Source organism: Giraffa tippelskirchi, chromosome X (genome assembly GCF_054371585.1).
Source record: "Giraffa tippelskirchi isolate mGirTip1 chromosome X, T2T-mGirTip1v1.2.pri, whole genome shotgun sequence".
Classification (NCBI taxonomy): Eukaryota; Metazoa; Chordata; class Mammalia; order Artiodactyla; family Giraffidae; genus Giraffa; species Giraffa tippelskirchi.
The window spans coordinates 153,231,731-153,373,634 of record NC_137289.1 but is presented as its reverse complement, the minus strand read 5'-3'; the positions used below and the strand labels follow the sequence as shown (position 1 = coordinate 153,373,634).

The following is a 141,904-nucleotide window of genomic DNA, read 5'->3' as shown; positions in this document are numbered from 1 at the left end:
TGCCAGGCTGACCTGCCCCAGGAGGGGGCGGGGGTGCTGACAAAGGCAGACCCCCCCCCTCCAGCCGGGGGAAGGGGTGGTGGGAGTTGAGACCCTTCTGGGAGTCCAGGAAAAGAGACTTGCATGCGTGCATGTGTGTGTGTGTGTGCGCGCGCGTGCGTGAGCTATTTTCTCGTCCATAATAGAGAAAATCGTGGCGAGGTTAGATTAGAAAACTTCAATTAAGCCTTTCCAAAAAAAAAAAAAAAGACCATCTGCCGACCGATGACGGGGGTTGCGTGTAAACAAAAATGCCTGCGCCGATGACAAACAAATGATCTTATCCATTGTATTGTGTTACAAATTAAAATTAGATTAAGCCACCTACACGGTACCTCCTCCGCATGTACAATTGCCGGCGCACCCGAGCGGCGCTCCGCACATATTGAAACCGGGCGGAGGAGCCCTCATTATCTGCGCAGCGGCCTCGCTAACCACGCGCAGCATAATCAAACCCTGGGGGTACGTATTAATTATCCTTTTGAATAGTGATGAAATTTTAAAAACATCTCCTTTAGGCTCAGATCATCAGCAGATGAAACAAAGGCACCCACAGCTTGCGCGTGCAGCCCCGCATGTGTTTTTACATCTGTTCAGGATATTTCAATTTGAAGCTCAACAAGCAGAGACGGCGATTAAAGAGGAACATGGAGACAGACGGGGCGGGCGGGGGAGAAAGAGGGAATAAAGTAGAAAACCCTGCAATAACAAATAGACTCCCCCCGCCCCGCCCGCCCCGCCAGCTCATCAGCCAGAGAGGAAAATGAGGTTCCTTCCCAGAAAAAGCGCCCTTGTTCTATGAAGCGTCGGTAACGATTGGGATTCAGACAGCTAGAGTCACCGGCGGGGGGTCCACCTGTTACCTCCAGACTCGAGCGTCCGCTCTCGAACCTGCAAATCAGGGTGGCTTCCTGATGATTTTCGAGGTTGAGGCGCCAAATTCGCAGGATCTGTCAGCGAATTGTGCAATCTAACCCGAGCTAGAAAGCAACTGTGTGGTTGTTCAGTCACTTGGTCGTGTGCGATTGCTTGCAAACCCATGGACTGCAGCATGCCAGGCCTCCCTGTCCATCAACAACTCCCAGAGCTTGCTCAGACTCACATCCATCGAGTCGGCGATGCCATCCAACCATCTCATCCTCTGTCGTCCCCTTCTCCTCCCGCCTTCAATCTTTCCCAGCATCAGGGTCTTTTCCAATGAGTCGGCTCTTCATTTCAGGTGGTCAAAGTATTGGAGTTTCAGCTTCAACATCAGTCCCTGCAATGAACACCCAGGACTGATCTCCTTTAGGATGGACTGGTTGGATCTCCTTGCAGTCGAAGAGACTCTCAAGAGTCCTCCAGAACCTCAGTTCAAAAGCACTGATTCTTCAGCGCTCAGCTATCTTCATGGTCCAACTCTCACATCCATACATGACCACTGGAAAAGCCATAGCTTTGACTAGATGGACTTTGTTGGCAAAGTAATGTCTCTACTTTTTCATATGCTGTCTAGGTTGGTCATAGCTTTTCTTCCAAGGAATAAGAGTCTTAATTTCATGGCTGCAGTCACCATCTGCAGTGATTTTGGAGCCAAAAAAATAAAATTTGCCACTATTTCCACTGTTTCCCCATCTATTTGCCATGAAGTGATGGGGATGCCATGATCTTAGTTTTCTGAAGGCTGAGTTTTAAGCCAACGTTTTCACTCTCCTCTTTCACTTCCATCAAGAGGCTCTTTAGTTCTTCTTCACTTTCTGCCATAAGGGTGGTGTCATCTGCATATCTGAGCTTATTGATATTTCTCCCAGAAATCTTGATTCCAGCTTGTGCTTCATCCAGCCCAGCATTTCTCATGATGTACTCTGCATAGAAGTTAAATAAGCAGGGTGACAATATACGGCCTTGACACACTCCTTTCCCGATTTTGAACCTGTCCTTTGTTCTGGGTCCGGTTCTAACTGTTGCTACTTGTCCTGCCTCCAGGTCTCTCAGGAAGCAACTCTGGGAGCCCAGGAAGAGAAGAGTTCCTGCTGTGAGATGGTTAGGGTGATGAGAGCGGAGGTCTTTGGAAGATGAGGGGATATTTCATCGACTTCTCTGCCCTGGAGTGAAGGTTGGCAGACATGCAACCAGATGCCCTGCAGACTGAACTTGCCTGCGTGGGATTGAAATGTAGGGTCTCACATTAAACCCTGGATGCTCACAAATACTGATTTGCTTTTTTTTTTTGAAAGTTTTTTTTGATGTGGACTGTTTTAAAAGCCTTTCTTGAATTTATTACAGTATTATTTCTGTTTTATGTTTTGGGGGGTTTTTTTTGGCCACGAGGCATATGGGAATCTTACCTCCCTGACCAGGGATCAAACCCATATTCCTTGCATTGGAAGGTGAAGCCTTAACTGCTGGACCACCAGGGATGCCTCCAATTTGCTTTTAATTCCCTGTTTAAAGCGGTACAGAGGGTATCATGAAGTGGCAGCACCAAGAGTGGGTTTTGGAAAGATAATCCGGAAATCGGGGCTTCTCTGGTGACTCAGAGGGTAAAGAATCTGCCTACAATGTGGGGGACCTGGGTTCAATCGCTTGGTCAAGAAGGTTCCCTGGGGAAGGACACAGCGACCCACTTCAGCATTCTTGCCTGGAGAATCCCATGGACAGAGGAGCCTGGCGGGCTACAGTCCAGGGGGTCACAAAGAGTTGAACACGACTGAGCAATGAATACTTTCTCCTTTCTTTATCCAGAAATCAAAAGGTAATCAAAAACTGTTTGACGTGTACAACAGCTGTGTGACCGAAGGCATCTTTGAAATGGCATTTGACAAAACGCCCCTTATAACGCTACGCGTGATGAGAGCTTAACCCGAAAATACAGTAAAAATAAAATTCAGGGTCATTTTTTAAAATCTCTGAACCTGCTTTTCTGGACAATTGGAGATGAAAGAGTTCTTCCATTATGCACGCTGTGTGTTGTGATAAGTCACTCAGTCGTGTCTGACTCTTTGTGATCCCTAGCTCACCAGGCTCCTCTGTCCATAGGATTCTCCAGGCGAGAATACTGGAGTGGGTTGCCATGCCCTCCTCCAGGGAATCTTCCAGACCCAGGGATCAAACCCAGGTCTCTTGCATTACAGGTGGATTCTCTCATCATCTGAGCCACCAGGGAAGCTCATGTCGTATGAATGTACTAAGACCGTCCTGTGGCTTTAGTTGGTTAGTATCAGGTGGGGTGGATGGCCAGGAGATCTTAGAAAAACAAAAATTTGTTTTTTGTCATTTTTGGAGACCAGAACTTGGAAATCAAGTTGTTGGCAAGGCTGAGCTCCCTCCAGAGGCTCCAGGGGGGGTCCTTCCCGCCTCTTCCAGCTTCTGGGGGCTCCAGCTGTGTCCCTGGGCTTGTGGCTGCCTCCCTCCCGTCTCTGACTCCCTGGTTGCTTGGCCATGGAGAGTCAGGATTGATGGTGGTAATGCAGCCAGGAGGATGGAGCTGGGAGGAGACAAGCAGACCTCGGTGAAGGACAAAATCAGTCTGCTGGTGACGGTCAATCCTTCTACCCTGGGTTCAAAATAGCCCTGGGCTAAAACAGTCCTGAAGTCGATGTGAATTCGTCTAGGCTGAGAGTGTCCAATGCACAGGCCATCCAGATAACTCTATCCTACTCCAGCTCACCAGGTGGACAGAGGGCACAGAAAGGACCAGGGTGACTCCAGAATTGACCCCAATCAGGAGCACAGGCAAGACACAACCTCACAGGGAGGGCCCCTAGCTGACCCTAACCGTGTGGACCCAATGGGTTTATCTCCTTGAGGGAGTCCCACACTTGACCGCAACCCCATGGTCCCAAAGGGCACATCCTCCCAGGGGTGGTCTCCCAGCTAATCAGAGCTACACGGACCCAATGGGTATATCTCCTCGAGGGAGTCCCACATTTGACTGCAACCATGTAGATCCAAAGGACACATCTCCTTGGGGTGGTGCCACAGCTGATAGTGACCAATCATGTAGACCCAATGGGCACATCTCCCTGGGGTGGTCCCACAGCTGATAGTGACCAATCATGTAGACCCAATGGACACATCTCCTTGGGGTGGCCCCACAGCTGATAGTGACCAATCATGTAGACCCAATGGGCACATCTTCCTTGGGGTGGCCCCACGGCTGATAGTGACCAATCATGTAGACCCAATGGGCACATCTTCCCTGGGGTAGCCCCACAGCTGATAGTGACCAATCATGTAGGCCCAATGGACACATCTCCTTGGGGTGGCCCCACAGCTGATAGTGACCAGCCATGTAGACCCAATGGGCACATCTTCCTTGGGGTGGTCCCATGACTGACCCCAACACATGGGCCCAAAGGGCACATCTGCTTATGGCGGTCCCCTAGCTGACCCTATCCCCAGAGTGTCATTAGTTGGAAAGCTTCACGGGTAGAGAATCTTGTCAAAGGCATGCCCTAAACCTGGGGTCTTCACCTGAGTCCAGCAATGCCCAGAAACATCAGGGGCATCCTGATGTTATGGGGGGATTTTTTAATGTGTGTCTTCCTAAGAGGAGGTTCGACTTTTCACACATCCCACAGGGTTTTGTCTAAAGAAGCTTGAGATTTGCTGCCCTTGGAAGCTGAGAGACTTTATAAAAGGAGGAGCTGCCAAATGGAGGATGGAGAGGACACAGCTTCTAAGCCCAGCCTTTGGGTGACCCAGGAAGACAGTGGTCTGGTCAGATTAGTGCCTCAATGGCCACATCCATGGGCCTCCGGTCACACGACGTTCTTATCCTGTGACCCAGGACACGCGATTCCAGACAACGGAACCTTGTTCAGTTGTCCAGAATGACGGCCCCAAGTGGAAACGCATCCAGCCCCCAGACGATGAAAATCCAACCCCTCCTGGTTGAAACGCCCTTGAAATTCACCGTGACGGTCTCTTGAAATGACTAGATATATTTTTCTTTACACCGCCTTGATTTTTGTTTAATTGTGTCTTTTGCTCCGGGGCTGAGATTCTACGCCTCATTTCAGCCTACAGCGGTTTGAACGGCTGAGAGATAAAGTTCCTAAAAATAGGGTTCTTCCAGCCAAAGTGCTGATGTCACTTTATCTCCTGAGGAATGAAGGTGGCAGAACTATAATTAAAAGGACCCGGAGTACTCTGTCTTTGACTAACCTAAATAGCCATCAGGTTAACTTAAAGTTTCTCCGGATTACGGAAGGCTGTAGGACATGGAAACCGCGCTCTTCCGTGCCACCAAAACAGATTGCCCAATTCCGATGACAGGTGAAGAAAAGCGAGCCTGCCTGTGGGTTTCAAAATGACACTAATAAAATATTCTTTGAAAATGCACAGAGACCAGACCACAGATGGGGGCCCGGGCTGTGCAAGAAGCCGCTCAGCAATGGCTGCAATGATTCTCCCCGCGTTCACCCCAGTCTCAAAAGAGGCTTCAGCCCTGCTGTTTGATGGCGAGCGTAGCCGTTAATGCTTAAAATTGGATATTAGGTAATAAAAATAAACATTTCCCCTCCTGTATCTCTCTCTCTCTCTTTCTTTAAGTACTGTGGCTATTTTTTTTTTCTCTCTCTCTCTCTCCGTCCTCTGGATCTGATATTCTGTTGATTTCTTCAGTGTGTGAGGATGAGAGAGTCTGGGATGAGTTTTCATGTTCGTTCTGGCTTAATAATATTTTCTTCTGCGATTTCGTTGGACGCCTTGATAAAAGCTCTGCTGTTTTATAACTTGGCATTTTATGACTTCCCTTCAGCGTGGTTCCTGCAGTCACCCTGAGTTTTTCTTGCTTGCTTTCTCTCTCTTTCTCCTTCTCTTTTTTTCTTTCTCTTCCTTTCTTCTTTTTTCTTTCTTTCTCTCTTCCTTCCTTCCTTTCTCTCTCTCCCCCCTCTCTCTTCTTTCTCCTACTTCGGGCTTGCTTCACTCTTGCTCCTAATTCCCGACACAGTGTTGGGAAGTGAGGTTTTCCTAACCTGGTACAAGAAGGCATGTCTTGTTTTTTATTTTATGTGGATAAGTCGATCCACTGGAGATTCGCTGTGGATACTTTTCTTCTGACTAGGAAGGATGCGTGAGCCCTAAGATGGAGTATGGAAAGAAGTGAGGGATAAAGATGAAAATTATGTCCTTCAGCCCAGAGGAGGCAGAAGTAGGAGAAACAGTAAAATAATGGGACCGTTCGTGGAGATACAAGTCTTCCAGTGCCATGCAGCCATCATCATCACCAATATCATCACCAACTTCATTATCACCATCACCATCATCTTCACCACCATCACCCTTATCACCATCGCTAACATCATCACCATCATTAACATCATCATCACCACCATCATCACTGTCACCACCGTTATCATCACCACTATCAACATCCTCACCACCATCACCCTCATCACTATCATTAACATCATCATCACCACCATCCTTATCATCAAACATCATCATCACCACCATCATCACTGTCACCACCATCACCCTCACTACTGTCACCATCATCACCACCACCCTCATCACCATCCTTAACATCACCATCATCACCACCATCACCCTCATCAAAACCGTCATCACCACCACCACCAACACCATCACAACCATCATTACCATTGCCGTCGTCACCATCATCATCACTGTCACCATCATCATCACCATCACCAGTATCACCATCATTATCATCAACATCATCTCCGCCATCATCATCACTGTCAGCATAATTATAACCATCATCATCATCACCGTCATCATCACCATCATCATGATCACCATCGTCATTACCATTGTCATCATCCTCATCATGTTGACCATCACCACCATCACCACCATCACCATTATTATCATCAACATCATCACCATCGTCACCATCAACATCATTCTGACCATCATCAATATCACCGTAACCACCATCACCATCACCACCATGATCACCATCACCACCATCATTACCATTGTCATCATCACCATCACCATTACCACCATCACCATCACCAGCATCATCACCGCCACCACCATCACTGTCAGCTTCATCATCACCATCAACATCATTATGACCATCATCATGATCACCATCATCATTACCATCATCACCATCGCTGTCTCCATCACCATCATCATCGCCATCACCACCGTCATCACCATCACCACCATCATCACCACCACAACCACAATATAATGACCATCTCATGCATTTGGAGCACGTTCTTGAGTTCCCATGTGGCTTTCCAAGTTTCAAAACTGAGTTATCTTGGGACTTCCCAGGTGGCTCAGTCAGTAAAGGATTCACCTGATATGTAGGAGACCACCTGCGATGCAGGAGCCCAGGGTTCGATCCCTGGGTCGGGAAGATCCCCTGGAGATGACAATAACAACCCCCTTCAGTATTCTTGCCTGGAGCAGCCCATGGACAGAGGAGCCTGGAGGGCTACAGTCCACGGGGTCACAATAGTTGGACATGACTTAATGACTAAACCACCCACCACTACCCTTCCAAGAAGCCCTGTGGTTCTAGAAACCTCATGCCCAGACACTCTGATGCCCGCATCCAATTTCTGGCACTAGTCATCATTCAGAACTGCCCCTGGGTGTTAATGTCTGAGCCTGGGAATCCTGGCTCACTGTCTCAGGTCTCCATGATGGTAGAAATTTAACAGGCTTTGCTTATTTTTTTTTTTTTATCATTTTTGCAGACAGCATCTCAGAACTTTGGGAAGTTGATGACCTGGTGGCCTGTGAAGCTTGGGGGGTGCAGCAATGCCTTCATTCTTTTTATTTCAATAGAGAGAGTGTGGTTTTTGTCCTTGAGCTCAGAGCCAGGTTCCCAGGCCCTGGAAACGGTTGCCTATGCAGGCGGGGTCAGCGTCTGCAGGACGGTCTGGAAGCCGGGATGCGCGTTCGTCGCATGCCCTCTGCTGGGGAAATCCGAAGCTTCCCTCTCTTGCTTTCAGCTTCCCTACTTCCTGAAGCTGTTGGAGGGGGGATGGTTGCAAAGATAAGGCTGTGTTCGTAAGACAGGCTGCAGGAGGAAAAACCCAGGTGTGCATTGACCCTGCAATGCCACCAACGGTTGGGACCCGATGAGAACGCAAAGAAAAAGTATGTGGGCTGCTAGGGGTGATACTGTGACATTACTTATCCTAAAGACCACCGAGAGAGAAGCAGTCCATGCAGGGAGAGATGGTGGAGCTCACAGCTAACTCTGACAGACCCAGTATCCCCCAGCCCCTGGAAAGAAGTGGATGGTCATTGCATTGCTTCCAAGGGCTGCTGCAGGAACAGCTATGGGCTTCCCAGGTGTCTCAGTGGTAAAGAAGGCACCTTCCAACGTGGGAGACATGGGAGACACAGGTTCGATCCCTGGTCGGGGAAGATCCCCTGGAGAAGGAAAAGGTAACCCACTCCAGTATTCTTGCCTGGAAAATCCCACGGACAGAGGAGCCTGGTGGGCTATAGTCCATGGGGTCACAGAGTCGGACACAGCTGAGCGACTAACACAACACTACCTTTGGGAAAGAACCCGCCTGCCAATGCAGGAGACCTGGGTTTGACCCTTGGGTCGAGAAGATCCCCTGGAGGAGGAAATGGCTACTCACTCTGGTATTCTTGCCTGGAGAATCCCACGGACAGAGGAGCCGGGGGGCTACAGTCCATTGACTGACAAAGAGTTGGACATGACATAGCAACTGAACAACAGCAACAAAGAACAGCTACAGAAACAGGAGCTTAAACGGCGCACACATTTCTATTGCCTAACGGTTCTAGGGGCGAGAGGTCACAAAGGGCTAAAGATACGGTGTGGGCAGGGCTGGTCCCTTCGGGAGTTGACCCTGTGTCCTTCCCCTCTCAGCTCCTAGAGGTTTCCAGCATCCCCTGGCTTGTGGCCCATTCCTGCATCTTCCAAGGGCGTCACTGCAGCTTTGGTCCAGTCTCCACATCTCCTGACTCTGACCCTCTGACATCCCTCTTACGAGGGGTCACACTCATGCACCAGGGTTATCTTTTCATCTCAAGAGGCTTAATTCAATGACCTCTACAAAGCTGCTCTTCTCGGATAAGGCGACACTCAGAAATTCTAGAGGTCAGGACGCGAACACCCTTGGGGACATGACTCTGTCCACCACTCAAGGATCAGGACTTGGACATCCTGGAGGACATTACTCTGTACACCACATGGCGGCCAGGACGTGAACATCCTTAAGGGTGTCATTCTGTCCACCACAAAAATCTCTGAACTGAACACACCCGCCTGGCTGCCAGGATGACCCGAGGAGCCCTTTCCAACACCCAGGGCTCATCCTCAGGGGCCTTCAAGGTACCAAGCAGCGAAGGCCAAGCCACTCAAGGAGGGGCTGAACCCGAGGGTCAGTGTGTGAAGGGCAGGGTTGGGAAGGGGGCGGGCACAGTCCCGGTGGACCGAGCTGGCGTGCCAACCGATCAGCTCCTAGGTCTCAGGTCCCACCGTAACCACAGCCAGCATCCAGAAGGTTCCAGGCTCCAACACCCTTCCCTCATCCGCTTCCCTCCCCAGCTCCTCCAAGACCTATACATATATAGCTATGCTGCTGCTGCTAAGTCACTTCAGTCGTGTCCGACTCTGTGCGACCCCATAGACGGCAGCCCACCAGGCTCCTCCATCCGTGGGATTCTCCAGGCAAGAATGCTGAAGCGAGTTGCCATTCCCTCCTCCAGGGGATCGTCCCCACCCAGGGATCGAACCCTCATCTCCTGCATGGGCAGATGGAATCTTCACCACCGAGCCACGCGGGGAGGCCACTGAAACGGCGGGACAGCTAAATGCCTGGGAAATGCACCGCAATTCCGTTCCAAAGTACCAGCAGAGGTTACTTCCACTCTGAGCAGAAAGCCCTACTCTTGGCGGGGAGGGTGAACCCTGGAAGACTCGAGACCCCGGGGAAAGAAACATCCTTGTTTCTGATTTGTATCCTGTTGATGAGTTTCACTCGAGTTCTTGTTCTGGGCTGCGGAGGTGGGGCAAGGGTTACGGTTTAATTTCCTTCTCTCTCGTGTATTTGTAATTAAAAATCTGGAGGACAGAGGAAAGAAACCTAATATGGCCCCTGCTCGCGAAGGCTCCAAGGAAGGGCGTTTTTCCTCTTCTGCGATGGGTCAGGGTTAAGTGATGCCCACACGGAACCCACGGCCCAGTGGGAGCCCGTCAGCCCTGCAAGTGGAGCGGGATTGCCCGGCCTTGGACACACACGGCATGCACACACAGGAGGCCAGCTGACACGGAGCGCCTGCCTTCTGGGACCCTGTTCCCCTCTGTGGAACCACGACCATCTCCTGCGAGAGTTTGACCACTGAAAACAAAGAGGAAAAAAAAAGCACCGTTCTGACTTGTATTATATATCACATGGTCTTGTTCAGTAGCTCAGTCGTGTTCGACTCTCTGCAACCCCGTGGACTGCAGCACACCAGGCCTCCCTGTCCATTACCAGCTCCCAGAGTTTACCCAAACTCACGTCCATTGAGTCAGTGATGCCATCCAACCATCTCATCCTCTGTCGTCCCCTTCCCCTCCCACCCTCAATCTTTCCCAGCATCAGCGTCTTTTCCAGTGAGTCGGTTCTTCGAATCAGGTGGCCAAAGTATTGGAGCTTCAGCTTCAGTCCTTCCAATGAATCTTCAGGGTTGACTTTCTTTAGTCCACTGTTTAGTTTATTGCAATTTATTTTACGCAGTTCCATGAATTTGGTCTGTGGAAGCACACACACACACACACACACACACACACACACACACACACACACACATGCGCACACACACACACACGTTGCCCTGAGCCTTGAAAATAGACAGCCCGCTGCAGGAGAGTGGTGTTTTTACCTGGAAGTACTCAACACTTCCACCAACCCTTGGAATCTCACATTGCCTTTGAAGGTAATGGCAACAATTATCTGGGCTTCATAAATACGGAATTACCCTGTAATACTCGTGGTTATTAACCGGGGTATGGCTTTTAAAGAGACGGGTCCGCCGTGGAGAGCCTTCACCAGAGGAATTAAATCAGTTCCTAGGAGGCGGGAACACAGCTTTGATGTCTGGGCTGTAGAGAACCCCACGGAGGTGGGAGCTGGCTCCGTTTGTTTGCGGCTGGAAAAGGTCCGGGAGAGGCTGAGGCCCCGGGGTCCCCTGCCTGTCCCCTGCAACCCCCTCTCCGATGGTCGGCGGGGAGTAAAATCTTTCCTGGTGAGCTGGGAGCGGAACATGGGAATATGGACGTGCACAGACTTTCTTTTCCTTCAGAGGGTGGGAAAAACCTGGGGATCTCATGATCCAGAGACAGAACTATGTCCCCAAGGACGTCCACGTCCTGACCCCAGTGTGGCGGACAGAACCGCGTCCCCAAGGTTGTCTGCCCACCCACCCCCAATTTCTGGAGGCTAGAATCTGAGCTCAAGGAGTCAGCAAGGCTGGTTCCTCCTGAAGCCTCGGTCTTCGGCGTGTGGACGGCCGTCTCCTCCCCGAGTCCCCAGGTGGTCATCCCTCTGTGTGTGTCTGTGTCCTGACTTCCTCCTCTTATGAGGACCCCAGTGCTGCGGGACCAGGACCCACCCTAGTGATCTCATTCCACCATCAACCCCTCTTTAGAGACACTCATCTCCAAACAGAGTCTGGGGTCCTGGGGGTTAGAAGTTCAATACAGCAGTTCGAGAGGGACTCATTTCACCCGCTAACCATCAGCATCCGTTGCATCGCTGTAGTTTTAACCCCGTGAATTCCTTGTTTCATCAGTACCTCTGAGCTTCCCAGGGCGCCAGCGAGCAGTCACGGCCATCAAGCCCTCGGGCACCGCAGCCGTCCCAGCGGCCCAGGCTGAGGGGGCTCAGGATGGAGAGGAACAGGACATGGGCCTCAGATAGCTGGGCCACACATCAAAGGAATGACTTCCATGAGCCCAGGCTCTTGCGGGCTTCCCTGGAGGCTCAGCTGGTAAAGAATCCACCTGCAAGGCAGGAGATCCCGGTTTGATCCCTGGGTTGGGAAGACCCTCTAGAGAAGGAAACCGCAACCCACTCCAGTATTCTGGGGCTTCCCTTGTGGCTCAGCTGATAATCTGCCTGCACTGAGGAGACCTGGCTTTGATCCCTGAGTCAGGAAGATCCCCTGGAGCCCACTCCAGCATTCTTGCCTGGAGAATCCCATGGACAGAGGAGCCCGGTGGGCTACAGTCCGTGGGGTCACAAAGAGTTGGGTACGACTGAGCGACTAACGCTAGCAGCTGCTTTACAAGGCTGTGTCCGTTTCTGCTGTACAGGAAAGTGAATCAGCTGTGAAGTGAAACTGTTAGTCGCTCCAACATGTGTGACCCCATGGACTGCAGCCTGCCAGGCTCCTCTGTCCGTGGGATTCTCCAGGCAAGAATACTGGAGTGGGGTGCCATGCCCTCCTCCAGGGGATCTTCTCAACTCAGGGATCAAACCCGTGTCTCCTGCATTGGCAGGCAGGTTCTTCACCACTGAGCCACTTGGGGAGCCTTTAACACATCGGATAGGAAGTGACCTCTTTACTATCACTGTTGTTGTTCAGTCACTACGTTGTGTCCCACCCTTTGTGACCCCGTGGACTGCAGCACGCCAGGCCTCCCTGTCCTTCACCACCTCCCAGAGCTGGCTCAAACTCATGTCCATCGAGTCGGGGATGCCATCCAACCATCTCATCCTCTGTCGTCACCATCTTCTCCCGCCCTCAATCTTTCCCAGCATCAGGGTCTTTTCCAGTGAGTCAGCTCTTTGCATCAGATGGACACAGTATTGGAGCTTCAGCTTCAGCATCAGTCCTTCCAATGAATATTCAGGAGTGATGTCCTTTAGGGTGGACTGGCTGGATCTCCTTGCAGTCCAAGAGACTCAAGAGTCTTCTCCAGAACCACAGTTCAAAAGCATCAGATGTGGAGGCTGCTAACCGCCCCCTGGGACGGAATCACTTTCATGGACAGAGGGTCCTGAGGGACTGCAGTCCACAGGGTCACAAAGAGTCAGACTCGACTGAGCAAGTAACACTTTCACGAAGTGTGTCTTCGTCCTGTGGACTGTAGGCTGCCTGGTTTGTGATGAGGACCCAACACGGAGTGAGTGCGGCCTTCAACGCCCCAGGGGCGCCCCATTTGGAGGGCTCGGGAGGCGCCCACCTCGTCAGCATCCGCTGGGGAGGAGTCCAGCCTCCCAAGCAAACGCACTCTCCCCGCCTGCCTTTGTTTGCAGCGGACGTGATCTATTAGCCGAGTCCCACGCTTCCCTCTTTCAACCTCTCAAATTGGCATTTGCTCCTAATGGGAGACAGAGGGGTCCGGCGGGTCCCCGGCACGCTCGTTAGCATCTGCGGGCAGGACCGGGCCTGATGAGGTGCTAATCGGATACAGCACAGGCAGAAGAGGCCCCCACGTCTCTGCCTCACGTCTGGGTAAAATACGGCCCTGATCTGTGCAGCTTTCATGTGGCCGTCTGCAGGAATGCGTGTGCCCCCCCAGACCCCCTCACCCACCCTACCAGCCTCTCCCCACACCCCACCCCCGGCCTCACCCAACCCCTGCTGGAGCCTTTGAAAGCCTGAGCCGGGTTTCCTGAACGCGGAGGTCCTCCGGGTCGGCCCGCTCCCACGCAGGGGAAGGGATAGGCCGCCGTGCCGTGTGTGTCCTCGGCTGGGTTTCCGTCCAAATGGGAACCTGCAGAGCTTTCTTCCCCTAGTGGCTCAGGGGTCAGGCATCCGCCTGCCAATGCAGGAGACATGGGTTTGATATGTAGATGACTGCTAGACAGATACATACGTATGTGGATCACAGATAGATCATAGATGAGAGAGATGATAGATACGGATGGATGGACAGACAGATAAATGATAGGGAAGAGAGATGGATGGATGGATGGATAGATAGTAGAGATAGATGGATGGGTGGATTGACAGACAAACGGATGGGTGGGTGGGTGGTTAAATGGATAGATAGATGATTGCTAGATGGATACATATATATATATATATATCATATATACATAATAGATGAGAGAGATGATATAGATAGACGGACAGACAGATAGCTGATAGAGAATAGAGGTAGATGGATGGATACAGAGACAAACGGATGGGTGGGTGGTTAAATGGATAGATGATTGCTAGATGGATACATACATATGTAGATCACAGATAGATCATAGATGAGAGAGATGATAGATACAGGTAGACAGGCAGAGAATAGACACGGATGTATGATGGATAGATGCTAGATAGAGAACAGAAGTGGATGGAAGGATAGACAGACAAGTGAATGGAAATGGACAGACAGATGATTGCTAGATAGATATATCCCTATATAGATCACAGATAGATCAAAGATGAGAGAGATGATGTAGATAGACAGACAGATAGATAGACAGGCAGATAGGTAAAGTAGATTCAGAATACCAGACAGACAGACAGTCTCCTGCAGTTTGACCAGAGGTTCTTCATGCCAGCATCTCAATACCCGGGTCAGGACGACCCTCTGGCCTCAGGAGCATCAGCCCTGGTCTCCCCCTACCACGGGCCTGGAGCCCCCCTCCCCCACCGACCATGACGACGGGAAACGTCCCCAAGGGCCCCAGGGAGGGGAGTGTCGCCCTGTTTGAAAATCCCTGTCGTGGTGGCTTCTCTGCTGGGGGTCTGGAAGGCCCTCCTGCACCCCCGGTGCCTCTCCAGGGCTGCAAAAATGCTTCTGAAGGAGGAAACAGAACAGGCTCCGTCTTGAAAGCAGGACTCCATCTCGGGGGGACGGTGGGCTTTGGGCTCTATGCCCAGTGTCTATGGAAACGACATACAGGCTGGAAAACCAGACCCCCAGAAGGAAGAGCCCCAGGGCTCTCCGCCGCCTAAAAGGATACCCTAATTATCTGTGTAAGCGAATAGAATCATACACTGTATTCTGCTTATTGGGGTATGACCACAGGCCTCTGGAAAATTGTCCACTGTTAACTACCTAGCCTTGAGGCATATGAATCTCGGGCTGACTTTGATTGTATCTTTCTTTTTCCTTTGTTCCGACTAGTTTCAGGGAATCTGGGGAGGTGGGTTTGAGCACGTCCGCTGATGGTATATAAGGTTTTCACAAAACCTGGTCGGGGCCCTTGGCTAAGAGGAGACTCTGCCTGGGGCCCGCGGTGTCATTAACCACTGCACTCTCTGCATTGTCCCCCTGAATGGGTTCGTCTCCCTGAGCGGGTGGCTATAACACTTTCCCCGGCAGGGTCACGCTTTGCCACCCCGAATACTCTGCGGAATTTACCACCCAGGAAAGGGAAAGGCTCAAGTCTCTCCCCTGCTTCTGGGTCCAGAATTGCGTTTCTGCACCAAGAAAGCCCGACACGGCGGTTTGGCGTCTCAACCCCAGGGAGGCTCAGGGCACGTCTGTCTCCCGAGGTCCATCCGGGAAATAACTCTCCTCGCCCCAGGGTGACCCAACATGCCCAAGGCCCATTTCCCGCTTAACAGATCACCTTCTACCGGGCTTTGCACAAAACTCTAGTCTGACGGAAACCTCGTGAAAGAAAGCTTCCCTTTCAGTAATAGCCTCCAACTTTGTCTTTTTTTTTTTTTAAGGAGAAAAAAAAATACTAACCATAGAACACTTCCTTTATTTATTTGCTCCACCACCCCAGCCCCCAAACAATAAACTATTTAGGCAATGCCGTCCTTGGCTTCTCACCTCGGTGGTCAAGTCATTAATTACGAAGCCTGGCCGGCTGCTAAAGGGCTCTGCTGGCCGGCTCCCGCGTGGGGTGCAGAGAGCAGTACAGTGGGGAGCTTGTCCGGCCCTGGGGGAGGGTGGGGGCCCCCCTAAAAGGGCTACTGTGGCCGCCAGGGGGATGGAGGGAGGTGGGACCTGCCGCCCGCCCGGCAGGACTGAGTTCTCTTTCTGCGTCTCTGGAGGAGGCAGCCCGCGGGGCTGGCGGACAATCGGGATTTTATGCAGACTCACGTTGAACCTGATGCTGGGAAAGCTTGAAGGTGGGAGGAGAAGGGGGCGACGGAGGATAAGAGGGTTGGATGGCATCACCGACTCGATGGACATGAGTTTGGGTGGACTCCGGGAGTTGGTGATGGACAGAGAGGCCTGGCGTGCAGCAGTCCATGGGGTCGCAGAGAGTCGGACACGACTGAGTGACTAAACTGAACTGAACGCGGATCTGGGGCTTCCCAGGTGGTGCTACTGGTGAAGAACCTGCCTCCTGACACAGAATATATAAGAGACTTGGGTTCGCTCCCTGGGTCAGGAAGATCCCCTGGAGGAGGGCTTGGCGACCCACTCCAGTGTTCCTGCCTGGAGAATCCCATGGACAGAGGAGCCTGGCAGGCTACAGTCCACGGGGTTCAAAGGGTCAGACACGACTGAGCGACTGGGCGGGCAGGCGTAAGTGATTCCCACGTGCATGCTGGATGCCGACGCTGGGCGAGCTCAGGTGTCAAGGTCTCGTCTTTCTCCCTCTCTTCCATCCCTGCTTCCCACCCAGGAACTCTACATCCTGCAAAACAGGACCGATGGCTGCAGACACATCACCCCTGGGAGAGGACCGCGGCGAGCACACCACACACCTCTCCCGGTCCACAGCATCAGCTGCCACAAAGCCCCCTGGACAAAGAGGGGGTCACTGTGTTTCTGAGAGGGGTGGTCAGTTTACACTCAGTGGGTCAGCGATGCCTTCGATCCTGAGGAAGGAAGTGAAAGTGTTAGTCGCTCTGTTGTGTCCGACTCTTTGTGACCCCGTGGACTGCAGCCCGCCAGGCCTCCCTGTCCATCACCAACTCCCAGAGCTTGCTCAAACAGTCCATCGAGTCGGGGATGCCATCCAACCATCTCATCCTCTGTCATCCCCTTCTCCTCCCGCCTTCAATCTTTCCCAGCATCAGGGTCTTTGCAAATGTATACGTTGCACATATTTTCAACTCCACCACAGACTGAGATGTCATGGAAATTTTTCCTTCCTAGTTCTAGTTCTTCAGTATCTAAAAAAAAAAAAAAGAATTTAAAAAAAATTTAATGGGGACAGACTCTTGGTTTTGGATGACGAAAGTGTGCTGGAGATAAATGTTGGGGATGGATACGCAGTGAAGTAAAAGTCTTTCGTGGGCCACAGAACTCTGCACTTCAGGGTGCAAATTTAATTCCGCCCGTGCTGCACCGCAATAAGCGCTACATGCAGAAATTCATTCGCTTCTTTTATTTCTCATTGACTTTCCTCGTACACCCCCGGCTGTAACGTGAACGCACGCTTCAATACCTGTTACCCTCAGGATGTCATAAAAATCCTACTGAAGGATAATATAAACCATCCTTTTTCCCGTGAGAGTTCGGCCTCGTGAGGAATTGGGGCCGCCGTCTTCAACTCCAGCGTCGTTTAGATGGAACACCTTGACGTCTGTAAGCGAACCGTCAGGAATTCGGCGTGTTCTGGTTTGAGTTTTCGCAAAGCGCTATTATGGAGAGGGGCGAGGGGCGGAGGGAAAAGGCGGTCCCCACTTCCGCCGTGGGTCACCCCAACCCAGGCACCCACGGCAGGTCACATACCTGGTCCACACAACCCTTTCTTCCTCTGCTAAGAAAAGAGGAGATTTTCAGAAACAAAAATGCGCTGAAAGGGAAATGGGCAGAGATTAAAAATTCACTCACATCATTTTCGCCAGACCCATCCACCCCAAAAATACCAGGGGGAAATCTGTAGCATTTTAACTGGAAATAGTTTGGGCGTTAAGAAATCATATAATCATAAATCCCACCTATAGAGCTCGGCCATTAATGAGTTTCACCTGTTTGAGGGGGGCGGTTGTAAGTCACGCCAGACCCCGAATTTCAGAACTTAACGCAATGAAACCTAACACTTCAGCCTGGACTGTTGGGTTAAGTGACACAGTCACCCCACCTCGTGTTTTTTTCAAATGGAAAAAAAGAAAATCGCGGAGACTTTGAGTTAGTTAAGCAGGCAGAGAAGGTGACATTTCATTTTACGTGCTTCTTAATAATATTTTTTATGAGGCTTAATCCAATTGCAAATTCTTCGCAAGGACCATTCGCTTGGATTTTTCAAAAACACAAAGCCTCAAAGTGCAGAGGCAGTGGAGAGGAACAGACCCTGCTTGTGTGGCTCACATGTGACCTCCTACAGGCGCGGGGGTCCGTGTCTCTTGCTCAGTCGTGTCCGACTCTCTGCGACCCCACGGACTGCAGCACGCCAGGCCTCCCTGTCCATCACCAACTCCCAGAGCTTGGTCAAACTCATGTCCATCGAGTCGGTGATGCCATCCACCCGTCTCATCTTCTGTCGCCCCCTTCTCCTCCCACCTTCAATCCTTGCCAGCATCAGAGCGTTTTCCAATGAGTCAGCTCTTCGCATCAGGTGGCCAAAGTATTAGAGATTCAACTTCAACATCAGTCCTTCCAATTAATCTTCACGGCTGATTTCCTTTAGGATGGACTGGTTGGATGTCTTTGCAGTCCAAGGGACTCTCAAGAGTCTTCTCCAATACCACATTTAGAAAGCATCAGTTCTTCGGCGCTCCACCTTCTTTGTGGTCCAGCTCTCACATCCTTACACGACCACTGGAAAAACCATAGCTTCGACTAGATGAACCTTTGTTGGCAAAGGGATGTCTCTGCTTTAAAATAAAAAAATTAAATGTAAGGGAAAAAGCGAAAGCACCTTCATCGTCCTGAAAGCAAGCTGACTCCAAGGCTGTACCATTGGTACCCATCACCCAACCAGACCCAGGTGAGTAAACTGGGAAGTGTCTGGAGCTCCCAGTAGCTGTGAAGTATCCCCCAGCCTCATCGCTCTTCCTTCTCCGGGGGCGGCCCCTCCTGGTCCCCACCGTGATTTCTCAGCTACTCTTTTATTCAGAAACGGGAAGCTCTCTGGCTCTCTGCTTCTCTTCACATTCACCCTCAACATGACCCTGCCCCGTTTACCATAGTCCAAGACTTCTGAGCAAATCGCCAAACTCCAGCCGCCTGGGATCCACGGAGCAACCACCGTCTTCCCCTAGGATGACGTTGAGCTGAAGCAGGAACGCCCGATTTGGACATCTTGGCTTCCCTGGTGGCTCGGATGGGAAAGAATCCGCCTGCCAATACAGGAAACTCAGGTTCGATCCCTGGGTCAGGAAAATCCCCTGAAGAAGGAAATGACAACCCACGCCAATATTCTTGCCTGGAGAATCCCATGGACAGAGGAGCATGGCGGGCTACGGTCCACGGGGTCGCAGAGTCGGGACACGACTGCAGCGACTGAGCGTGCAGGCCTGCACACCCTGGTTCCGTGTCCCTGGGTGACCGATCAGCAGGTGCGTGAGTGTCCAGGTAACAAGACCGACCTTGGGGGAAAGAGTGGGCTTCCTGGGTATGACTTGATTACCCCTGGGGTAGGGAGGTCTGTCTGTCACACCCGCTGTGGAGTTTGGGGGAATGCAGGGCGCACAGTGGGCTCTTAACAGCCCTTCCATTTAGCTTTTTATTTTTGCTTTTTTGTTTTTTAAACCAAATAAGGTCTACTAGAGAAGCTGCAGGTGTCTGCTGTCCCCTGGTGGCAGCTGCAGTGTATGGCCCGTGCTCCCAGCCTGTCTCCTAGGAGGGCTTCCCAGGTGGCTCAGAGGGTGAAGAATCCACCTTCATTGCAGGTTCGATCCCTAGGCTGGAAGATCCCCTGGAGGAGGGCATGGCAACCCACTTCAGCATTCTTGCCTGGAGAATGCCGTGGACAGAGGGGCCTGGCCGGCTACAGTTCATGCGGAATCAAAGAGCCACACACGACTGAGGGATTCAACAGCAGCAAAATATCAGAATAAAAATATCTAATTTTATGGATTGAGGCAGAAGTAGATGGCAAAATAAAGTGTATCTAATCTTATGCGTTTGTCTAGAAATAAGTAGAATAAACTATATGTAACCTTATGCATTTAGGCAGAAATAAGTAGCAGAATAAAAATATGTCATTTTCATTTCTCCAAAGAAGACATACAGATGGCTAACAAACACATGAAAAGATGCTCAACATCACTCATTATTAGAGAAATGCAAATCAAAACCACAATGAGGTATCATTTCACACCAGTCAGAATGGCTGCTATCCAAAAGTCTACAAGCAATAAATGCTGGAGAGGGTGTGGAGAAAAGGGAACCCTCTTGCACTGTTGGTGGGAATGCAAACTAGTACAGCCACTATGGAGAACAGTGTGGAGATTCCTTAAAAAACTGGGAATAGAACTGCCATATGACCCAGCAATCCCACTGCTGGGCATATACACCGAGGAAACCAGAATTGAAAGAGACGCGTGTACCCCAATGTTCATCGCAGCACTGTTTACAATAGCCAGGACATGGAAGCAACCTAGATGTCCATCAGCAGACGAATGGATAAGGAAGCTGTGGTACATATACACAATGGAATATTACTCAGCCATTAAAAAAAATACATTTGAATCGGTTCTACTGAGATGGATGAAACTGGAGCCCATTATACAGAGTGAAGTAAGCCAGAAAGAAAAACAACAATACAGTATACTAATGCATATATATGGAATTTGAAAGATGGTAACGATAACCCTATATGCGAGACAGAATAAGAGACACAGATGCATGGAACAATTATATGGACTCTGAGGGAGAAGGTGAGGGTGGGACGTTCTGGGAGAATGGCATTGAGACATGTGTATTGTCATATGTGAAACAGAGCACCATTCCATGTTCGATGCATGTGACAAGGGCTCAGGGCCAGGGCAATGGGATGACCCAGAGGGATGGGATGGGGAGGGAGGTGGGTGGGGGGTCCGGGAAGGGGAACACATGTAAACCCATGGCTGATTCATGTCAATGTATGGCAAAAACTATTACAATATTGTAAAGTAATTAGCCCCCAACTAAAATAAATAAATTTATTAAAAAAAAAAAATGTCATTTTATACATGTAGGCAGAAATAAATAGAATAAAAGCATCCAATCCTATGCATTTATGCAGAAATTTTAGAATAAGCTATATCCAATCATATGCATTTAGGCAGAAATAAATAGTAGAATAACCTATATCAAAACTTATGCTTTTAGCCAGAAGTAAATAGTGGAATAAGCTATGTATAACCTCCTGCATTCATGCAGAAATAGATCGCAGAATAAACTATATCTAATGTTATGCATTTAGGCAAGAATAAATAGAATAAACTACATTGAAACTTACCCACTTAGGCAGAAATAAATCGTAAAATAAACTGCATGTAAACTTATGCATTTAGGTAGAAATAAATAGTAAAATAAATTATATGTAACCTGGGCTCCCCTGGTGGCTCAGCTGGTAAAGAATCCACCTGCAATGTGGGAGACCTGGGTTCAATCCCTGGGTTGGGAAGATCCCCTGGAGAAGGGAACGGCTACCCACTCCAGTATTCTGGCCTGGAGAATTCCATGGACTGTCTAGTCCATTGGGTCGCAAAGAGTCAGACATGACTGAGCGACTTTAACTTTCACTTTTATGCATTTAAGCAGAAGTAAAGCATAGAATAAACCATATGCATTTAGGCAGAAATAGCTAGAATAAACTACATCCAATCCTATGCATTTAGGTAGAAATGTAGAGTGGACGAAATATATCTAATCTTATGCACTTTTTTGCCTAAAGAGGAAGGTTTTTGTATACAGGAATGATAAGCAATCAGAAAAAAAAGCAAAGCTTTTACGTCACATCCGACAGCTTCATTCTGATTCCAGCATCAGGCTTCCTAAGAAATGTTATACATAAATGGGCATCTCAAACCTGTGCTGCCAGCGGTGGCTGTTCTGTCCACGATTCCCTCCGAGGGAATGCTGGGAAATTCAGCATTTGAGATGCTGCGCTGGGTGCCAGGATCTAAGAGGAAGTCTTGCGTGTGTTCGGATCACAGGACATCACTCTTGCAAATTCCTTTGGGTCATTTTTTTCTTCACTTTTTTTTTTTCTATTGGGGAAGAATTGCTTTGCAATATTCTGTTGGCCTCTGTCCTTGTATCATTTTTAAAAATGGACAGAAAGATGAAAGGTGGGGGCTGACGCCTGCTGCCGTCAACAGCCTATTTTCCATCATGGACTCATGTGATTCTCTTCCAACAGCTCAGAGGAGGCGACTGATCAGTGAGGGGACTTGAGGATGCTCTTTCTGGGAAATGGGGACGGGGTGAAGGCAGGTGCGTGCCAGGGCGTGAAAATGAAGATGCATTCGACTGGAATCTTCCTTCCTTTCAGGAAAGGAAGTAACTTTTCTCCACCTTCGGGAAAGGAATTTATGCACACTCTTGATGGCACCCAGAGAACAGGAAGCAGGAGACTGAATTCAGGGAAATTCACCTTCTCTCCCGGAAGGAAAACTGAAAGCCGATCAGCAAGGAGGGACTGAATCAGCAGCAACATCCAAACGCCAGCTTGGCCGTGAAGAAAGTGGTGGAAAGGCAATGACTGGGGGCAGGAGAGAAGTGCTTTGGGGTCAGATTCCGGGCGGGTGGGTGGGGAGGAGACGCAGGAGAGAGAGGATACACGTGTACGTACAGCTGATCCACGCTGTTGTACAGAGGAAACCGATAGAACGCTGTAAACCAACTAGGCGAGCTCGGCCGCCTCCGTCGTGTCCGGCTGTGAGACGCCGTGGACCGTAGTCAGGTCCCCCTCTGAAAGCAATTAGGCTCCAAACAAAAATAAATTTAAGAAAACAGTAACTCAAGTGCATCGATTGCTAAGGCGGATAAATTTGATAGTACATTTGATAAAATTGATTGGAAGCTGATTAATTGCTAAGGCTGAGCACACGGTGGAAAAAAAAGTGAAAGCGTTTGTCTCGCAGTCATTTCTGACTCTTTTCAACCACATGGACCGCAGCCCCGCCAGACTCCTCTGTCCATGGGATTCTCCAGGCAAGAGGACCCGAGTGGATGGACATGCCCTCCTCCAGGGGATCTTCCCAAACCAGGGATGCAACCCCAGTCTCCTGTATTGCAGGCCGATTCTTTACCGTCTGAGCCACCAAGGAAGACCCAAAGGGAGGAGAGTAGATTAGCAAAATATCTACTGCATGTCTAGCCCCTGCTAGTGAAAACTTAGAAAGTAAAATTTTAAACTAATGTATAAAGAAGTATAAAAAAATTACATGTACACCAGAAACTCCAAATATCGATACTTAAATCTAGCAAAATAAATTCAGCACTTCTTTCAGAAAGCATTCATAAAACTTGAACACATATGATGATCATCAATTTCGTTTGGTGGTAAAAACTCAGTAAACATTTCCATTTCCCTATATTGCTCATGGATTTAAGGGAATTCTAATTAAAAAAATCTTTGCTGATTTTTTTTTTTAAAGTAGCATTAACACATATGCATCGCCATATGTAAATTAGAGAGCCAGCAGGAATTTGTTGAAAGAGCTCAAACCGGGGCCTCTGTGACAACCTCGAGGGGTGGGAAGGGCAGGGACGTTTAACAAGGAAGGGACATGTGTCTACCTGCGGCTGCTTCACGCTGATGTTCAGCAAAAACCAACACCATATTGTAAAGCAATTACCCTCCAATTAAAGACAATGCAATTTTTTAAAAACAAGAAAGAATTGCTTTGCACATATGGTGACCCGCCCGGGGGTCAGAGGGCTAAGGAAACAAGGCCTGCGGCCCCAGGCGCCCACAGGGTCAGGGGTCACTGAGGAGACCTGGTACCCAGAGCCGCATGTGGAAGGCGGATGGGGCCCGGAGAGGTGAGGGCTGCAGGTGGGCGGGGGGCAGGCACCCCGTCTGGAAGCAGGGAAAGCGTGCCCCCCGGGGGGAATAAATCCGAAGAGGTGAGGGGCCACTGGGCATGTTTCAGGAACAGGCAGTCAGGATTGCACCTGCTGGGCCATCGGGCGTCCAGCTGGGTCCCCAGACCTTGGAATCTCAACACAGGGGTGACCCCGTGGGCAAACTGTGCGTGGCATCGGTGAGCGTTTGCTAGAAGACCACACGCTACCTTTTCCCTTCATCCCAGGAAGAGACAGCGTCCCAGATGTGACCATACACACTAGTTCAGTTTTGTGCGGAGCCATCACTTCTTGGGAAGGTGTTTCTGTGTTGAGGGGGAAGGGGTGTGGGATCTGCCACTATGGCAGAAAACTTTTTGAGCCGAAGGCCGTTGAGCTCCTGAAATTCTTCATCTGCCTGAAAGTAGAGTCTCCCCCTCAACACGACTGTCCTACACCCACTTCCTGGATGCAACGCTAATCTTGTTTTCTGGGCAGTGAGGATGGGACCACACCCCACACAGACGTCACTACACAAATATCATATCTCCCATCTGTTCTACGAAGGGCACATTTACCTTCTGTTCTGAGAAGGGCACCTTTATCTTCCCAGTCATTTGTTTTTCCTTAAGTGCCCTTTGTCTCCACATTTCCAGGAAGCCATTTCTTCTCCCAAAAATGTCCTCTTCCTCTCTTCCTTCCCGATGAACAAGATATAGAAAGCCCCTAATGATTCCGATTTCGCTGTGAATTCCTGTCCATATACATATGCATCGTTCAATGGTTTATTCCCTTGGTAAGCCAGCTTTTATCAGCTTAATTTGCACACCCCAATGAACGCACCTAACAGGGTGGAGGGAAAGTTATTACTCCTTGACAATATTGATAGAGGGAAAGATGATACAGACTGGCTGGACCCGCGTATCCCCACCTCCTCTGCTCCCCTATAGTAACCTTGCCTCTTTTTTTCTTCCTTTTCCCCTCTTCAAATTTCTTCCTCCCCAGATACCAACGCAGGAGACCCAGGTTCGATCCCAGGGTTGGGAAGATCCCCTGGGGGAGGAAATGGCAGCCCACTCCAGTATTCTTGCCTGAAGAATCCCATGGACAGAGGAGCCTGGTGGACTACGGTTCAAGGGGTTACAAAGAGTCGGACACGACTGAGTGACTAACACTTTCACTTTTCAGATACCAACGAAATGCAAGCTTTGAGCTTCCTTGAAATCATTTCTCTTGTGACCCTGAGGTTGGACCAGAGAGAAAGGTGTCCCCCTGCAAGTATCTAGGAAACGGTCCCTGGGACGTTGGTGATGGGCGGGACTGCAGGAAAGGATTCTCAGGGGGCCCTAACAGGAAACCTGGGAAGGCAAGTCCAGGCCCTTGACCAAGGTTCTCTCAGATCTGGTGCCAAACTTCTCAGGTGACTTGGGTTATTGTATGGGCTTCTCTGCTGCCCACTGTCTGCAGGAAGAAAACTTTTCCATGCTAGGAGGCTGAGCTACTGTCTCTGTACACCAGTGGATGACCACAAGGGTATATACATCAAGCCTGTGTGAGTTGAGTTACAGTGAGTCGGGCCTTAAGAAAAAATGCTGACTCTTGGAATTCTGGTGAAGTTAGATTTCTGAGTCTGTCAGTTTTGAGGGGGCAGTTTCGATACTGGTGGAAGTCAAGCTAAGGAAACCCATTTTATACGTCGTGGGCTACCATCCAAAGGACTTTAGTTGTAAGCGCTATTCACTCAGTCATGTCCGAGTCTTTGCAACCCCATGGACTGTAGTCCCCCAGGTCCCTCTGTCCATGGAATTCTCCAGGCAAGAATACTGGAGTGGGTTGCCATTCCCTTCTCCACGGGGTTTTCCCATCCAGGGACTGAACCTGGGTCTCCTGCATTGCAGGTAGATTCTCTAAAGCCCATTTAGTTATAAAGAGCTGAGAAAAAAAGCTGTAAAATATTGCTGATAGGAAAAAAAAAGTTCCAAAATGTTACTGAAAATGGAATCAAGTGATAATACACCATATTTCCACATATTTCAGTCGTTCAGTCGTTCATTCGTGTCCGACTCTTTGCGGCCCCATGGACTGCAGCACGCCAGGCCTCCCGGTCCATCACCAACTCCCGGAGTATACTCAGACTCATGTCCATTGAGTCGGTGATGCCATCCACACAAGAAATGAGGCCATTTCCACGTAAGACTCTCTGTATTTCAAGCAGACGGCTGGTCTGCAAATTCACCTGGTGACCCCGCCCAACTGCAACCACAATTTCTACAGTTTTTTTCCCCATTGTTATTGACCAGTTATTTATAAAGGATGTATGGAAATTCAAAAGGGCTTAGATTCGCCCAACAGAAGGGGTGGAGGAGGGAGGGAGGCAGAGAGAGAGAAGAAACAGGAACCACATCCTAGCAGACAGTCAGATGTCACGTTTATTTGTTGCTGTTGTTCAGTTGCTCGGTCGTGTTCAGCTCTTTGTGACCCTGTAGACTGCAGCACACCAGGCTTCCCTGTCTTCACTGTCTCCTGGAATTTGCTCAAACACCTGTCCATTAAGTCAGTGATGCCACCCAAACATCTCATCCTCTGTCGTCTCCTTCTCCTCCCGCCTTCAGTCTTTCCCAGCATCAGGGTCTTTTCCAGTGAGTCGGTTCTTTCCATCAGGTGGCCAAAGTATTGGAATTTCAGCTTCAGCATCAGTCCTTCCAGTGAATATTCAGGACTGATTTCCTTTAGGATGGACTGGTTGGATCTCCTTGCAGTCCGAGGGACTCTCAAGAGGCTTCTCCAGCACCACAGTTCAAAAGCATCCATTCTTTTTATGGCTGAGTAATATTCCATTGTGTATATGCACGACAACTTCTTTATCCGTTCATCTGTCGATGGATATCTACGTTGCTTCCATGTTCTAGCCATTGTAAGTAGTGCTGCAATGAACAATGGGATACATGTGTCTCTTTCAATTTTGGTTTCCTCAGGGCATATGCCTAGGAGTGGGATTGATGGATCATATGGTGGTTTTATTCCTAGTTTTTTAAGGAATCTCCATACTGTCTTCCATAGTGACTGTATCAATTTACATTCCCACCAACAGTGCAAGAGCGTTCCCTTTTCTCCACACCCTCTCCAGCATTTATTGTTTGTAGACTTTTTGATGATGGCCATTCTGACCGGTGTGGGTGAACCTACAGCGTATTACACAGAGTGAAGTAAGTCAGAAAGAGAAAGATAAATATCGAATTCTAATGCATATATACGGAATGTAGAAAAATGGTACTGAAAGATTTACTTACAGGGCAGCAACTAAGAAAGAGACATAGAGAACAGAATTAGAGGGGAGAGGGGAGGAGAGGGTGAGATGTATGGAGAGAGTAACATAGAAACTTCCATTGCCATATGTAAAATAGCTAGCCAACGGAAATTTGCTGTATGGCTCAGGGAACTCAAACAGGGGCTCCGTGTCAACCTAGAGGGGTGGGATGGGGACGGAGATGGGAGGGAGGTTCAAAAGGGAGGGGACATCTGTATACCTATGGCTGATTCATGTTGCGTTTTGACAGAAAACAGCAAAATTCTATAAGGCAATTATCCTTCAATAAAAAATAAATTTAAAAAATAGCAATAAAAAAAGAGAAATAAAATAAAAACCTGAAAAAAAAAAAGCATCATTTCTTCGGTTCTCAGCTTTCTTGATGGTCCAACTCTCACACGCATACATGACTGCTGGAAAAAATGTAGCTTTGTTTATATGGACTTTGTCGGCAAAGTAACATCTCTGCTTTTCCATATTAAACCGTTAGAGCACTCAGAAACTCAGACAGGAGGCGTGATGTACCACCGGGGGAAGGGGGACTTGTTTATATGAAAATGCACAGAACAAGATAGTCGGGGAAAGACTGATGGATCCAAGCGTCTCTGGACAGTAGGGTGAAACCTCATTTCCTGCTAGAGACGGTTTCCCCAAGTCCCTTCCAAACACTTTCCCTGTCTTTCTAACATATTTCTTGCTTACCCAGAGAACTGCACCTCCTTAGAACTCTCTGATCCCCTGGAGGAGGGCATGGAGACCCACTCCAGGGTTCTCGCCAGGAGAATCCCATGGACAGAGGAGCCTGGGGGGCTACAGTCCCTGGGGTCGCCAAGAGTCGGACAAGACTGAGCGACTAACACCAGACTAGACTAGAAATCTCTAGAATTGTGTGCCTGTGTGTTTCTTCCTTTTTCTTAGGAGCATTGTTTTATCTATTTAAATACTGCCCTGGCACCGTGTCATTGGCAGGCTTATGTTTATCTGGGGAGGGCATGGCTTTAGCACACGCACCCCCATGAGCTCGTTGTCACAGAACAGTGCTGCTTTAGACCAGAATCCTGGCTTCTGTTGGCTTCCGTCGGCTTCCGTCGGCTTCCGTCGGCTTCCGTCGGCTTCCGTCGGCTTCCCTCGGCTTCCGTTGGCTTCCCTCGGCTTCCGTCGGCTTCCCTCGGCTTCCATCCGGCTCCACGCTGATCCCCAGAGGCAGGAAGTCGCCACCCCTAACCCCTCCCCAGGCGCCAACCGGCAGTCTTGCTGCTGAGAATAAAACAGAGTTGCACAGAAAGCCTGATTTCTCGCCCAAAGAAACCCCAAATCCGGGGGGATGCTGGTTTAGCCGCTCAGTGGTGTCCAACTCTTTTTGACCCCATAGACTATAGCCCGCCAGGCTCCTCTGTCCACGGGATGCTCCAGGCAAGGATACTGGAGTGGGTTGCCATGCCCTCCTCCAGACCCAGGAATCGAACCCACGAAGCCACCAGGAAAGCTTGGAGAATAAGGCTACACAAATGCCTCCTCAAGGGGGAGTTACTTCCCAAACTCAGAAAATCGCCTCCCTTAAAAAAAAAAAAAAAAGATTAAAAAAATAAGAAGAACCTCCTCCCACCCCAATCCCTTCTCCAGCAGAGCTGATATCATTGAAGGAGTCGGAAAAATTGTCATACTCCTAGAGACTCACGTCATTACAAACTTTCTTATCTCAGTTTGTGCTCCGAAAACCCACTTGCTCCTCCAGAAAGTCACTTGTTTTCCTCGTGGTGCCTTTTGACCCAGCCAGCCTCCCACGCTCTCACTTCCTAAGATGTTAGCCCCCGAAATCCTAGCCAATGTCACGTGTGACTCACAACACGTCACCCCCGGCAATGCCACTTCAGCCTGTGGATGGTTTGCACCTAAAAGTCACAGAGAACCAGTAGATTCCGAGGAAGCTGTCCGTGTTCTCTTTCCAACTGTGATGGAAATGCTCCTTTGTAAAGTTGAATGTCTGCTTTTTAATACGCTGCCTAGGTTTTTCATAGCTTTTCTTCCAAGGAGCAAGCATCTTTTAAAAGCACAGACATCACTTTGCCGACAAAGGTCTGTCCAGTCAAAGCAATGGTTTTTCCAGCAGTCGTGTATGGATGTGACTTTGGACCATAAAGAAGGCTGAGTGTTGAAGAATTGATGCTTTTGAGCTGTGGTGTGGGAGAAGACTCTTGAGAGTCCCTTGGACTGCCAGGAGATCCAACCAGTCCATCCTAAAGGAGATCAGTCCTGAATATTCATTGGAAGGACCGATGCTGAAGCTGAAACTGCAATACTTTGGCCACCTGATGTGAAGAGCTGACTCATTTGAAAAGACCCTGATGCTGGGGAAAATTGAAGACAAGAGGAGAAGGGGACGACAGAGGATGAGATGGTTGGATGGCATCACCGACTCGGTGGACATGAGTTTGAATAAGCTCTGGGAGTTGGTGAAGGACAGGGAAGCCTGGTGTGCTGCGGTCCATGGGGTCGCAAAGAGTTGGACACGACTGAGTGACTGAACGGCAAATGATGAATCTGTCTCCCATACTGGGAAAAAAGGAGGACTCGGAAGAACTTCTATCAATAGACAAAGAGGCCACTTAGGGTAAACCTAGAGTCTGTCATACACGGTGAAGTAAGTCAGAAAGAGAAAAACAAATACTATATCTTAGTGCATATATACGGAATCCTGAAAAATGGTGCAGATGAACATGTGTACAGAGAAGACGTGAGCGTGCAGAGGTCGAGACTGGACGTGTGGACACAGCAGGGGAAGGAGAGGCTGGAACGGATGGAGAGAGCAGCACTGACATGTGTACATATATTTTTAAAATAATTTTTAGGTTAAAAAATAATATTTTTTAAAGGTAAAAAATAGAGAAGGCAGCCACTTAACTCTGCATAACAAATGCTAATAAATACCCTATGTCACCAGACTTTCCTAGGCAGCTCCCCATAATTTCTCTTCTCCCCCAATCTGTTTCCCTCTGATTAGCTTTAAAAGGTATATAAGGACCCCTTGGAGTTATTGGCCTCTGGGGGCTGCCAAGTGTGAATGAGATGCTAGGTTAATAAATTCGAGTTTGTCTTTCTCTTGTAGATCTGTCTGTGGCCGACCTCGGTCCTAGGGTTCCACACAGAGAACTTAAGATGAACAGAGGAAAAGTTTGTCTTTTCTTCCATATTCTCATCACTGAATTTTGCTGGAATTATGCACGTTGCAGGCATAAATCAGCTCTGGCATGGTTCCCCCCCTACCTTTCTTATTAATCTTTTGTTAGTTTAATTCACAGGCCCTAGGCACAGAGCCTAAGAGGTTAGAGGAAAATTGTTTTTCCCCTACAGTTCAAACCTCACTATGGCACTATCCTCACAGACCAATTCCTCTTGAGAACCACTTGCAAGGAGAGAATTCTGTAGCCATCTAGGTCTTGGGCCAGATTCTTGGGTCTTGTTCCAAACGCTTCATCTCCGCCATGCACCTAGTTGGCTTGGGGTGTGATGGACATGATAAGAATGTCCCCGACTCAGCAGGAGGGTCCATAATGGGGATCTTATGGGGGAAAAAATGCAGGTTATCAGAGTCTATAAATATTCAGAAAAGGAAGCCTGGATTCCGGGAAGTCCTGACATGGCCATACCTTTGTGACTTGATCCTTCACCAGGAACCAGTGGCTGACATGGTTGGGTGGGCCTTGTCCAATCAGTTGAAGGTCTGCATAGAACAAAAGCTTGAACTCTTTTGAATAGAACAAAAGCCTGACACCTTGCCGATTGCTTGATTTCAGTCACGGAAACAGATCCTAAGTAGAAAACCCAGCTCAGAAGTGTGTATGACACACACATTATATGTTGTCAATATGGCCAAATGTGTTTGTCATAATGTGCTATCATGCAGCATAGCTAAATAAAACAATCTCTAACTCACAATTTATATGCAAACCTACCTAGATGGAATACACACAGACATACAATTAGGAAGCTATTTTAACTTCTAGGAGGGAATAGGAAGCTTTATTTATGGCATCAGGATAGGAAATGATGTGTTTAAGCAAAAGAGCAGACACTGACCCTAGACACCAAAAGTATTCTACGCATCCAAGAGTGTGAGTCCATAAAAATATTGTGTTCCATGTGAACAAGCAAAGGGTCCTCAATGTGGGTCATCAGTCATCACCCTTTGGATTTTATGTTTGAGGGAATCCAGGGGAGTCTGTCACTGGCCAGAATTCCTAAATGTGGGTGAGCCCAAGATATGTAATGACTGTCATCATATGAGAAACACCGTCTTCCAAGGAGACATTTACGACTCTTTTCCTCCAAGGGGATTCGGATGCAGGAGGCAAATGATGCAGACCTTAAACATGTCGTTGCTTCTGCTGAAATGAGCTTCCGGAATCCCATATTTCCAGCAGAATAGGTGGGGACCACCCAGATGTGAGATGTGGGAGGTGGGAGAATGGAGGAAAATTGAAATATTCACTGTTTACCAAGTTCTGGGTCTCACAGCCCAGGGAAGGTAAACAGAGAACCTGAGAAAGTAGGGTCAGCAGGTAACACACATGGAAATCACTCACTCCCTTGTTATAAAATTCAACTGTTTGCAAAATTCCTTCCACAAAAATCTGGGGGTATTAGAGTGTGAATATGTGAGTGCGTCTGTCCCAGCTTGATTTTGCATCCATGAACTTGGTTTTAAAAAATGTGATTTTTGACTTAAGACTGGGAGCCTCTGAATTTATACAGCTCAGCAGCTCTTAAATTCATGAGGTTTTTTGGCAGGCACACAGAGGCACGATGTGGAGACTTCAAATATGCCTCTTAGGGGATTTTTTTTAATTGAAGAAAATGTGAAAATAGAGTCAGCAGTGATGTTAACAAAATATGGACATTTTTACTACTTTTTTTTTTTTTTTTTCAAGAAAGAAAACACAGGCCCCTCACAAGGCCTGGGAAAAGTCTGGAATTTTTTTCTATTAAAATCCCCTTTGCCCTGTGTGACAGAAACAAGCCCAGAGGGCATTCAGCACTTCTCACCTGGTGGGTGACAAGGTAAAAAGATTCTTCTGACAAACACAGGCAGAACATATTATTTAAAGGAGGACCCGTTTATTTTGTGGCATTTTTTGAGCATATATTTTCCCCAGAATCCATTGTTATGTCATATTTCCAACAGAAAGCTCCTTCTTTCTATCAGGATTCCCTCAGAAATTTTATCATTTCTCTCAGAAATCACGTTATTTCACTAAGACTTCCAAGAGATTTATCCATTTATCTGCTAGGATTCTCTCAGAAATCTGCTTGCTGTCAGGTGTACAGAAGTCTCCTACTCTCAGGATTCCCTCAGAAATCTTTCTTCCTCTCAGGTTTTCAGAGAAAACTTCTTTCTCTCAGGTTTTAGATTCAAACCTCCCTCTTTTAGCAGAATTTCACCAAAAAACCATATTCTTCTTCAAGACTCTACCTCAAACCTCTTTCTTTTCATCAGACTATACTTCAAATTAACTTATACCATCAGATTTTATTTCAAAAGTACCTTACTTACGTTAGATATTACCTCAGAATTACTTAGTTTCAGTCAGATTTGCCTCAGAACACTGAGTTCAGGTCAGATTTTAGCTCAGAAGCTTCTAGATTCTATCAGATTTGAACTAAGATCCCCGTAGTTTCCATCAGATTTTATGTAAAAATCCCCTAGTTTCTCTCAGATTTTACACCAGAACTCCCTAGTTCCTATCAGATTTTGCCTCAGAAGACCCTACTTTCTCAGAAACACCCGACTTTCTCAGAAGACCCTAGATTCTGTGATATATTAAATGAAAAACACCAAGTTTCTGTAAGATTTGATCTCAGAGTTCCCTAGTTTCTGTCAGATTTTATCTCAGAACCCCCCAGTTTCTGTCAGATTTTGCCTCAGAAGACCCTACTTTCTCTCAGATTTTGCTGCAGAAAATGCCTTCTTTTATTGTATTTATAAAAGAAGCCCCCAAGTTCTGTCACATTTTGGCTCAGAACACCCTAAATTCTCCCAGACATGCCTTACAAGGTGCTCCTTTTGGACAAATTTTGCCTCAGAGGTACTTCTTTCTGCCAGATTTTACCCCAGAAGGTCCTTCTTTCTGTCGGATTTTGCTTCAGAAAGACTGTCTTCTTGTCAGATTCTACCTCAGAAGGTCCTTTCTCTCAGATTTTACCTCAGAAGGGCCTTCTCTCTGTCAGATTTTACCGCAGAAGGTCCTTCTGTCTAATTTTACCTCAGAAGGCCCTTCTGTCAGATTTTACCTAATAGATTCTTTCTGTCAGATTTTACCTCAGAAGGTCCTTCTTTTTATCAGTTTTTACCTCAGAACCTCCTAGTTTCTGTCAGATTTTACCTCAGAACCCCTTAGTTTCTGTCAGTTTTCCTCAGAACCCCCTAACTCACGTCAGATTACACCACAGAACTCCCTTCAGTCAGTTCAGTGGCTCAGTCCTGTCCAACTCTTTGTGACCCCATGGACTGCAGCACGCCAGGCCTCCCTGCCCATCACCAACTCCTGGAGTTTACTCAAACTCATGTCCATCGAATCGATGATGCCATCCAGCCATCTCATCCTCTGTCGTCCTCTTCTCCTCCCGCCTTCGATCTTTCCCAGCATCAAGGATGGTCTCTGAAGAGAACAGTTGACATCTAAATGTTGTAAAAAATAAACCTTTAAATGATTTACAATTTGTTTTCCTATCCAAACATCAAAAGATTTGATTAAAATGTTTATCTACTTGGCTATCTGTTATTTTATGCCATTTCTAGCCACTTAGATACTGTTCTGTTTTTATGATTCTTTAAAGAAAACCTACAAAAATAATGGGTGGATAAAGTTGAAGGGTTTTTACAACCAGGAAATTTTCTAGAGTTGAACAGCTTCTTGTTGTTGTTCAGTTTCTCCGTCATGTCTGACTCTTTGCGACCCCGTGGACTGCAGCACGCCAGGCCTCTCTGTCCATCACCAACTCTCGGAGTTCACCCAAACCCATGTCCATGGAGTCGGTGATGCCATCCAACCATCTCATCCTCTGTCGTCCCCTTCTCCTCCTGCCCTCAATCCTTCCCAGCATCAGGGTCTTTTCAAATGAGTCAGCTCTTTCCATCTGGTGCCCAAAGGATTGGAGTTTCAGCTTCAGCGTCAGTCGTTTCAGTGAATATTCAGGACTGATTTCCTTTAGGATGGACTGGTTGGATCTCCTTGCTGTCCCAGGGACTCTCAAGAGTCTTCTCCCCAACCAGGGATCAAACCGAGGCCCCCTGCATCGGGAGTGTGGAGTCCTAGCCACTGGACCACCAGGGAAGTCCCTCAGCGGCTCGGGACCAGCAGAAAACCTTTTGTAGAAGAATTGCTTGATTGCCTGAACTCCCCGTTGACCAAAATCACATATACACTGACCCTCCCCCTGACCTCTCTGGAGCAGTTCCTCAGGGCTCTCTGCGGCGCTGTCTTCCAGGCTGCAGTCCTCATTTCGCTAACCCTAACCCTCTCTGCTGGACAAGGGAGCCCCGAAATCCCGGACAGGGGCTTTCCTCACCTGACCTGTGCAAAAGAGCAGGAAAGGAGGCCCCATGGGATCCTCCCACATAAAGCCCCGAATTCCCACCCACTCAGAAATGAAGGCTACACACTACGTTTTCTCTCTTGAAGCAGAGTTGATTTGCAAGGCTGTGTTAGTTTTCAGCGTGCAGCATAGCGATTCAGTAACATTTCTCAGATTCTTCTCCGTTATAGTTTATGATAATATATCGAGTAGAATCCTCTGTGCAATGCAGCAGGTCCTTGTGCTGAAGCTGAAACTCCAATCCTTTGGCCACCTGATGCGAAGAACTGACTCATTGGAAAAGACCCTGATGCTGGGAAAGATTGAAGGCGGGAGGAGAAGGGGACGACAGAGGATGAGATGGTTGGATGGCATCACCGACTCGATGGACATGAGTTTGAGCAGCTCCAGGAGACGGTGAAGGACAGGGAGGCCTGGCGTGCTGCAGTCCACGGGGTCACAAAGAGTCGGACACGACTGAGCGAGTGAACTGAACTCAACTGTGGAATATCTGTTTTATACATTGCAGTGTGTGTCTGTCAACCCCAAACTCCGGATATATCCCTCCACCACTTTTCCCCTTGGGTAACCTTAAATTTGTTTTCTATGTCTGTGTGATGTGAAGGGAAACGGATGGTTGCTCAGTTGTGTCCGCCAACTCTCTTCGACCCCCTGGACTGTAGCTCACCGGCTCCTCTGTCCGTGGAATTCTCCAGAGAAGAATACTGGAGTGGCTGGCCATTTCCGGGTGATATTCCCGACCCAGGAATTGAACCCAGGTCTCCCTCACGGCAGAGATTCTTTACCGTCTGAGCCACCAGTGAAGCCCAAGAATACTGCAGTTGGTAGCCTATCCCTTCTCCAGGGGATCTTCCCCGCCCAGGAATGGAACCCAGGTCTGCTACGTTGCAGGCAGACTCTTTACCATCTGAGCCGCCAGCGAAGTCCTGAGGGTCTGAGCCTCCGCCAGAGAAAACGCTCACGATGCTTTTGACCCAAGCAGGGTGTACGCCTGTGTGGTCTCCGCGTGGAGAGAGTCTCCATTCTCCCTGAACAGCAGGAAAATGTGTCACGTCCGTGGTGACCTTGAGTTCCTGAGGTTACCTACGACCCCGCAGGGTAAAGAGTCAGCCGGTAGAGACACAGCGGGTGAGGGGTGGGGAGAGGGGGACCCCTGCTGGTCACCCTGCCGCACCTGCAAGAGGTCACCGGCCGCAAGCTCTCCAAAGCCCCGAGGTTTAGGGGTTCATGGAGGAGCTGCGGGCGGTTAAGTCTCTCGGCAGGGCTGAGCAGCTAAGTCTCCAGGCCCTCCTCTCCCCTCCCTGGAGGGCAGGGCGGGGTGGGGCTGAAAATTCCAACCCTCTAAACACTGGGTTGGTTTCCCTGGCAACCAGCCTCGGTCCAGAAGGCTTCCAGGGACCCCTGTAGGGCTGAAAGGGGCTTACTATGAATAACAAAAGATGTCCATCTCCCCACAATCCTCAGGACATCCTGGGGATTTTTAGGACTTCTGATTCTGGAACCTAGACAGAGAATCTCCGTTAATAATGGTTAAGTCAATATGAAAAGATCTGTCCAGTCAAAGCTACACTTTTCCCAGTAGTCACTTATAGATGTGAGAGCTGGACTTAAAGAAAGCTGAGCACAGAAGAATTGATGCTTTTGAACTGTGGTGTTGGAGAAGACTCTTGAGAGTCCCTTGGACTGCAAGGAGATCCAACCAGTCCATCCTAAAGGAGATCAGTCCTGGGTGTTCATTGGAAGGACTGATGTTGAAGCTGAAACTCCAATACTTTGGCCACATGATGTGAAGAGGTGACTCATTGGAAAAGACCCTGATTCTGGGAAAGATTGAAGGCAGGAGGAGAAGGGGATGACAGAGGATGAGATGGTTGGATGGCATCACTGACTCAATGGACATGAGTATGAGCAAACTTTGGGAGTTGGTGATGGACAGGGAGACCTGGCGTGCTGCAGTCCATGAGATTGCAGACAGTCGGTCACGACTGAACAACTGAACTGAACTGAACTGAACATATATACAACGGAATATTACACAGCTGTAAAAAGGAATGAAACTGAGTCATTTTTGGGTTTTTATTTGCATTAGTAACAAATTCCCGAAGACCCAGAATATCATGCATAAGATAAATAATAGCTAGTATGGGTAACAATATGGACAATTGTATAATATATGTTCTGTTGAGTAAATCCCATGCAATGGATTCATCTTTCATAATGTCCGCGAACCAAGTTTATTATTAACTCTGCAAACTTCTGGACTTCCCAAGTGGCTCAGCAGTAATGAATCCACCTGCCATTGCAAGAGATGAGAGTTCGATCCCCGGGTCAGGAAGATTCCCTGGAGAAGGAAATGGCAACCCACTCCAGCATTGTTGCCTGGAGAATCCCATGGACATAGGAGCCTGGCGGGCTACAGTCCACAGGGTCTTAAAGAGTCAGAGGCAACTGAATACACACACACACACACACACACACACACACACACACACACACACCCTACAAACTTCTTGGGAGGTAGAGAAATACTCTCTTTTATAAATGAGCCTGAAATGGGTTCATCTGAAAATAGATTTCTCTCTGGTAAATTGTACAGATTAATGTTCCCCAGGGAGAGTCTCTCACCCACAGGAATGGAAGTGGAAGATGTGGAAATCCAAGTGGAAGAGGAGTCTAACTCCACCTCCCTAGTTTAAAGGGCTTTGCAAACCCCTGCTTCCATCCTGTCCCTGTTCATTCCTCCAGCTGCCCTGGGCGGGACTGCAGGCTTTCAGAACAGACAGGCTCAGAGAGGTCCCTACCCTGCCTGAGGCCACACAGCACACCGCCATCTGACTCCAAGCCGCTGAGTCACTCTCTCCGAAGCTCCGGCCCCACGCCGGGCTGCGTTCCCGGGCCACTGGGAGAGTGGACGTATGCCCTTTGTGCAAAAACATTCCATCTGCCTTTTCCCACCGTCTGGGACCGCCGGGCACATGGGCGCTCAGCTGGGGTTTTCAGGGGTGTGCGGCTAAAGCCCGTGAGAGTCATTTCCAAGGTTGATTAGGGTGATAAACATGCCCCCCAGGGACGCAGGGAAAACAAGGCGAGGTGAGGAGAAGGAGTAGCCGGAAAGAGAGGGTAGATAGCATCTCTGAGTCATGACCTTCCTGTACAACAGCCCCTGTCTTGGGGTGTGTTAGGAGCTTGGCGTCAAGGACATCCCCTCCCAAAAAAGAAGTCAAAATGTGAGAAGAATCGCTCCGGTGCTGTGTCGGAGTGCGGGGGAGTTGGCGGTAGAGTCCCTTGTCCTGACTTCCATCCTTGGAACTGGTCATCACGGAGCTCCGGCGTGGGGCGCAGGGCAGGTTTAGCAGCGTTGTGTTTTCACGGCTGGCGTGTGCGTCCTGAATGAGGGAGGGAGACCACCCCTCCAGGGAGACCAGTCTTTGTTCCAGCAGAGCCTTTGGCCTGCAACTCGGTGACAAACGGGCAGGGCCATCTGCTGGGCCCCTTCCTGAGACCCCCCAAGCCTCAGAGCACAACCCCACCCCCTACCCGGCCGGAGAGGGTGCTGGTGGCTCTAAGGAGCAGGAATTCTAAACCTCACTGAGGTCCCCAACACCCCACGGCTGATCCTCTGCATGAAGACGGACACTGGAGCTCCCTGGAAAGGGGTCTGGGTCCCCTCATTCCACAGTCCACCAAGGGGCAGGACCCCTGGTCCCCTTCTCCAGGGTTTCAGCCATACGCTTGGTCAGTCAGTCATGTCTGACTGTTTGTGACCCCGTGGACTGTAGCCCGCCAGGCTCCTCTGTCCATGGGATTCTCCAGGCAAGAACACTGGAGTGGGTTGCCACGTCCTCCTCCAGGGCATCTTCCCCACCCAGGGACCAAACCTGGGTCTCCCACATTGCAGGCAGATTCTTAACTCACTGAGCCATGAGGACCTAAACCTTAGTCCTGTAAGGGTAAGTGTAGCTTTATCTCATACCTGAAATGACAAGGTTTCTGACATAGCGGAGCTCAGCCCAGAGTGTAAATCAGATCTGGTACCAAAAGGTCACTTATGGTTCCCAGGGGGAAGGGTGGGGGAACGGATAGTTAGGGAGTCTGGGATGGACATGGACACACTGCTGTGTTTAACGTGGAGAACCAGCAAGGACCTGCTGGACAGCACAGGGAACTCTGCTCAATACTCTGTAATAACCTTATGGTTCCCAGGGGGAAGGATGGGGGAAGGGATAGTCAGGGAGTTTGGGATGGACATGGACACACTGCTGTATTTAACATGGGGAACCACCAAGGACCTGCTGGACAGGACAGGGAGCTCTGCTCAATGTCACGTGGCAGCCTGGATGGGAGGGGAGTCTGGGGGAGAATGGGTACACATATATGTACGGCTGAGTCCCTTCGCTGTCCACTTGCAACCATCACAGTACCATTAACTGGCTATAACTCAATAAAGGAGGAAAAGTTCATAATCTGCTCTTTGACTCAGGGGACTCAAACCATAGCTCCGTGACACCCTAGAGGGGTGGGGTGGGGTGAGTGTGAGGGAGACTCAAGAGGAAGGGGACATACATATACCTATAGCTGATCCCCTTAAAGAATCTGCCTGCCGATGCATGAGATGCGAGTTCGATCCCTGGTTGGGGAAGATCCCTGGAGGAGGGCAGGGCAACCCACTCCAGCATTCTTGCCTGGAGAATCCCATGGACAGAGGAGCCTGGTGGGCTACAGTCCACGAGGTCGCAAAGAGTCGGACACGACTGAAGCCTCTTAGCACAGCACAGCACGAGGCCGATGCATGTGGATGTAGGCCAGAGACCGACACAATGTTATAATCATCCTTCAGTCAAACATGAATCAGTTAAGAAAAGAAAAGAAGTGGTCGAGTGTTGAAACCCATCCCACATAGGGATGGGGAGAGGGGTCCTGCCTCCCTCGATTCATCGATGCCTGTCTGGAGACCAGCACTGGAAACAGGGTCAAACCCAGGGCGCCCGTGAGAGCTCTGAGCAGGGCTGCTAAAATGCATTCATACCTTCCTTTCTCTGAACTGTTCGGGGCCGTGGCATGCAGTGGTTTCAGAACAAACCGGTTTTTCTAAAACAGGATGTTCTAAACTTTCTCTTGCCTCGCAAAGTCCCCGGCCCCTACGCTACCGCCCACCTTGGGATCTGCCTCGCCGATCAGTGACTTTTGGGGTCCCTGCTCCCCAGCTGGCCACCCTGCACACCACCTCTGACCCAGGAATGACCCTTCCATACCAGGAGCGATCAGGTGGATGCCCAGCCTTCGGGGACAGGCTCGGGGACTGATTGCAGCTGGAAAACTGGCCCCAGATTGCAAAACCCACATCCCACAGATACAAGACACGTAGCCGTGTTTTCTGGAAACTGCCCAGGAATGGGCGGCTGAGCTGAAAAAAATGGGATGAGAGTCTTTCTCTGTTTGCAATACCCTGTCAAGCGGGCCTCCTGCGATGGGTGTTGCATTCTGGTGTCAACTAAAAATCAGTGAGCACCTGAAACCAGAGGGTTATTTTATTTGGTGGGAATGTGTGTAGGACCCCAAGCCCCGGGGACAGCATCTCTGCAGCTCTGAGGAAACAGCTCCGAGGAGCTGGGAGGGGGAGTCAGGCTGTATGCATGTTTGCAACAAAGGGAGCAGGCGGTCTGAAGGTCAAAGATCAGGTATCAAGGGCAGGAACTGAGTCTTCTATCTGTGGGAGGATGCAAGCGTGTGGGCTCACTGAATTCACTCCTTTCAAATGCAACTCTGCTGTCTGGGGCCAAGCCTGTTTCCTTGTTTACCTTAAGGAGTGAAAGAGGTCAGGGATGGCTGATTCGTGCATTTCCCCCCAGCTCCTCAGCCCCTTACTGATCACCGTGGGGTGTGGGGTGTGGGGTGGCATCTTCTGGATCCTAGTTTTGGGAGCTCACATTCGTATTTGTCCCTTGGACTTCAAGGAGATCCAATCAGTCCATCCTAAAGGAAATCAGTCCCGAATATTCACTGGAAGGACTGATGCTGAAGCTGAAGCTCCAGTCCTCTGCCCACCTGATATGAAGAGCTGACTCATTGGAAAAGACCCTGATGCTGGGAAAGATTGAAGGCGGGAGGAGAAGGGGACGACAGAGGATGAGATGGTTGGATGGCATCACTGAGTCCATGGACGTGAGTTTGAGTAAACTCCGGGAGTTGGTGATGGACAGGGAGGCCTGGCGTGCTGTAGTCCATGGGGTCGCAAACGGTCAGACACGCTTTGGCGACTGACCAACATTCGCATTTGGAGGGGAGAAATCGCTGATGGCGTGACATGTCTCCTTTATTTGACATGGCAGGAGATATTCTCACTTCACACTGGCTTGCTGTTTGTCCACTGATAAAGGTGTTTTCTCTCCATTTCTACCTTTGTGGAGGGGTGTTCTAGGGTGGGGAGACATTCTGCTAAATTAGACATCCTCGACACCACACAGACACACACACACACACACACACACCCCTCCAGGTTATCTGATCAAGCTTGTTGACTGCATCCTGCAGACACAGACAAGATAAACTCAGTGCCAGCCTGAACAAAAAAACAAAAACAAAAAACGGAGAAGTCAGTCCTCTAGACGACTAGAAAGCTCCTGTATCTGAAGTCTAAGGGGATCAAACTGCTATTCTCCCGTCTCCACGAACAGCAGCAGCCCGCTTACATTCTGCCATAGTTCTCATGCACACACTTGTTAAAAATTTTCAACATATTAAAAAAAAACCAGTAATGTACATTCACCCTGGGAGGCTTTGAGTGTTACTGCAGAGCTCCTTTACATTCAAATATCTCCCAGGAGCAAGGTCCTGAGTCCCTAGTTAAATAAAACCCTGGTTCCTAAAATGCCTCAGTGATTGCAGAAAGGGGCTTTTGTGCCTCCTCCGGGGCAGGAGGCGGGTGGCTGGTGTCCGTAAAGCGGGTGTTCTGCGGCCTCGCTTGTTGGGTACGTGTGATGAGTGACAGATGGTCCAGGAACCACTTGTGAGTGGAAATATGGACAGGACAGGAGCGGGAGGGTGGGCCTGTGCAAAGCAGGGTGGCCTTGGTCATCTTCCCTTACGGTTTACGTGAGCCAGGTGTCAGCAAGAACCAGCCCAACCAAGCGTCTGCCACCTACAGGCAGTCCACCTGCAAGCCGTTGGATGTCGGCATGAATGGGATGCGTTGGTTGGGGGTGTAGGGGCCCTGGGTGAGCTCACATACGGGTTGGGGCGTTGGGGCACTGCGTGACTTTAGACATCAGCATCCTTGGTTCCGGGGAGTCCCGTTCATGGCGGGGTTTTTTTGGGCCCCCGAGATGTTCTCCCAGGTCCTCAAACATCAGTGTAGATTGGGATGTTGGCTTGTGAGTTTGCACCCCCTCATAACATCATGTAAGAGTTGTCGCCCATCACAAACGCGAAATCCCCAAGAGAGACCACTCCACGGCCCTGGGGCGGCTGGCCAGGGAGCTGGCCGGAGTCCCCGGCAGCCTCTTCCTCCGCGGTCTGTGGGTACAACGGGCTCGTCATCACCACGGTCTTGGGCTTCTCGGTCTCGGTCGGCTGGACGACCACGGCGTCTTCTGGGGCACACTCCAGCTCCCCGTCTTCCATTTTGTTCAAGGACGCCACGTTCTGTGTGTCTTTGATCCACTCCTGCAAGGATGAAATGCTGTGGCTCACATTAGAAAGCATGAAATACCATTTGCATCAACATGGATGGACCTAAAGGGTGTCATACTGAATAAAGTAAGTCAGACAGAGAGGGAAAAATATACGATATCCCTTTCCTGTGAAATCTAAAGAGAAATGATACACATAAACTTACTGGCAAAACAGAAAGAGACTCAAAGGTGTAGAAAATGAACGTACGGTTGCTAGGGAAAAGGGACGGTTATGGAATTCAGGAAGGCCATGGACACACTGTTATATTTTAAATGGATAGCCATCGAGGACCTGCTGGACAGCACAGGGAACTCTGCTCAATACTCTGTAATAACCTCATGGTTCCCAGGGAGAAGGATGGGGGAAGGGATAGTCAGGGAGTCTGGGATGGACATGGACACACTGCTGTATTTCACATGGAGAACCAACAAGGACCTGCTGGACGGCACAGAGAACTCTGCTCAATGTCACATGGCAGCCTGGATGGGAGGGGAGTTTGGGGGAGAATGGATACATGTATATGGATGGCTGAGTCCACTTGCTGTTCACATTGTTCATCATCTATACCCCAATACAAAACGTTTTTGGTGTTAAAAATTTTTTTAATTAAAAAAATTATTGTGGCTCAGACTCTGCGCCGAAAAGCCCCGCCTTCGGAGCTGGTGCATCTTCACACACATCCCTGGCAGGGACGCTTTCCCCGGTTGGGGCAAAAAAGCTCTCGTGTCTAGCGTCTCTGTACGGAATCCTGTGGTTTGCACACCTGCCTTTTGTCATCAGCCTCAACGCGCCGGCCTGTGGTCACTCCGGACACACGAGGGCGCCTGATCGTCTTTTCAGAAACCCAGATCCGTTCTCCATCCCCAGGTATATTGTCTGAGATCAGAGTGACGACCTTTCAGAAGGATGACCTTCTGTCAGCAGGTCCGAGGGGGCGGACGCTGAATTTCTAACAGGTGACCCAAGACTTCCTGAGGCTGGGAGCTCCATGGGACTGTCCTCCTCAAGGGGACTCCTCACTCCCTTCTCACATCCCTCCCCGGCTCCTTCTTCTAGCCCCAATTTTTGAAAAAATTGAGATTCCCTGTCCTCAATTCTGTTATAATCCCCTTTGCTCTCCCTTGAAGGGGACCGGGACACCACTCCCAAATCTGCCCCTTTGACGTGCGGAGGATGCTGACCTGAAGGCAGTTAAGTACGAAGCGCTGTAGAGGGTGTTCTCTGCTCTCCACTAATCCTCGCTAAAATTGATATTAATATTAACTGATGCCCCTTTGGGAAAGTAAATGTACATTTGGAAGAGTCACCCGGTCCCTTCCAACTCCAGAGACAATGCTTATCACCTGAAAGAGCCTGAGTCTGCATAAAATCTTACTAAACACCCCTCACTTCTCATGCATTTCCGAGACACGTCCTCACATCTCACCTGCCACTCACAGGTCCCCAACCCCTTTTCCTTTGCCTGGTCTCTTCCAAACACTCTATCATCCTTTGCTAAAATAGCAAATCAGCCCCAAGGTCTAACTACATCTTGGGGGTGTTCAGGTCTCTCTCTTTAATCTTTCTGGTCGGTTTAATTTGCAGGGCCCCAGGGGCAACACTTAAGAGAGTAGAAGAATTCTTTTTTTTTTTTTTTCTCATCTCCTACACCTAATTAGTTTTACAATTCACTTTGCTCCTCTAGGAAGCTGAATGGACTTCCCAGGTGGCAATAGTGGTGGGAAAAAACAAAAAACGCCTGCCAATGCAGAGGACCTAAGAGATAGAGTTCAATCCCTGAGTCGGGACGATCCCCTGAAGAAGGAAATGGCAACCCACTTCAGCATTCTTGCCTGGAGAATCCCATGGACAGAGGGGCCTCGGGGGCTGCAATCGATGGGGTTGCAAAGAGCTGGATACAACTGAAGCAACTGAGCCAAAAAACAAGCAAACAAACAAACAAAAGGAAGCGAAACAGTGCGCTGTTTCCAAAATAATGATCTACCCAAGGGCTACCCCTCAGAACCTGGGAACAGGACTTAATTTGGAAGCAAGGTCTCTGCAGAGGTGATGGAGCGAAGGGTCTGAGATGAGGTTCCTCCTGGATGGGGGTGCCCTAAACCCCATGACGGGGTCCTCATAAGACACAGAAGAGGGGAGACACCGACACAGAGGAGAAGCCACGTGGAGACGGAGGCGGAGACGGGAGGGAGGCGGCCACCAGCCCAGGGACGATGCCCGGAGCCCCCAGAAGCTGGAAGAGGCGGGGAGGAGCCTCCCCTGGAGCCTCTGCAGGGAGCTCAGCCCTGGGACCCCTTGATCTCAGACATGTGGCCCCCAGGACCGGGGGGAGGATGAGTGTATGATGCTTTGCACCCCCAGGTTTATGGCAGCCCCGGGGAATGCACAGCGCTCTGATCCCGGCGTCCTATAAAATCCACGCCTGGTGATGGGGGGAGCCGGACCCCCCTTCGCTCCGTGGTCCCCAGCTCCTCCTCGGCCCCCCACCCCCCGTAAGCGTTTATCACAGGAAGGACATTAACGACCATAAACGTTGAAAAGCGGAAATGCAGGTTTCGCTGACGGCCCCCTGCAGTGGGAGCGGAGTAAGAACGGAACCTCCTGATAAGATCGGAAGGCGAGGAGGCTGGAAAATCCCATGGTCCTGGGGCGGAGGGGACACCGATCTGAAGCTGATTTCAAGAGAAGCCGCCCTCGGAGACCCTTGGATCCACTTTCTCTGACCGAAAGAGAAAAACAGTAAACTGCTGCTTTCGGATTCGAAGAGGCTCCCAGGCGTTCAAAGAGGAATAAAAGCCGTTTGTTGGTTTGCTTTTTTTTTTTTTTTCTTTTTCATTAATGGTGAATCAGCTCCAATGTTCATTGCAACTCTGCTTTCAGTGGCCCCGATACAGATGCGGCCTAAGTGTCCGTCGACACAGTAATGAGCACACATCTCCTTCTCCAGAGGATCTTCCCGATCCAGGCATCGAACCCAGGCCTCCTGTTTTGCAGGCGGATTCTTTACCATCTCAGCCACCGGGAAAGCCCCCGGTAAAGGACATGTGGTAAATATATACACACTGGAATGTTGCTTACTCATCAAAAGGATGAAATAAATGCCCTTTGAAGCAACAGAGATGGACCTAGAGATTATCATACTAAATGAAGTTAAGTCACAGAGAAGGAGAAATATCATATGACATCCCTTATATGCAGACTCTAAAAAGAAATGATACAAATGAGCTTATGTACAAAACAGGCTCACAGGCTCAGAGAATGAATTTATGGTTGCTAGAAGAGAAGGAATATCTTTCCTTTTCTCCTTTGCTTTTCGCTTCTCTTCTTTTCCCAGCTATTCGTAAGGCCTCCTCAGACAGCCATTTTGCTTTTTTGCATTTCTTTTTCTTGGGGATGGTCTTGATCCCTTTCTCCTGTACAGTGTCACGAACCTCTGTCCATAGTTCATCAGGCACTCTGTCTATCAGATCTAGTCCCTTAAATCTATTTCTCACTTCTACTGTATAATCATAAGGGATTTGATTTAGGTCATACCTGAATGGTCTAGTGGTTTTCCCTACTTTCTTCAATTTAAGCAAAGGAGAAAAGGAAAGATATTCCCATCTGAATGCAGAGTTCCAAAGAATAGCAAGGAGAGATAAGAAAGCCTTCCTCAGTGATCAATGCAAAGAAATAGAGGAAAACAACAGAATGGGAAAGACTAGAGATCTCGTCAAGAAAATTAGAGATACCAAGGGAACATTTCAGGCAAAGATGGGCTCGATCAAGGACAGAAATGGTATGGACCTAACAGAGGTAGAAGATATTAAGAAGAGGTGGCAAGAATACACAGAAGAACTGTACAAAAAAGATCTTCACGACCCAGATAATCATGATGGTGTGATCACTCACCTAGAGCCAGACATCCTGGAATGTGAAGTCAAGTGGGCCTTAGAAAGCATCACTACGAACAAAGCTAGTGGAGGTGATGGAATTCCAGTTGAGTTATTTCAAATCCTGAAAGATGATGCTGTGAAAGTGCTGCGCTCAATATGCCAGCAAATCTGGAAAACTCAGCTATGGCCACAGGACTAGAAAAAGTCAGTTTTCATTCCAATCCCAAAGAAAGGCAATGCCAAAGAATGCTCGAACTACTGCACAATTGCACTCATCTCACACGCTAGTAAAGTAATGCTCAAAATTCTCCAAGCCTGGCTTCAGCAATATGTGAACTGTGAACTTCCAGATGTTCAAGCTGGTTTTAGAAAAGGCAGAGGAACCAGAGATCAAACTGCCAACATCCGCTGGATCATCGAAAAAGCAAGAGAGTTTCAGAAAAACATCTACTTCTGCCTTATTGACTATGCCAAAGCCTTTGACTGTGTGGATCACATTAAACTGTGGAAAATTCTTCAAGAGATGGGAATACCAGACCATCTGACCTGTCTCTTGAGAAACCTGTATGCAGGTCAGGAAGCAACAGTTCGAACTGGACATGGAACAACAGACTGGTTCCAAATAGGAAAAGGAGTACGTCAAGGCTGTATATTGTCACCCTGCTTATTTAACTTATATGCAGAGTACATCATGAGAAATGCTGGGCTGGAAGAAACACAAGCTAGAATCAAGATTGCCGGGAGAAATATCAATAACCTCAGATATGCAGATGACACCACCCTTACGGCGGAAAGCGAAGAAGAGCTAAAGAGCCTCTCAATGAAAGTGAAAGAGGAGAGTGAAAAAGTTGGCTTAAAACTCAACATTCAGAAAACTAAGATCATGGCATCTAGTCCTATCACTTCATGGCAGATAGATGGGGAAACAGTGGAAACAGTGGCAGACTTTATTTTTCTGGGCTCCAAAATCACTGCTGCTGGTGATTGCAGCCATGAAATTAAAAGACGCTTACTCCTTGGAAGGAAGGTTATGACCAATCTAGATAGCATATTTAAAAGCAGAGACATTACTTTGCCAACAAAGGTCCGTCTAGTCAAGGCTATGGTTTTTCCAGTGGTCATGTATGGATGTGCGAGTTGGACGGTGAAGAAAGCTGAGCGCCGAAGAATTGATGCTTTTGAACTGTGGTGTTGGAGAAGACTCTTGAGAGTGACTGCAAGGAGATCCAACCAGTCCATCCTACAGGAGATCAGTCCTGGGTGTTCATTGGAAGGACTGATGTTGAAGCTGAAACTCCAATACTTTGGCCACCTCATGCGAAGAGTTGACTCATTGGAAAAGACCCTGATGCTGGGTAGGATTGGGGGCAGGAGGAGAAGGGGACGACAGAGGATGAGATGGTTGGATGGCATCACCGACTCGATGGACATGGGTTTGGGTAAACTCCGGGAGTTGGTGATGGGCAGGGAGGTCTGGCGTGCTGCGATTCATGGGGTCGCAAAGAGTCGGACACGACTGAGCGACTGAACTAAGAAGGGAAGGGTGTGGGGAAAGGATAGTCAGGGAGTTTGGGATGGGCATGGACACGCTGCTGTATTTAACATGGAGAACTAGCAAGGACCTGCTGGACAGCACAGGGAACTCTGCTCAATGTCACGTGGCAGCCTGGATGGGAGGGGAGTTTGGGGGAGAATGGATACATGTACGTGTATGGCTGAGTCTCTTTGGTGTCCAGCTGAAACTGTCATTAATAGGCTATACCCCAAAGCAAAATAAAAAGTTGATTAAAAAAATACCTCTAAGCAGAAAAAATAAAATATTGCAGAGGGGTGATACTAGGGCCGCCCAGAGCAAGCTTGCACAAGGAGACGCTGCTTACCTGGAAGTTACCTTGGTGGGATTCAAAGAGCCCCAAGAAGGAGAACTTGGGATCAGGAACGCTGGGCATGAGAACCTTCTTAATCCTGAAATGGACATGGACAGTCTGTTCAGACGGGCTGGCACCCCCAAACAGGGCATCCAAGTGGAAAGACCCCCACCAGGGACCCACGACAGCTGCATATGGATCTCGGGGTCTCAGCACCTTGGCGGAAAAAGCAGAGCCAGGAGACGCTCTCTGCCCTCCCCCATCTGCCTGAAAGGAGAGCATCAGTTTCCCTCCTGATTAAAGCAATGATTCCATTCATAAAAGTGGGCCCTCTCCTGTAGCAGGAAATGGACAGTGAATCATATCACCAAGATGGTGTCAAGACGATTCCATTCAGACAAGCTTCATCTGCGTGCAGTTGGTCTCACACATCTCTTAATCACTTCCTCACAATTTATGCCCATTCAGACTCCCTGTTCCCTTGTCTAGTGACTTTTCCACAGATTATTGCCCTTTGTTAAAATGCTATAAAAGTCTCCAGATGAAATGCCTGGTTAGGTGTTCACTTGCTTCCTGTGAATGACTTGTGCACTTAAAAATATTGCATCAGAAAAGAAATATAGACATATTCTTCTATTACTGTCTTTGGCCAGTTTAATTTGCAGGCCCCTAGGAACAGAGCCTAAGAGAAGCTCTCATCTGATAGGATGCTAATCCAACGGGAGTGGGATCCTTATAATAAGAGGAGGTCAAGACACAGACACACACACACACAGACGGAGGAGCACGTGAGGACTCGGAGGAGATGGCCGTCTACACGCCCAGGAGAGAGGCCTCGGGAGGAACCAGTCCTGCCCACGCCGGGACCTCAGGCTCCAGCCTCCAGGACTGGGAGAAATACAGGTCTGTTGTTTGAGCCCTCAGTCTTTGGTCCCTTGTTATGGCAGCTCCGGGAATATAATACGATCCATTAGACCACTCACTGTAACAGAAGCTTTCTTAAAGACAGGAGGAGTCTGTTTCCCCCCAAGAAGTGTATTCCTCGGATTCCTTGTGGGGTGATTTCAGTTTTGAATTAAAAGCACCCAAAGCAAAATAACAAGAAGAGCAAAAAACAGCAGACCCGTCGCTTGTCGACACCCCTATCTGACTGCTTCATCTCCTCCTGACTCCCTACCGCCTCTATTCCCCAACAGAGAATGATGAAGATGACATCTGTCTGAGCTGGTGAAAGCGGGAAATCTAGACTGAAGAATTAATGGGCCGTGGGCAAGAATTAAGAGAATTACCCCCATGCTCTATCCAGCCATGAGGGAAGGTCCTTGAAACTGTCTAACTCAGCCTGGCTCAGACCCAGTGAGAGTGGTCCAGAATGGCACCCCATCTTTTGCTATGCAGCACTCCCCTTGTTGCTATGGAAACGGCAATCGAAGAAATAAAGATGGCGCCCACAGTCCTGGGCATCAGTCCCTTCAAACATCCTCCACAATCAAATGCCTGGCACAACTAAGCTTGAATAAAGCTGGAAATGGCAGCAGTTAAATTTATTGCCTGGAAGGATAAGAGAGAGAACTATTTTAATATCATATTTTTGAAAGGCTTTCTACAGTTTCAAAGAATCTTGTTTTGGTGTATCTGTAACTGGATTTACAAACCAGACAAACTTTGCTTATCTCATCACATCACTCACCAGGTTGTCCAGTTTAATAAATGTCAATAAAAATTAAAATATGTTCTACATGCTTGTCATTCTAATATGATAGGCGGACAGAGCTCAGTGGAGTGTGCGTCTGAAGCAAGGTAACTACAATAAACTTAGACCAACTATTAAAAAGCAGAGACATCACTGACAAAGGTCTGGATAGTCATAGGTGTGTTTTTTCCAGTAGTCATGTACAGATGTGAGAACTGGACAGTAAAGAAGGCTGAGGGCTGAAGAATTGATGCTTTCAAACTGTGGTGTTGGAGAAGACTCTTGAGAATCCTTGAACAGAAAGGAGATCAAACCAATCCTAAAGGAAATCTGTCCTGAATATTCATTGGAAGGACTGATGCTGAAGCTGAAACTCCAATACTTTGGCTACCTGGTGCGAAGAACCGACTCATTGGAAAAGACCCTGATGCTGGGGAAGATTGAAGGTGGGAGGAGAAGGGGATGACAGAGGATGAGATGGTTGGATGGCATCATCGACTCAACGGACATGAGTTTGAGTAAACTCCGGGAGTTGGTGATGGACAGAGAGGCCTGACGTGCTGCAGTCCCTGGGGTCGCAATGAGTCGGACACGACTGAGTGATTGAACAGCAGTAACACTCATAGGAATGAACATTCCTGCATCCTATGGTCTCCAAGAGAATATTCCTCAATAAATTCTGCAGGTATCTCCGCACCTTTGGCACTATTCACCTCTCCGTTTTCTTGTCATATGCCATGTACATTAGAGAGAAAGTGATATTCAGCTAAATAACCACACCACACAATTTTTTTTTCCCCCAACTCACTATATATGGAAACCAGAGCCCATGCATCTGAGGATTCCGGTGGGGACATCCTTACCTGTGTAGCTTCCATAGAGACAGAAGCAGAAGGAAGACTGTCAGGGAGGAGACCATGCCAGCAATTAAAATAAATCTGGGGAAAAGGCTGTTTTCCCAGCACGAATCTGAAGGGAAACAGAATGAGGGCTGTGAAGTTTTCAACACGAGACCGGGTGGCGCTCTAATCGCCCGCCGCTTTCCCTCGAGAAACGTCAGGGTCGGCAGATCTTGATTTTGGTGTGAAACATCCTGGAAGGAAAGGCGGGTCCACTGGAGACGCAAACGTCGGGCAGAAGGGAGCACAGACTCACCTCCGTCCGTCTATCATCTATCTGTCTCCCTGGGACCTCCCCCCTGGGCAGCAGTAAAGAATCCGCCTGCCAATGCAGGAGACGTAAGAGACCTGGGTTCGAACCCTGGGTCGGGAAGGTGCCCCGGAGAAGGAAATGGCAACCCACTCCAGTATTCTGGCCTGGAGAATCCCATGGACAGAGGAGCCTGGCGGGCTACAGTCCACGGAGTCTCAGAGTCGGACACGACTGAAGAGAATGAGCAGGCATCCACGCACCTGTCTATCATCTATCTGTCTATTATCTATTATCCATCGGCTTGTCCACCGCCTGTCATGCATCTGTGTTGATCTATATATCTCATCTATCTGTCTCTGCCATCTGTCTAGCATCAACTTATCTACACCTGCGTCCTAAGTCACTTCAGTCGTGTCTGACTCTGCCACCCCATGGACTGTAGCCCACCAGGCTCCTCAGTCCATGGGATTCTCCAGGCAAGAACACTGGAGTGGGTTGCCATGCCCTCCTTCAGGGGATCTTCCCCACTGAGGGATTGAACCCCCGTTTCCTCCATTGTAGGCAGATTCTTTACCACTAAGCCATTGGGGAAACCCCTGCTTTCCTATATCTGTAACCTATCATCATCTATCATCTATCCATTAAGCATCTATGGTCTAACAACCATTTATCATCTATTTATCTATAGATCTATCTACGTCTCTATACCTATATCCACGGAACAACATTCAGTCATGTCTGACTCTTTGTGACACCACGGACTATACCATCCATGGGATTCTCCAGGCCAGAATACTGGAGTGGGTAGCCTCTCCCTTCTCCAGGGGAATCTTCCCGACCCAGGGATCAAACCCAGGTCTCCCGCATTGCAGGCGGATTCTTTACCAGCTGAGCCACCAGGGAAGCCCAACAACATTCATAAATAACACTTATTATTCTTGCTGGGTCAATAGAAATAAAAGTGAAGCTTGGTCTGATGATAACGGCCACAGGAAGAGGCATTGCTTCCACAGTGACCTCTGCAGAAGGCCTTAGGACCATCCATGTTTTCAGGAGCCCCACTCCACCCTCCCCGCACGTAGCCCACTGGCCCCTGTCGGGCAGCGACGCTGCGTGAGAAGCATTACCTCTCAGCTCACCCCTCTGCTGGTGCGTCACCTCTGACCAGTCACTGGGGTATGTGTCCGAGCCGTAGCTGAACTCCAGGGCTTTCACCCTGGCCCGGAAGAAATAACACTTCTCAGTATCCAAACCGCCGATGGTAACATTACAAGTTTCTGCCTCTGCGGACTGGAGCGGACAAAACACACACGATGAGCCATGACTGAGGCTTTACCCTGACGGCTCATCTTGTACCAGAGATGCTCACGAGATTCCTGCTTCCAGGACTTCCTCCTCCTGTTTCACTTCTCTCTGGGCAGACGTTTATCCTCAAAACAACAGCCAAAAAAAAAAAAAAAAAATGCGGAGACAGCTCTGCCTTTCCCTCCAAAAAGGAAATAAATCCACCATAACAAATATGATGAAAGAAGCTTTTGAAGATTTTCTAAGTTCTTCCTTTTTACAAAAGTAAATTTAAAAAAAATGTATTTATTTATTTTGCTGCGTCAGGTCTCAGTTGCAGCACGTGGGAGCTTCATTGCAGAACACGGGCTCAGTCATTGCCTCATGGGCTGAGTTTCCCAGACGCCTGGGAATCCTGGGTTCGTGGACCAGGGATGGAACCCACCCACGTGGCCTGCTTTGCAAGGCGGATTCCTAACCACTGGACCACCAGGGAAAGTGAAAAAGAAAGTGTTAGCCGCTCAGTCGTGCCCGACTCTCTGCGACCCTGGGGACTGTCGCCCACCAGGCTCCTCTCTGTCCGTGGAATTCTCCAAGCAAGAATCCTGGAGTGGGTTTGCCATGTCTTTCTCCAGGGGATCTTCACGACCCAGGGATCGAACCCGGGTCTGCTGCATTGCAGGAGGATTGTTTAGCGTCTGAGCCACTAGGGAAGCCCAAACAAGTCTGGATATTGGTGTCTCTCTGTCTCTCCATCCCAGGGACGCCTACTCACACCCGACCCGAGACCATGTCCCCTCACCTGCCACTCCGTGTCAAAGACGGTCTTGTACTGGACTTCATACTGGAGATCGTTGTATCCCAGATTGGGGCAGGTCACCATCACGGCTTCCTCACGCCACTGGAAGCTCAGGTCGCCGGGCGTTCTGGGTTTCACTAAGAACGGAAAGAGCACGGTGACTAACACCTCTGAGAAGATAAACATGGCCCATCTCTGAACTCACAGCGGTCCCTGGGCTTCGATTCACTTTCCTCTCTGCCTGCTCCCCATCCTTTCCCCAATACTTCATGAGACATGAGCTTTCCTTGTCTTTAGCACATGGGCAATTGGAAGGGTTACCCAGCTCTCCAAGGACCCGTGGGGGTCTCATGGAAAGGAGCTCCCCTGAAACTGGTGGAGAAAGTTTTCGGGATGGGTCATGAAATGAATTGTGTTCCCACCAGAAAAAGATGCCTTGAACTCCTGGCCCCTAGCCCTTCACGATCTCTGGAAAGAGGATCATTACAGAGGTAACGGTTTAAGATAAGATGAGGTTGTAGAGACCGTGGAATTGAACAAAGTTAGTCAGACAGAGAGGCAAAAACTTATCCTATGGCATCCGTTATATGCAGAATCTAAAAAGACACGATACAAATGAATGTAGTTACAAAACAGAAAGAGATAGACTTAGAGAAGGTACTTAGGGTTACCAGGGGGAAAGGATGCGGGAAGGGATAGTCAGGGAATCTGGGATGGACATGGACACACTGCTGTGTTTAACATGGAGAACCCACAGGGACCTTCTGTCCAGCACAGGGAACTCTGCTCAATACTCTGTAATAACCTTATGGTTCCCAGGGGGAAGGATGGGGGAAGGGATAGTCAGGGAGTCTGGGATGGACATGGACACACTGCTGTGTTTAACATGGAGAACCCACAAGGACCTGCACAGGGAGCTCTGCTCCATGTCGTGTGGCAGCCTGGATGGGAGGGGAGTTTAGGGGAGAATTGATACATGTATATGTATGGCTGAGTCCCTCAGCTGTCCACCTGGAGTCATCACAGCATTGTTAATCGGCGATATTGTTGTTGCTGAGTCGGTAAGTCATGTCCGACTCTTGCGACCCCATGGACTGTAGCCCCACCAGGCTCCTCTGTCCATGGGATTCTCCAGGCAAGAACACTGGAGTGGGTTGCCATTTCCTTCTCCAGGGGATCTTCCCAACCCAAGGGTCGAACCTCACGTTGGATTTTAACAGGGACCTCTGACATTCCAGCCCTCAAAAAAAAAAAAGAAAGAAAGGACCATTACATCACAGAAACGTAGACCAAAACAGGAATCTTTGGAGAGACTGGTTCACGCCATTTGTACAATGTCTCCTAACCCAAGAAGCATAGTCAGCCTTCAAGGTCCTTAATACGTACGGTAAGCGCTAATCGCTAGGTCCTTGGTGAGGAGAGGCTGTGTTCCATTCCGGATGGAAAAATATAGCGGTCCATCTCTTTGCACCTCCAGGAGGCACCCGGCCCTGTAGCCTTGCTGCAGGATATAGTTGGAGCACGGTTTGTAGTCCTCATTTTTATCTAGTCTGTAATTTTAAAAAGAGAATCACTCAGTCATGTAGGGCCCTTCAAAATAACCTCTTGGGGCTTCCCTGGTGGCTCAGTGGTAAAGAACCCGCCTGCCGATGCAGGAGACTCAGGTTCGATCCCTGGGACGGAAAGATCCCTCGTGCCGCCGAGCAGCTAAGGCCGTGAACCGACGGATCCTACCCTCTAGCACCCGCAGGCTGTGACTAGTGAAGCCCATGAACGTACAGTGTGTGTGCTCCACGACAGGGGAAGGTGGCGCGCGACAACTGGAGACAATTCCACACAGCGGCAAAGGCTCAGCACAGCCAACGTCATACACGTAAATAAAGTAAAAACTAAATAGCATCTCAAGGGCCGTTCCTTTGCCCCGCGTCTCTGCCACGGACTCAGATTGCATACCGGGTCATGTGCTTCGATGACCTCCCTCCCCTTACGACTACAGCAAGACCTGTCAAAACAGACAAGGAGCCTCCCCTCTCTCAAATGTTGATTCCCCTTCGATAGATCCCGTAGGGGTTGAATGGTGGCTCTGCAAAGGGCACGCCTACCCGCTAACCCGGAACCTGTGAACAAAACCTTATTAAGAAACAGGGTCTCTGCAGAGGTGATGGAGTGAAGGGTCTGAGATGAGGCCCTCCTGGATGGCGGTGGCCCTAAACCCCACAACAGGGTCCTTATAAGACACACAAGAGGAGAGACATGGACACAGAGGAGAAGCCACGTGGAGATGAAGGCGGAGACAGGAGGGAGGCGGGCACCAGCCCAGGGACGGACGCCAGGAGCCCCCAGAAGCCGGAAGAGGCGAGGAGGACCCTCTACTGGAGCCTCTGGACGGAGCTCAGCCCTGGGACCCCTGACCTCAGATGTCTGGGTCTCAGGACTCATGGAGGATACATTTTTTTTGCCATTGTTCCAAGTTACTCAGCTTGTGGTAGTTTGTTGAGACCATCTAGGATACTATTAATGGTATCAATAATAATAATTGCTGCCACATATCAATACCATGAGCAATTAATAAACTGGTATCAATAAATAATTGACCTCCAGAGCAACCAAGCCCTTGATTCAAGGATGTGCTTTTAATACGGATGTGCCGAAACTGGATAAACCTTTGAGACTACCCTGCAGTGTATTAACAGGAAGCCGAGATGGGTTTACGCTCCATCCTTAAGTCTTCAACCCCAATCTGTGATGAGATCAAGAATTATCTCCTGTATGACAGAACAGCTGCTTGGGAGAGAAAAAAAACAAAACGAGCTATCTGTGAGACCACCTATACCATCCGACACTTTTTTGTTTGCCCCGTGAGTCTTACTTTCCTAACAAATACATCTTAAAAACTTCCCTCTTCTGTTCGCCTTCCCGCCTATCTCGTGTTTTATCAGATGGCAACAACTCAAGCCCTCACCAAACACCTCACTCTTTACGGAACTGAGACCAAATTCGTTGGAAAAAAACCCCTGCCTCCCACGTGGGCACCCAGGTCATTGAGTCAGGCAAGGCAAAGCGCCCTATGAAAGGAGGAGATGTGTTTATTTTTTTTGGAAGGCGGCCCCTGGTAAGCAGGGAATATAGTTGAAGGCAACAGAGACGCAGGCAAAGACAGCTGCTGGGACGTTGCAGAGAGCCCCACGGGGTCAGCCCGCTCTGTGCACGTCCTGTGAGAATCCAGGTGGTTTTGAGCGAGACTAGAAGGTTAAAAGGTCTGGGAGCTGCAGCTGTGCTTGTGGTAATACTGGGGGGGTCCAGAGGGCACACACTCACATTCACATTTCACTTACGGTTCCTCACACCTTCCCTTCCTGGCTGGCCCCCTCGGTGCCATCTTCCTAGGGGAAATGCTTTAGCCAAAGTCATGGTTTTCTGGGGAGCCAGGGTGGGGTGAGAGGGGGCTTACTTGCAGACGAGCCTGAAATGAATCCCAGTGACGGCACTTACTTGTAAATGAACGTGAAATTCATCCCAGCGTATGCACTTGCGTTCCACGTAACCTGCACGGTTTCAAAATTAAAGTTGATCACCTGAAGTTGCAACGCGTTTCCTGTGCAGAAAACAAAGAAAAAAAAGACACACGGAGAGGACTCTGAGGCGATGCTGGAAAGACTTTGAAATTTGTAAAATGATCTCAGCACTCGCAACAATGATACGGTGTTTTCTTAAAAAAAAAATTTGATGGTGTATCTTATTTAGCCCAGTATGACCAGAATATTGGCCTTCCGTGATGGCTCAGTGGGTTAAGAAGCCACCCGCAATGCGGAAGTCACAGGAAACGTGGGTTCGATCCCTGGGCCGGGAAGATCCCCTGGAGGAGGAAGTGGCACCCCACTCCAGTATTCTGGCCTGGAGAATCCCATGGACAGAGGAGCCTGGGGGGCTACAGTCCATGGGGCCACAAAGAGTCGGACACGACTGAGTCGCTAAGCATGCACGCAGCCAGAATATTGGCATTGGAACATGTTAGCTGTCATCATCATCATTATATCCTCAAGTTATTATCCATCTACTATCTGTATTTATATATCTATCAATCACCTATCATCTATGGCATCTATCTAGGTAACTATCTATGTAAATATGTACAGCTATCTAGCTAGCTATCTATAATCATCAAGACATTTTATATTTTTACCGTGTGTCCAGAGTCTCTGTGTTTCACACTTTCAATACAAGAATGATGCAGTTCTTCAAAGGGAGTATAAAAAACATTTTATAATAACTGTAAAGGGAGCATGGCTTTTCAAAGAGGAGACTCACTATGCTGCAAGTTATATTAATTTATATTAAGTGATATTCATATGTGATGCATGGGCTATGCCTGCGAGCACGCGTGCTCAGTCGTGTCCGACTCTCTGCGACCCCGTGGACTACAGCCCGCCGGGCTCCTCTGTCCGTGGGATTCTCCAGGCAAGAACACTGCAGTCAACTGCTACGCCCTCCTCCAGGGGATCTTCCCCCCTCAGAAATCGAACCCGAGCTTTCTGTGGCCGCCGCTTTGCAGGCGGAACCTTGACCGCTGGGCCACCGGGGACGCTCATGCATCAGCTCTGCTTCAACTAAAAATTCTGTAAAGCGATTATCCTTCTATTAAAAAAGAAACGTTTTATTTTTTAAAAAAGGATCGGGTTGTGTGCTTTAAAGAGCTGAATCATCGGGCCTGTGAATTAACAGCCCAACAAAGCTGTTAACCAGAACGTCACCCCCCCGCCCCGGCCCCGATACACCTTTTTTGCCTAATTTCATTTCCCCCGGATCCTCCTCACATCTGACACAGACTTTGTCATCTATCACTGGTGAGCAAGGAACCCCCAGGGAGAAGGTCTTGAAAACGGGAGCCTCCTATCACATAGATCCAGACGGTTCTGAAAGGTCTGGGGGCTTTTGTAACATGACTGGTTCTGTAACCTCTGGGGTTTTTTTGTTTTGTTTTTCTTAACTTTTTCTCAGAAACCCACCAAGGTCGCGAGCAATCTGGACATGAACAAACATACCAGCTGCGGGTCTCCGATAGGCAGACACATCTTGTAAATACCAAGAATTCCTCGCCTGCCCGCAGGGGTAGAACCTGCTTCCCATTTTGGAGAGCGTATCGAAAACATGATGGATGAATCAGAGGCATTTGTTCCAGCGAGCTCGGGCGCTCAGAGGGACTTTGAGCCCAGCCCCGCTGGGTATTTCCAAAGGGGTGTGAGTCGTGGGGGGAATCGGCATACGTTACATCATTTGATGTACAGTCCTGGGGTCTTTTTCCATCCAAGTGAGTTGCAGCGGTTCAAGCAGCCTTGGCTATAACAGATACCACACGGGTTTTATATCTATACATGCTGCTGCTGCTAAGTCGCTTCAGTTGTGTCCGACTCTTTGCAACCCCAAGGACTGTAGCCCACCAGGCTCCTCTGCCCCTGGTATTCTCCAGGCAAGAATACTGGAGTGGGGGTGCCATTTCCTTCTCCATATCTATACCTACATATACATATATAATTTCATCTCACTAGCTTCCCAGGTGGCACTAATGGTAAAGAATCCACCTAATACAGGAGCCAATACAGGAGACATAAGAGATGCATGTTCAATCCCTGGGTGGGGAAGATCCCCTGGAGGAGGGCATAGCAACCCACTCCAGTATTCTTGCCTGGAGAACCCCATGGACAGAGGAGCCTGGCGGACTACAGTCCACGGGGTCACAGAGAGTCAGATATGACCGAGCGACTCAGCAACATACCCGTGCTTCCTCACACACACTCCATCTCTTGCCCACACCACCTTCTTCTACAGCAGCTCGTGAACTCAGGGGCACAGCAGCGAAGACCCAGCAACGCCCAAAAGTAAAGACATAGATAAAATAAACAATAGCATCTTGAGAGCCGTTCCTTTGTCCCGCGTCTCTGCCACGGACTCAGACTGGCTACCGGGTCGTCAGCTTCGACGACCTCCCTCTCCTTACAACTACAGCAAGACCTGTCAAACAGAAAAGGAGCCCCCTCTCTCTCCAATGTTAGCATCCCTTGAACAGATCCTGCAGGGCTTGAACTGCGGCTCTCCAAATGGCATGCTTACATGCTCACCCCAGAATCTGGGGAGAGGACCTCATTAAGAAATGGGGTCTTTGCAGGTGTGATGAAGGGGAGGGTCTGAGATGAGGCCCTCCTGGATGGGGGTGGCCTAAACCCCATGACAAGGTCCTTATAAGACACAGAAGAGGGGAGACAAGGACATAGAGAAGCCACGTGGAGACGGAGGCGGAGACGGGAGGGAGGCGGCCACCAGCCCAGGGACGATGCCCTGGAGCCCCCAGAAGCTGGAAGAGGCGGTGAGGACCCTTCCCTGGAGACTCTGGAGAGAACTCAGCTCTGGGACACCGTGACCTCGGATGTCTGGTCCCCAGGGCTGGGGGAGGATGCATTTTCCTTGCAAGTTCAAGGACATTTTTTGGATGGCAAAGGTGCCTCATCAGTAGCTCAGTAGCCCTGCCGTCAACACATGGTGGCCTCGGATGGAAATACTATCTGATAGTCCACTGCAGCCATTAAGTCTGACTCTGTTGGTTAAAAATGGATCGATTGGGTAGAAATGTCCCCTGAGGGGTCTCGTGACACAACTCTGGGACCTTGGGTGGGAAGAGGGGCTGCTTTATTAAGACCATGCCCAGTGGGTTCTTAGGGTCTCACATCTGTAATGACCTCAGGCAAACAAAGGCCATTCATAAAGTGAGTCCTGCATTTTCCCAGGAAGTTCCTACGAAGGTTCTGAGTGAGCCCAGCTTCACAGGGGAATGAGCCCTCCGCCCTTTCAAGGTCTCTCCATATTCCCATGTCCTTGAAAGAAAAGCAACGACAAACCTAGACAGCGTATTAAAAAGCAGAGATGTCACTTTGCCAACAAAGGTCCGTCTAGTCAAAGCTATGATTTTCCCAGTAGTCATGTATGGATGTGAGAGTTGGACCGTAAAGAAGGCTGAGCGCTGAAGAATTGATGCTTTTGAACTGTGGTGTTGGAGAAGACTCTTAAGAGTCCCTTGGACAGCAAGGAGATCCAACCAGTCCCTCCTAAAGGAAATCAGTCCTGAATATTCATTGGAAGGACTGATGATGAAGCTGAAACTCCAATGCTTCGGCCACCTGATGCGAAGAACGGACTCATTGGAAAAGACCCTGATGCTGGGAAAGATTGAGGGCAGGAGGAGAAGGGGACGACAGAGGATGAGATGGTTGGATGGCATCACCGACTCAATGGACATGAGTTTGGGTAAACTCCGGGAGTTGGTGATGGACAGGAAGGCCTGGCGTGCTGCAGTCCATGGGGTCGCAGAGAGTCGGACACGACTGAGCAACTGAACAACAACAACAAAATCTTACTATTGTATCTGTGCTTCAAGAGGTTCAGATTCCAGAGCTGGTCTAAACTGTACTTTTCCACCCAAACTCCACGTGCAGGAGTGGGAGTCAGGAGGAAGCTACAGCCCTCAAGGAGTCTGTGGCCATGACCACGCCAAGCATAGCCAGGTCCTCCTCCCTTACGTCTGTCACTGGAAGATGGGAGGCCAGATCTGGACTTGTGAAGACAGATCGTGGGCGCTGCACACAGCTTGGGAAATTACGTGAGTGTCAGGCCTGGGGACTCTCCACGTCCAGGCTCCCTCCCTCTCCCCGCTGCGTCTGCTGGAAGCACAGTTTCCACCCCCTCAGGGCTGCAGCCCGGAAGGTCCCCGAGGACCCGTCCAAACCAGCTGGGCAACAGGCCGCCTTGGGCAGGGGTGGTCTAGCGTGGGGTGATGCCCGCAGACAGTTCACAAGAAGAACGTCAGGAACATGCCATCGCCAGCTCCTACCTGGGCGTGAAAGTGGCAGTCACTCAGTCGTACCGACTCTTTGTGACCCCACGGACGGTAGCCCGCCAGGCTCCTCTGTCCATGGGGATTCTCCAGGCCAGAATACTGGAGTGGGTAGCCATTCCCTTCTTCAGGGCATCTTCCCAACCCAGAGATCGAACCTGGGTCTCCTGCACTGGCAGGTGGGTTCTTTACTGTCTGAACCATCAGGGAAGCCCCACAACGGAAAGGTAAGTATTAATTTAAGCAAAAGGCTTGCACCTCTTTGCAGGCAGACAGCACAGTGAAACCACACAGATTCTCAGTTTTCTAGACACGGTCTCTCATATTTCTTTATTTTTCCATCTGAACGTAATCCTGGACGCAATGAATAGGGGGTCCTTTACAACAGGCAGACTCAGGTTTGTAGAGACTTCAGTCGTACCCTATTCTTTGCGACCCCCATAGAGTGTAGCCCGCCAGGCTCCTCTGTCCATGAGGATTCTCCAGGCAAGAACACTGGAGTGGGTAGCCATTCCCTTCTCCAGGGGGTCTTCCCAACTCAGGGAGGGAAACCTGTAAAAGCTGTTGTCAGTTTCACAAAGAAAACCGTGAGTTTGCAGAAGACATCGTAAAAAAAAAAAAAAAAAAAGCAGAGATGTTGAAAGCAAGGGCACTTCACACAGACAGGCGGCTACGGCTGCAAGCAAGACTTACGTGGCTTGGTTTTCCCTGATGCATTCGCGTGTCCCAGCAAGAAGACAGCGGCGGCCGCCCAGGGCAGAAAGAGATGCCTCATAGTGGAAGCAGGAGGTGGAGGCAACGAGCAGAAGGTCGACTCCTCCAAGGGGACTTCGGCTCATGACTAACGTACGAAGGTCACCCCTTTTTTTTAAAAAGCGGAAAAAAAACTGGGGAAATGACTACAGGAAACAGTCACGCTTTTATTTTAAAAGATGACTCCGGTCAGAAAGGAAAAAAAAAAATGCAGAATCATTTTTTCAGCCTCGCCGATCATTTGTGCAGCCCCGCCGGATACAACCGTCTAGAGAGGCTGATCAGATACTGGATGTTGTCCAGCCAGGGTTCTCAGCCCCTGGTGGTCGTCCTGTGTTTGGAGACGGAGGCCCAGGCAGGTCTCAGCTCGCTGATGCTTTCTGGCTGCTCATCCAGTGTCAAGGAGATTTGGTCCAGTTGCCGATGACACCAAGGGAAGCATGGGACAGCATGATGTCTGCGTAAGGGACAAAGTTTGCTGGTCTGCAGGGTCTCAATGGAGAATCACTTCCCAGAGGTTATCAGGGTGATATGTCAGTGGGCTTTGCCCTGCAGAACAAAGCCTGGGCTGACCATCAGGTGCCGACTAACCCCCACCCCCTCAGGTCATAAAACCAGTCCATCCTAAAGGAAATCAAACCTGAACATTCATCGGAAGGACTGACAGTGAAAGCTCCAATGCTTTGGCCACCTGATGCGAAGAGCTGACTCACTGGAAAAGACCCCGATGCTGGGAAAGATTGAGGGCAGGAGGAGAAGGGGACGACAGAGGATGAGACGCTTGGATGGCATCACCCACTCAATGGACATGAGTTTGAGCAAGTTCCTGGAGATGGTGATGGACAGGGAGGCCTGGTGTGCTGCAGTCCGTGGGGTGGCAAAGAGCTGGACACGGCTGAGTGACTGGACAATAACTCACATCTGCATCCAGAAGCACTCCTGGGAGCCTGTGTTATCGTTCAGTCAATGTCGTACCCGACTCTCTTCAACTCTTACTAAAAATAACACCCAGCATGATAACCTTCCTTGTAAAATCATGTTAAAAAAAAACCTGCAAAGCTCTAGGACCTCCCTGGCGGTCCAGGGGTTAAGAATCCACCTTCCAACGCAGGGAACACAGTTTCAATCCCTGGTTGCAAGCTAAGCTTCTACGTGCCTTGGGGCAACTAAGCCGATGCGCCAGAGCTAAAGACGGTGTGGGCCGCAGCAAAAGACCCAACATGTTGAAACTGAGACCCAGTGCTGCCAAAGAAATAAATTTAAGACAAATTGGAAAAAAAAAAAGAAAAAAACTACCAACCCCTTTCACAGATATCCACTGATGGAATCTGTGAGCCATGGACAAAGTGAGTTAGAAGCATTTCAGAGTTAGAACCTGACTTTTCCGGAAGCTAACAGCGGCTGCACGCGTGCAGGCATGTCAAGTCACTCCAGTCGTGTCTGACTCTCTGCAACCCCATGGACGGTAGCCCACCCGGCTCCTCTGTCCATGGGATTCTCCAGGCAAGAACACTGGAGTGGGTTGCCATGCCCTCCTCCAGGGGATCTTCCTGACACAGGGATTGAACCCTGGCTGATGGACCTCAAATTGTTCATTGCGATGCAGGCTGAGATTCAGGTCTTCCTGGCTCCAGACTAGGGGTGCTTCAGCCATGACCATCCTTCTGGACGTGAGAGGCTCAACACTGTGGTCTCTGGGCTAAAATCCAGGTGTAGAGTAAGTAGATAGATAGATAAATAGAATAAGTAAATAGACAGAACAAGTAGATAGAACAAGTAGACAGAATAAGTAGGTAGGTAGATAGAATAAGTTCATTTCAGTTCAGTCACTCAGTCGTGTCCGACTCTTTGCGACCCCATGGACTGCAGCACGCCAGGCCTCCCTGTCCATCACCAACTCCCGGAGCTTGCTGAAACTCATGTCCATCGAGTCGGTGATGCCATCCAACCACCTGATCCTCTGTCGTCCCCTTCTCCTCCCACCTTCAATCTTTCCCAGCATCAGGGTCTTTTCGAATGAATCAGCTCTTCACATCAGGTGGCCAAAGGATTGGAGTTTCAGCTTCAACATCAGTCCTTCCAAGGAATATTCAGGACTGATTTCCTTCAGGATGGACTGGTTGGATCTCCTTGCCGTCCAAGGGACTCTCGAGAATAAGTACGTAGAGTAAGCAGATACACAGACAGAATAACTAGATGCATAGAATAAGCAGACGAACAGACTCAGTAGACAGAGAGAATAACTAGGTAGATAAATAGAATAAGAAGACAGGTTTAATAAGAAGATAGCTGGAGTGAGTGGATAGAGAGAGAGAGCATAAGCAGATGGACAATTACACCGTCCTCACGTAGGTCAGGATTTCCCAGCCTCACTCTCACGGATGTGTGGAGGGATGGATGGACGGATGGATGCATGCGTAGAGAGGATACATATGTGATTAGAGAGTGACGCCAGTTCAGGGTTTCTCAGCCTCAGCAGTGCTGACGCCGGGGGCTGGACGACTCTCTGAGGCGGGGCGTCCTGGGTCCTGCGGGTGTGCAGCAGAGTCCCTGGGGTGCCCCCACCGCACGCTGGGAGCAACCCCTCCGCCACCAGCCGTGAGACTGAAAGGTGCCTGGACATCTGTGCCCACCGCCCCACGCCCCACCTCCCTCCTCCCTGCCTCATGCCTCCTCCAGAGAAGCTGGAGCTTCAAGCCCTTCTCCGGGGCTCCACCTAGCCCTCCAGGAAATTTTCATTTCAGACATTTTAACCTGAAAAGGGAAAAAAGCCCAGGGAGAGGTGCCCGGGGCGGTGTGAGGTCACAGGGTGCAGCAAGACCAAGGTGCTGCTTTCCTGGGCGGGACTGGGAATCTGGGGAGATGAGTGTTTCACGAGACCAGAGATGCGTGCTTCCCAAAGGCAGAGTCTCCCAGACTCCCTGGGGTCTGTTTGTCCTTTGAGGGAACAAAGGGAGAACAAAGGAAGTTCAGAATCCACGATGTCCTCCAGCGTCTCCTGGGAAATCATAAGAGAGAGACCGTGTCCTGGACATGTTAACGCCTGGGCTTCTGCAGTCTCAGTGGACTACCCAAGAACCTCTTACTTTCTCTGGTCTTGCTCTTCAAGAGGACATAAACCCGGAGGAGAGGGCGGCCGAAAATAATCAAGCAAACCTCCCCACTCCCCGCCCGGAACTTCCCCGGCTCCCTTCCAGAGTCCAGGATGGAAACGCTCAGTCCACGCGAATCCCGAAGACCACCGGCGTCACCTCTCATGCGGATGACACACCGCCCCTCCCGGGAACCTCCTTCCCCACACCCCCCGCATTGCACGCAAAACCACAAACCGATAGGATTCCTACCGCGCATTTCTTCCACCCGGTCAGGCGCAGGGACTGAGTCAGCAAGCCAAGAGAGGCAGGACGGAGGTGGGAAGACGTGGTTGTCCCAGCGGAGCTAGAAACGTCAGCCTTTCTGTCTCGCGGGTGTGGCCGCACTCCTGCATACGTGGGGATGACTTGGGTGGGCTGTGCATGTGTCTTGTGACGCCAAGACGGTTGGAGGCATCTGTGAGCAGTGGCCGGTCATGTGTCCTGATTGACAGGGTGGGAGCGCCTGGGAAGTTCTGCTCGGGGCTGGGTGGGACCACGCTCAAGGGGAGGCTTGAGTGCAGGGGAATGTTTCAGCACCTTCACACACACACACACACACACTCACACACACACACACACACGGCCGCTGAGCTTGACAAGTAACCCGACAGCTTGAGGGGTCTCTTCACCGGCTGGGAGACTTGATTTGACGGTCCACCTTCCCGAGGGTCTGGTCACTTCGGCTATCATCCTCCGGCCAAACCCAGTCATGAGCCAGCCCAGACTCCAGACGCACAGAGCATCCTCGGGAGAAGCTGTAAAGAATTCACAGCCGGGCTTCCCTGCTGCTCCAGGGGTTAAGAATCTGCCTTCTTGCAGGAGGCAATGGCAACCCACCCTAGTATTCTTGCCTGGAGAATCCCACGGACAGAGGGGCCGGGAGGGCTACCGTCCACGGGGTCCCAAAGAGTCAGATGCGACTGAGCAACTACCCCTTTCACACTTTCTTTTCGTTTACATAAAATAGTGTTTCCTCTCCCTGAAAAAAACAAAATATTTGCCTTTCAGTGCAGGGGACATTCCATCGATCATCGATCTCCGGTCTGGGGTGGGGGGGAGGAGGCGGGGGGTGGATACCACACCCACCGGAGCAACTAAGCGTCAAAGCTGCAACTACTCAGCCCTGTGCCACAGCTCCTGAGCCCACACGCCTGAGAGCCCGTGTTTGGAAACAAGAGAATCCACTGCAGGGAGAAGCCTTCTCACCACGACTAGAGAGTAGCCCCCCCACAGCCCCATTCACTTTAACTAGAGAAACCCGGCGAGCAGCAATGAACACCCAGCACAGTCAAACAGAAAAAACATTAAAAAAAAAACAAAAAATGAATTCACACCCGTACGGATGTCTGTTCGATAAGACTCAGCGTGCCTTCCAAAGAAAGACAGTCGAGTCTTGCATGAGTTCAAGATAAGATGGGCTCACGGTGACAAAGCCCGACTGCGAGGATGGTTCCGCCGCCTTCGACGTCAAAGCCTCCAGCCACAGGTCGCTCTGTCAGAACGTGCGGCGTGACACGGCCTCTTATCTCTCCCCCGGCCGCCTCGTTTTTTGAACCTGCCCAGCCCCGGTGGATGTTCCGCGGCCAGCTCTCACAGGCCAGCCCCGTACCGCCAGCCCCGCAGTGGTTTGCTATCAGATCCATCTGTCGGGTCTGACACTCCGGTGAGAAGTGTTACATAACAGGAGGGTTTCCCCGCCCCGGCGGGGGGCAGAGGCCGCTCTGTGCAGCACGGAGGCTGTGGGAAGCTCTCTCCTGCTTCACCTGTTTGGAGAGAGATTGGAAGACGGGCAGAGGTGGCGATCAAGAACCTTGGAAAAGGAGGGATTGGCTTCAGGCGGTGCAAGAGTGGAACGCAGGGGCCACAGGGGGTCTGCACCACGCAGACCATACTTGTTGCTGCTTTTCAGTCGCCAGGCTGTGCCTGACTCCGTGCGACCCCGCGGACGGCAGCACGCCAGGCCTCCCTGTCCATCACCAACTCCCGGAGTTTGCTCAAACTCACTTCCATCGAGTCGGTGATGCCATCCCGCCATCTCATCCTCTGTCGTCCCCTTCTCCTCCCACCTTCAATCTTTCCCAGCATCACAGTGTTTTCCAATGAGTCAGCTCTCCGCATCAGGTGGCCAGAGTGTTGGAGTTTCAGCTTCAGCATCAGTCCTTCCAATGAGTATCCAGGGTTGATTTCTTTCAGGACTGACGGGTAGACCATGCTGTGTCAGTCCCTCATTGGTGTCAAACTCTTTTGCGACCGCATGAACTGTAGCCCGCCAGGCTCCTCTATCGGTGGGATTCTCCAGGCAAGAATACTGGAGTGGGTTGCCATGCCCTCCTCCAGGGGATCTTCCCGACCCGGGGATCAAACCCGGGCCAGTGCACAATGCCTACATCTCAAGGCAGAGAAAAGACAACCTCTTAACTGTCTTGGCCAGACCGTTACAACGTTAAGCTCTGGGGCCTCCCTCCGCCGGGTACACAACCTCTTAAGCGCATGGAACCCACCCTGCTGACGCTTTGATTTTGGACTCCTGGCTCCCAGAACTTCCAGACGATACATTTCTGCTGTTTCCAGCCACCCTGCCTGTGGTGCTGTGCCACGACCAAGCCGGGAAGCTCACACAGGTGCCACCGAAGCCGTAAGCTTGGACCTTCTGTCTGGTGTCCAAGTGGCTGCAACGGACCGAAAGTCCACCTGTTCCCTACAACCTGGCCTGTCCTCTGACTGCACGGAAAAACCCATCTCCGTGGGAGCCCCATTCAGATAGCTGAGGGTGGCAAATGCTACCTTGATTTCCAGGTCAAAGGAGCCTCCTTCTTTGCTGAGCTCCAAGACTCTTCAGTAGCCTGATATCGTGTCAGATTCAAGAGGCTGGGCGACCCTCCACACACTTCCTTCGGGTGCCCAAACCGTAATGATGGAAAGGGTACGAGTGCGTCGGAGAAAGGGCACTGCACGGGCAGGCACGAGTGAAACACAGTTCTGTAAGATTCTGGGCTAAGAAAGAGGATTGGCTCTTTCAGAGATGGAAAGATCCAAGAAGGGGAAGGAAGGGAAAAAAGAAAAAAAAAAAAATCTTTTCCCTCTGTCCTCTTAGATTCTGTCCCTGTGCCCCTGCAAATTAAATAGACAGAAGATGGGTTTGTAGGAAAGAAGAAAGCAGAGTTTACATGTTCAGCATGCATACATGGGGGCGGGGGGCGGGGAAATTCGGTGATGAGTAATTCCAAGGAATGGTGAGAGTTTGGGGTTTGTGTAGCTAACTTGGGCTTCCCAGGTGGCTCAGTGGCGAAGAATCTGCCTGCCAATGCGGGACGTGCAGGTTTGATCCGTGTGTTGGGAAGATCCCCTGGAGAAGACAACGGCGACCCACTCCAGTATTCTTGGCTGAGAAATCCCACGGACGGAGGAGCCTGGTGGGCTGCGGTCCATGGGGTCGCAAAAGATTCGGACGTGACTGAGTGACTGACCAGCAACAGCATGCCTAACTCAGCAGGTGATGGGGAGGTGGGTGAAGCCCACTCAGGGGAAAACAAACCGCTTTTAGACACATAAGTGCGTTTCCAGAACAAACAGGAGACGAGAGAGTGTGACACCATTTGTTTACACAGACAAGAGTGAATTTTCCACCTCCTTCACGGCTGCAAAATTGCCCTGGAGATGGAATTTGGGGGTTGGGGGTGGGGGTTTTTACAGTCTTCTCCCACCTGGGAGTACACCCACCCTGTAGAGGTATTCATGGAGCGCTATTTCTCAGAAATTGCTGCTTTTGATCAGATAGGGAAGCTCCAAGAAGACTTTTTTTCTCCCCCTGCGTCTGTTGCAGTTCAAAGGGCTTCAGCTTAAAACAATCTTGACACACAAAAAATGTCATCTTTTGGGTGTGGCGTATTCGAATCCCACAGCTGAGAAGTAGCCCGTGGAGCCCCTTTGGCCTGGAGGAGCCCTAGTAAGGCAGGAGGCTTAGAAGAAGCAGGTGGAAGGGGAGAGATGGATATCCAGCAAGACGGAAGGACTCACAGCAGCTCCTGGAAGAAGCGAACCAGAAAGCGGTCCTGAAGTGGGGTTGACCAGCCAGCACTATTCGATGAGAACACCCTGAAAGGGAATCTGTTATTTTCCGCCGCACCCCCCCAAGAAATCTGTACACTGGAATTTCCCTGGTGGGCTGGTGGTTAAGAACCCCGCTTTGCCCTGCAAGGGATGCACCTCGCTTTCCCTGTCCACCGCTTCCCCTTTGTGGCAGCCGTGTCTCGGAACCGGCCGTGGGGAGCCGGGCGGGGCTGCAGCTTCGAGGGTGTGTGTGGGTGCGTCAACCGCTTTGCAGTCCCAGCACACACCTCTCTCCCGCCTAACTCCATCCCTGGGCGGGGAACTAGGATCCCTCATGCTGGAGCAAGGCAGCCGGCACGTCGAGACGACCCAACTCCCCTCGCGCCCGAGTGAAGAGCGTCAGTGCCAAAAGTGAGCTCCGACGCAGACGAGTAAAGATAAACCTGTATTTTTTTAATTGAAGATTAACTGCTTTGGGCTTCCCTGGTGGCTCAGCCGGTAAAGAATCCATCTGCAATGCTGGAGACCTGGGTTCCATCCCTGGGTTGGGAAGACCCCCCTGGAGAAGGGAACGGCTACCCACTCCAGTATTCTGGCCTGGAGAATTCCAGGGAGTGTATAGTCCATGGGGTCACAAAGAGTCGGACACGACTGAGTGACCTTCACTTCACTTTTAACCGCCTTACAGAATTTTGTTGCTTTCTCTCAAACATCGACAATAAACAAATACTAAAGAAAAAAAAAGTCAAGCTGTATTAAGCATGATCTTTAGAGTCAGGGCTTCCCCGGTAGCTCAGATGATAAAGAATCCGCCTGCAATGTGGGAGACCCAGGTTCAATTGCTGGGTCGGGAAGATCCCTGGAGAAGGAAATGGCAACCCACTCCAGTATTCCTGCCTGGAAAATTCCATGGACGGAGGAGCCTGGCGGGCTATAGTCCACAGGGTAACAAGGAGTCGGACACGACTGAGAGACTTCACTCACTTTCAGAGTTCTGGGTTAGCCAAGCGGAGAACTGGCAAAGAGAAAGAGGGGTTCCAGGTGTGGAGGGGTGACTGACAAGATGCAGGATCTCTTTCTTTTTTTTCCTGCCATGCTCTCTGGATGTGGCATCCTAGGTCACCTCACGCCTCCTCAAAGTTGGGCTCCTTCACATGGGCTATAAGGAGATCCAACCAGTCCATCCTAAAGGAAACCCACCCTGAATATTCTTTGGAAGGACTGAGGCTGAAGTTCCAATAGTTTGGCCATCTGATGCGAAGAACTGTCTCATTGGAGAAGACCCTGATGCTGGGAAAGATTGAAGGCGGGAGGAGAAGGGGACGACAGAGGATGAGATGGTTGGCTGGCATCACCGACTCAATGGGCATGAGTTTCAGCAAGCTCCGGGAGATGGTGAAGGACAGGGAAGCCTGGTGGGCTGCAGTCCACGGGATCTCAGAGACTGAGATGGGACTTGGTGACTCAACAGCAAAAACAGCAAATGTGCTTCCTCTGGAAGGAACCAGACTCGCACCTCTGCCGTCTCTCCCTGCCCCCAACCCCGCCCCGATCGGTAACACGCAGGAGGAACACTTACGTGTTCTCTGGACGCGCTGCAGACAGTAGCCCAGCAGATTCATGGTCACAAGGGGGAAGGGGGCGGAGGGAGCCCCCAGAGGGGGCGTCTTTCTCTTCCGTATAGACTGTATTTTTAGAGCACTTTTACGTTTGCAGCCAACTTGAGAGGGAAGTACAGGGCTTCCCCATTCGCGTCCTTTCCCCCACACGGCGAGTTTCCCCTGGTATTAACAGCCACCGTCGGTCCGGCATGCCACGCCCGTTAGATTGACATCGATATATGTTCACTGACACACTGATGGCTATCAGTGTGTGATGAGAGCGATGCTCTGAATACCCAGGTACATATGTGCCTGACGTCATTAATCTTGTTGTTTAGTCTCTGAGTCGCGTCCGACTCTGGGTGACCCCCTGACTGCAGCCCGCCAGGCTCCTCTGTCCATGGGATTCTCCAGGCAGGAATCCTGGAGTGGGTTGCCATGCCCCTCTCCAGGGGATCTTCCCGACCCAAGGATCGAACGTAGGTCTCGTGTATTGGCAGGCAGGTATCTTTACCACTGAGCCACCTGGTAAGTCCCTGTTTCAGGCAAAGGACCCAAACACAGAAGGAAAAGACCAACAGTAGGAAAAGCCAGCAACTCTAACATCTCCGTAGTTTGTAAAACAGCAGAAGGGTGACCTTCCATGGCCTGCCGTGTCTAAAGTTCGTCCTTTTGTTTGGCACAGAGCTTACGTGGGCTTCCCAGGAGGCACTTGTGGTAAAGAACCCGCCTGCCGATACAGGAGACACAGGAGATGCGGGTTCGATCCTTGGGTGGGGAAGATCCCCTGGAGGAGGGCATGGTAACTCACTCCGGGATCCTTGCCTGGAGCATCCTGTGGACAGAGGAGCCTGGCGGGCTGCAGTCCACCGGGTCGCAGAGAATCAGATACGCCTGAAGTGACTCAGCATGCACATGTCCTGCGTAAGCCACGGGGTCTTTCTAGCTCACTGTCCGTGTCCCCTACTTCCCCTTTGCGGCAGATGTGCCTCCGAGGACCGGCCGTGGGGCACCGGGCGGGGGTGCAGCTGTGTGCATGCGTGGGCGTGTGTCACCTGCTCTGGAGTCGCGGCCACGTCTAACTCCGTGGTCGCGGATCATGCCCAGCGGAGTGATTTCTACAAATATCCCCTGCCACCCACGGTCCTGACTCACGGGCACATGAGCGGGGGCTGGGGGTGGCATTGCACCAGGAGCCCATGTGAGGTTGCAGAGACAGGAGCCCAAAGCTGGTCGGTCCGTGGGAAGATACGGCAGACTCAAACCCAGCAGCCTGCCCGTCAGAGCTTCAGACCCCGTTCCTGGGCGGTGGGGTATCTGGGAACCCGCAGGCTTTTCAAAACATGCCCCTGGCTGCTGGTCTGTTTCAAGCTCATGTTCACTTTCCCTGCACAACGTCCACTACTTTCCTGAAAGATATCACCTCCCCGGAAGACAGGAGAGGGAAGTGTTGGGAGTTTAGGGGTTAGCAGCTGCAAACCTGGGCTTCCCTGGTGGCTCAGGCAGTAAAGAATCCGCCTGCAATGCAGGAGGCTTGTGTTCTACTCCTGGGTCGGGAAGATGCCCTGGAGAAGGGAACAGGTCAGACTACTATATAAATATATATATATATATGTATATATAGGATGGATAATCAACAAGATCTTACTGTAGAGCACAGGGACCTATAATATCCTATGATAAACCACAAAGGAAAAGAATATGAAAAAGTATATATATATAAGTACTTATATATATATGTATATATGAATCGTTTGTTATACAGCAGACATTAGCACAACATTGTAAATGTACTATGGAGCTGTTGTTCAGCTGCTCAGTCGTGTCCGACTCTTTGTGACCCCATGGACTGTAGTACACCAGGCCTCCCAGTCCATCACCATCTCCTGCGGTTTGCTCAGATTCATGTCCATCGAGTCGGTGATGCCATCCAACCGTCTCATCCTCTGTCACCCCCTTCTCCTCCCGCCCTCAATCTTTCCCAGCATCGGGGTCTTTTCAAATGAGTCAGCTCTTCCCTTCAGGTGGCCAAAGGATTGGAGTTTCAGCTTCGACATCAGTCCTTCCAATGAATATTCAGGACTGGCTTCCTTTAGCGCGGACTGGTCAGATCTCCTTGCAGTCCAAAAGGGACTCTCAACTATAATTTAAAGGAAAAAAAAAGACACCCGTCACCGAATTGTCGACACAAAGTCGGGCCTGCCCCCACAAGTGAAAAGTCTGATGCTCTAAACTGCCTGAAAACTTCACGATCCTTTTCCCAGAAAGTCACACTTTTTTCCTTTGCTGTTGCTGTGATCACGACATGTGTCTTTCCTTCTTCCTGAGTTGGCGGCTGGAACACCCAGAATATTCCTCCAACAGCGCGAAGCACGTTCCTAGCAGCTCCAGAGCCCAGTTAGCCCTGTGCCTTCCTGCCTGCTTCGGTAGCATTGTAAGCGCGGACAAAAAAAAATTACACATAAGCCCTTCTTCACGACACATATACTGCGGGATACATTTCCGTTTTCTTGTATATCAGTGATTGAAATTCCAGCCCGAGATTCAGTAACTATAAAATAAGTTGAAAGTGGATATTTTACCCCAGGAAATAGCCCTCCAGGGAGTCACTGCTGACTGAGGCTGACTTTTTGGGAAACCAGCTTTTGTAACCTTTAAAAGCACTCAGAGAGGGCTCCGTCTGTGTACTGAGAGAGGGTTTTCAGGAATTCCCGGGCGACCCTTCGAACTTTTGCACTCCAGGCTTGGAAAAAAACACTGGGTGGCTGTGTCCTTCCCTTCCCCCCGAAAGTCCATCACCTACTCCCCGCCCCGGCTCCCAACCCCAACCTACACACCGCCCTGTCTGGCTTGGTCCTGGGACTCTTTGCAGGGCTAGTGAGCTGACAGGCACTTGCAAGCTCCATGCAGACGACGGTAAGTAGAAATGAAGCGCTAAATGCCTGGGTTATTCACCAGAGTGAAGCACCTAAAATTTAGAGCTTCCGTAGTGACTCAGACGGTAAAGAATCGGCCTGCAGTGCGTGAGACCTGGGTTTGATCCCTGGGGCGGGAAGATCCCCTGGAGGAGGGCATGGCAACCCACTCCAGTATCCTTGCCTGGAGAATCCCATGGACGGAGGAGCCTGGCGGGCTGCAGTCCATGGGTTGGCACAAGAGTTAGACACGATTTAGCTGCTAAACAGCAACACAGCCCTTAGAAAGGTAGCCGAATTCATCTATGGATCGAGAGATGGCATCACGCAGGCCCTCTAAGACCTGTGTGTGGCATGTGCTTGCTCGCTCAGACGTGTCCGACTGCTTGCGTCCCCATGGACGGTAGCCCACCAGGCTCCTCTACAAACCCCGGGGCTGTTTAATGAAGCCCTGAGGTGGAGGCAGGTTGCTCAAGCAGACGCTGAGTTGCTGACACAGAGCCCCTCCCCGTGAGGGACCCTGTCTTTCCTGTCCTGGGACTTGTCATCGAGGCTCAGGGACTGTGTCTGAGGGGTGGAAAAATCGGGGGTGATTCTGGGGTCTCTGCGGTGGTTGATAGAAATCGGGGATGGTCTTGCAGAAGTCTTTGGGCAGAGTGGTGAAGAATCTGGGGTGATCTTAAGGTTCTTGAGGGATGAGGGATGGAAATTTGGGGTGACTGAGGATGGTTCTCTGGGGGTGATGGATGGAAATTTAGGGCAAACGGGGAGGGCTCAGATCTGGAATGAATGATGGACGTTTGAAGTGAGTGCAGGGTGTCTGGGTGAAGGAATGGAGAAGGGAATGGTTACCCACTCCAGGTTCTTGCCTGGAGAATCCCATGGACAGAGCAGGCTCAGTCCCATGGGTCGCAGAGAGTCGGACACAACTTAGTGACTACACCACCAAAAGGAATTTGGAGTGAGTGGGGTTACTCCCCGGGTGATGGATACCAATGTGGGGTGAATCGGGGTCTTTAGGGTGAGTGGTGGCAATCTGGGGTGAGTGAGGATGTCTAGGGTGAGATGGAAATTTGGGGTGAATGGGGATGTCAGAGGTGATTGGTGGAAGTGTGGGGTGAGCCCAAGGGTCTCTGAGATCAGCCACAGAAATCTGGAAGGAGTGGGGGTCTCTGGGGGTGAGTGTAGAAAGCCCGGGTGACTAGAGGGTCTCTTGGGTGGGAGATGGGAAGCTGGGCTGAGTGGGAGGGGGGTGTCCCTGGAGTGAGCCTGGGTGTCCTCAGAAATCCAGTGACCCTAAAGCTGCCAGTACACAACAGATCTGAGCAGGAAAGTGCAAGAGCACTGAAAACTTATCTCTTCTCCCGGTCCTTGAGAGAGAGAGAGAGACACAGTCCAGTCGCTCAGCCGCGTCCGACTCTCTGCGACCCCATGGGCTGCAGCGCGCCAGGCCTCCCTGTCCATCTCCAACTCCCGGAGCTCCCTCAGACTCACATCCTAATCGTTGGACAAGATGCACAAATGAGACACACACACGGCCGGGAAAAACAACAGCGAACACACATCAGTGCCCGGAGAGATCAAGCCGGGGCCTTGGGGGGGTCACGCAGACCCCGGGCAGAGCCGGGCGCTTCCAGATGCCCTCTCACCTCCGAGAGGCAGAGAGCAACGACCCCACCCCGCCCCCGCCCCAATCTCTCCTGCATCTAACCTCTCCCCACCAATTACCTTGTTTTTTTAAATTTTTTCCAGGAACAGAAGCTCCTGGGGGTTGGGAGGGGGTTTCCGAAACTGCAGCAACAATGGAGATAAGCCCGGCAGATAAGCACGCTAATCTCCTGTTTAAATTAAAAAAAAAAAAAAAAAATGTGAGTGAGCTGGTTCTGCAACCACCTGGAAAAAAAAATCTGCAGTTATTTCTGCCTTCGGCTCTGATGGGCGGGGACGAGTTGCCTGGTGTGGAAGAAAAAAAATCTGAATAAAGCAGGAGGGGATGTGGGTACACCTATGGCTGATTCGTGTTGATGTCTGACGGAAAACAGCAAAATTCTGTAAAGCAATTATGCTTCAAGTAAAAATTAAATAATTTCTTTTTTTTAAAAAAGGAGGCTTCCTTGGGGGTGGGGGTGGTGCACAGTGGGTGGCCCGGGCTCCATTTGATCGGGACTTCTTTGTGACTGACTCTGTGCTTCCCTGGTGGCTCAGGGGGAAATCTGCCCACAATGCAGGAGATGCGGTTCAGTCCCTGGATGGGGAAGATCCCCTGGAGGAGGGAATGGCGACTCACTCCAGAATTCTGGCCTGGAGAATCCCATGGACAGAGGAGGCTGGCGGGTTACAGTCCATGGGGTCGCACAGAGTCAGACACGACTGAGGGACTGACACTTTCACTTTCACTGTCTGTGCCCTCAGGTGGTCTCACACCGGTCCCTGGGGGGGCTGGGCGGTGGTCTCTGGCTGAGCTTGGAAACCTGAGGACCCAGAGGCCAACGGTTTGTCTCCTGTGTTTGCATCAGAGTGCAACCCAGGGAAGAATCAGTCAGTTCAGTGGCTCAGTCGTGTCCGACTCTGTGCGACCCCGTGGACTGCAGCACGCCAGGCCTCCCGGTCCATCGCCAACTCCCTGAGCTTGCTCTAAGCAGAGAAGAACAGCTTTTGCATTTGAAGGAGAATCTGGGTTGTAGGCGTTCTGAGAACCACTCCCCCATTCCAGCATGACCCCTGCGCCCAGTGACACCTCTCCCACACTCAGGGGGTGGGAGTGTATTGCTTACTCAGTCACTCAGTCGTGTCTGACTCTTTACAACCCTGCGGGCTGTAGCCCCCGCCAGGCTCCTCTGTCCATGGGATTCTCCAGGCAAGAATACTGGAGTGGGTTGCCAGGCCCTCCTGCAGGGGATCTTCCCGACCCAGGGATCGAACCCACGTCTCCTCCGTTGGCAGGTGGGTTCTTTACCGTCTCAGCAGGGTGAGTGGGCTCATAGAAACCCCACGCTCCTTACACCCAGCCCTAAGAACACTCCTGCTTGGCCAAAGATGAGTTTCTGATATTCGTGCCTATGGGAGGCCCCGTTCAAGGGCAGCAACTCCTTGGACGCCAGCTGGCCTGGATCGGGCTTGCAGAGAGCGCTACTGACCCCTAGCGACGAAAACTTCCAAACCGCACCAAGACCCCCGCTACCTCAGCAGCTCAAAGAGCCTGGAGTGGGGATTGACCCTGCCCAGCTCCATCCGGCGGGACCAGAGGGCACAGGCTTTCGGGGCAGCTCAGGGTTTGCTAAGTCAGAAGGCGGAGGGTGCTTTAGTCAGTGTGGGTAGAATAGTTTCTGTTCAGTTTCTCAGTCATGTCTGACTCTTTGCGACCCCCTGGACTGCAGCACGCCAGGCCTCCCTGTCCATCACCAACTCCCGGAGCTTGCTCAAACTGATGTCCGTCGAGTCGGTGATGCCATCCAACCGTCTCATCCTCTGTCGTCCCCTTCTCCTCCTGCCTTCAGTCTTTTCCCAGCATCAGGGTCTTTTCCAACGAGTCAGTTCTTTGCATCAGGGGGCCAGAGGGCTGGAGTTGCTGCAGCTTCAGCATCCGTCCTCCCAGTGAAGGCTGGTGCCAGCACGGAATCTGGAAGTTTCGGTCAGTAGGGGTCAGCAGCGCTCCTTGCACACTAGCGCAGGCGCGCAGGCGTGCTCCGTCGCCGCGTTCCCGGCGAGCAAAGTGCGGCCTGGGGCCATTCCTTCCTCCGGGAGAGCTGCCCTCCACAGAGGACAGAGGAGGCAGAGACGTGAGCCTGGGGCGGCGAGGGGCGCGGGGCCTGCGGTCTAGCACCCGGGAGGCTCCAGGGCGACGAGATGATGGGCCAGGCACGTCTCCCCGGGGGGCAGCTCAGGGGTGGCCGTCCCCGTGGAGGGACCGCCCAGCACGAGACTAAGTCCTGGACTACGCGTCTCCGGGGGCTGCAGGTAAGGAGGTCGCCTTGTTCCTTTAAGCATTTCACTGATGTGTGTATTTTGGGCTAACGCTGGGTCTGCAGTTGCTGCACACGCGGGCTTTTCTCTAGTTGAGGCGGGCAGGGTGGGGTGGCTGGGGGGGTGTGCAACCTGGGGTGCAACCTCTTTGTTGGGGTGCGCGGGCGTACTTGGGGTTCATGGAATGAGGGTTTTTTTTTTTTTCCCTGGACCAGGGAGTGAATCGGTGTCTCCTGCACCGGTAGGCAGATTGTTTACCACTGAGCCACCAGGGACGCCCCTGGCTATCATTGAAGGTGCATGCTGTGCCCTGCATTCTTCCCCGTCTTTCTTCCGCCCAGCGTTTACTCCGGGTGATGTTTGTTTGACCCTCCCTTCCCCTGTGGGTTGCTCTCCGAGCTTTCTGTAACGTCTTTAATGTCTGTGGAGGCTTTTCTGTTCTTTCTGCAAAGCAGGGCAGAAGGGGAGGAAGCCAGAGTCTTACCTATTTTTTATTTTTGCAGTATTAGTTTATTTGGCCGTGCCAAGCCTTAGTTGTGGCAGGCGGGCTCTTTGATCTTTAGTTGCTACCTGTGGGGTCTAGTTCCCTGAACCAAGGATCGAACCCAGGCCCCCTGCACTGGGAGCTCAGAGTTTTAGCCACTGGACCAGGAGGGAAGTCCCAGCTCTTACCTTTCTAAGAATGGTTCTTACCTATGTCTACTGACCTTCAGCTTTCTATAGATAATGTATTTTTTTTCAAATTGTTTTCCATTGTAGGTTATGGCAAGATATGAACGTATTTCCCTGTGTTATAAAGTAAATCCTTGCTTTTGCATATTTTATACGACATACTTGTGCTTCCCTTGTAGCTCAGTCGGTAAGGAATCTGCCTGCAATGCAGGAGACCCCGGTTCGATCCCTGGGTCAGGAAGATCCCCCGGAGAAGGGGTAGGCTACCCACTCCAGCATTCTTGCCTGGAGAATCCCACGGACAGAGGAGCCTGGTGGGCTACAGTCCAGGGGGTCGCAAAGAGTCGGACACGACTGAGAGACTAAACCACCACCCCCGTATGAGATATTGACTAGAAGTCCCGGTGGTATGCAGGAGGTCCTTGCTGGTTATCTATTTTACGTATAGTAAATACGTATAGTAAATACATATAGTGTATACGTCCATCCCCATCTCGTAATTTACCCCATCCCCCAACCCCCGACTTGCAACCGCAAATCTGTTCTGCACGTCTGTGAGTCTGATTCGGAGATAAGTTCGTTTGTGTCATATTTTAGATTTCACATCCAAGTGATACCATGTGATGTTTGCCTGACTTTGCCTGACTCACTTCCCTTAGTGTGATCAGCTCTAGGTCCACCTCTGTAGCTACGAACGGCATCATTTCATTCTTTTTCATGGCTGAGTAATATTCCACTGTGTATACGGACCGTGTCTTCTTTATGCACTCCTCTGTTGGTGGACGCTGAGGTTGCTTCCCAGGGTGGGTTTTCTTTTAAACATTAATAAATGTAATTTTTGGCTGGGCTGGGTCTTTGTTGCTGTGCGCAGGGTCCCTCTAGGTGCAGCTCACAGGCTCTAGAGCGCAGGTTCAGTGCTTGGGGCACGTGTGCTAGGTTACTCTGTGGCATGTAGGATCTTCCCTGCCCAGGGATTGAACCCGTCTCCTCTGCTTTGGCAGCGGTTTCTTTACCACTGAGCCACCAAGGAAGGCCTCGGTGTTAAATTTTTAAGAGTAGGTCTTACTTATGTCTTCTGACTTTAAGCATTATATATATGCATATATAAATACAAATATATATATATATATTCCAGATTATTTTCCATTATAGGCTTCCCTGGTGGCTCACACGGTAAAGAGGCTGCCTGCAATTGTGGGAGACCCGGTTCGATCCCTGGGTTGGGAAGATCCCCTGGAAAAGGAAATGGCAGCCCACTCCAGTGCTCTTGCCTGGAGAATGCCATGGACGGAGGAGCCTGGCGGGCTACAGTCCGTGGGGTTGCAGAGAGTCGGACACGATCGAGTGACTTCACGTAAACGTTGTTACAGGATTTTAATACTGTTCCCTGTACAGTAAACCATTGCTTCTATACATTTTATATAAGGCATTGTGTATGGTTCCCCACACTGTACTTGTATGTTATCTATTTTGCATATAGCAGTGGGTATCTGTAAATTCCAAACTCCCGGTTTATCAGCGCTTGGCAACCACAAGTGTGTTCTGTATGTCTATGAGTCTGTTTCTGCTTCATAGGTAAGTTCATTTATGTCTTTTTTTTTTGATTCCACATATAAGCTATATCATATGATATTTGTCTTTTTCTGTCTGACTTATTCCACTAGTATGATCATCTCTGTTTACATCTGTATCGCTGCCAATGGCATCGTTTCATTCTTTTTCATGGCTGAGTAATACTCCATTGTATATGTGGACCACACCTTCTCTATTACCCATCAGTGGATGGACTCCAAGGTTGCTTGGAGGGGAATTCCATCCCCTCCGCTAGCTTTGTTCGTAGTGATGCTTTCCAAGGCCCACTGGACTTCACATTCCAGGATGTCTGGCTCTAGGTGAGTGATCACACCATCGTGATTATCTGGGTCATGAAGATCTTTTTTGTACAGTTCTTCTGTGTATTCTTGCCACCTCTTCTTAACATCTTCTGCTTCTGTTAGGTCCATACCGTTTCTGTCCTTTATCAAGCCTATCTTTGCATGAAATGTTCCTTTGGTATCTCTAATTTTCTTGAAGAGATCTCTAGTCTTTCCCAATCTGTTGTTTTGCTCTATTTCCTTGCATTGATCGCTGAGGAAGGCGTTATTATCTCTCCTTGCTATTCTTTGGAACTCTGCATTCAGATGGGAATATCTTTCCTTTTCTCCTTTGCTTTTCGCTTCTCTTCTTTTCACAGCTATAGGAGTTGGATAGTCACAGGTTCACACGACTATATATGAAATAAATAAACAACAAAGGCCTGCTCTGTAGCACAGGGAACTATATTCACCGTCATGTAATAAGCTATAGGGGAAATGGATCTGAAAAAAATACACGTGTATTTATCTATATATGTATGTTACCGAATCACTTTGCTGTACAGCTAAGACTAACACAGTATCAGTAGTCAGCTATACTTCCTTTGGGCGTCTCTGGTGGCTCACGGTAAATAATCTGCCTGCAGTGCAGGAGACCCGGGTTCGACCGCTGAATTGGAAAGATTCCCTGGAGGAGGGCATGGCAACGCACCCCAGGGTTCTTGCCTGGAGAATCCCACGGACTGAGGACCCTGGCAGGGGGCTACAGTCCACGGGGTCGCAGAGAGTCGGACACGACTGAGCAACTAATATTTTCACTGCACTTTCCTACTCCAATTAAAAAACACTAAGATGGGGGCTTCCCTGGCGGTCCACTGGTTAAGACTGGGAGCTTGCCCTTTAGGAGGGGTTCTGGGTTCGATTCCTGGTCAGGGAACTAAGATCTCGTCCTCTTGTATGGCCGATGATAATAATAAGAGATAAAATGAAACCTAAAAAAAAAGAGGAAAAAAAACCAGCGCAAGCCTTCCTGTTGCCTGAAGATCTTTGCCCCGGAGCCTGGGCGGAAGTGAAGCCAGCTGTCCCATCCCCCGCCCTGAGTGTGAGGCCCCCCTCCCCCGCTCAGCCCGTCAGGAAATTGAGAAACCTTGACTGGTTGTTTGGAAACGCGTCTCCCGCTGTCTGGTTTCTTTTCTGGGAAAATCGATGTTATAACTCCGTGGGCTCCAGCCTCCCCTGCACGCGGGCTCACTGAGGTCCTGCCGCCCACACCTCCGTTTTTGTCTGAAAGAGGCGCTGACCCCTGCTTCCCCAGGACCCCTGCTCTTCCCTGACCCAGAGGAGAGTCTGGGACGGGCGGAAACAGTGGGATTCGGGCAGAGGAGGGGGTGGGGAGGAGCTGGTGTCTGCAGAGAGGGCAGAGGTGCTGTCGCCGAGAGCCTGCGCTGAGCTGGTCAGCCTCAGCCCACTGAGGTCTGGGGCTGGATGAGGCTCTGAGGGGGGCGTCCTGGGCCCTGTGTGGGGCGTGGGGGAGTGTCCCTGGTCTCCCCCCACCGCACGCCAGGGCCACCCCCTGCCCCCATCGCTGTCACAGCCGGAACGTCTCCAGACGCTGTTATACGTCCCCTCGGAGGGTAAAGTCCTCCCCGTCTGTGAACCACAGCCACAGGTGCATACGTGGATGGATGAATAGATGGATGGGTGGATGGATAGATAGGTAGATATATGGATCAATGGATGGATGGATGGATGGATGGATAGATGGATGGATGGATACATGTATGTATGTATGGATGGATGGATAGATGGATGGATGGATGGATGGATGGATAGATGGATAGATGGATGGATGGATGGATACATGTATGTATGTATGGATGGATAGATGGATGGATGGATGGATACATGTATGTATGTATGGATGGATGGATAGATGGATGGATAGATGGATGGATGGATGGATGGATGGATACATGTATGTATGTATGGATGGATGGATAGATGGATAGATGGATAGATGGATGGATGGATGGATGGATAGATGGATGAATCAATGGGTGGGTGGGTGTGGTATGGTCCATGGGGTTGCACAGAGCCGGACACGACTGAGCAACTGAACAACAACAAATGTATACATATGGCTGATAATGTATACATATGGCTGATAATGTGTACATATGGCTGATCCAATTTGCTTTACAGCAGAAACGAAGACGACATTGTAAAGCAACTGTAAAAAAAATTTAATTAAAAAAAAAAGAAGGGATCCTGAGGAACATCAGCCTATCACTTACCTGGATCCTGAGTTATTTGCCTTCATCTGGGTGTATCAAGCTTGCCTAGACACACCAGCCTGGGAAACTCAGGAAAGATCTGATGCATTGAAGTGAGCAGAAGTGGGCTGGTTCTGAGCGTCAGCAAAGAGGGGAATTGTTCTCTACTGAAGACACGAAGATCCACCGTGGTGTCCACCCTGAGTAGACTCGGGAACCATCCAGTCCAGCTCTAGGGAAGGTGACTGTCTCCATGTCAGTGATGACCAATCTCATACGTGATCTGAGTAGACTCGGGGAAGCATCTGGTCCAGTTCTTGGGAAGATGACTGTTTCCACGTCAGTGATGACCAACCTGGTACCCGATCTGAGTGGACTCGGAGAAGCATCCGGTCCAGTTCTTGGGAAGATGACTGTTTCCATGTCAGTGATGACCAATCTGATACGTGATCTGAGTGGACTCTGGGAACCATCCGGTCCAGTTCTTGGGAAGATGACTGTTTCCACGTCAGTGATGACCAACCTGGTACCCGATCTGAGTGGACTCGGAGAAGCATCCGGTCCAGTTCTTGGGAAGATGACTGTTTCCATGTCAGTGATGACCAATCTGATACGTGATCTGAGTGGACTCTGGGAACCATCCGGTCCAGTTCTTGGGAAGATGACTGTTTCCACGTCAGTGATGACCAACCTGGTACCCGATCTGAGTGGACTCGGAGAAGCATCCGGTCCAGTTCTTGGGAAGATGACTGTTTCCATGTCAGTGATGACCAATCTGATACGTGATCTGAGTGGACTCTGGGAACCATCCGGTCCAGCCCTAGGGAAGATGACTGTCTCCATGTCAGCGATGACCAATCTGGTACCTGATCTGAGTGGACTCGGGGGACCATCCAGTCCAGTTCTTGGGAAGACGACCCTCTGCACATTTATGATGAAAATGGTTGCTGAGAGGCTTCCCTGGTGGGCTCAGTGGTAAAGAACCCTCCTGCCGGTGCAGCAGACAGGGGTTCGATCCCCGATCAGGGGAAATATCCCACGTACTAAGCCCACGCATCACAACTCCTGAATCCCGGGGAAAAGCCCTGGGAAAAGCCACCGCAGGGAGAAGCCTGTGCACCACAGCTAGACAGTTGCAATTTAACAGCTACTGAATGTATCTGTTTGTGCCTCCATTCTGCCTACGGAGAGGGGAAAATACTCTGCCACGCAATATTAATACAGACTCTATATAAACTTTGAAAAAAGAAAGAAAGAAAGAAAACCACAGCACAGTCAAAAAATGAAATAAATAAAATTCAAAAAAACCAAATGAAAGTGGTCAGTGAGACCAGCCCTGCCTGGTACCCGCTCTGAGAAGACTTGGTGAAGCGTCGGGTCCAGCTCTAAGAAGACGACCCCCTCCACGCGAGTGATGCGAGCGGGTGTGAAGCCCACAGGACCCACCCGTCCCAGTTCCTGCTAGCGGCAGGCGTGGCAAGGGGAGGGAATCGCGGAGGAGAAAACAGGAACACAGCTGAAGGCGTCTGGTCGTGCTGTCCACGGGCCGTCACTGTCGGATGAGGAAGAGAGGCGTCAGGGCGGTCAGACGTGGAAGCCTCGCGGGAGAGCGAGCGATGGGGAACGCAGGTTGGCGGACGCGCGCGTGGGGTCTGTGCTGGAGGGGAGGGGTGTGACCCGGTCCCCCTTGACCCCCGGGGTCCTCGGAAGGGTCATTTTCCTGCTTCTGTTGCTGCCCTTGACGGCTGGTGCTCCAGGTGGGTCAGAACAGAAGTGCTGTCCTGGGTGCTAAGTCACTTCAGTCGTGTCCGGCTCGTTGCAACCCCGTGGACTGTAGCCCACTGACAAGCTCCTCTGTCCGTGGGATTCTCCAGGTGAGAATCCTGGAGTGGGTGGCCGTGCCCTCCTCCAGGGGATCTTCCTGACCCAGGGGTCAAGCCTGGGTCTCCTGCAGGGGCAGGCGAATTTTGTACCGCGTGCAGCACTTGGGAAGCCTCGGTAACCTGAAGGTGTGCACTGAAAAACCTTTCGGACGCGGGGCGCCCTGGCGGACAGTGTGAGCGGTGAGGGGTAGCGTGCGGGCGCTGCGTTTTCAGGTCCGAATGAGCCCCGGGGAGTTGGCCAGGTTGGGGTGGGAGACTTCGTAGTCCCCCGGGACAGCCCGTGCCTGTGGCGATTGGAACGAGACTTGGGTTTGCCAGCTGTGTGTGCTGCGGTGATGGGGGCCCGTCGGGGTGACAGGTGTTGCCTGGGACGCTGGCATTGCGTTTTGTGTAGCTCAGTTGGTAAAGAACCCGCCTGCAATGCAGGAGACCCTGGTTCGATTCCTGGGCCGGGAAGACCCCCTGGAGAAGGGAAAGGCAACCCACTCCTGTATTCTGGCCTGGAGAATCCCATACAGTCCAGGGAATCGCAAAGAGTCAGACAAGACTGAGAGACTTTCACTCACGCACTCCCTGGCACGCCTAAAACCACGGTGAGCTCCATGGGCAAGCTCATGCAAGGGTCCCCCTTGGACCCGCTTCCCAGTCACCCAGCCCCCTCCCCAGGGCGTGTCCTGAATCTGAGAGACAGTGCCGGTCCCCTCCGTCCAGCCGACACGGTTGTAAAACTGAAATCTTTAAATGGGGAAAGAAAGCGCGGCCTGGTGATCGCCAAAACAAGAAGGGAAAGCGGGCGTGAAAAAGCAAAGGACAACGCGATCCACTTATAGGAAGCAAAGCAGCACGGGCGACTCCACGGAGGCAGAAAGTGGGAGCGTGTTCGGAGGGGTTCGGGGGACGAGGGGTGGAGGGTGACGGCTCAAGGGGACAGGTCTCCCTTGCGGAGACCGGAAGGTTCTGCAGCCAGGCTTTGTGGATGTGCTGAGTGTCACTGAGTTGCAAGACGGGGCTTCCCGGGTGGCTCAGTGCTAAGGAATCCGTCTGCCGATGCAGGAGACGCAGGTTCGATCCCTGGTTCGGGAAGATCCCCTGGAGAAGGAAGTGGCAACCCACTCCAGTATTCTGGCCTGGAAAACCCCATGGACGGAGGAGCCTGGTGGGCTGCAGTCCATGGGGTCGCAGAGACGCGAGTGAGCGGCTGAGCCCACAGGCTTGCATTCCGTGTGAATTTAGCCCAGATTAAAAAAAAAAAGCAATGAGGGCAAAATTAAGTGAAGCAGCGATGAGATTTCTGAGGATTTCGGTCTTCTGATCACCTCTGTGAGGCTCCTGGAAGTGCCCGTAGGATGGGAGCGACAGTTAAACCGGGGATTGGCTGAATGAGACATATCATGTTGTTATTCAGTCGCTCAGTCGTGTCCGACTCTCTGCGGCCGCATGGACTGCAGCACGCCAGGCCTCCCTGTCCATCACCAACTCCCGGAGCTGGCTCAAACCCATGTCCATAGAGTCAGTGATGCCATCCCACCATCTCATCCTCTGTCATCCCTTTCTCCTCCTGCCTTCAATCTTTCCCAGCATCAGGGTCTTGTCCAGTGAGTCCGTTCTTCGCATCAGGTGGCCAAAGTACTGGAGCTTCAGTTTCAGCATCAGTGAATATTCAGGACTGACTTCCTTTAGGATGGATCTCCCTGCAGTCCAAGGGACTCTCAAGAGCCTTCTCCAGCGCTACGATAATCACGCTCATTGCAGAGTCTCCTTCGGAGATTTTCTTACAATTCTTGACCAAGAGCCGGGGTCTGCCATGAACTGATTATTTAAAGCGAGCAACTTTGGGGGGTGGATTTCTGTGTCCCTTTGTGTTATATGAGAACTCTTTTTTTTCAGTCAGGGTTACAGCAGGTTCTGGTTTTTGCTCCATCACGATGCGCAGGAAGCGGACGGGAGTTGAGTGCACAGGATGCTAGTGGGGAAGTTGGGGTGAAGGGTGTCGATGAGTCCGGGGGGGTCGGCGCGTGGGCGCCCCCTCTGCGCGTCCACCTCCCTGAGGCCGGTACGACGCTGTGCCCCTCGGGGGAGAAAGCGGGACTCAGGGGGCTTGATAATGCAGGTGCTGCCATCACCGAGGAGGCGGGGAGACGGGTCAGGCTGTGGTTCCCCCACCTCTGCCCCGGCACCCACGGCCCATCCCCCCACCCCGTCTCCCGTTAAGCAAAGCTCAGACCACAGACATTTCTCAAATTGCGGATGTGAAAATCCAGGCGCGGCAGCAGGAGCCGGGGGCGTCTGTTGATGGAGGACGGTCCTCTCTGAGAGGTTCCGGGGTGCAGCGGGCTGGCAAGCATGCCCCCTCCCCACTGCAGGAAACAACCCTCCCCCAGGGGGATCAGACAGCAGACCCCCAAGAAAGACGAAGTCTGGCTGGGGCAGGGTCTCGGGGGGAGGGGCCCTTGGGGCAGGGGGACAGGAGATGACGGTCAGGTGGGAACGTTGGAACCGGTCTGGTGGGTGGTTTTGTCTTGTTTTGTGTTTTCCCCCTCTGTGATGGCAAGTGAGGTTCCCTGGGGGGAGCGGGGTTGAGGGTGCAGGCGGGCATCTGAGGCTGGGTGCTTGTCCCCGGGTATGCTGGTGGACAGGTGTCCCTGTCCTTAAGGAGGCAGGATGCTTGTGGTCCTCCATCCGCGGCATCCGGCCGGGAGGACCTGGTGAAGATGCAGACGGTCTGAATGAGTCTGGAAAGGGAAGGCGGAGAAGGCGGCAGAGGAGGGGAGCGCTTTGTGGAAACAGCAGAGAATCAAACATGGGAGGCCCAGGGGACTTGTTACCAGAGAGGCTGGGGGTGTCAGGGGTTGGGAGCTTCTCGGGTGGCTCAGCAGTGTAAAAAAAAAAAGTCTGCCTGCAAGGCAGAAGATGCAGGAAATGCTGTAGGTTCGATCTCTGGGTCGGGAAGGTTCCCTGGAGGAGGGCATGGCAACCCACTCCAGTGTCCTTGCCTGGAGAATCCCATGGACAGAGGAGGCTGGCTGGCTGCGGTCCACGGGGCCACAGAGTCAGACACGAGTGAAGCAGGAGGACGAGGGGCTGGTATCGAGCGTGTGCAGGGTCAGCAGACTGTGACCGTCATGACCAGGTCTCCGAGACGGGGCATCACGGGTGATGCTGACCCATGGGGACTGGGCGTGCAAGGGCAGCTGGGGTGCGGGGAGCTGGGGGGTTTATTTGCCGGTGGAGACGCCCACGGGAGCCGGGAGGTCCCCTGTGTAGATGCCAGTGTCGCCAGAGGGGAGACGCGGGCCAAGAATGGGAGGCCGTGGAGAACGCGGGCGGGAGGTCTGCGGGTGGTGGGTCCCGCAGCGGGGTCCGAGAGCCTCGGTGGAGCGTGGCCGAAGCCCTCTGGGTGGGGACTGGAGCCTGAAGGCACTGACCTGGACGTGCCTCTGACACGCAAGATTCTCGGAGCGGAGCTACAGCTGAGCGGAGAGGTGGAAGACGGTCTGTGAGTACCAGAGGGAGGAAGGAAAGATGGAAGGAGACAGGAAGCCACCCTGAGACCGGTAGACTCCTAAACCCAAGGACACGATGGACAATACGACGGTGCACGGTAGAATAGAGACAGAGAGGGGGAACCCTCGGGGAAAAGAGAGTTCGAAGGATGGGATTCCTGGGAGCGCGGAGAGATGAGGAGGGGGGTCTGCAAGGACTCAGCTCGAGACACACGGAGACTGGCCCTGTCGACAAAGGTAAAGGCACATTGCAAGTCACAGCGATGCCGGAAAGGGGTCACCACGGCCAGAGTCAGCGGGTCTGATTCCTGGCGGCCCCGTGGACCGTAGCCCCGCCAGGCTCCTCTGTCGGTGGGAGGGACTCTCCAGGCGAGAACGCTGGAGGGGGTTGCCGCGCCCTTCTCCAGGGGATCTTCCCGGCCCGGGAATCGAAAGCGAGTCTCCTGCGTTGGCAGGCGGGCTCTTCACCATCTGAGCCACCAGGAAAGCCCAACCGAAAACCCCGCTGGGGAAACGGTGGGCACGTCCACAGATGCCACCCCAAACCCAGCTGGACGATCAGCTGTTCTCTGTGGAGTGTGGCTTTGTGGGGGAGAGAGCACGGTACCTTCGTACTTTTTTTTTTTTAAAGTTTAATTTTTTAATTTTATATTTTTGTCCGAGATGCACGTGAGATCTTAGTTCCCCAGCCAGCGATAGAACCCGAGCCCCCTGCATGGGAAGCTCGCCGTCTTAACCCCTGGACCGCCAGGGAAGTCCCTAAATATTTCGTTTAATGTTAGTCAAGTTCATGTGTTTAGGACGAGTGTAGGTTTGCAGAAACATGAGGTTCGGAAAGTGCTGGAAATTCCGACGTACCCGCTTCCCCCTACGGTTAGTTCCCCAATGATGGACAGCAAGCATCAGTGTGGGACGTCTCTCACAATTGATGGAGCAAGTTTGATGCAATATTCTTGGCTCAAAGTCATGATTTGCATTAGGGGTCACTCTTGCTGTTGTCCAATCCTTTGGCCACCGGACGCGAAGAACTGACTCATTGGAAAAGACCCTGATGTGGGGAAAGATTGAGGGCAGGAGGAGAAGGGGATGACAGAGGATGAGATGGACCAACTCGATGGACCTGAGTTTGAGTAACCTCCAGGAGTTGCGGATGGACAGGGAGGCCTGGTGTACTGCAGTCCATGGGGTCGCAGAGAGTCAGACACGACTGAGCAACTGGACTGAATGGAACTGACCTTGCTGTTGGACGTTCTATGGGTTTGGGCAAGCGTGTGATCGCATGTATCCGTCATTAGAGCCGAATGTTTCCACTGCCCTAAAAATTTCCTGTCCTCCAGCTGTTCATCCCTCCTGTTCTCATAACCCCTGACAACCACTGATGCTTTTTCTGTCCCCATGGTTGTTGGTCAGTCACTCAGTCGTTTCCAACTCTTTTCAACCCCATGGACCGCAGCACGCCAGGCCTCCCTGTCCATCACCAGCTCCCGGAGCTTACTCAAACTCATGTCCATCGAGTCAGTGATGCCGTCCAACCATCTCATCCTCTGTCGTCCCCTTCTCCTCCTGCCCTCAATCTTTCCCAGCCTCAGGCTCTTTTCCAGCGAGTCTACTTTCACATCACGTGGCCAAAGTATTGGAGCTTCAGCTTCAGCTTCAGTCCTTCCAGTGAATATTCAGGGTTGATTTCCTTTAGGATGGACTGGTTGGATCTCCTTGCAGTCCAAGGGACTCTCGACAGGGTTCTCCGCCACCACAGTTTGAAAGCATCACTTCTTCTGCACTCAGCTGTAGTTTTACCTTTTCCAGAAAGTCACAGAAGTGGAATTATGCACTCTGTGTGTGTGCTAAGTCACTCAGTCGTGTCCAACTCTTTGTGACCCCGTGGACTGTAGCCCGCCAGACTCCTCCATCCGTGGGATTCTCCGGGCAAGAGTACTGGAGTGGGTTGCCGTGCCCTTCTCCAGGGGATCTTCCCGACCCAGGGATCGAACCAGCCTCTCCTGAGTCTCCTGTGTTGGCAGCCAGATTCTTTACCACCAGCGCCACCTGGGAAGCCCGTGCACTTTGCACCCTTTTCCAAATTGTCTTTTTAGTTAATTAATTTATTTTTTGGCTGCACTGCATACCATGGGGGGATCTTAGTGCCCCGACCAGGGATTGAAACCACGGCCCCCTGCGTTGGGAGGGTGGAGTCTTAACCACTGTAAGCAGGTGACCCACGCTGCTGGCCAGGTCAGCTTGCCAACGCCGACCACCACTCTGCAGAGAGTCCTGTGGGTTCTTTTTCCCCGTCTCCCCGGGGAAACATCACTGCTGTCCACATCAAGACTCTCACGAAGGGTGGTTTTTCTCTCCCCGCAGAGCTTCTGCGTCGTCCAGGAAGCCCTGCGAGTCCTCTGGCGATGGTTTTCCTCCTCTCTGTGGTGCTTGACTCCGCGTGGCTGCTCACCCAGGAACAGCAGGGTGAGTATGTGAATGTGCCTGACCTCTCTGTGCCTCCCCCATTGCCCTGACCCCAGCTTCTGGGACACGGGCCTATCAGTTCAGTTCAGTCACTCAGTCACGTCCGACTCTTTGTGACCCCACGGACTGCAGCACGCCAGGCCTCCCTGTCCGTCACCGACTCCCAGAGCTTGGTCAAACTCATGTCCATCAACTCATGGACATCGACTCATGTCCAACCATCTCATCCTCTGTCATCCCCTTCTCCTCCCGCCCTCAATCTTTCCCAGCATCAGGGTCTTTTCCAATGAGTCAGGTCTTCGCATCAGGTGGCCAAAGGATTGGAGTTTCAGCTTCAGTATCAGTCCTTCCAATGAATATTCAGGACTGATTCCCTTTAGGATGGACTGGTTGGATCGCCTTGCAGTCCAAGGGACTCTCAAGAGCCTTCTTCAACACCACAGTTCAAAAGCATCAATTCTTCGGCGCTCAGCCTTCTTTATAGTCCAACTCTCACATCCATATATGACTACTGGGAAAACCATAGCCTTGACCAGACGGACCTTTGTTGGTTGGCATGTCTATAGGCATAGCCATGCCTATGGCTGTGTCTAGTTTCATGATTTTCCTTCTATTCAACAGTCTGCCGGCATTATACCTCCTATTGTGTTCACCCCTTGTGGTGATGTGAACGGTCCCCCACCCAGCCTGCAGACACAGGTGATGGTACCCGACTCCCTTCCCATGACGAGATGGGAATAAATAGCCTCCCCTCCTTCTCACTTGGTTGGTCTTCATTTATTTTCACAGTAGACGTCTCCACTTGGCCTGCGCTGGTGGCTCAGTGGTAAAGAATCTGCCTACAGTGCAGGAGACGCGGGTTCAATCCTTGGGTCGGGAAGATGCCCCGGAAGAGAACATGGCAACCCACTCCAGTATGCTTGCCTGGAGAATCCCACGGACAGAGGAGCCTGGTGGGCCGTGGTCCACAGGGTCACAAAGAGTTGCACACGGCTTACTGACTATACAAAAACAACAGAGATATCTCCACTTGGAGAAAGGGGTAGGAAGGAGAGACGGGACAGAGGGTGGGGGGGAGACAAAGAGGACTTGACAGAGGTGGTTGACAGTGATCCCCAACGCCGATCTTTGCTTGCGAGACCTGAGACGAATTGCTTAAGTGGGTATGGAGTCGGGAAAAGGGGATTTTCTTGATTCCTGAGGTCACGTCTTCCAGATCTTCCAACCGCGAAGCCAAACTCCAGTCTACATGTGAAGTTTGACCCGAAGATGATGAAGCTGAGCTGGGACTGCTGGGAGAACAGTACCCACGGGGAATGCGTGTTGATTCACAAGGAGAAGGAGCTGATTAAGAAAAAGGTAAGGCGGTCTGGGCGTGAGTTTGAGCAAACTCCGGGAGACGGTGAAGGATGAGGGAAGCCTGGCGTGGCTGCGGTCCGTGGGGTCGCAGAGAGTCGGACACGACCGGGCGACTGAGCAACAGCGGTGAGGTAGATTGGACGGGCCGCCTGCGATCCTTCGTCGAGCTCTCGTCAAGCATGAGCGACAAAAACTCGAGAGTGAGTCGGGGACACATCGAGGAAGTCATGGTTCGGGGTGCACCAGGGAAGTGACCCTCACGTCCAGTATGTATTCAGTAGGCTGACTCCCCGGGGGAGCCACGTTCCTTTGCTCAGTTGGTCCACGTGCTAGACGCGATCCTGAGAAAAATAATAGCGTTCGCTCCGCCTGTTACATGGAAACAAACTAAACGGACTGACCTGGATACAGTGCAAACATGATGCTCGTGAGAGACTGACGACTGTGAGACAAGACAAGAAAAATCAATCCCATAGAAGAGGGCGCGGGGACTTCCCTGCTGGTTAAGACTTTGAGCCTCCACTGGAGGGGTTGTGGGTTCAGCCCCTGGTCAGGGAACTAAGATTCCCACAGGCTGTGCGTGGTGTGGCCAAACACACGGGGGGGGGGGGTAGTGTGAGGTTCCAAAAAATTTAAAGCGATGAGGGCGCAAAGAGCAGGCCACTCTGCACCCCTTGGGAGTTTGTGACAAACGGAGGCTCCCAGACCTCAGCTGGGGCTTGTGTAACTGGACTGGATGTTTTCACAAGATCCGTGGTGACCCCAAGGTGGGTTCCGAGGGAGGTTCAAGAGGGAGGGGACGTGTGTATGCTTCTAGCTGATTCACACTGTGGCAGCAAAAACTAACACAACTCTGTAAAGCAATTATGTGCCTGCCTGCTGAGTCCCTTCAGCCGTGTCCGACTCTTTGGGACCCCATGGACTGCAGCCCGCCAGGCTCCTCTGTCCATGGGATTCTCCAGGCAAGAACACTGGAGTGGGTTGCCATGCCCTCCTCTAGGGAATCTTCCCGACCCAGGGATGGAACCCATGTCTCTTGCGTCACCTGCATTGCAGGTAAATTCTTTACCCACTGAGCCACCTGGGAAGCCCAAAGCAATTGTACTCCAGTTAAAAATAATTTTTTTTCTGAAAAAGGTGAGCTCTGAACAATGACTTTCTGAACCCTGCTAGGGGGCCTCTTCTCAAAGAAGGTACCTGGGCGAGATTTCACACAGGGAGGCGGATGCCGTGACGGGGGTCAGTGTAGGAGCAAAACTGTGAGGATGAGAGGAAAGAAGACAGGCTCTTAACCCACTGGCTGGTTGCACCTCTTCAGGTCAAAGACAGCGAATGTCACTGCACATTTCCGGACTGTTCTCTCCATGGGGGAGTCACCCTCACCGTCAAAGTAAATATCAACCAAAGACGGCTTTCAGAAATGCTGCTCTACACTAACCCAGGTAGGGAAAACACAGGGGTGACCCTTCTGCTCCCCAGGAGCATGCAGATTCCATTGTCCCACCTTTTTCAGCTTTATGGGACATACCTGACACACAGGAATTGTGTATATTTGAGGATTTTTTGGTTCTGTTTAGTTATTTTGGTGTTTTTTGCTTTTGGCGGTCCTTTGCGGCTTGTGGAGCCTGACTTCCCTGACCAGGGATTGAACCCAGGCCCCAGGCCCACAGCAGCGAAAGTGTGGAGCCCGAACCACTGGGCCGCCAGCGGATTCCCACATTTGCCGTTTCAGTGTGTGCGTGCTTTCGAAATGACTGCCACAATCGAGCTGTTAACGTATCTCTTCTGTCGCGTGTGTTTTTGTTGGTTGGTTGGTTTTTTTTGTGGTGAGAACCCTTCGGGGATCTTCTCTCTTCAGTTCAGTTCAGTCAGTCCGTCGTGTCCGACTCTTTGCGACCCCATGGACTGCAGCACGCCAGGCTTCCCTGTCCTTCACCATCTCCTGGAGCTGCTCAAACTCAGGTCCATCGACTCGGTGATGCCATCCAGCCATCTCATCCTCTGTCGTCCCCTTCTCCTCCTGCCCCCAATCCTTCCCAACATCAGGGTCTTTTCCAGTGAGTCAGCTCTTCGCATCCGGTGGCCAAAGGATTGGAGTTTCAGCTTCAACATCAGTCCTTCCAATGAACACCCAGGACTCATTTCCTTTAGGATGGACTGGTTGGATCTCCTTGCAGTCCAAGGGGCTCTCAAGAGTCTTCTCCGACACCACGGTTCAAAAGCATCGATTCTTCGGCGCTCAGCTTTCTTTATAGTCCAGCTCTCACAGCCATACGTGACCACTGGAAAAACCATAGCTTTGACTAGGTAGACCTTTGTCACCAAAGTAACGTCTCTGCCTTTTAATACGTTGTCTAGGTTGGTCATAGCTTTTCTTCCAAGGAGCAAGCGTCTTTTAATCTCATCTCTTTTCTCTCCGTGAATTTCAAGTGGACAACACAGTATTGTCAGCTGTATCCGCCGCTTTGTGTGTGAGATGCCTGGAACGTATTCTTCTGTTTTGGGAAGAGTCTGCGAAGGATTGGTATCGATTCTTCTTTGCGCCATGAAGCCATTGGGTGCATCCCCCTTTAAACCTCATCATTATGTTTCTGTCCCTTCCCAGGTGGGGAGGACACAGCTGCCCGAAACTTCTCCTGCGTTATCTACGACGCAGATTTCATGAACTGCACCTGGGCCAGGGGCCGCGCAGCCCCCGATGACGTCCAGTATTTTTTGTACACGCGATCAAAGTAAGTGTTGACCTCACGTAGCCGTAGACAACCCTGAGAGATGCTGTGAGGAAGTGCAAACTGCCCTGACGGTTCTCTGAACGTTTTGGGATCTCCCAGGAAAAAAATCGAAAGGGAATGTCCTCGTTACCTGAAAGACTCGGGGACCCACGTGGGATGTCACCTCCGAGACCTCTCGGGATTAACGTCGTACAGTTACTTCCTGGTTAACGGTACCAGCCAACAAACAGGAATCCAGTTCTTTGACTCGGTTTTGCTCTTAAAGGAAATAGGTGAGAACAACCACCTGGAATGTAAAACCAGTGCTTAGCCAGAGGTGACAGAATTTGCATAGGCATCTGCATTGAGACTCCCGGAGATGCTGTAACGCATGACCACAGACTGGGAGGCTTAAAAGAACGGAAATGTACCGTCCCAGGGTTCTGGGGGCCAGAAATCTTGGTCCCTTTTGGAGGGTCTGAAAGAACACCCGCTCCTTCCTCTGTCTGCCAGCTCCTGGTGGCAGCCAGCAGCCCTTGGCTTAGAGATGCATCATTCCAGTCTCTGAAGCTGCTCCCTCCTGTTGGTGAACTCGGGACCTCTCGTCAGTGTCGGGATGGCAGAAACGGGTCGCCCCTCCGTGCTCCAGGGGAGCTGTTCCGCATCACAGCTGTCCCTGGGGTCTCGTTACAGAGCGGTACAACCCTCCCGCCAATGTCACCGCCCACTGCAACGAATCCCTCTGCCTCATCCGGTGGGAGAAGCCCAGGACCCGACAGAAACGGTCCAGCAGGGAGTTCCAGTACCAGCTGGACATCCAGAGACAGGTGAGCGGACTCGGCTCCGGGAGGGCCCCGGGCCTCGGGAAGCCTGGCAGCCACCCCCGTGGCCCGACGGGAGGGCCTGGGGCAGGAGAGGGGGCTCGGAATGGGCGGGCGTCAGGGGAAATCCAGGGTCTGCTCCAGGGCCACCTGGACCCAGTGTAGACGTGGGTGAGCCCTCCGACCCCGGTCTGCCCAGACCCAGTATAGACAAGGGTCCTCTGCTCCAAACCCAGAGGGGCCCTGTGTGGACAGGCAGAAACCCTGTACTCCACGTCCGCGGGGACCCAGTGTAGACAGGAGCCCTCTACTCCGAGTCCAGCTGGACCCAGTGTAGACAAGAAGGCTCCACTGCTCCAAACACAGAGGGGCCCCGTGTGGACAGGCAGGAACCCTGTACTCCACGTCCGCGGGGACCCAGTGTAGACACGGGGATACCCTCTCCTCACGTCCTGCTGAACCCAGTGTAGACACGGGTGAGCTCTCCGATCCCGTTCTGCCCACACCCAGTGTAGACATGACACACCCTCTCCTCTGTCCCCCTGGACCCAGTGTAGACATGACACACCCTCTCCTCATGTCCTCCTGGACCCAGTGTAGACATTATACAACCTCTCCTCTGTCGCTCTGGACCCAGTGTAGACATGACACACCCTCTCCTCTGTCCCCCTGGACCCAGTGTAGACATGACACACCCTCTTCTCAAGACCCCCTGGACCCAGTGTAGACATGACACACCCTCTCCTCATGTCCCCCTGGACCCAGTGTAGACATGACACACCCTCTCCTCTGTCCCCCTGGACCCAGTGTAGACATGACACACCCTCTTCTCAAGACTCCCTGGACCCAGTGTAGACATGACACACCCTCTCCTCATGTCCCCCTGGACCCAGTGTAGACATGACACACCCTCTCCTCTGTCCCCCTGGACCCAGTGTGGACATGACACACCCTCTCCTCTGTCCCCCTGGACCCAGTGTAGACATGACACACCCTCTCCTCTGTCCCCCTGGACCCAGTGTAGACATGACACACCCTCTCCTCACGGCCCCCAGGACCCAGTGTAGACATGACACACCCTCTCCTCTGTCCCCCTGGACCCAGTGTAGACATGACACACCCTCTCCTCTGTCCCCCTGGACCCAGTGTAGACATGACACACCCTCTCCTCTGTCCCCCTGGACCCAGTGTAGACATGACACACCCTCTCCTCTGTCCCCCTGGACCCAGTGTAGACATGACACACCTTCTCCTTTGTCCCCCTGGACCCAGTGTAGACATGACACACCCTCTCCTCACGGCCCCCTGGACCCAGTGTAGACATGACACACCCTCTCCTCTGTCCCCCTGGACCCAGTGTAGACATGACACACCCTCTCCTCTGTCCCCCTGGACCCAGTGTAGACATGACACACTCTCTCCTCTGTCCCCCTGGACCCAGTGTAGACATGAAACACCCTCTCCTCTCTCCCCCTGGACCCAGTGTAGACATGAAACACCCTCTCCTCTGTCCCCCAGGGCCCAGTGTAGACACGGGGACACCGTCTCCTCTGTCCTCCTGGACCCAGTGTAGACACGGATACACCCTCTCCTCTGTCCCCCTGGACCCAGTGTAGACATGACACACCTTCTCCTCTGTCCCCCAGGACCCAGTGTAGACATGACACACCCTCTCCTCTGTCCCCCTGGACCCAGTGTAGACATGACACACCCTCTCCTCTGTCCCCCTGGACCCAGTGTAGACATGACACACCCTCTCCTCTGTCCCCCTGGACCCAGTGTAGACATGACACACCCTCTCCTCTGTCCCCCTGGACCCAGTGTAGACATGACACACCCTCTCCTCTGTCCCCCTGGACCCAGTGTAGACACGGAGACACCCTCTCCTCTGTCCCCCTGGACCCAGTGTAGACACGGAGACACCCTCTCCTCTGTCCCCCTGGACCCAGTGTAGACATGACACACCCTCTTCTCAAGACTCCCTGGACCCAGTGTAGACATGACACACCCTCTTCTCAAGACCCCCTGGACCCAGTGTAGACATGACACACCCTCTCCTCTCTCCCCCTGGACCCAGTGTAGACATGACACACCCTCTCCTCTGTCCCCCTGGACCCAGTGTGGACCAGGAGGACTGTCCTCTCCAAGCCCATCTGCATTCTCAGATCCTTCACCAGCTGAGTTTCTAGCAGGAGCCGTGAGCCAGGGGCGCCGTCTGTCCTGTGGACACGTTCCCTCCTTCTATGTGGTGCCAACTCCAGCTCAGGCCGAATGGAAGGGCTCAGCTGTTTGTTGGGCCCTGACTCTTGTTTTGTCTTGATTGCATAGAAAGGGGAGATGGCATGAGACCTGTGAAAAACTTTCAAGTTGGAGAAGAGTAAATATTCTCTTCTGGTTTGGGCTTTTTTCCAGGGTGACCCCAGCAGCGGCAGAAGTCAGCTGGTGAGTGGCGACCCTGACCCTGAATATCGCCTGTGCAGTTTCATCCCACATGTGTGTGGGCATGCCCAGTCTCTTCAGTCACGTCTCCTTGGGACCCCAGGGACTGTAGCCCACCGGCCTTCCCTGTCCGTGGGATTCTCCAGGCAAGAATACTGGAGTGGGTGGCCACGCCCTCCTCCAGGGGAATCTTCCCGACCCAGGGACTGAACTCCCATCTGCCTGCATCTCCCACATTGCAGGCAGATTCTTGACCTACAGAGTCACCGGAGAAGCCCAGTTTAATCCTGCAATATTGGTAAACGGACACACGCCAAGTGCAATTGTTCCCGCAGCGGCCAGGATGGGGATGAGATAAAAATCAGACGATGGGGTTCGCCTAGAGCAGTGGTCCCCAACGTTTTTGGTACCGTGGACCACTTTCATGGGAGACAAGTTTTCCGTGCACAGAGGGGGATGGTTTTGGGTGATTTAAGGGCGTTGCATTATTGTGCACTTTATTTCTATTGTTACATCAGCTCCACCTCGGGTCATCAGGCCTTAGAGCCCAGCGGCTGAGGACCCCTGCCCTAGCATATCAAGACAGGGATATAGCGGCACCCCTGGTTACCGCTTGACTGGGGTCCCCCTCTTCTATCCACGTTGGTCCAGGAAATACCCCTTGAAGTGTTGCAGAGATGATTGCGTCCCTCAAAACTCCTCTTGAGGCCGATCATCCAAGTACTTTTTGTTGATTTTTTCTAAGCTTCGCCACCACTGTGACCTTGGTATCATCCTCTCTCTGATGAGGAAGGTGAACTGGGTCCTCTGAACATCCTTCTCGGGGCCATGATCTGTCCGTGGGTCTGTCCACATCCACTGCGGTTCCTGAACCATTGTTGCATCTCTGCTGAACGATCCCAGGAGCCTCAGGAGTAGTTACTCAGAAGATGGAGGACAATCATCCATTGTCTTTATTTATCTAAGCATCTCTCCAAAGTGTTCAGGATGCAAAGTACAACAGTCACGCCCAGGTTGCGGGGGGCGGGGGGGGGGTGGGCTTGAAGTTTTCACTTCACTTGGCAACTAACTGAAAAGACACACACCCCACTCTTTTTCTCGACACAGCTGACAGCTCTAACTTTCTGCTTTCTCCAAAGATCGTGGTGTTTGGTGACTCGGGAAATCGATACAACTTTCCGAAACCGGGATCCAAAGCAAAACATACTGTGAAGATCCGGACAGCGGATGCCCGGAAAGCCCACTGGGGTGCCTGGAGCCAGCCCGTTGAGTTCGGTAGGTGTCCCGAGACCAGGACCAGCGCAGGTCCTGGCACGCTGAGTCCTTCTCTGAGCCATTCTGGGAAGAGTTCCCGTCCACGAGCCCCTGGTGACACTGTCCCCCTGGCATCAGCAACAGCTAGTGAGTGAAAGTGAAAGTTACTCGGCCGGGTCCGACTCTTTGCGACCCCACGGACTGTAGCCCGCCAGGCTCCTCTGTCTGTGGGATTTCCCGGGCAGGAATACTGGAGTGGGTTGCCATTTCCTTCTCCAGGCGATCTTCCTGACCCAGGGATCGAACCCAGGTCTCCTGCATTGCAGGCAGATTCTGTCCTGTCTGAGCCACCAGGGAAGGATTAATTTAAACTATGGGCCAAAAAAAACCCCACAAACATTAACTTTTCCCAGAATACGACTTTTCCCAGAATACACTTCTGAACAGACTTGGCTCACCTCCACGTGATTATTTTTTGGTTTGGCCTGCCACCCGGAATATGCAGTTTTGACAATTGACATATCGCTTAAAAGAAAAGATGCTGCTTTGCGTAACAGGTCACATTTTATCTGTGTATACTGAGAAATGTCGCAACAGTGGATGCGTCCATCAGGTTATAATGACTCTGATAGACTGAGAGTTTCTCCTTGTACTTTTGACGATTCACAGGTGAAAAATGTGCCCTGTTTAGGAAAATAATTTTGCAGAAGAAAATGACAACCCACTCCAGTATTCTTGCCTGGGAAATCCCATGGACAGAGGAACCTGGGGGGCTCAAGTCCATGGGGGTCACAAAGAGTCGGACGCGACTGAGCGACTAAGACGGACAGGGGAAAATGCTGCTGCTGCTGCTGCTAAGTCGCTTCAGTCGTGTCCGACTCTTAGCGACCCCATGGTCTGTAGCCTACCAGGCTCCTCCGTCCATGGGATTTTCCAGGCAAGAGTACTGGAGTGGGGTGCCATTGCCTTCTCCGACAGGGGAAAATAGTTTATTGTAAAGAGCACTTATTCTAAATGACACGTGAAATGAAAGCTTAAGAATAGGTGGGAGGGGCCTTCTCTGGGGGTCCAGCAGTTGAGATCTGCCTTCCAACGCAGGGGATGTGTGTTTGACCCCTGGTCAGGACGCTCAGACCTCACACGCCCTAAGGCGAAAAGACCAAAGCGCAGAACAGAGGCCATAGGGAATCCCTGTGGCTAAGAGGCTGGGCTCCCCAGGTTCAATCCCTGCTCATGGAACTAGGTCCCAGGTGCCGCAGCCAAGCCCCAGCACAGTCAAATAAACGAGTAAATATCAAAAGAAGAGTTAACATTGTCATAAATTCACCCAATGGGAGGGAATGCAGTTTACAGCTGTTTGCCTGGAACTGCCTATTCGTCCTTTCTTCTGTCCATTTTTAAATCGAATGGTCTTTAGGTTGCTGTGTTCTCAGAGTGCTTTAGGGGTTTTGAACATGGTGTTGGGCTCATCTCTCGTTCAGTCGCTCAGGGCTGTCTGAGTCTTTGCAACGCCATGGACTGCAGCACGCCGGGCCTCCCTGTCCATCACTGTCTCCTGGAGTTTGCTTAAACTCATGTCCATGGAGCCAGTGACGCCATCCAACCATCTCACCCTCTGTCGTCCCTTCTCCTGCCCCCAATCTTTCCCAGCATCAGGGTCTTTACCAGTGAGTCAGCTCTTCGCATCAGGTGGCCAATGGATTGGAGTTTCAGCTTCAGCATCAGTCCTTCCAATGAACATTCAGGACTGGTTTCCTTTAAGATGGACTGGTTTGATCTTCTTGCTCTTCAAGGGACTCTCAAGAGTCTTCTCCAGCCCCACAGTTCAAAAGCATCAGTTCTTCGGCGCTCAGCCTTCTTTATGGTCCAACTCTCAATCCGTACGTGACTCCTGGAAAAAACCGTAGCTTTGACTAGACGGACCTTTGTCAGCAAAGTGCCGTCTATTGTCTCACAAACATTTGCTGTGAAAGCTCCGGGTTAGGGTACTCTTGTAGATTTCACTGCTCCTTAGGGGGCTTCTCTGGTGGCTCAGATGGTAAAGAATCCACCAGCTATGCGGGAGACCTGGGTTTGATCCCTGGGTCAGGAAGATCCCCTGGAGGAGGGCATGGCAACCCACTCCAGTATTCTTGCCTGGAGAATCCCATGGACAGAGGAGCCTGGCGGGCTACAGTCCACGGGGTCTCAAAGGGTCAGACATGGCAGAGGGACTAATACTTCCAGTTTCACTGTTTCCTCGCCTGTGAGGACGTGGGCTGGCAGCTCCTCCCCCTCCCCTTCGGGGTCCCTGGCACGTGCCCCCACTCTGTCTTCCCCAGGCTCCGAAGAACCAGAGTCCAGCCTGGTGCACGTCTACGTTCTGGTGGTCCTGGGGACTCTCGTGTGTGGCCTGACCCTCAGCTGCCTTTTCAAAAGGTAACCCTGGGGAGTCCCGGGTCAGCACCCCCCTGGTCAGTGGAGGGCCCAGTGCTTATTCTAAAGTCACCCCCACCCCCCGATCAGCCCACAAAGATGAGAAGGCAGCCTGCAAACCCCCCAGGCGATCCGAGCCACTGTGTGGGTTTTCCATAAGAAGATTTCTCTGGGGAAAACAGTGTTGACTTTAAGAAAAATGCACAATGTGAACGTTGCGAGTTTATGTTTTATTTGGGGCGAAATTAGGAGCGCGGGCTTCCCTGGTGGCTCAGATGGTAAAGAATCCGCCTGCAATGCGGGAGACCTGGGTTCGATCCCCGGGTCGGGAAGATCCCCTGGAGGAGGGCATGGCAACCCACTCCAGTGTTCTTGCCTGGAGAATCCCATGGACGGAGGAGCCTGGCGGGCTACAGTCCATGGGGTCGCAGAGAGTCGGACACCACTGAACGACTAAATGAACAAAGGAATGAATGAACGATTGCAGCCCAGGACACAGTGCCTCAGATAGCTCTGAGGAGCTGCTGCAAAGAGGCAGGAAAGGCAGGTTGGTGTATATGTGATTTTGCTGAAGGGGGACTTCACGCAGTCAAGCATATATATATTTTTTTGCAGAAGGTCTCTGCTAGTCTGCCAGGGGAGCAGACATCACCGTGAAGCATTTCAGTTGTCTTGCTATGAGGAGATACAAGAGTTGGGCTCATAAAATGGGCTCCTGAGAATATCTAACTATCTGAAGACCTGTCCTGCCAGGTTTTTTTTGTTTTTTGGTTTTTTTCCTCCAGAGGGCAGAATGTCTCATGTCTGCTCTCCACCCTGAACTCCTTTCAGGAGATGACTGAAGGTCAGCAGCTGCAGAAGCAGCTGGTTGAATCCTTGTAGAGGTAGATGAAGTTTTGAAAGAGTGAGTCGCTCAGCCGTGCCCGACTCTCTGCGACCCCGTGGACTGCAGCCCGCCAGGCTCTTCCGTCCATGGGTTTCTCCAGGCAGGAATCCTGGAGTGGGTTGCCATGCCCTCCTCCAGGGGATCTTCCCGATCCAAGGATCGAACCCAGCTGTCCTGCATTGCAAGCGGAGTCTTTAGTGTCTGAGTCAGCAGGAAAGCCCCCTTACAGCTCAGCTGTGCGGCAGGTCCCGCCTTCCCCGTCTTTTGGAGCATCTGAAATTCTCAGAGTGTCCCTCCTGGTCCGACTTCTGCTTTACCGCAGCGTGTTACTCAGCCCCGGCTCCCAGGCCGCTGCAGCCGGCTTCCCCCACCACACGGACCCCTGCCAGCGTCTTTCCTGTCACTTGAGCTCAGCAGTCACACAGGCTCTCTCAGATGCCCCGGAAGGAAGCCCACACGTGCACAATAAAGCCTGTGTGCTCTGCAAAGCCATGGGGAGATTTGGCTCAGGGAGAGACCCTCCTGCAGGGCGTGGGGAACCTGTGGGCATCCACCCGGGGCGTCTTTGTCACCAGGAGTCCCCCGCCCCCGCCCTGGTTGGGCGTCCTGTGCTCAGAGAGCGTGGATTCCTCCAAGCTGCTCAAGACTGGGCACATACTGCCACTGCCGTCTCTGCACCCGCGACAGTGAATGTTCAGTTCAGTCGCTCAGTCGTGTCTGATTCTGTGCGACCGCATGGACTGCAGCACGCCAGGCCTCCCTGTCCATCACCAACTCCTGGAGTTTACTCAGACTCATGTCCATAGAGTCGGTGATGCCATCCAGCCATCTCATCCTCCGCTGTCCCCTTCTCCTCCTGACCTCAATCCTCTGGTTTCTCTTCAAACACAGTGAGTGAAGTTTCTGGAAAGACTTTCCCGGGCATTTCTTAAGTACATTCGCACAGTCTATTATATTCTCCACAGTCTAAGATTGGAGGCCGTCCTTCTGTGATTTTTTTTTTAAGTTTTGTTTCTGGATCATCTTTTTTTTTTTTTATGTCTCTCCTCTTTTTTTTTTTTTCACACTTTAAACTTTTTATTTTGTATTGGGGTATAGCCGATGAACAATGTTGTGATAGTTTCAGGTGGACAGCAAAGGGACTCAGCCATCCATACACACATATCCATTCTCTCCCAAACTGCCCTCCCACCCAGCCTGCCACGTGACATTGAGCAGAGTTCCCTGTGCCGTCCAGCAGGTCCTTGCTGGTTCTCCATGTTAAATACAGCAGTGTGTCCATGTCCATCCCAGACTCCCTGACTATCCCTTCCCCCATCCTTCCCCCTGGGAACCATCAGGTTATTACAGAGTATTGAGCAGAGCTCCCTGTGCCGTCCAGCAGGTCCTTGCTGGTTCTCCATGTTAAACACAGCAGTGTGTCCATGTCCATCCCAGACTCCCTGACTAGCCCTTGTCTCCATCTTCCCACTCTCTCATAACAATGAGTTGGTTTTCTAAGTCTGTGAGTCTCTTTCTGTTTTGTAAGTAAGTTTGCATCATTTCTTTTCAGATTCCACATATAAGGGAAGCCATACAATATTTCTCCTTCTCTGTCTGACTGACTTCACTCAGTATGACTCTCTCTGGGTCCATCCATGTCCCTGCAGATGGCATTATTTCATTCTTTTTAATGGTTGCATAATATTCCATCATATATATATATGTGTACCACGATGTAGATCATTTTTAAAGTCTTTACTGAATTCCTTACAATAGTGCTTCTGTTTTATGGGTTTTTTCCTGTGCGAGGCATGTGGGAACTAGCTTCCTGACCAGGAATTGAACCGGCACCCCAGGGCCCAAACTCACACCCCCCGCCTTGGAAGGTGACGTCTTAACTCCTGGACCTCTACGGGAAGTCTCCCCTTCTGAGAATCTTAGAGGAAACTGTCCTGAAGGCCTGAGTCCAGAGGGCGTGTTTGCACTTACCATGACCGTGCCTCTCCTCTGGGAGCCAGGACGGAAATGTGGGCCCGTCGGTCTGGTCTTCATCTCCTTTCTTATCTCCCCAGGTTCCTCGGGACACACAGATTATTCCCTCCGGTTCCGCAGGTCAAAGACAAATTGAACGATAACCATCAGATCGACCACGAGGTATGTCCGGGGTGAGTGAGGAGGGGTAGCCAGGACGGACAGGTGGGGAATGGTGAGCCCAGCATCTCATCTGCGCTCAGCCAAAGCGGCCCAGAGGACGAGGCTGGAATCCCGTGTCCTGCTCGCTGGCTTTCTCTGGGGGGGTGGGGGTTTTGTCTGCAAGCTGTGTCCGGGGAAATGAGCCGGAATGTGGGGAAGGAGGAGGAGAGAAGGGGAAGATGGGGATGGCAGAGAGAGACAGAGACAGACGGAAAGGGTCCAGCCAGATCTCTAGCACACAGAAAGGATGAAAAACAGCAAGGAACAGGAGACAAGAGAGACAGACTGAAAGGGTCCTGCCAGATCTCCAGGGGGTCAGCACACAAGATGAAAAAGGGACAAGAGAGACCCCCTCATATGTAGGGCTTCCCTGGTGGCTCAGATAGTAAAGAACCCGCCCGCAATGCGGGAGACCCGGGTTCGGTCCCTGGGTCGGGAAGATGCCCTGGAGGAGGGGAATGGCAGCCCACTCCGGTATTCCTGGGCTTCCCTTGTGCCTCAGATGGTAAAAAAAAAAAAAATCCGAATGCGATTAGGGAGACCTGGGTTCAATTCCTTGGGTGGGGAAGATGCCCTGGAGGAGGGAATGGCAGCCCACTCCAGTATTCTTGCCTGGAGCATCCTCATGGGCAGAGGAGAGCCTGGCAGGTTATATACTCCATGGGGTCGCAAAGAGTTGGACACAACCGAGGGACTAAGACTTTCACTTTCAAATGTGGGAAACCCTCGCCTCCTCGTGGGTGCACCCGAGGAGCCCGTCTTCCCGAGGCGGGGACTGTGTCCGCCTCCTCCACGGCCTGCCTGACGTCACATCGACCTGGTTGCTTGCTCACCTGGGTCTCTGAGCCAGCCATTGCCCCTCTCACAGACACCGACTCGCCCTGGCGGGTCCCCCGGGAGGTCTAGGGTCCCCGACACTCTCCTTCCAAGCTCTGAGCTCCGTGCGGTCCCAGCGAGTGCGGTACCTGAGTCTCAGATGTCCCTCCCCAGCTCATCAGCCGTGACAAGCCCCCCCTCGGAGACCCGGCTCCCGTTTCTGTCTAAACCCTCCACGTCCGTCCGTGGCTCCCTGGGGGCTCCTGGGGAGTTGACATCCCTGCCTTTCTCCCCCATCAGATGCTATGGGAGAAGTTTGCGCAGGAAATGGGAAAAGGTGACAAGGAAGAGGTCTTAACGGTGGAGAAAGTCACGGAAGCCCCAGCGAAACGGTGAATTCCAGGCGTCTCCGTACCCGGGACTTTCTAGACGCTGTTGACTTTTTTAACATATTTTTTAAACATTTCTTAAACGTTTTATTTACTGTTTCGAATGAAGCTTTTTTAAATTGTCGTGAGCGTTTTTATAGCATTCTTTTTGTCCTTTTAGTGAGGCTTCCCAGGGAGTCAGTGGTAAAGAACTCACCCGCCAATGTAAGAGACGCGGGTTCAATCCCTGGGTCGGGAACAGCCCGTGGAGTAGGAAATGGAAACCCACTCCAGTATTCTTGCCTGGAGAATCCCATGGACAGAGGATCCTGGCCTTCTAGAGTCTATGGAGTCATGAAGAGCCGAACATGAATGAGTGACTGAACAACGATTTACTTTTTTTTTTTTTTTACTCTAAAAGATAATGGCATCTTTTTCAAAGGTGCTTTTGCAGCTGGAGAGGTGCTTTGGTGCCTGCAGTTCTGAACAGTGAACGCACCTCTCAGCGCCTCCTGGAACCCCACGTCTTCATCACACGCAGGTGTGCAGGCTGTCGGCGGCCACTGGGGCTGGAACGCCATCTCCCCTGCCTCTGCTTCTGCTGGCAGACAGAATGCATCCTCCTTTTTTTTTTTTCCCCTGTATCAGCTGCAGTTTAGAAAGAAATGAATTTCCAGAGGCTACTGTAACAGGCCCTCCACGATGGGCTTGGCGTGGCAGGAATCTGTCCATTACAGCTCGTATGGCCTCCTGTGTACTTCTTGTAACGGTGTCTGTCATGACCTTACCCCCGGGCGGGCGGTCCACGACCCACTCTCCATCTCGGGATCCTGACATTCATCACAGCTGTTAACTTCCTTGCGTCAGAAGGCGTCCTGTGTGTGGGTTCCGGGACTTGGGATGTCGTTGGGGATGTTATTCTGTCCACCACACGGGCACCAGGACGTGGACATCCTTGGGGATGTTTTTCTGTCCACCACACGGAGAGTGGACGCAGACGTCCCTGGGGACATTTCTCTGCCCACCACACGGGTCCCAAGGAGGGGAGCTTCGCTGAGCGGCCGTGATGGGTGAGCTCGGAGCCGTCCCCAGACCTGCAGACTCAAACGTCACCCTCTGGGCGTGGAGGTTCCTTCCGCCCACCCTCCCGGCCCCTCATGCGTGTGGCGTGCATTGCTCCCGTTCCGCTGGAATCCTCCACCAAAACCAGCTGAGTCGGATGCTCTTTTCACAAACCGGCAAAGCCTTTTTTTTGTTTTTTTAACTCCGGTCTTTTCATGAGCTTTGTGAGCCGTTTTAGACAATTACCCAGCCCCAAGGAGGGGGTCTTGGGAAGCCCGATTTTATAAGCCGGTCGGTCGGAAGTCTGGGCTGCCTGGGACCGCCCCACCCCCCCAAAAGGGTCTGAAGAGACTGGGGTCAGAAGTCTTGGGGAGCCGGTTTTTCGTGCTGGAAAGTGATCCAAAACCTGGCACGCAGCCAGGTGAAAACGCTTCGGGGCTAGAAATGATCCGGACACAACAGCTGTGTCGTTTTAACACGTGGATATTACACAACTCAGGGAACGTGAGCTATTTGCGTCTGTCAGTCTGTTTCCGTTTGAACACAAATGCCTTTTATCTTATTTTTTTAGGTTCCAGAAGAATGGTTACCAATGGGGAAAGGAAGGTAGGGTTGGGGCGGGCGGGGGTGTAATTTAGATGTTTGGGGTGAAAAGTGTTAAATGTGAATTGATTAATGGACATAAAGTGTTAGACCTAAAATAGATAAGCAACAGAGATTTATGGTACATCTCAGGGAATCATATAATCGTATTCCGTATCATGTCGGACCCTATAATGAAAAGGGGTCTGAAAACATGTGTGTCTCCACAAGTGAATCAGTTTGCTGCGCAGCTGAAAGTAACACAATGTTGTGAGTCAACTCTGTGCTCAGTCGTGTCCGACTCTCTGTGACCCCATGGGCTGTAGCCCCCCAAGCTCCTCTGTCCATGGGATTCTCCAGGCGAGGATACTGGAGTGGGTTGCCATGCCCTCCTGCAGGGGACCTTCCCAAGCATCAAACCTCTGTCTCCTGCATTGGCAGGTGGATTCTTTACCACGGAGCTATCTGGGAAACTATACTGTAAAATTAAAAAAAAAAATTTTTTTTTTAAAGTAAAGTCATTCTAGAGGCTTCCCAGGTGACTCCATGGCAAACAATCCACCTGCCAATGCAGGAGACACGGGTTTGATCCCTGGGTCGGGAAGATCCCCTGGAGAAGGAAATGGCAACCCACTCCAGTATGCTTGCCTGGAGAGTCCCATGGACAGAGGAGCCCGGTGGGCTACAGTCCATGGGGTCGCAGAGAGTCGGACACGACTGAGGGACTCAACGGCAGCAAAGTTACTCTAACGAGAAAAAGAAAGCAATTCTTCAACCGGACGCCCCCGGCACTGAGGATCTGATGCCCCCGGCTCCGCTCCCCATCCTGTCCCCCCAGAAGGGCCCCCTCTCAGGCCTCCGCTGGGCGCTGAGGCTGCCGGCCCAGCTGTTCCATGTCTGCCGCCCCAGGGGGCAGCTGTGTACCCTCCTGGGTCTGCACCGCGATGCAAACCCAGACCTGTGGTCTGCACCACGACGCCGGTGCAGGAACCAGCGCCCTGCACCACGACGCCCCTGCAGGAACCAGCGCCCTGCACCACGACGCCCCTGCAGGAACCAGCGCCCTGCACCACGACGCCCCTGCAGGAACCAGCGCCCTGCACCACGACGCCCCTGCAGGAACCAGCGCCCTGCACCACGACGCCCCTGCAGGAACCAGCGCCCTGCACCACGACGCCCCTGCAGGAACCAGCGCCCTGCACCACGACGCCCGTGCAGGAACCAGCGCCCGGGGAGTCGGGGGTGTCGCTGTCTGCAGTGTCGCCCGGGAGGATGAGGAAGCTGGCGCAGCTGGGCTGGTGGGGTCGGTCCTGGCGACCCCAGCCGCCTCCCGGGTCCTCTCCGTGCGGGAGGACGCAGGGCGAGCACGTGCTTCCCGGGGCCCCCTCCCGGGGCGGCTCCGCAGCCGGCTGCGCCGCGTCCTGAAATAGACAGCTGATGCTTTCATTGAGGACCGAGTTACCGGGCATGGATGCATTGGATGCATGCAGCAGGGTCTGTTTTAGCATCATGGGGTCCCCCGGGGGGGGCGCTGAAAGGGGTGTGTGTGTGTGTGTGTTGCTCACTCAGTCGTGTCCGACTCTCTGCGACCCCGTGGACTGTAGCCCTCCAGGCTCCTCTGTCCGTGGGATTCTCCAGGCAGGAATGCTGCAGTGGGTCGCCGTCCCAGTATTCTTGTCTGGGAAGTCCCATGGACGGAGGAGCCTGGTGGGCTATTACAGTCCAGGAGAGGGAGGCAGAGAATAGTTCCCATCCCGAGGGAGCCACCTCCCGGGGAAGAAGCTGAGAACACATCACGTGGAGAAGGAGGAGGAAGTGGACGGCGTGTGAGTGACATTGGCCTTTGAATCTGAAATTTGCTCCAACTTACAGCTTCTTCCTTGTTGTTGTTCAGTTGCTCAGTTGTGTCTGACTCTTTGCGACCCCATGGACTGCAGCACACCTGGCCTCCTGGTCCATCACCAACTCCCGGTGTTGGTGGGAACATCACCAAGTTCCCAGAGTTGACTCAAACTCATGACCATCGAGTCGGTGATGCCATCCAACCGTCTCACCCTCTGTCATCCCCTTCTCCTCCTGCCCTCAATCTTTCCCAGCATCAGGGTCTTTTCCAATGAGTAGGCTCTTCGCATCAGGTGGCCAAAGTAGTGGGATTTCAGCTTCAGCATCAGTCCTTCCAATGAACACCCAGGCCTGATCTCCTTTGGGATGGGCTGGTTGGATCTCCTTGCAGTCCAAGGGGCTCTCAAGAGTCTCCTCCAGCACCACAGTTCAAGAGCAGCATTTCTTTGGCACTCAGCTTGTTTTACAGCACTGTGTTAGTATCTGCTGTACAACAAACTGAATCCGCAGGAGACCCAGGTTCGATCCCTGGGTCGGGAAGATGGTTTTCTCCCTTTCTGACTTGCTTCACTCCGTACGACAGACTCGGGGTCCATCCACGTCTCTACAGAGCATTTCCCCATTGCTGGGCTAGGCTTTGTCTCCTGCCTGTTCTGAACTTTGCAGGCCTTCTTCCTGGGGCGGGACGCGGGACGCCCAGAACGCCTCCAGACCAGGGAAGGCTCAGCCACAGCCCTGCTGGCAGCTCAACTCCGCTCAAAGCTACCGGGAAACTGTAGCAGTCAGGCCTCGCCAGAGAAATAAGACCAACTGGATCGCGATTTGTGACAGATGTGTGGATAGATAGGCAGATGATAGATGAGCAGATAGATGTGATAGAGAGACAAGTAGGTAGGTAGATAGGATAGATATAATAGACAGACAGATAGGTAGATGGAGATGATAGATATAGTAGGTAGATAGGTAGGTGGAGATGATAGATATAATAGACAGGTAGATAGAGATGATAGGTACATACAGATGATAGAGGGAGAGATAGACAAATAGGTACCCAGACAGATAATCGATGGGTAGACAGAGATGATAGGTAGATAGAGATGAAAGAATAGACAGGTAGAAAGAGATGATAGACAAATAGGTAGACAGACAGATTGGCAAATAAGGATGATAAGTAGATATAGGTGATAGATACAGATGGTACATGGACAGATAGACAAATAGGTACCCAGACAGATAATTGATGGGTAGACAGAGATGATAGGTAGGTAGAGATGATAAATAGGTAGACAGATAGGCAAATATAGATGATAGGTAGGTAGATATAGATGATAGATACAGATGATAGATGGATAGGTAGACAAATAGGTACACACATAATCGATAGGCAGACAGAGATGATACATAGACACAGATGGTGGATGGACAAATGGGTAGACAGATAGATGGATAGGTAGACAGAGATGATACTCAGGTAAGTAGACAATAGGTAAGTAGGTGGATGATAGATATAGATAGAAAGATATAGATAGATAGGTAGACAGAGATGCTAGATATGTAGATAGAGATGATAGATAAATAGGGAGATAGGTAAATAGAGATGATAGGCAGATAGGTACATACAGATGATAGACTGATTGATAGACAAATACGTAGGCAGACAGACAGACAGGTAAATGGAGATGATAGGTAGATGGAGATGATAGATAAATAGGCAGACAGATAGGTGAATAGAGATGATAGGTAGATACAGATGATAGATCAATAGACAAATAGGTAGATAATCAATAGGTAGATATGGATGATAGGTGGACAAATAGATCATTAGATAGGTAGGTAGAGATGATAGATAGGTAGACAGATTGATGGATAGGTAGACAGAGAAGATAGACAAGTGAGTAGACAAGATAGGTAAGAAGGTAGATGATAGATTGACTGACAGCTGTAGATATATACAGGCAGACACAGAGAGATTGACAGGTAGATGGATAGTTGGTAGATGATAGAGATGAGATGTAGGCTATGGATATACAGAGAGATTTATATATGTGTCTGTGGATATATGTATGTGTGTGTGGATATATGTATGTATGTGTATATATATATATATATATATATATATATGTATGTATATAGGGAGAGACAGAATCTTATACTGGCCTTCCACACCTACACGTGCAGAACCCAGGCCGCTGAGGGCCAACTGTATGCATACAAAGGTAGATATACAGATATCTATCTATATATAGAAAGAGATCTAGCTACACATATCCATCTGGAGAAAGGTAGACGCATATGTTGAGAGATATGCCTAAGTATGGAGAGACGTTCATTCCAAGGAATTCGCTCGGCAATTGTGGGGCTGGTGAGTCTGAAGTCTGCAGGTCAGGGGGCCAGGCTGGACCCCCAGGCAGGAGTTGACACTGCGGTCTGGAGACAGAATTTCATCTTCTCTGGGAAACCTCAGTGTCTGCTTTTAAGACTTCAGCTGGAATTCTCTGTTGGTCCAGTGGTTAAGACTCACTGCTTCCAGTGCAAGAGGCGAGGGTTCAGTCCCTGGTCAGGAGAACTAAGATCCCACACGCTGTGCAGTGTGGCCAAATTAAAAAAAAAAAAAAAAAAAAAACTTCACCTGATTAGACGAGGCCCACCACCACATGGAGTATCTTCTCTTTGCTTCGACCCCCCAATTTTTTTTAAAAAAAAAAAACCTTCCCCTGATTAGATGAGGCCCACCACTAGATGGAGCACTTTTTTCTTTCCTTCAAGTCCCCCTCCCCACACATTTAAAGGAAAAAAAAAAAAAAAACCCACTTCACCTGATTAGACAAGGCCCGCCACCACTGGAGCCTCTTCTTTTTGCTTTAAGCCAGCTGGTTGTGAACTTGAGTCACACCTACAAAGGCTGTTCCCAACCACCCCCTAGGCAAGTGTGTGAACGAATGAGGCTGTCATCCGGATAGATGGACACATGAACTGACCACCCCAGGAATATGTACACCACACACACTTTCATCAGCCTTTTTGGAGAAGGAAATGGCAACCCACTCCAGTATTCTTGACTGGAGAATCCAATGGACAAAGGAGCCTGGTGGGCTACAGTCCGTGGGGTCACAAAGAGTTGGACACGACTGAGTGACTACCACACACACTCTCAGCACCTCCATGGTAACAGATGCACTGCCTGCTGCAGGATGTTCATAGTAAGGGGCTCACGGGAGAATGGGGGGTGGCGGGGGAGAGGTCCACGGGCACTCTGTGCCTCCTGCCAGGGGTATCTGAAAAGCCAAAAATGTGAAAAAGATAGAGTCCGCTAGTGATAATCCACCTGCCAATGCAGGAGACACAGCAGACAACAGTTCGACTCCTGGGTCAGGAAGATCACCCGGAGGAGGGCGTGGCAACCCTCTCCAGTGTTCTTACCTGGAGACTCCCAGGGCCAGAGGAGCCTGGCGGGCTGCAGTCCACGGGGCGGCAAAGAGCCAGACACGGCTGAGCAAGTGAGCACACGGCGACGGTGTGAAATTATGATCGAAGCCAGGAGGGAGAACAGAAACAGCCGGCATCGACAAAGCATATCAGGGTCTTCTGCGGCAAAACTGGGTCTCTCTTTCAGGTGACGAGGCACAGAAGTTAACACAGAAAAGCGAGACTTCAGGAAATGTCATTTGTGGGCGGACCGCAGTACAAACTGGGTCACTGCTAACTTGGGCTGCTTCCGTCTGTGTCTATAGGCGTCTGTCTCTCTCTGACGAGCTCCCAGTGGCAGCGGCTGACGGCTTAGGGTCTCAGGGTCCCGGGGAGCCCCGTCTCTCTGTCCCTCTGTCTGTCTGAGACATGGGGGACAGCCTCTGCCGACGGTGATACCTGCCGGCTCCGGGGGCCCACGCTGGGCATCCCCGGTCCTTCCGTGGGTGTGTGTGCCGGAGCAGAGGCGGAAACAGGATATGGACCGGCAGCTTCACGGCCTCCGCGCCTCGTCTGTCTCCTCCCCTGAGGCAGGTCCCACGTGTCATCCCGCAGGGCTAAGGCAGGTCGCACACTTAGGTGCCTGCAATTCCTGCCACCCCGGAGCTTCAGGGCCAGAGCAGCCATTTTCCAATCCCTCTTCATCTACTTCTGCCTCACTGACTACGCCTTTGACCGTGTAGCTCCCAACAAACCGGAGAATTCATAAAGGGATGGGCACACCAGACCACCTGACCTGCCTCCTGAGAAACCTGGATGCAGGTCAGGAAGCAGCAGTTAGAACTGGACATGGAACAACGGACTGGGTCAAAATCGGACAAGGAGTACGTCAAGGCTGCATATTGTCACCCTGCTTATTTAACTTCTATGCAGAGGACATCACGAGAAACGCTGAGCTGGAGGAAGCACAGGCTGGAATCAAGATTGCCAGGAGAAATATCAATCACCTCCGATATGCAGATGACACCACCCTTATGGCAGAAAGCGAAGCAGAACTAAAGAGCCTCTTGATGACAGTGAGAGAGGAGAGTGAAAAAGCTGGCTTCAAACTCAGCATTCAGAAAACGAAGATCATGGCATCCGGTCCCATGACTTCATGGCAGATAGATGGGCAAACAGTGGAAACAGCCCGGCAGGCTACAGTCCGTGGGGCCGCAGGGAGTCGGACACGGCTGAGTGACTAACGCTTGGTAGCCAAGGAGTGTGAGTCATTCCTTAGGGAGTAGCGGACTGAAAGCCAGCTCAGTTCTTCCCGCCCCCAGCCCCTGGAGGACACAGACCCTGACAAGAGCCGGTCACAACCTCTGGCAGAGCTTCCGAGCGGAAAGGGAACCAGCTCCCAGTGGACGCGGAGGATGCTCTAAGGAGCAGCCAGTTCCCCGAACACAGGGACACCGAGCTGACACCCTGGTGACCCCCAACAGCCTGCCATCCCCGACCAGAAGATGCAGGAAAGCCAAGTGGCCATCTAGCCCCCTGCTGCTAAAAGAGGAACCTTAGGAGGCTGATTAAACCAAAAAAAAAAAAAAAACCCGAGGGGCAGGCCACATGCTTGAGAGGGAACGTGGACTGTGTTAGGACACTTCCTGTTCCTTGAGATGATGATAACAGCCGGCTGGTCCCTCAGTGATGAGGAAGGCTCCGCTGATAGGAGATTATTTCTGCAATCGCTGACCTGGGGGAGGCTCCATTTAAGGAGGGAAGGAGAGACAGAGAGAGTGTGTTCGTGCGGATGACCATCTGCTCAGGCTGTTTTTCATAACTGTCCCCCAGATCCTACATCCGGAAGGGCATTGAGGGGGCTCTCCTGCTGGAGAACCCGCCACCAAGGCGTCCAGCATTGCCCACCAGCCACGTACCCCGGGCGGGCAGGACAGCGGCTTCAAGGAGCCCCAGATTCGGACAGTTGGGCGAGAAAGATCCAGAAGGTTGACGAACCGGTAAGTGGACGGCTCCCCCATCTTTAGGGGGCTTGCTCTGGCCGGTAGGATCCTCTGACCACGTGGGTTAGTGATGGGACGGGAGATCGGAATCGTGGAGAGACGGCCTCACCCCGGGGGAGGCTGGAAAAACAAGCTACTGGGGTGAACGTCACGCCACCCGAGCTGCAGGAAGAGAAGGGTGGACACTGACTCTTCTGCATTTCCGACGGACGTGGGGAGGAGTCACCGGCTGGTGGGGTCCGATTCCTCTGTACGCCCTGTTATCTGCGCGCACGCTCAGTCACTCAGTCGTGTCCGATTCTTTGCAGCCCCCTGGACTGTAGCCTGCCAGGCCCCTCTGTCCTTGGGATTCTCCAGGCAAGAACACCGCAGTGGGTTGCCATGCCCTCCAGGGGATCTTCCCGACCCAGGGATCGAACCTGGGTCTCCTGCCTTGGCAGGTGGATTCTTGGCCGCTAGCGTCACCCGGGAAGCCCGCGCTATCAACCTGTGAAACGTGTCCTTTGGGGGCGTCTTTCAGCTATGAAGTCCTCGACGGATTTGTTCTCACAGGACAACACGCGGGACTGATTTCCACTCCCAACCCCTTCGGTCTCGCTGGGGAGACATAGTCTAGACACAGACATAGTGGGGACGTAGTTCCCTCTGATCCGGCTCCCGGCAAGGGCCAGGGGGGTCTCTTCCCTGGAGGCGCAAAACTGAGGTCACGTTCACTCCGTCCTCAGGAAAGTTAGCAGAAGGGGTGGGGGATGCCAGGCTGTGCTCAGAGCCAAGCGAAGCTTTGTTTTAACCTCCTGGCCGCGCAGCTTGTCAGATCTTAGATAGAACCCAGATGCTCGGCAGTGAGGGTGCGGAGTTGTCATTGCTGGACCACCATCAAAGTCCCCCAGGAAGCTGGTCTGTGCCTTTCGCTACGAAGCATCTGGGAGCCATCTGTAGCCGGTGGGGACGTTTAGGTTCCTTTGGTGGAGAAGCAAGTGGCAAACCGCTCCGGTATTCTCGCCTGGAAAATTCCCCGGCCGGAGGAGCCTGGCGGACTACACTCCACGCGGTCGCAGAGTCGGACACGGCTGAGTGACTGAGGAGGCACACACACGGGACCGCAGGAAGAAAGGGGATGGGTACCAGGCTGAGTCCATCTTCAGGACTCATTTCATGACGTTTCCTTGTTTCGGGGAGCTCAAGATGCTAGGGTTACGTTTCAAAGCGTCCCCGTCGCGACTTAGAAATACAGATGGGAAAAAAAAATACAGCTGGAGATGTTTGTCCTTGGATAAGAAGTGAGGGGCTTCCCCAATGGCTTTGTGGGTGAAGAATCTGCCTGCCAACACAGGAGACACAGGACATGTGGCTTCGATGCCTGGGTCGGGAAGAGCCCCTGGAGGAGGAAATGGCAACCCCCCTTCCAGTATTCCTGTCTCGGAAACCCCATGGACGGAGGAGCCTGGCGGGGCTACAGCCCATGGGGTCGCAAAGACTCGGACACGGCTGAGCCACTAAGCAGAAGAGGTGAGGGTCTGGGACTTCACTGGTGGCCCAGTCTGTAAGACTCCGCATTCCCAATGCAGGGGGCGTGGGTTCCGTCCCTGGTCAGGGAACTGGGCCCCACCTGTGGCAACTAAGACCCAGCTCAGCTAAATAAAGGAGAAGGAAAGAAATGAGCGTTTGCAGCAAAAGTGGCCCGGGAGGCAGTTGATTTGGTGGAGATGTGCAGGAAACAGGTGGCGGCTGAGGTGATGATGCTCAGAGACATGTGGGGGGACTTCTGCACACACCCCCTGAAAGCAACGTGGGCAGAGCTGACACCGCTCCAAACGCTGGGACGTTGCACAAGATTCGGCCACAGGAAGCTTTCGTGGAAAAGATGGCCGTGGGCGTGTGGACCACGTGGATAAAAAGAGCCCCACTCCTTGTGGACAGAATCTATTAAAACGGAGAAGGCACAGCCAATGCAACCCCCACCCAGCCACCATGTCCTGTTCTTCCCCACCCGCCAGGGAAGAGGCGTCCAGTTTGCACACACGCTGTGGGTTCCTGAAGCCCTGCCTGCCATTCTGTGCCATCCGTCCACAGCACAAGCTTTCCTGTCCTTTAGATGTGAGGACACGACCCGCCAGATGCTGCAGGGTCAGGACAGAACGAAGTTCGCAGAGCCCGCGGGGGATTCCCAGCACGTCTCCTGGGGTCGTGACGGCAGAGTTGTGACTCTGCCACGGTGGGGTGTCCTGTCCTTCCCTGCCTGTCTGTCCTTCCCTGCCTCAGTCTGCCCTAAATAGGAAGACTTCTGGCTCACTGCTGAGACGCGGGGCAGAGAGGAGGCTACCCCGGATACCGAGATGAATTTGTCTCCAAAGGAGGTTGGTAGCCGCCTCCCAAAAGGAGCCGAAATGCCGAGGGTCCTTGTGCCCCATACTGTTGGTGGCCTCCTGGCTGCTATCAGCTCCTCCTGCAAAGGTGTCTCATTGTCAGGCAGGTCACCTGCAGCTTCCCTCCTGATCACCTCTGTGCAACCAGCAAGGGCGTGCCCATCTCTTTGTGTTCGTAGTGTTGTGAAGACATCAGGGGAAAAAAAAATCTATTCAAATGCACAAAACCCAGCCCTATAATCATCAAACATAAAAAAACCTCCATCAGAATATTCTAGAACTTATAGACTTTTTTTTTTCTTGCTGCCCTGATGGAAGGAGCAGTTTTCTCAAAGGGGAGGTAAGTATTTAGGAGTCAGCTGATCTTCCTAAGGCATGGTTTATCCCCTAGGTTGTTGCTGGGAGTGTTCCTACCTGCGGGGGCCTTTTTGAGCAGAAGAAAATGGAAGAACCAGGGTGCTTGACTCAGGGACAGACGGTTGCCTCATGCCCCAAAGCAGATGCTGTGGATCCAGCATCCTCATCATACATCCCTTCTTTTCATTGAGAGTGTCACCTCTCCTGACCCTCACTGACCCACTGAAGAGAGGATCAGCTTAAAATAATATTGATTAGCCACTCCGAAGTATACCTCTCAGCACCAGTAATGTGGACCAGTGGTAGTGGGCTGAGGGGAGAAAAATAGGGTGGGTAGAGCCCAGAAAATGTTTCTTTAATCCCAGTGTGCTGAGACTTGTCATCATGAATATGTGTTAAATTTTTTGATGCTTTGGATAGCGTTTCAAACAGAATTTAAAAAGGAATCTCATGTTGATGTATGGCAGAAGTTAGCACGATTTTGTAAAGCAATTATCTTCCAGTAAAAAATTTTAGAAAAGTGGAATCTGATCATGCCAGGTAACCCAGAGGTGTACAAGGAGGATGGTAACCTCACACTATGCTCTGATGGAATATTGCTGACCAAATAGGGACATACGAACAAACCAAAAGCCCTTTAGAGGGGTGGAAGAGGTGAGGCCACCAGTGAAGAGAAGAAGGGATATGTAATGAAAATGCAGGTCCATGGTAGCCACTTTGGGATATGAGGCAATATTGGCCCTGAGCCAAGTGCCTTGGGCCTACCATTTCTCTTACTCACAAAGGCTCCAGCAGTTAGGTTCTGATTCCCAATGACTCCTTGGAGGTTGTGCGAAAAAGGAAGTCCTCCTGCCTTGGTTGGAATCCATTTTCTGAACTGCTGTCTCCTCTTTGGAGGTTTAGGTCCAGTTTCAGGTCTGCAGCATGGTGGTCCTGTTGGATTTCGTAAGCCTCCTGGTACTCCTGAACTCAGCATGCTCCATAGTCCTGGGTAAGTGCCTAAGAGTCTTCCAACGCCAGGGGGTCCGTGTGTAGTGGGGGCTGCCGCCCTCCTAACCCCTGAAAAGAGAAAGTCTCTCGTGACCTGGAGTACCTACCACTGCTGTGAGGTGAAGGGGGTCTCCTTGCAAATCATTCTAGAGGTGGATACCTTTATCATTCAGCAGAATCAGGGACTCAAAGGTGAGGGAGAGTCCTACAGCTCCAGCCCCAAATCCCAAACTCACCTGGAATGTCAGATTTGCTGCCTGTATTAGGGTTGCTGTCGTTCAGATGCTCAGTCATGTCCAACTCTAAGAGCCCATGGACTGCAGCACGCCAGGCCTCCCTGTCCCTCACCATCTCCCAGAGTTTGCTCAAACTCATGTGCATTGAGTCGGTGATGCCATCCAATCATCTCATCCCCTGTCGTCCCCTTCTCCTCCTGCCTTCAATCTTTCCCAACATCAGGGTCTTTCCCAATGAGTCGGCTCTTCCCATCAGGTGGCCAAAGTACTGGAGGTTCAGCTTCAGCATAAGTCCTTCCAATGAATATTCAGGGTTGATTTCCTTTAGGATTGATTGTTTGGTCTCCTTGTAGTCCAAGAGACCCTCAAGAGTCTTCTCCAGCACCACAATTTGAAAACATCAATTCTTCAGCACTCAGCCTTCTTTATGGTCTAGCTCTCACATCCGTACGTGACTACTGGAAAAACCATAGCTTTGACAATATGGACCTTTACTGGCAAAGTGATGTCTCTGCTTTGTAAGATGCTGTCTAGTTTTGTCATGGCTTTTCTTCCAAGGAGCAAGCATCTTTTCATTTCACAGCTGCAGTCACCGTCCACTGTGATTTTGGAGCCCAAGAAAATAAAGTCTGTTACTGTTTCCATTTTTTTCCCCATCTATTTGCCATGAAGTGATGGGACGGGATGCTATGATCCTAGTTTTTGGAACGTTGAGTTTTAGGCCAGCTTTCCATCATTGAAAACAAAATCCCCTGAAAACCTCTGGGAAGCCTCTCTGTGAAGCGGGCAGAGAAAGATAACACTCTTCTTGTGAAATAAGCCCAGAACCAGAATTGTGCATCACAGGCAGCTCACTAATGAGGTCACTCAGATGGAAAGATACCTCACCCCAGGACAGAACCAAGTACCATGCATCATCTGATGCGAGAAGCTCCGATCCTTAGGCCACCTGATGCAAAGAGCCGACTCACTGGGAAAAAAAAAAACTCTGAAAGTGGGAAAGATTGAAGGCGGGAGGAGAAGGGGACGACAGAGGATGAGATGGCTGGATGGCATCACCGACTCCAGGGACATGAGTTTGAGCAAGCTCCGGGAGCTGGTGATGGACAGGGAAGCCCGACGTGCTGTGGTCCCTGGGGTCGCAAAGAGTCGGACGCGGCTGGGTGACTGAGCAACAACAACCCTTGACCTCCGGTGGGTTCGCCGTTTGGAGCCAGCTTCCGCTGTAGGTGGGCTCTTTCCTCCTAGGAAAGTGGGGAGGTGGGCATGCCTTTCTTCCAGGGTCGTCTCTGGCCAGGGTTTTATTGAGCCCAGTTAAAAGACTGAGATGCACCTGAAAAGGTCAAGCAGAGAAAAGAGGAGAGGAGGTGAGGTGGGTGGTGAGAATCTCGTTCAGGGCAGGCTTGTCCTGATAGGTGGTACCTCGCCAGCATCCCCGCCTTCACTCCAGTCCCCAGCCCGAAGGGGACTCTCCAGGCAGCACACCACCACCCCCAGACACACACATACACACAACTCACCCGTCCCCTCCTGCATCCTGAATGCCCAGAAAGGGGCAGCCGCGCAGTTAAACCAACACATCAGGCAGTGCCTGGCATCTGCGCCGACAACGTGGAGGGTTCCAGCTTCTACACATCCTCTCCAACAATTACCTTCTGGTTCTCCAAATTATTACGATAGGTAGACATCACTACAGCACCGCTTCTCGGGTGGCACTAAAAGAACCCTCCTGTCAATGCGGGAGACGGTAGATGCTTGGGTTCAATCCCTGGTTGGGGAGCTAAGGGCCCCCACGTGCCCCGGGGCCAAAAAGCCAAACGTCAAACACAAGCGCTGTTGTAACAGATTCGATAGAAGACAGGAAAAAAATGGTCCCCAACAGAATGAAATAGCTAATTCCAGAGAAAAACAAGTACTGTGTGGTGTCACTTATATGTGGCATCGAAAAGAGATAACAGTAACTAGTGAGTGTAACTAAAGAGAAGCCGACCCCAGCCGTAGCAGAGAGATCAGTGGTTCCCGGCGTGCAGACGGAAGCGGGCGGCAAGATGGGGCGGCGGTTTATAAGAGGCGGGAGAGGGAGCTGTCAGGTATAAAACAGGTAACACATGAGGATGGATGGTGAAACGCGGGGAATACGTCCCACGTTTTATAATAACTGCAAATGAATTACGGCCTTTAAAAGTCGTGAATCACTATGTTGTACTTATATAGTAACATATATTATACACACATATATATTGTATATATTGTACTCTCATATATTGCGTTATATTTACAATTATATTTACTTATATATAAATATACATATTATATATTTTTATTATAATTATATTTATTATATAATATATTTAACATAATCATATACAATGTTATATAATGTATGAAATAACAGAATTAATAATATAAAGATATATTTATTTATATATTATAATGTAAAGATAACATGTTTATATACTATACATTTATTTATACATTACAATAAATTCGCATAATATATTTGTAAGTTGGTGGTGGTTTAGTCGCTAAGTGATGTCCGACTCTTTGGGACCCCGTGGACTGCAGCCCTCCAGGCTCCTCTGTCCCCGGGATTCTCCAGGCAAGAATCCTGGAGTGGGGTGCCATGCCCTTCCTCCAGGGGATCTTCCAGAACCAGGGACAGAATCTGAGTCTCCTGCATTGCAGGCGGATTCTTTACCGTCTGAACTACCGGGGAAGCCCTGATTTTCCCTAACTGTCCTTTTTTGTTCTGTTTTTAATTACAGCAGAAGAGAAGGAATCTCCTATTGCTAACGTGACGCTGGATCCAAGGAAAAAAATACTAAGCTGGAATTGCCGGAGAATCGTGACTCAGCAAACATGTGCGATAGTCACGCCTCTCGAGCCCGAAACCAGCCAAGAGCCACAGGTGGGTGCTCACGGGCTCACGTCCTGTGGGTCTGCTCCTTGTCAATCTTGAATTTCCCTGTAAAATGTCTTTTGAGCCTCTCACTCTTTAACATTCTTGGCTGGGAGGAAAACATCTTTCCTCCACCTTCTTAGGTTCAGTGAAGGGGGTCTGCAGATGAAGTGGACAAAAGCCAGATTACCAGGAGAAAAAGCATCCCGGTTTATTCACTTTTTCTTTTTTGTGGCCACACGGCATATGGCAGCTCAGTTCTTCCCCCAGGAATCGAACCCACGGCCCCCTGCACTGCCAGTGTGGAGTCTTAATAATGGATCACCAGGGAAATCCCGACATTTCTAATTTTTACATAAACGGGGCTTCACAGAAAAGAAATGAAGCGATCAGACTAGGGGGTTTCTGTGGCTTTTTAACAAAAAGTAATGAGTTACAAAAACATGAGAAGACAAAACGGGATTTGGGTTTCTGGGGCTGAAAAATTGTGGGGGAGTGACGAAGAAATATGTAAAGGAACTGAAGAAGATGAAGATTGTTTTAAGTTCCCTAAGTTCCTCAAGTTAAACTTCCTTTAACTTCCTTAAGTTCCTTAAGCTCCTTGCGGTTAGGACTCTGGGCCTTCACTGCTCTGTTCAATTCCTGGTTAAGGAACTGAAATCTCACAAGCTGCACAGTTCAGCGTAAGAAAGAAAAATGTTCTTTTAAGAGGTCACCTGGAAGCTACTTCCCCATCTGAGTGGTAAAGATCAAGGTCCTCAACCTGATGTGGATAAGATAGGATGTTTGTGCTACCTTCACAGAGGGAAATCCACACCTCCTTTTATGCAGATAACAACTGGTTCTGCATTTATTGATTCTTAATTGCCTTTAGCTCTGAAAAATCTTTTTGCCAAAGGGGCGTGTTTTGGGATTCCCCAAAACACTAATTTGAAAAGATACATGTGCCCCAGTGTTCACAGAAGCCCTGTACATGCTGGCCAGGACACCGAAGCAACCTAGGTGTCCACTGACAGATGAATGGATAAAGATGTGGTACATACGTGCAATGGAATATTACTCAGCCATGAAAAAGAACAAAGAGATGCCATTTGCAGCTACATGGATGGACCTGGAAGGTCTTATGCTGAGTGAAATACGTCAGGCAGACAAAGACAAATAATAGATGCTATCACTTGTATGTGAAATCTAAAACACGCCACAGGCTAGTGAATATAGCAAAACAGAAGGAGACTCGCAGATGCAGAGACCAAACTAGTGGAGACCAGTGGGGAGAGGGAAGTGGGAAGGGGAAGCTAAGAGAAAAGGAGTAAGGGGAACAAACTACTATGATTCAGTAAGCTGCCAGGATATATTACACAACACAGGGAATTGAACCAATATTATATCATAACTAAAAACGGAGCGCTGCATCATGCTGAGTCACTTTAGTCATAGTCAAGTCTTTGAGACCCCATGGACCGTACCCCACCAGGCTCCTCTGCCCATGAGATTCTCCAGGCAAGAATACTGGAGTGGGTTGCCATGTCCTCCTCCAGGGGATCTTCCCAACCCAAGGATGGAACCCAGGTCTCCAGCTTTGCAGACAAACGCTTTACCGTCTGACCCACCAGGGAATGCCCACACCACAGGTTATACGTTTACTCTCGCTTCTACCCCTTGCAGGTCAGAAACAACGACACCTACTTCTGCACGTTTTCCAGCGCTGTCCTGCACATGGGGGCCACGCTGACCGTGAACGCCACCTCTCAGGGCCAGGAGTTCTCGCACCAGCTGACCTTTAAAAACCCAGGTGAGGTCTCCTCGGCCACTGGGCATGTTCCTACGGCGCCTGGCATCCGTGTGGCCGGCGGGGCGCTGTGATGACACGGCTGTCGGTGAGGATGTGGCTGTCTTGTCTTCCCAGGCAAGGAGGGCTCCGGAGCCCAGAATCTCTCGTGCATCATCTACAACATCCGACTCATGAATTGCAGCTGGACGCGGGGCCCAGCCGCCCCTGCAGACGTGCGGTATCAGCTCTACATCTGGACCTCTCTGTAAGCCAACTGGGGTCCTGATGCTAAACGGTGGGTGAGCTGTGGGCCCCCTCCCATGGTGCAGGGACTCCCTGGGGTCCTGCTGCTGAATGCTGGGTGAGCGCTGGGCCCCCCACGGTGCAGGGACTCACAGGGGTCCTGATGGTAAATGCCGGGTGAGCCCTGGGCCCCCCATGGTGCAGGGACTCACAGGGTCCTGCTGCTGAATGCTGGGTGAGCCCTGGGCCCCCCACGGTGCAGGGACTCACAGGGGTCCTGATGGTAAATGCCGGGTGAGCCCTGGGCACCCATGGTGCAGGGACTCACAGGGTCCTGCTGCTTAATGCTGGGTGAGCCCTGGGCCCCCCATGGTGCAGGGACTCACAGGGTCCTGATGGTAAATGCTGGGTGAGCGCTGGGCCCCCCACGGTACAGGGACTCACAGGGTCCTGCTGCTTAATGCTGGGTGAGCCCTGGGCCCCCCATGGTGCAGGGACTCACAGGGGTCCTGATGGTAAATGCTGGGTGAGCCCTGGACACCCATGGTGCAGGGACTCACAGGGTCCTGCTGCTGAATGCTGGGTGAGCCCTGGGCCCCCCATGGTGCAGGGACTCACAGGGTCCTGCTGCTGAATGCTGGGTGAGCCCTGGGCCCCCCATGGTGCAGGGACTCACAGGGTCCTGCTGCTGAATGCTGCGTGAGCCCTGGGCCCCCCACGGTGCAGGGACTCACAGGGGTCCTGATGGTAAATGCTGGGTGAGCGCTGGGCCCCCCACGGTGCAGGGACTCACAGGGGTCCTGATGGTAAATGCTGGGTGAGCCCTGGGCCCCCATAGTGCAGGGACTCACAGGGTCCTGCTGCTTAATGCTGGGTGAGCCCTGGGCCCCCCATGGTGCAGGGACTCACAGGGTCCTGCTGCTGAATGCTGGGTGAGCCCTGGGCCTCCCATGGTGCAGGGACTCACAGGGTCCTGCTGCTGAATGCTGGGTGAGCCCTGGGCCCCCCACGGTGCAGGGACTCACAGGGGTCCTGATGGTAAATGCTGGGTGAGCCCTGGGCCCCCATGGTGCAGGGACTCACAGGCTCCTGCTGCTGAATGCTGGGTGAGCGTGGGCTGGGCCATGCTCCGAGGCCTCACTGGAGGTTTGCTATGCTTCATCACTCAGTCATGTCTGACTCTTTTCGACCCCATGGACTCTAGCCCACCCAGGCCCTCTCAGGGATTCTCCAGGCAAGCATACTGCAGTGGATTGCCATGCCCTCCTCCAGGGGATCGGACGCTAAATGCTGGATAACGCAGGAGCCCGTCCCATAGTCCAGAAATGTGTCCTCTGAGACTCGAGGACATCGATCAACAACGTCCAAACATCCAGGGAGAAAAACACCCATCTCCCTTTCTCCTTCATCTGGCTCGTCGCTCCGAGCTGTGAATGCCCCTGTGATCTGAGAGTGTCAGGAAGTTATCAATTTTGTATTATTTTTTAACAACTGAAGTATAGTTTGAACTGAAGTACAGTAGTTTCAGGTACACAGCACACACACACACACACACACACACCACATATATATATGTGGGCTTCCCAGGCGGTGCCAGTGGTAAAGAACCCTCTAGCCAATGCAGAAGATGTAAGAGATGCAGGTTCAATCTCTAGGTTGGGAAGAACCCCTGGAGGAGGGCATGGCAACCCACTCCAGTATTCTCGCCGGGAGAATCCCAGGGACAGAGGAGCCTGGCAGGCTGCAGTCCACGGGGTCACAGAGACTGGGACACGCCTGAGCCCCTGAGCAAGAACACCCCAGGAGGATACACACTGCTGAGCTGCTCCTTGGCGTCTTTTTTGGACCTCAACACGCAGGCACGGAAATGTGTCCGAGTGCGACCAGTACGTCCTTGACTCGGCCGGGACGCGCGTGGCGTGCCACTTCCACGAGCTCGGCGAAGGCCACGCCACAGACGATTACTTCTTCCTGGTGAACGGAACCAGTAGCGACACGGACATCCAGTTTCTGGACTCTCCTAGCGTGAACGGCCCCAGCCTGGGTAAGACGGTCCCTCGCTCCCCTGGTATGCCTCTGCTCCTCTGCTGGCCGTCTGCTTCATGGCGTTTGCATTTGTCTGGAGACTGTGGCGTTGGGTTCCAGACTGGCCTCAGCAAGAGGCGGGATCGATATTTGGGGTGGAAGACTCCGATGCTGGGAAAGATCGAGGGCGGGAGGAGAAGGGGACGACAGAGGATGAGACGGTCGGATGGCATCACCGACTCGATGGACGTGGGTTTGAGCGAGCTCCGGGAGCTGGTGATGGACAGGGAGGCCTGGCGTGCTGCGGTCCACGGGGTCGCAGAGAGTCAGACACGACTGAGCGGCTGGACAACAACCACAGGTGCAGAGAGGGGTGGGGTGTGTACTCTCGAGTCGAAGGTGAACAAATTGGACTGACGGACGCAGTCTTGGAAAGGAATTCCTCTCTGTGTAGGGGACCTAGTGTCCTTCTGGGGGACTCTCCAACGCCAAAGAGTCTGGTTCCAGACAGACCCTTCGCTGCTTGGGCCGTTGTGTTTACCTTGCGTTGGGCCCGTGGGTGACTTCAGGGGTGCGTGTGGTTAGTCCCTCAGTCGTGTCTGACTCTTTGTACAAACTGCGTGGAGGTGTGGAAGACGGTGTACAAGTGTCTCAAAACACTAAAGACAGAACTAACATGTGACCCAGCAAGTCCACTGCTGGTTACATATCTTAAAAAAATAAGACACCAAAAACACAAAACTGAAAATGCTCGTTCAAAAAGATAACACGAACCCCAATGTTCATAGCAGCGTGGTTGACGATTGCCAGATAAGGAAGCCATCTAAGGGTTCATTACCCGGTGAATGGATAAAAAAGATACAGTACATATATACAATGAAATACTAACTCGCCTCAGTCGTGTCTGACTGTCAGCGACCCCATGGACTGTAGCCCACCAGGCTCCTCTGTCCATGGGATTCTTCAGGCAGGAACACTGGAGTGGGTTGCCGTTCCCTCCTCCAGGGGATCTTTCCAAGCCAGGGATCAAACCCACGTCTCCGTCTCCTGCATTGGCAGGCGGGTTCTTTACCACTAGCGCCACCTGGGGATCCCACAATGAAATACTGCTCAGCCTTAAAAAAAGAATTAAATTCTGCCATTTGCAACAACATGGATGGGCTTGGAGGCTATTATGCTAAGTGAACTAATTCAGACAGATAAAGACATATGGTGCTGGTGGCTTAGTCACTGAGTCGTGTCCAACTTTTTGCGACCCCGCGGACTGTAGCCCGCCAGGCTCCTCTGTCCGTGGGGTTCTCCAGGCAAGAACACTGGAGCGGGTTGCCATGCCCTCCTCCAGGGGATCTTCCTGACCCAGGGATCGAACCCGAGTCTCCTGCATTGGCAGCAGGATTCTTTACCACTGAGCCCCCTGGGAATCTCGAGTGACTCCAAGACTTGACACCAAGTCTGGCTGCTTGGTTGGTCCATGTATGTGCTGGGTGACTCTACTTCCTGCTTATGTGATATCCTGGAAAAGGCAGGGGATGCACCCAGACACTATTGTCCTAATGGCAACCCGCTCCGGTATTCTTGCCTGGAGAATCCCCATGGACAGAGGAGCCCCACGGCGCTACAGCCCACGGGGTCACAAAGGGTCGGACCCCACTGAAGCGACTTAGCTCGCATGCCAGCATCTCTGCCTGGGGCTCCAGCGATTCTGCCAGGTAGAGACAGAGGGCGGGGGACCCGGCCAGGAGCCCACGAGCCCAGCATGCACGCTCAGCCGACCTGAGGTCTTGCTTCCTCCAGATTCAGGCTTTGTCTGGTTTTATGCAACAACACCGACATAGGACCAGGTGCCCGGGGAATGTCCTTCCGCCGCCTCTCAGCCGCTTGACTCCTGTGGGTTGCAGGTTTGTTAACCCTGTTTCCTGTTTGGGTCTCTTCTCAGAAAAGTATAACCCGCCAGCGAACATCACGGTCAGGGACAACGGATCGCATTACATGATTCGCTGGGATGCCCCCGCGATCAGATACAGCCTGTCCAATAGCGTCCTGCATTACGCACTGGACATCCAGAAGATGGTGAGGACCTGACCCTTCGTGGAGAAACACGGACTGCCTCCCCTCTGTTCCGCTCGCTTTGGGGTCCAGCCGCCTCACTCTCGGAGGCCCCTCTTTGCCTCACGCGTCTCTTCTGTGCTTCCTCCTGTACTCTCTTTGTCCTAAAACTGCCGCTCATTCCTCTTAAAAATTTGTATTTATTTTTGGCTGCGCTGAGTCTGTGTCGCTACACGTGGCCTTCTTCTCTAGTTGCAGACAGCGGGGGCTGCTCAGGGTCAGTCGTTTCGATGCACGGGCTTAGTTGCCGCAAGACACGCGGGATCTTCCTGAACCGGGGATCGAACCCACGTCTCCTGCATTGGCAGGCGGAGCGTTAACCGCGGACCTCCCCAGAGAAGTCCGTCCTCATTCATTTCTGCCGTTGTTCACTCACGAACTTTTTTTTTTTTCTTCTGTTGTCGACGCTCTTGGCGGTCGTACCTAGGAAACCGGTTTGCAGCGCCCGAGGTCATAAAGAGGGTGCTGGTGTGTGAGTCTCAGCGTTTCGTGGTTCTAGAGGTTCCGTTTAGGGCTTTCATCCACGTCTGCTGTCTGCCTTCCTCCCCGCTGGAAGGCAAGTTCCCTCAGAGCAGGGGCCCCAACAAAAAAATAAATCAGCCTTCATTCATTCCGGCAGGAAGCTCACATACCAGAAGTTAGCATCTTTCCTTCCCAGATGGATAGAGGAAAGGCAGCAAGAGGAGAGAAAACCTTCTCTGGGGGGAAAATGTAAAAAAAATGTATTCCTTCTTTTTCTTTTTGGCCACACACCTTCTGTGGTCATTGTCCCCGAGCAGGGATAGAACCCTTACCCTCAGCGGTGGAGACATAGAGTCCTAACCACCAGCACACCAGGGTTGCTGCTGGAGAAGGAAATGACAGCCCACTCCAGTGTTCTTGCCTGGAGAATCCCATGGAGTATGTGACTCAGACGTTAAAGAATCTGCCTGCAGTGCAGGAGACCAAGGTTCAGTCCCTGGGCCCGGAAGATCCCCTGGGGAAGGAAATGACAGCCCACTCCAGTATTCTCTCCTGGAGAACCCCATGGACACAGGAGCCTGGCAGGCTACAGTCCATGGGGTCACAAAGAATCAGACATGACTGAGCGACTTAGCACTCACTCCCAGAAGCTTTTTGCTTTCAGCTTGATAAGAGAAAACTCCAAGAAGCCTCTTTTAAATCCCTGCATCTGTGGAATCGCCATTATCTCCAGCTTAAAATAACCTTCACAGCCCTCGTGGGATTCCCAGGGGGTTCTCGCGTTTGCAGACAAAGCCATAAAGACAGGCACTTACCATCTCTCCTTTGCTCTCTCTTTACAGGGCAGCTTTTCTAAGAGAGAGCCCGTAAGTATGCCTTCCTTTCTCTGCTACATCCGGGCTTGGGTCATAGATGCTCAGAGCCCCGCCCTCGGCGGGCAGGGCACTCAGCTCAGCCCCGGGTCCCTCTGTGTCCCCGTTTAGGGGTCACCAGGCTCTGGGGACCGATGGAGAATTTGTGGTTTCCCAGATGCCTCTGACTCAGCTCAAGCAGCCTGGTGTCACCCTCCTCGTGGATGGAATAACATCGTGGTCCTGAATGGACCTCCTTGCACCTTCTGAGGGCACATGTAGTGAGCTGAAAGGGTCCCCCAAGAAGTCAGGTCCACCAAGAGCCGCACAACAGGACTTTATTTGGAAACAGGGTCTCTGCAGAGGTGATGGAGTGAAGGGTCTGAGATGAGGTCCTCCTGGATGGGGGTGGCCCTAAACCCAGTGACAGGCCAAAGGAAGAGAGACACGGACACAGAGGAGAAGCCACGTGGAGACGCAGGCAGAGACGGGAGGGAGGCGGCCACCCACCCAGGGACGGCCGCCCGGAGCCCCCAGAAGCCGGAAGAGGCGGGGAGGACCCTCCCCTCGAGACTCTGGATGGAGCTCAGCCCCAGATCCTTGTGGCCACCAGGCGCCCCCAGGCCAGGCCCCCCTCTCCTCCCTGACCACCCAGCCTCTCCAGACTTGCAGGTCCCAGGAGAGCCCAGGTGTCGTCCAGGGACTGCCTTGCTCTGACCTCCAGCGGTAGGAAAAGGACTGTCCAGTGTCCGAGTGTGGGTGAGGCATTCACAGGCATCTGAGCCCTGCTGTGCCTGAAATATACCTGTCCTACCCCGAGTCCTGTGTGTAGAATCCTTTCCCTTTTTTTCTCTTTCAACAAATTTTTTAAAGCATTTTTGTTTTATTTATTTATCTTGGCTGTACCGCGAGGCACGAGGGATATTAGTTCCCGGGCCAGGGATCAAACCTGCATCCCCAGCAGTGGAAGTACAGAGTCTTAATGACTGGACCACACAGTCCCCTCTCTGTGTAGACTCAGAATAACCACAAGCCCACATCCCAAGGGCATGGGGGCCCTGCAGGACACACGGACATAGACGGACAGCTGAGAGCCTTGACTGTTGTTGTTACTCAGTTGCTCAGTCATGTCCAACTCTTTGTGACCCCATGGACTGCAGCACGCCAGGCTCCCCTGTCTTCACCATCTCCTGGAATTTGCTCAAACTCCTGTCCATTAAGTCAGTGATGCCATCCAACCATCTCATCCTCTGTCGTCCCCTTCTCCTCCTGCCCTCAATCTTTCCCAGCATCAGGGTCTTTTCCAGTGAGTCAGCTCTTCATATGAGGTGGCCAAAGTATTGGAGTTTCAGCTTCAACATCAGTCCTTCCAATGAACACCCAGGACTGATCTCCTTTAGGATGGACTGGTTGGATCTCCTTGCAGTCCAAGGGACTCTCAAGAGTCTTCTCCAACACCACAGTTCAAAAGCATCAGTTCTTTGGTGCTCAGCTTTCTTTATGGTCCAACTCTCACATCCATACATGATGACCAGAAAAACCTAGCTTTGACTACACATACCTTTTGTTGGCAATGTGATATCTCAGCTTTTTAATTTGCTGTCTATGTTTGTCATAGCTTTTTTCCCAAGGAACAAGCGTCTTTTGATTTCATGGCTGCAGTCACCATCTGCAGTGATTTTGGAGCCCAAGAAAATAAAGTCTGTCACTGTTTCCATTTTCTACCCACCTGTTTGCCATGAAGTGATGGGAGCCCCGGAGGCGAGACAGCAAAGCCCCTTAGGGCCCCCACAGTGGGCTGGGAGGGATGGACCAGAGGCGGCAGGTCCCCTGTGCCTCCAGCTGTCGGGGGCACACCTTCCGCCTTCTCCGTGTTTCCAGTCTGGTATTTGTGGCCGTCACAAGGTCCTCTTTACTGTCCAAGGTTTTTCTAAGCAGACAATGGAAAAATGAGTACAGACTGCCCAGCTCTGGCGTGACAGGAGAGCACACCATCCGCATGAGGGTGCAACACGTGCAGTTTCAAATCTGGAGTGAGTGGAGCTCCACGCACCGTTTCGGTGAGTCCCCCAGAAACACCCGTGGATCCTGACATGAGCCTGGGGAGGGATAGGAATGACCTTTCCTTTGCTGTCCGATCCTCCTTTTTTTTTTTTTTTTACAGTTTCTCTTTTATTTCAAACCAGTTCACCTTCATTTTTATTGTTCAGTTGCTCACACACACCTCTTTCTCTCGCCCTTGACATTTCACAATTATGCATTCATTCCTTTGGCTATGCAGCGCAGAACTGAAAGTTAATATCCACTGACCAGGAAGGCATTGTGCAGTATTAATTGTGCCTTCCTGGAAAAGTAATTGGTGCATCATCTTTTGAGAGTGGCAAGGGGGGAGGTGGGGAGATTTGCTGTTTAGTTGCTCAGTTGTGCCCGACTCTTTGCGGCCCCGTGCACTGCCGCACGCCAGGCTTCCCTGTCCTTCACTACCTCCCAGAGCTTGCTCAAACTCATGTCCATCGAGTCGGTGATGCCATCCGCCCATCTCATCCTCTGTCGTCCCCTTCTCCTCCCGCCTTTGATCTTTCCCAGCATCAGGGTCTTTTCCAATGAGTCAGCTCTCAGCATCAGGTGGCCAAAGGGTTGGAGCTTCAGCTTCAGCGCCAGTCCTTCGAATGAACATTCAGAGTTGACTTCCTCTAGGATGGACTGGCTGGGGGACAGTGACATACAGTGGGGTGTGGTGGGCACAGGATCCCACAAAAATAGATTCTTTGGTGCCATCCTTCTCACCTCCCTGGGGTCCCTCTGTCTGGAAGTTCCCCCTTCCTCCTCTCCGGCCCTGCTTCCCCCACCACGTCCCCCGCCCTGTCGTCCGACGCCAGGGATGGGCGGGCAGGACCGATGTGTGCAAAGCGGACCTTCCAGTCACTCCTGACCCTCTGCTTGTCTGCCCACCAGGTGTCCCAGAGACGAATTTCCTGATGGTCTCGATCGGGCTGGCGGTGGGGGCCGCGGTTTTGTTTGGCATGGCCGTCATGTTCCTCTGTAAAAGGTGAGACACACACACACTTAAATAAACTCGAAAATGGCACGTCAGAACCCACACACAAAAGAGCCCACGCCTGTCACTGCAGCCCCACGGAGTGGCCAGAATCCCAGACTCAGAATGCAGCCTGGAGGTTGCTCAGGGTGGAGGGGATGGGGACAGGGAGTGGCTGTTACTAAGGGGCCCGTGTTTCGACATTGGTCTGTCGTGGGTCCGAGTCACGGCACAATTTAATTTTCCAGTGTTCCTGGGGGTTGCCTGTTTGGTGCCAAAGGCACTCTTGATTTTGTGCCTGAAGGAGTGAACTTTAAAAAGAGGCTTCCAAGAGAGAGGTGAGGCCAGGCGTCTCTGCAGAGAACACAAGCCTCTCTGGAAGATGGGTCCTGAGCACGTGGCTGGGCAAAGCGAGCGCCCCAGTTAGGGGCAGTCCCTGGCGTCACAATGCAGAAATGCCTCCCAGGGGCACCCTCCTGGCTCAACGGAGGAGGTGGTGGAACCCGGCTATGGCCACAGCTGCCACACGAGGGAGGCAGCGAGCTGCTCGCCCGTTTACAAGCCCTGGGTTCCCAGTCTCCGAGGACCAAAGGCGGGAGGAGAAGGAGGCGACAGAGGGTGAGAGGGTTGGATGGCATCACCGACTCCACGGACACGAGTTTGAGGAAGCTCTGGGAGATGGTGATGGACAGGGAGGCCTGGCGCGCTGCAGTCCATGGGGTCACAAAGATCCCGACACGACTGAAGCGACTTAGCGCGCGCGCACGCACACAAGGACAGGGGATGTCCTGGTGGTGTTTGTACGGCATCCAGGAGGCTCGGGGGGCTGGAGGGGGGACAGTTGGGGCGCTCAGAGGGGCTCAGGCCCCTGGAGGGTCTTGAGGTCACATGCTCAGCGAGTTTGCGCAGACAGGCTGGTGGGGTGGCTGGAGCCGGGCACGTCCAGGTCCCGTGGCCGCCTGCCTTTGGGTTTCCGCTCTGGCTGCGGCGTGGGGCCTGGGGTCCAGGGCTCCTCGCTCGCGGGGGACAGTGTCTCCTGTCTCAGCTGTCTGTCCTCGCGGGCCCGCCCCGCAGACGGGGCTGAGGCGAGCAGCTCCGTCAGGCAGTGACCGGTCCCCAGGACGCCCGGCCTGCCTGCCTAGACCCATGGGGGCGCCCCTAGCACCGACCCTCCAGCTCGGGACGGTGGCCAGTGCCAGCCACGTGGGCACCAGGTCCTCACCGCGCCCCGGGCGAGGCGGGAAAGCTCTTCGGGCAGCGCGTTCACCACTGAGGCTGGCCGCGCCACACGCAGGCCCGGCCTTGCCACGGGGCCGGAGGCACTCGGACAGGACAGACCCCCTCGCAGCTCTGAGGCTGGGCCGCAAGCGTCTCCCGTCTCTTCCCGACAGGTTCTCCCTGAAGAAGAAGCTGTTTCCGCCCATCCCGCGGGTGAAGCACGAACTCACCGGCTCGTTCCTGCAGGAGGTGAGGGAGGCTGCCTCCCTCCCGGGCAGGCGCCACCTGGGCTCAGAGACGGGCGCTCGGACACGCGGGGGTGGGGGGGCGAGCGTGCTCTGCGGCAGCGGCGTTGCGGGCGGCTTGGGAAGGTCAGTGCCCCCAGGAGGGCAGGGGAGAGGAGGGGAGTGTAGAGGGGAGGGGAGAGCAGGGGGAGGGGAGGGGAGGGGGGAGCAGGGGGAGGGTTAGGGGAGGTACCTAGAGGAGGGGAGGGGCCTAGGGCAAGGGAGGGGCGTGGAGGGGGAGGGGAGGGGAGGGGCCTAGGGTAGGGGAGGGGCGTGGAGGGGAGGGGAGGTACCTAGAGCGAGGAGGGGCCTAGGACAGGGGAGGGGAGGGGAGTGAGGAGGGGAGGGGAGGGGCCTAGGACAGGGGAGGGGCGTGGAGGGGGGAGGGGAGGGGAGGTACCTAGAGCAGGGAGGGGCCTAGGACAGGGGAGGGGCGTGGAGGGGGAGGGGAGGCAGGTACCTAGAGGAGGGGAGGGGCCTAGGGCAGGAGAGGGGCGTTGAGGGAGAGGGGAGGGGAGGTACCTAGAGGAGGGGAGGGGCCTAGGGCAGGGGAGGGGCGTGGAGGGGGAGGGGAGGGGCCTAGGGCAGGGGAGGGGCCTAGGGCAGGGGAGGGGCGTGGAGGGGTAGGGGAGGCAGGTACCTAGAAGAGGGGAGGGGCCTAGGGCAGGGGAGGGGCCTAGGGCAGGGGAGGGGCGTGGAGGGGGAGGGGAGGGTGGGGAGGGGCCTAGGGCAGGGGAGAAGCGTGGAGGGGAGGGGAGGGGAGGGGAGGGGCCTAGGGCAGGGGAGGGGCGTGGAGGTGTAGGGGAGGCAGGTACCTAGAAGAGGGGAGGGGCCTAGGGCAGGGGAGGGGCGTGGAGGGGAGTGAGGAGGGGAGGGGAGGGGCCTAGGGCAGGGGAGGGGCGTGGAGGGGGAGGGGAGGGGACAGGCCTAGGGCAGGCATAGGGAGAGGGCAGGGGAGGGGCGTGGAGGGGGAGGGGAGGGGAGGTACGTAGAGCAGGGAGGGGCCTAGGGCAGGGGAGGGGCGTGGAGGGGAGGGGAGGTACCTAGAGTGGGGAGGGGCCTAGGGCAGGGGAGGAGCGTGGAGGGGGAGGGGAGGGGACAGGCCTAGGGCAGGCATAGGGAGAGGGCAGGGGAGGAGCGTGGAGGGGGAGGGGAGGGGACAGGCCTAGGGCAGGCATAGGGAGAGGGCAGGGGAGGGGCGTGGAGGGGGAGGGGAGGGGAGGTACGTAGAGCAGGGAGGGGCCTAGGGCAGGGGAGGGGCATGGAGGGGAGTGTGGAGGGGACGGGCATAGGGCAGGCATAGGGAGAGGGCAGGGGAGGGGTGGGGAGGAGAGAGGCGGGGAGGGGGAGAGTAGAGGAGGGTAGTGGGGGGGGCCTAGGAGAGGGGAGTGGAGGGGAGGGGCGGGGAGGGGAGAGGCGGGGAGGGCAGGGCCGAGGGCTCGTGCAGTGGAGGGGACACGGGTGCCCAGCTGTCTGCACCTACAGGTGTGTCTGCAGCGAAGTAGAGAAACCGCCACAGGGCGACTTATCTCCATGTGAGAAACCTCAGAGCTTTGTTTTTGTCCCTTTCTGGGGTCTCCATGGAAACCGTGATGCTCACCTTGGGATCTTCCAGGAGTGAGGTCTGCAAAGACCGCATTTCCCATCCAGACTCCCCGTGTGCGCTCCTGGGTGGATGCTGAATTTGGCTGGAGGGCGCCTGTGTGACACATGACCTTCCCCACCCACTCCCCCACCCCGTGGTGGCTGGAGGCAGGGACCCTCCCGGGGGCAGCTCTGCGCCCCTGACCTCATCTTCCCATCGACACACGTGCCTCCGCACCCGTGAGAAAGCAGAGATGCCCATAAAAAGCATGGCTTGTGTTCTGAGCCCAAAGCCATTTCCCCAGGAAGCCCCCCCCCCTTCTTCCAGTGCCCCTGGGCTTCTTCGGTGGAGCCCGTTGACCCCAAAACCGAATTTTGCATTTCTTGATCTGTGCGTGACCGTGGTTCACCGTGCTTAGCGCTGTTGAGATAATGAGATGAAGCCACAGATTGTCAACCATCTGAACCTTCCAGAGGTTGCGTGCTGACCTCACCCCCTTGCCTTCCACATGCGTGCATGCGTGCTAAGTCGCTTCAGTTGTGTCCAACTCTGTGCGACCCTCTGAAACGTAGCCGGCCAGGCTCCTCTGTCCATGGGATTCTCCAGGCAAGGATGCTGGAGTGGGTTACCATGCCCTCCTACAGGGGATCTTCCCCACCCAGGGATAGAACCCAGGTCTCCTGCATTGAAAGGCGGGTTCTTTACCACTAGTGCCACCTGGGAAGCCTCCTACCCTGCACAGGCGAACCCTAGGTCCTTCAAATGCATGGTCCTCTGTGTGGGACTCAGTGGCTTGACATCAAGGGTCCTCATTTCCTGGAGGGTGGAATTGTGAACTTACCACCCCCAGCGCTGACGCTCAGCCTCAGGCCAGCCAGGATCACCCACTACCTAAACTGGGGGAGTGGGGGTCCCCAAGTTTTCAGTCAGCCACCCACCTGGCTCCCCAGGCCACTGACCCCTCTGGTCACCTCCATGCTTGGGGTCTGGGCACATCGGCGAGGTGGGGGCGTGCGGTCCACGAGAGGTAACGCCAAGACAGGGGAGGGTCTGTTCAAAATAGGGAGCTGTCTCTCTCTGATTCCCCAGGAGCCGGCGAAGACTCATCCCTCCACGTGGGTTGCAGGCATCTCAGAGATGATTGTACCCATGATGTGTTCATTCTTTATTTTAAAAAAAAAAAAAAAAACAGCTTTATTGAGGTTTCACTCACATGCCGTAGAATCCACCCATTAAAGTAACAGTTTGGGGCATTTAGCAAGTTCCCAACATTGTGCAGCCATCAGCTCTGTCTGGATCGTGAACATTCTCATTGCCCCCAAGGACACCCTGTCTACATCACCAGTCACTTCTCCCCTGCCTGCCCCAGTCCCTGGCAACCACAAAGCCAAGCGCTGTCTGCGTGGATTTGCCTGTTCTGGAAGTTTCCTATGAATGGAGTCACACACAATGTGTCCTGTGTCTGCTTCTCTCAGGGAACATCGTGTGTTTGAGGTCCATCCACGTTGTAACCTGTGTCAGAGCTTCTCTCATCTTCGTGGCTGTGTAATATTCCACTGTGTGGGTGGACCCCGTGCTGTTTATCCACCCATCCATCATCCATCCGTCCATCAATCCATCATCCATCCATCGATCCACACATGCATCCATGCATCCACCATCCATCATCCATCCATCCACCCATCCATCATCTGCCATCATCCATCCACCATCCATCCGTCATCTATCCATCATCCATCTATCCATCCATCATCCATCCATCCATCCATCTATCCATCCATCATCCATGCATCCACCATCTATCATCCATCCATCCACCCATCCATCATCTGCCATCATCCATCCATCATCCATCCGTCCATCAATCCATCATCCATCCATCGATCCACACATGCATCCATGCATCCACCATCCATCATCCATCCATCCACCCATCCATCATCTGCCATCATCCATCCATCATCCATCCGTCATCTATCCATCATCCATCTATCCATCCATCATCCATCCATCCGTCCATCTATCCATCCATCATCCATGCATCCATCATCCATCCATCCACCCATCCATCATCTGCCATCATCCATCCATCATCCATCCGTCCATCAATCCATCATCCATCCATCGATCCACACATGCATCTATGCATCCACCATCCATCATCCATCCATCCACCCATCCATCATCCACCATCCATCATCCATCCATCATCTATCCATCATCCATCTATCCATCCATCATCCATCCATCCATCCACCCACCCATCCATCCACCCATCCATCCATCCATCCAACATCCATCCATCATCCATCCATCATCTGCCATCATCTGCCATCATCCATCCATCATCCATTCATCTATGCATCCATCCATCATCCATCCGTCCATCAATCCATCATCCATCCATCGATCCACACATGCATCCATGCATCCACCATCCATCATCCATCCATCCACCCATCCATCATCCATCATCCATCATCCATCCATCATCTATCCATCATCCATCTATCCATCCATCATCCATCCATCATCCATCTATCCATCCATCATCCATCCATCCATCCATCTATCCATCCATCATCCGTCCATCCACCCATCCATCCAGCATCCATCCACCCATCCATCCATCCATCATCCACCAATCCATCCACTCACCCACCCGTGGATACATGGGCCCTTTCCACCCTCTGGCCATCACGAGTACCACTGATTGGGGGGACCAGGGACTCCACAGAGTGTGGCCTCACCTGTGTGCTGCGTCCTCTCTTCTAGGAGACGGCCTCGTGCGGAGGCCACCCACCATCAGCCTCCCAGGACCCCGAGGACATCTTCACCGTGGAGGAAACCAGTCTTTGGCTAGCGGACCAGCCAAGATGGTAGGTCCAGCCCCAGCCCCCAACCTGTACAGAAACATCCCTTCTGGGCGTCCTCTGCGCAGCCACTGAGAGCACTCTGATTCGACTCTCCCACCGCTTGCCGTCCGATCCCCCTGCCTCAGCCTCTGCTACATCGTCCGCCTGCTTCCCCGCCTGCTGGCCACCGCCACACACACCTTTCCCAGCTGCAGGAGGGACCAGCCACCAGCCCGTCGCCCAGATGTGCCCCGTAGGTGGGTGAGGATATTGGCAGAGTCCGGCTCAAACTCTGGTCCAGGTTGTCCCTGTGAAGATGGGCACCGAACTTGCCCATAACAGCACAGACTTGGGGACGAAGAAATAACGGGGTGTCTGGTCTCCATGGGTTCGGGAAGATCCCCTGGAGGAGGGCACGGCCACCCACTGCAGTGTTCTTGCCTGGAGAATCCCATGGACAGAGGAGCCTGGCGGGCTGCAGTGCGTGGAGTCTCAAAGAGTCGGACACGACTGAGCAACTGAACTGAACTGAACTGAAGGGTGCCAGCCAAGCAGACAACCTGAAAAATGACGGAGGGTTTAGGAGAAAGTGAGCAAGCTTCTCCAAGTGAATCAACGGCCTCTATCCGTTTTTCGGGCGAAGGGAGCAGACACAGGATGAGGATGGAAGATGTCCAGTTGAGCGCGATTCTCTTGCGTTGCGTCTCTCGACAACCACACATGAAGCATCTTGCTGGGTTCCAACCACGTCCAGGAGGGACCCGTCTCCTAGACACAGCTATCTCACGCTCGGGCTGCCGGCCAGCAATGCTAGAAGCAGAGACACTCAGCTCCGATTTCCCGGAAACACCGTGAGCCCGTCCCAAGTCCACGCTACGGAGAAAGATGCGTTTCGCAAGAGACAGAAGCCGCGGGTAAGATCTCGTTGCGAAACTTATGCGTTTGGGGTTGGCGCAGCGCTCAGGAAGAGCGTCTTGTGAAACGCTTGCGGAGTTTCAAGAAAATAGAGAAAGATGAGGTCATGGAATCAGATGAAAAATGCCTGCAATCGCTGTGGCCGCGGAGCCTGCAGCCGCGAGATAGGCCGTGCGGTCACCCCAGCGGGTCTCCGGGACGAGGTGCCACCTGTGATCACCGGGGTTGGGGGGGGGCGGGTGTGACTGGAGACCTCCCAGCTCTGGCTGTGAGCGGGCTGGACTCGGAAAGATCGGCTTCTCTTCAGGCGTCAGCTCTGGCTGAAGATGGGCTTGGACCCCGGGACGCTCTGGTTGACAGGGATGGGTTTATGAGTAAGTTAAAAATCAGAGCCCAGGGACTGTCCTGGCGGTCCAGTGGTGAAGACTTTGCCTTCCCGTACAGGGAGGGTGTGGGCTTGATTTCTAGTCCGGGAGCTAAGATCACATGTGCTTCGAGGCCAATAAGCCAGAACATTAAGCAGAACAATACTGTAACAAACTGCATACAGCCTTTAAAAACTGTTGTTATTGTTGAGTTTCTCGGTCTTGTCCAGTTCTTTGCGACTCCATGGACTGCAGCATGCCAGGCTTCCATCACCAGCTCCCGGAGCCTGCTCAAACTCATGTCCATCGAGTCGGTGATGCCATCCAACCATCTCATCCTCTGTCATCCCCTTCTCCTCCCCCTTTCAATCTTTCCCAGCATCAGGGTCTTTTCCAAAGAGTCAGTTCTTCCCATCAGGTGGCCAAAGGATTGGAGCTTCAGCTTCAGCATCAGTCCTTCCAACGTAGCAGCAATAGGATTTGCTGTAATGGGATTCATTGGCTTTTTTTTTTTCTGTGAAACTGATCCATATCCCTATGAATACCATCATTGTTGGTGGCTGAGTACCTTTTTAGAAAGATTCATGTCAATGTATGGCAAAAACTACTACAATATTGTAAAGTAATTAGCCCCCAACTAAAAGAAATAAATTTATTTAAAAACAAAAAAGAAAAGTAATCTTTCATCTTGGGGACTGGTGAACAAGTCCTCACTTGTTTCAGAAGCTGAGGGAGCAAAAATTGGTTTATGCGTTTTATGTTTTTCTTTCATTTTTTTTCCTTCCGAGATGTTTTCTACTTGTAAATGAAAATAATTTCAAAATAGGGCAGAGGGAAACCTTGCAGCGAAGATCTACCTCCACAGCCAGGGAGCTGGGGCATCGTAAGTGCCTCATGCCCAGAAGCAGGGCTTGGAGCCACTCTGTGGGGGCGGGGCAGGGGGGCATATGTATGCAAGTTCCCGGAGGTCACAGAGGGCAAATCTTAGAGCAAGGAGCGCCCACTGCCACCCACCACCCCCCAACACACACACGAGGAAGATGGCTTGGCCACTGTGGCGTTATTTGCCGGATAAATTAATCAGGGAAGCCCCTCGTCTCAGGGGAATTCCACGGGCGACGGTTGGGGAGATACCAAATGATAGTATCTCCTGCCATGTCCGTAAACAAGAAACGTCCCAGCCAGCAGCGAGTTTTGGGCTCCAGGCGTGAAGGTGGGCTCCGGAAACTTTGATCCGCCGCTCCCCGTGGTGATGGCTCTGGGGGCCGTGGGGCAGGGAATGCAAGAAGGAGATATCTGTGACTCGTGAAGGCGAACCCGGGAACAGGGTTGGCCCCAGACAGCTGAGATGCACATGATAGGAATGAACTCAGTGAGCCCAGAGGCTTGCACCTTCCCGTACGTAGAACCATCAGTTGGCTAACTTGGTATCTCGTCTTTCATGTCCACAGGGCCTGCCCCCCAAACTTGTGTAGCACTTGACTCCCCTCCCGCCTCCTTGGAGCAGTTTTCTCAGACCACCTAAGATGCTGTCTCCCGGGGCTCTGAGTCCTAAACATGCCCGAATAGAAAGCACTGTCTACTATCAGGTCGTGACTGTATTTTTTTTTTTTTTAGTTGACAGAGAGCAGGCTGGCCTGAGTCCCAGGGGCAAGGCCAGCCGTGTGTCCTCTGGTCTCAGTTCTGGGCGTGTGGTCCCGCCGGAGGCCGAGTGGGAGCGGGGTTTAGGGGCTGTGCTTCTGGGAACATAGAGGGAGCCCTCCCCACCTCCGTCCCCGGGAACTTACCCACCTGTCCAGCACCTCCATGGACGCTCAGAACCACCCGTCTGCCTGGGAACTCAGAGAGAGACAGAGCTCTTGTCCGGCTCCCGATGCCCACGGGGCCTTGGGCTGATGTCTGTCACCCGTGGGGCCACAGGCTTCCCAGGATGTACCCGTTAGAGGACATGCCCGGGGGGAAACTGCCCGCCCTGGTCGGGGCAGCCTGGTAACCGTGTGCACGAGTTATTTTTACAACAAGAGATCCTGAGAAGGGACAAGGAAGTGAGGGGCCACCACCCGCTGGAAGAGTTCAGGAAAGGTCACGAGGAGACGCCCCGTGTCCTCCGGTCCTTCGGGATCATCCTCGCGGGCACCCTTCTGGCCTGCGCAACGGGAGGGACCCCGATTCAGAGGGATTGGCCGGAGGTAACCTGGAAACGCACGCTCTCGGCGGCTGCAGTCCCCGACCCGACGGACGTGAGTCTGAACCAGCTCCGGGAAGTCGGTGATGGACGGGAGGCCCGGCGTGCTTCGGTCCACGGGGTCGCTCTCGGACCCCGGGGAAGGGGTCCCCCCGCTCCCTGCACTGTGGCCGCTCCGCCCTGCTGGCCGCGCTCTCGGGAGGCGGGGGGTGTGGGGACGGCAGGGGCACAGCTGCCCGGCGCCGGAGCTTGAGAAGCCGCGATTCTGGTCTCCCTCCCGGCCCAGCTGCTCGGGGCCCCGGGCTCACCCACTCCCGCTCCCGGTTCCCCGTTTCTGTTCCCCGTGGACCCCGCCCCGCCTCCAGGGCCGCATTCCGGCCGCACGTGCGTCTCTGGCACTCCTGGCTCTGTGCCTGGCTCTGTGCCAGCGTTTGTGAAGCCGGTCAGTGGAGATCGGAGGGCACTCTAGCCGGAGGGAGGGAACAGATGATGGGGAAGCTCGTGGTGGGTGGAGGGAAGGCAGGTGGGGATGGAGCCAGGGCCCCTGGAGCGGGGGACCAGCAGGTCTGCGATGCCAGGGAGGGTCAGGGCTCAGCCCGCACATGCCCACAGGCCTCTGTGCCTCAGACCCAGATGCTGAACCTCAGCACCTCCCACTTTGTGGGGACGCCGGCAGGGCTGTGAGCAGATCTCGGAGTGTACATTTCCTGAAGCAGACCTCTCATTGGCAGTCCCTGGGTGCTCCCCTCACCGCACATCCGGGCTTGCCAGGTGGCTCAGACAGTCAACAATCCGCCGGCAATGTAGGAGACCCGGGGTCGATCCCTGGGTGGGGAAGATCCCCTGCAGGAGGGCATGGCAACCCACTCCAGTGTTCTTGCCTGAAGAATCCCATGGACAGAGGAGCCTGGCGGGCTACAGTCCACGGGGTCACAAAAAGTCAGACAGGACTGAGCAACTAAACAACAATGATGACCGTGGGACTATGCCCCGTTCCATTGTCCAAAGAAAACACGTCTTATTTAAAAAAGAAAAGAAAAAAGAAAG

The 141,904-nt window shown here is 52.0% G+C and overlaps 3 protein-coding genes across 15 annotated transcripts; 2 read left to right on the top strand and 1 right to left on the bottom strand.

Moving 5' to 3' along the window:
- Nucleotides 1-40,188: 40,188 nt before the first annotated feature.
- Nucleotides 40,189-61,749, bottom strand: LOC145536218 (cytokine receptor-like factor 2). Its single transcript, XM_081565076.1, has 8 exons — nucleotides 61,600-61,749; nucleotides 56,517-56,619; nucleotides 54,411-54,574; nucleotides 53,028-53,161; nucleotides 52,069-52,231; nucleotides 50,653-50,758; nucleotides 48,109-48,193; nucleotides 40,189-42,344 (listed from the first exon to the last, which is right to left on the bottom strand). Exons 1-8 carry the CDS (start codon nucleotides 61,679-61,681, stop codon nucleotides 42,069-42,071), a joined length of 1,113 nt encoding a protein of 370 aa, XP_081421202.1. The 5' UTR covers nucleotides 61,682-61,749; the 3' UTR covers nucleotides 40,189-42,068.
- A 15,301-nt stretch (nucleotides 61,750-77,050) lies between these two features.
- LOC145535504 (granulocyte-macrophage colony-stimulating factor receptor subunit alpha-like) lies at nucleotides 77,051-106,783 on the top strand. 13 transcript variants are annotated; one of them, XM_081563952.1, is made up of 13 exons: nucleotides 77,051-77,316; nucleotides 89,868-89,969; nucleotides 90,759-91,011; nucleotides 91,186-91,328; nucleotides 92,647-92,770; nucleotides 93,934-94,060; nucleotides 94,160-94,332; nucleotides 94,733-94,866; nucleotides 97,273-97,302; nucleotides 98,439-98,574; nucleotides 100,875-100,971; nucleotides 103,909-103,990; nucleotides 105,395-106,783. In XM_081563952.1, exons 4-13 carry the CDS (start codon nucleotides 91,239-91,241, stop codon nucleotides 105,395-105,397), a joined length of 996 nt encoding a protein of 331 aa, XP_081420078.1. In that variant the 5' UTR covers nucleotides 77,051-77,316; nucleotides 89,868-89,969; nucleotides 90,759-91,011; nucleotides 91,186-91,238; the 3' UTR covers nucleotides 105,398-106,783. The 13 variants fall into 13 exon arrangements, 10 of the variants coding, with proteins under 10 accessions (XP_081420078.1, XP_081420076.1, XP_081420073.1 ...); XM_081563950.1 differs by having other exon boundaries at nucleotides 105,146-106,783; XM_081563949.1 differs by lacking the exon at nucleotides 77,051-77,316 and adding an exon at nucleotides 83,672-83,749 and having other exon boundaries at nucleotides 105,146-106,783.
- A 5,860-nt stretch (nucleotides 106,784-112,643) lies between these two features.
- On the top strand, nucleotides 112,644-138,877 carry LOC145535795 (granulocyte-macrophage colony-stimulating factor receptor subunit alpha-like). The gene is made up of 14 exons (XM_081564124.1): nucleotides 112,644-112,698; nucleotides 113,938-114,104; nucleotides 117,734-117,821; nucleotides 120,822-120,964; nucleotides 122,621-122,747; nucleotides 122,862-122,991; nucleotides 124,829-125,013; nucleotides 126,931-127,064; nucleotides 128,405-128,428; nucleotides 130,338-130,473; nucleotides 131,369-131,462; nucleotides 132,842-132,917; nucleotides 137,313-137,416; nucleotides 137,539-138,877. Exons 1-14 carry the CDS (start codon nucleotides 112,644-112,646, stop codon nucleotides 137,729-137,731), a joined length of 1,656 nt encoding a protein of 551 aa, XP_081420250.1. The 3' UTR covers nucleotides 137,732-138,877.
- Nucleotides 138,878-141,904: the final 3,027 nt, after the last annotated feature.

What these genes read in the sequence shown, in the direction of transcription:
- LOC145535795 (XM_081564124.1), top strand. Translation starts at nt 112,644, where the DNA reads ATGGACCGGCAGCTTCACGGCCTCCGCGCCTCGTCTGTCTCCTCCCCT. An exon ending in GAGCTCCACGCACCGTTTCG is followed by an intron (nt 130,474 to 131,368) that starts GTGAGTCCCCCA and finishes TCTGCCCACCAG; the next exon opens with GTGTCCCAGAGACGAATTTC. An exon ending in CTAGCGGACCAGCCAAGATG is followed by an intron (nt 137,417 to 137,538) that starts GTAGGTCCAGCC and finishes CCCCTGCCTCAG; the next exon opens with CCTCTGCTACATCGTCCGCC.
- LOC145535504 (XM_081563943.1), top strand. Translation starts at nt 83,680, where the DNA reads ATGAGGAAGAGAGGCGTCAGGGCGGTCAGACGTGGAAGCCTCGCGGGA. An exon ending in GCTCACCCAGGAACAGCAGG is followed by an intron (nt 89,970 to 91,185) that starts GTGAGTATGTGA and finishes CACGTCTTCCAG; the next exon opens with ATCTTCCAACCGCGAAGCCA. An exon ending in GCTGCTCTACACTAACCCAG is followed by an intron (nt 92,771 to 93,933) that starts GTAGGGAAAACA and finishes GTCCCTTCCCAG; the next exon opens with GTGGGGAGGACACAGCTGCC.
- LOC145536218 (XM_081565076.1), bottom strand. Translation starts at nt 61,681, where the DNA reads ATGAGGCATCTCTTTCTGCCCTGGGCGGCCGCCGCTGTCTTCTTGCTG. An exon ending in TCTTTGACACGGAGTGGCAG is followed by an intron (nt 52,232 to 53,027) that starts GTGAGGGGACAT and finishes TGTCCGCTCCAG; the next exon opens with TCCGCAGAGGCAGAAACTTG. An exon ending in GCAGAGGGGTGAGCTGAGAG is followed by an intron (nt 50,759 to 52,068) that starts GTAATGCTTCTC and finishes GTTTCCCTTCAG; the next exon opens with ATTCGTGCTGGGAAAACAGC.